Here is a 137,301-nt window from a genome sequence, read left to right on the forward strand (position 1 = left end):
CCATCAGGGCCAATTCAGTTCTGCGTGTGCTTGTTCATCTGGCCAATGCCCTTAGAAGCCCAGCAGTGAAGGGTGTGGTGTGCATGGCCCTGCCTTCCCTGACCCCACCTGGCTGGATTCCAGCTCACCATGGCTTCCCTGGCAGGCCCAGTTCACAGGCTTCCTGGGCACTGCCTGCTGTTCCAAAGCAGGCCAGTCCCACTGAGCTGGGAAGCTGCCTAGACCCGCACCTAGCCAGCAGGCCTGGGAGCCAATGGTGGGGGGCTTCCATCCACCAATGGTCGGGGGCTGGGGTGGGGGGGGCTGCAGAGCCGCTGCTGGCTGGGGTAGGCGGGGCTGCAGTGCTGCAATTGGCTGGGGTGGGCGGGCCTGCAGAGCTGCTGCTGGCTGGGGTGGTGCAGGTGGTGGGTGAGATCTGCCGGAAGTCCATTCCCTGTAGTGTTCAGTGCCGGGAGTTGGCTGGGGCTGGGGTGGGGATGCTGGGGCTGGGGTGGGGATGCTGGGGGAGACTCATGGCAGCTCCAGGCTCCCCTGGCGTTTCAGCCTCACCATCTTTCATCTGGCTCCAGGGACACGGGAGACCCCAGCCCCCAGGAACCAGAGCTCACCCCTCCTCAGGCCCCACTCCCCACTCAGACGCCCCCATTCACTCCTTTCTTCACTTGGTCATTTATGCCTGTGGGCCACACATCTAGGAGGCAGGAGCTGCTCATGGGTGCTGCCCAGAACCAGGGGTCCCCCGGGAGGCAGACACTCCCGTCAGAGGGGGAACGCCCGGGGCCCAGGCCCAGCACCAGGTAGATGGGGGCGGGGGGTCGGGGAACCAGCAGGACAAGGGGCTGGGCAGCGGTTAGGGATGGACCCGAGGCTCCCCTGGGTGGGCCGGAGCCCAGCCATTAAGGCACATCCCGGTGGGGCTTGGACAAGGCCCGGACCACGCAGCGCGAGGATGCGCGTGCTCCGCCTGGGCGCACCACGGCTTCCTGGGAGCTGCCCCCCACGGGGTCTCTCCTGGGTCCTTCGGGGGTCCCTGGGGGGAGCACAATGCCGGCCTCACTCACAACTGGCGGGGTGGGGGGCGGGAGAAAGGCCAGCCGGGCAGAGGACGCGCAGGAGAGATGGAAGCCTCCGGTGGACGTGAAATCTTTACTTAGAGAAAAGCGACAGAGTCAGAGACCCACGGGGGCGGGGCTGCAGCGAGGGCGCCTGGGGACACGAACACGGCGGAGAACATCGGGAGACGCGCTGGTCACAGGAGCTGGCGGAGGACGCTGCGGAGACAGAGCCCGAGGGTTGAGAGCGGCGACGCGGCCAGGGGCTCCCCGCGGACCCCGCGTCACCCGGCGGGCTCGGATTCGCAACCCCCAACCCCGAGGTTCTGGCGGGCCGGGTCGGAGGGAAGAGGAAGGGAAGGGTGGCGGGGGTCTTTGGCTCAGAAGCGGTGGCGGGAGGCCAGGAAGAGACCTGGGCAGAGCCGGCCGGAGCCCCGCGGCGCGCACCTACCCCGGGCCGGGCTGCGGGGCTGGAGACGTCACTGCGCGGGCGGGGGCGCCGCGCTCCCGGCCGCCTTCCGCGCCGCCTCCTTCTCCGCCTTGGCCGACGGCTTCCCGGGGGGTTCGGTGGCCGCCGCCGCCGCCCCAGCCTGGGTGGGCCCCTTGCGCTCCTCCTTGGCTGCGCGGTAGCCGTCCCCCCAGGCCGCCGGCGTCTCCGTGCCGTGCTTGCGGCTCAGCGGGTAGGCCCCGATGGCCGCCAGGATGCTGCGGTGGCGCTCGGGGTCCATCTCCGTGTAGTACATCTCCAGGGTCAGCGGCGTGCAGATCTTGTGCTGCGGGAGGGGCCGGGTCAGGGTCGGTGGGGCTGAGCCCTCCTGTGCGCCCCGGGCCCAGGCCCTCCCGCTTCTGCGGTTGGGGACACTGCGGACAGTTTGTAATGGAGCCATGGCTTCAGGACACCGAAGATCAGCCTCCAGTTCAGAACTCAGGGCCCTGGAGGGGCATGGAGCCAGGAGGTCGCGGGTTGTAAGGGGAGGGGCCACCCAGGGAGAGGGGCGCAGACACCAGTGGACCTGCCCAGCGCAGCAAGGACTCTGCGGAGCGCGCTCCAGAGCATAAACCATGGAGTTAAGGAGAAAAGGAGCAGATTTTACTTCTGATAAATAAAAGGCTTTCTAAAAACACACTAAAAGCTATAACCATTATTGACAAAGAGATTTAAAAAAAAAAAGGATGGAAGAAAATATTTGCCAAATAGGTGGGGAGCATTAATATCATGTTATATAAAAATAAAACCTCACACAAGTCACTCAGGAGGACAGATGACCCCTACAGAGGCGGCTGCAGGGTGACCTTTTCTGCCTCATCTTTTTACTTATTTTTTAAATTACAAGAAGAGAAACCCATCACTAACTCATCTTTTCTTTTAAATTTTCAAAAGATAGGATCTCATGTTCTAGAGAAGTAACAGGAACATGGCTTTGGAGACCACGTTCCCCCAGCAGCAGGAGACACCCCTGCCACCCCCTGCCTGGAGGCTATGGGAGGAGGAGCGGCTCTACACCCCCCACCAGAGCCCTGGCCCCCTTACCCGCAGCAGGAAGCCGTCGGGGCAGGTGAACTGGTCGTACCAGATGGCCTTGTACATGATCAGCACGCAGCCCAGTAGCGCCATGGCGAAGGCGATCATCCGCGCGGTGGGCAGCTGGCGGGAGGGCAGAGAGGGGCTCAGCCACGCCAGGCAGGGGCGGTCTTTGTGGGGAGCTCCTCAGTCTTGATGCCCCACCCCCGCCCTGGGCAGCCAGTGGCTTTTCCAACTTTTCCGAGGGTCAAGTGTGCAGGCGTCACCCCTGGGGGCCAGGCCTTGCTGGTGGCCCCTCCACTGGGGTTCTGGAAACATCTGCCACCAGGTAAAGTGATGTGGCCTTTGACCCAGGTGGGTCTTGCAGGAATTTGCAGTTTCCCTGCGGTGTGGGCTCCCAGGGGATGGGGCCGCAGCCTCAGGTGAGTCGGAGGCTGCACTCACCAGGCCTCCCAGGTGACTGCCCACGGTGGGTGCATGTGCGGTAACATGAGCTGCAGACTGGAACGTGAGGCCAGGGGCGGGGAGCCCTAGCAGATCTGACTACTGGAGAATGGAAGGCTTTGGAAACAGTCCACTAAAAATGACTAAAGCTATCATTAGTAACATTGACAGATTTAAACAAGACGATGAGAGAAGATATTTGCCAGATATACTGCAGAAAGGAAGTATTACATAGAAAGCCCGTAAGTCACTGAAGATGAGACAATGACCCACTGGGCAAACAAGCAAGCAGCACTCGCGGGTGCTTCTGAGAAAGAAAAACATCTCAGGAGCGCCACTGTTTGGTCAGTCTGCACCTGCAGCCTCGGGAGGGGGCCTGGTGGGTGCAGGGCAGCCGGTGGGGCCAGCTCTGGGCGGGATGACTCACTGCCACCCTCTCCTCCCTGAGAGCAAGGGGACCCCAGACTGGCCTGGACGGAGCCCAGGCACCCCCAGCTGCCTTCCACCTTCTCCTCCTGTCCTGAGTCCCCACAATGGGTGGGGTGGGTGTGGTTACCCTGCGCCCTTCCTCTGGGTGGCTGCAGTTCAGCCTCTGGCCCTCCAGGTCAGGGAACTTCTTCTGCTGGTCTGGGGAGGACAGCTGGTATTCTGTCTGTGTCTTGATGACCACCTGTGAAAAGAGATGGCCATGGCCTCAGTAGGCAGCTGGCAGGGACCCAAGAGAGCCCTGAACTGAGAGGGGAGGGAGCCAGGGTCAGCTTTGTGGCAGTGGTGTTGACGCTGACCCATCTCCCAGGACTGTCTGGTGGATGGCAGGGCTCCAGCAGCTACAAAGTGAGGCCAAGGGAAGGTGGACGCTGAAAGTCTGCTGGGCGCATGGCAGCTCTGGGCCTGGCTGGGCTGCTGACAGAGCCCCTCACTCTGCCTGCTGCCTTCAACTCAGGGTGCTGGAGAATTGCCCTTGGCCAGCAGGGGTGGTCCTCCTGCCCCGGGTCCCCAGCATAGATGCTGCCCCCACCTCCAGCAGGGACAACTCGGGGTGCCCTTCATGCTGCATGACTCCCTGGGGGGTCAAACTGGGCTGGGCTTGAACTGAGCTCTTTGTTTCTCCCCAGTTTCTGCTATAAGCAACCCCAGTGGTCACTTGCCCAAGGACCCCCAGATCTCAGGCTAAACCCAGGACAGGGCCATGCCCCAAGGGGAAGGGTGGGAAGCGTTGCCTGCTGAGTGCCCTATGGACGGCACGTGGGCGGGGTGCTGTCTAGGAGTCAGTGCGTGAATTCTCGGTTACCCATCGGCCAGTTTGTCCAGCTCTGGCATATGGGGGAGCTGACCAGGAGGTCACACAGAGTGCCCATGGCCAGCTGGGGCTTTGGCCCCCATGGCCCTTCGTCTGCTTGCTCTACTGCACCTGGGAAGAGGCCATATCTAGACAAACCTCACCCCACACCCCTTTGTTCCCAGGGGAGCCTGAGAAGGGCCCCCATGCTGGCCCAGGCCCTCACCTGGTCAGGGAGCGGCGGCTGGAGCTGGCTGACGTCCAAGGGGCTGATCAGAGGCACACTATCCATGGCAGCCCCATCCTGGTCCCCAGGGTCTTTACCTGGCTTCCCAGAGAAGCTGCAGCCCAGCTTCACCATGGTGGATGGCAGTCCTTGTCCTGTCCAAAGACAGACAGGGTCACTGCCCACAGGCTGCCCCCTGGATGCCCACGCCAGCTGGCTCTGAAGCCAGAGGATCCTGAGCTGGGCCTAATGCTTCTCACACCAGAGCCGGGGACAGGCTGTAAGTGGTCAGGCCAGCCTCCTTGGACAAACCGGTCAAATCCAGCGAGATGCTGGGTGCTGTACCTTCTTGACCCCCACAGCACTGCAGGGTACAGCGCCCCAACCAGTGACTGTCCATGAAGCCGGGGGAGACTTCCAACGGCAGCTGCTCTAGACAACCTCCTCTTTCTTCTTCTTCTTCCACTGGTGGCTGCTCTAGACAACCTCCTCTTTCTTCTTCTTCTTCTTCTTCTTCTTCTTCTTTTGAGACAGGATCTTGTTTTGTGGCCCAGGTGGGAGTGCAGTGGTGTGATCTTGGCTTACTGCAGCCTTTGCATCCTGAGCTTCAGCAGTCCTACCATCTCAGCCTCCCGAGTACCTGGGACCACAGGTGCGCCCCACCACGCCTGGCTAATTTTTAAAATTTGTGTAGAGACGGGGTTTCGTCAGGTTGCCCAGGCTGGTCTCAAACGATCTGCTTGCCTAGGCCTCCTACAGTGCTGGAATTACAGGAATGAACCACCGCGCCTGACTCTAGACAACCTCCTAAAGCCGACAATCCCGGACATCAGTATGGAGAGTTGGGTGCCAGACTCAGCAAATAAAAATTCTGGAGACCCAGCTAAATTTGAATTTCAAATAAGCAAAGAGCTCATTTTTAATATAAGAGCATCCCACGCAATACGCGGTATGGGACGTGCTTATCCTGAAGTCAGTCCTCATTCTGTCTGGCGCTCTCTGCCAGAGACGCACGAAGTGAGAAAGAGCGGCCACAAGAGGGCACCCGCGAGTCAGCCCAGCTGCGAGCCTGGCGCTAAAGGCCGCGGAGAGCGGGTCTCCTGCGGAGCTGAAAGCCACAGCAGGGCCCCGCGGGGCTGGGAGAGGGCGGGCCCCACTAACCCAGAGAAGCCGAGGGTGCCCGGCTTCGCCTTCAGGCGGACCTTGTAGAGAAAAGGAATGCAGCGGATGACCTCCGAGCTCATGGATGGAAAAAGCAGAAAAAGAAAATGTATTCAATCAATCAAAGGAGAAAAGAAAGGTCCTGTGTGCAGTAGACACGGAACCCGTGGCCCGGTGCTATGGCGGCGCCTGTGGTCCCAGCCACTCGGGAGGCTGAGGCGGGAGAATCGCTTGAACCCGGGAGCCGGAGGTTGCAATGAGCCGAGATCACGCCACTGCACTCCAGCCTAGGTGACAGAACGAAACTCCGCCAAAAAAAAAAAAAAAAAGGCAGGGCGTGGTGGCTCACGCCTGTAATCCCAGCACTTTGGGAGGCCGAGGCGGGCGGGTCACGAGGTCAGGAGATCGAGACCATCCTGGCTAACACGGTGAAACCCCGTCTCTACTGAAAAATACAAAAAATTAGCCGGGCGTGGTGGTGGGCGCCTGTAGTCCCAGCTACTTGGGAGGCTGAGGCAGGAGAATGGCGTGAACCCGGGAGGCGGAGCTTGCAGTGAGCCGAGATCGCGCCACCGCACTCCAGCCTGGGTGACAGAGAGAGACTCCGTCTCAAAAAAAAAAAAAAAAGGAATCTGTCATTACAACATTCTCTCACAAAGAACTCCAGGCGCAGACAGCATCACCACAGCATTCTACAAACCATTTACAGGGAAAGTAATGCACGTCCACAGAACTCTTCCAGAAAGACAAGGGAGCACTCACCAGCTCCTGAGGCCAACGTAGCCTCAGTCCCTAACCCAGCAAGGACAGCAGCGGAGATGAGCTCACAGGCCAGCCCCCGCCATACGTACACACCACTGCGAGGCCCCAAAGCTCAAGCAGCGTGAATCCAGCGAATACAACAAGGTAACATATCATGACAGTTTGGGTGTATTCTGGAAATGAAGTTTGGCTTAACATTTGACAAGCAATCATATTTTTCACCATATTAACAGAATAATGAAAAAGCGTTATCTGATCAATTGCTAGAGGAGCAGAAGTAACTCTGGGTAAGACTCAGGGCTCATTTACTATTCCTCGGACCCATTAGTGCATTAAGGCAGGAGGCGAGTGCTGTAACTCGGTAACAGTGAACCACTAAATCCCCACAGCAAACCTCACTGAATGTGAATCCTGAAAGTGCCTTGATCTGCGGTTCTACAAGTTATGGTGCTGGAGGTCTCAGCCAATGCTGTAGGGCAGGACAAAGAAAGAGCTCCAGTGCCAGACAAGAAAAAGTAAAACTCTGATTGATTCACCCATGAAACAGTGTCCGTGTTTAGAAACCCCAAAAGAATATATAGACAAATCATAAGGATCAAAAAGTGAGTTTGGCAAGGTTGTTGGATTTAAGGTATTCAGAAATCAGTTACATTCCTATATGTCAGTGGCAAAAATAAATAAATAAATAATTTATTGAAGTACTCAATTTAAATAATATCAAAACTATCAAATCCTCAGGAATAGGTGTAAAAAGAGCTGAGGAGCAGGGACAGGGCAGGGCCTTCACATGGAATCCAGGAAACACTGTCGACAGAGACCAAGAAAAGCTAAATTCCCCAAGTAAATGGGGAAGGCTGTGGCTATGGATTTTGGGAGTTTCTATGTTTAAACAAATTACCCACCCCCCAATCTGTAGATGCAGTAAATCTTAAGCAAAATCCCAACAGGGTTTTTAAAATGAACTTGACAAGCACTGTCATTTTATATGGAAGGCAGAGGGGCAGGAACACATCAAGTATCTTGGAAAAGAACATGGATTGCCAGGCACAGTGGCTCACGCCTGTGGTCCCAACACTTTGGGAGGCAGAAGTGGGTGGATCACAAGATCAGGAGTTTGAGACCAGCCTGGCCAACATGGTGAAACCCTGTCTCGACTAAAAATACAAAAACTAGCCGGGCATGGTGGTACACGCCTATAATCCCAGAAACTCGGGAGGCTGAGGCAGGAGAATCCCTTGAACCTGGGAGGCAGAGGTTGCAGCGAGCTGAGATTGCACTACCACACTCCAGCCTGGGCAACAAGAGCAAAACTCCATCTTGGAAAAAAAAAAAAAAGAACATGGAGGAGGTCTCATCTGCCAGGGTCTAGCTTGTTGCACAGCATTGGAAATGGAGAGGTGTGGGGCTACTGCGTGGTGGAAAAAGTCCCACGTGACACACTTTGCACACACAGACCCTGATTTGCAGCATGGCTGCCTCTCAGTAAACTGCTGTCCACATCAAGAGCAGTGAGCCTGATCCCTACCTCACATTACACAGAGAAGTCTACTCCAGGTGGATAAACCTAAACTGGAAAAGCAAAACAATAAAGCATCTCAAAGATAATACAGAAGAAGATTTTTCTGGTCTCAGGGAGGGAAAGGTTTCTTCATTAGGACAATAGGTACTAACCATAAAAGGAAATATTGATGAAATGACTTCATTAAAACTATGAACTTCTGCTTATCAAAACAGCTTCAAAAAATGGAAGCAGAAACCAAGACTGGGAGAAGACAGTTGCAACCCACAAATGATGAGGGTGCATTGTGGGTTGAATGATGTTCCCTCAAGAATACGTCCAAGTCTTAGGATCTGAGTGAGGGGTACCTTTGAATGGGATCTTATTTGAAAATAGGGTCTTTGCAGATGTAATCAAGCTAAAATAAACTCGTCCTGAATCAGCGTGGGCCTTGACCCAAAACTGGTATCGTTATTAAAACAGGGAAATTAGACATAGGAGAGTGTTATGTGTAGACGGAGCAGAGATTGGAACGATGCAGCTGAAACCCAAGGATTGCTTGGGCCACCAGAAGCTGGAGGAAGCAAGGAAAAAGCTCCCCTAGAGGCTTTGGAGGGAGCATGGCCCCGCGAACACCTTCATTTTGGACTTCTTGACTCCAGAACTGTGAAAGAATTTGTTATTTTAAGCCACCTGCTTGTAATTTGTGACAGCAGCGCGAGGATGTCCAATTAACTGCCAGAGCCAGCAGTGACCACTCTTTCTCGCCCTGCAGTGGCCAGGCTCCGCTGTGGGTTCCAGGTGTGGGTAGGCACCACGGGAACAGGAGCAAGGGACCCGCGGTCACAGAGCTTCTGCCCAGCTGCTGCCACTCAAGTACAGATAATGTGGAGGCATCTGTGTGGAGGAGAATCTAAGGGTGGAAGGAGCTGAGGGTGGAATGATTGCAAGGTGGAAGGATCCGAGGGAGAAGGATTGAGGGGGTGGGGCGGGGGAAGGATCCGAGGGGTGAGGGATCCAAGGACAGAGGGATCCAACGGGGAAGGATTGCGCGGGTGGGGGTGGGGTGGAGGGGAGGGATCCGAGCGGAGGGGTCCGAGGGTGGAACGATCTGAAGGGGAGGGACCCCAACGGGGTGCGGGGAGGGATCCGAAGGGGTAAGGATATGACGCGGGGGGAAGGATCCGACGCAGGGGGAGGGATCCGAGGGTGGAAGGATCTGGGGGGGGGGGGAAGAATCCGACTTGGGGAACGATCCAAGTGGGGTAGGATCCCAGGTGGGAAGGGTCGGAGAGCGGAGGTATCTGAGAGGGAGGGCTCTGAGGCGGGATAGGATCTGTGGGCAGAAGGATCTGAGAGTGAAAGGATCTGAAAGGGGAAGGATCTGAGGGGAAAGCGTCTGAGGAGGGAAGGACCTGAGGGGGAAAAATCTGAGGGCGGAATGATCTGAGAGTGGAAGGCTCTGAACGGGGAAGGATCTGAGGAGGATCAGAAGGGTAAGGATCTGATGGTGGAAGGATCTGAGGGGGGAAGGATCTGAGGGGGAAGAACCTGAGGGGGAATGATTGGAGAGGAAGGATCTGAGGGCAGAAAGATAAGAGGGTGGCAGCTTTTGCCTGGGGAAGAATCTGAAGGTAGAAGGATCTGATGGGGAAAGGACCTGAAGGCAGAATGATCTGAGTGGAAGGCTCTGAGGCGGGAAGGATGTGAAGGGGAAGGGTCTGAGGGGGAAGGACCTGAGGCGGAAAGAATCTGAGAGTGGGGGAAAGACCTGAGGGGGAAGGACCTGAGGGGGAAAGAATCTGAGAGTGGGGGAAAGACCTGAGGGGGAAGGACCTGAGGCGGAAAGAATCTGAGAGTGGGGGAAAGACCTGAGGGGGAAGGACCTGAGGCGGAAAGAATCTGAGAGTGGGGGAAAGACCTGAGGGGGAAGGATCTGAGGGCGGAATGATCTGAGAGGGGAAGGCTCTGAAGGGGAAAGCTCTGAGGGGGAAGGACATGAGGGAGAAGGATCTGAAAGGCGAAGGATCTGAGGGGGGAAGGATCTGAGGGGGGAAGGCTCTGAGGGGGGAAGGGTCTGAGGGGGGAAGGCTCTGAAGGGGAGGCTCTGAGGGGGGAAGGACATGAGGGAGAAGGATCTGGGGGGGAAGGCTCTGAGGGGGGAAGGCTCTGAAGGGGAGGCTCTGAGGGGGGAAGGCTCTGAGGGGGGAAGGCTCTGAGGGGGAAGGATCTGAGGGGGGAAGGCTCTGAGGGGGAAGGATCTGAGGGGCGAAGGCTCTGAGGGGGAAGGATCTGAGGGGGGAAGGCTCTGAGGGGGGAAGGCTCTGAAGGGGAGGCTCTGAGGGGGGAAGGCTCTGAAGGGGAGGCTCTGAGGGGGAAGGCTCTGAGGGGGGAAGGCTCTGAGGGGGGAAGGCTCTGAGGGGGGAAGGCTCTGAGGGGGAAGGATCTGAGGGGGGAAGGCTCTGAGGGGGGAAGGCTCTGAGGGGGGAAGGCTCTGAGGGGGAAGGATCTGAGGGGGGAAGGCTCTGAGGGGGAAGGCTCTGAGGGGGGAAGGCTCTGAGGGGGGAAGGCTCTGAGGGGGGAAGGCTCTGAGGGGGAAGGATCTGAGGGGGGAAGGCTCTGAAGGGGAGGCTCTGAGGGGGGAAGGACATGAGGGAGAAGGATCCGAGGGGCGAAGGCTCTGAGGGGGAAGGATCTGAGGGGGGAAGGCTCTGAGGGGGAAGGATCTGAGGGGGGAAGGCTCTGAGGGGGGAAGGCTCTGAGGGGGGAAGGCTCTGAGGGGGAAGGATCTGAGGGGGGAAGGCTCTGAGGGGGAAGGATCTGAGGGGGGAAGGCTCTGAGGGGGGAAGGCTCTGAGGGGGGAAGGCTCTGAGGGGGGAAGGCTCTGAGGGGGAAGGATCTGGGGGGGAAGGCTCTGAGGGGGGAAGGCTCTGAGGGGGGAAGGCTCTGAGGGGGGAAGGCTCTGAGGGGGGAAGGCTCTGAGGGGGGAAGGCTCTGAAGGGGAGGCTCTGAGGGGGGAAGGCTCTGAGGGGGGAAGGCTCTGAGGGGGGAAGGCTCTGAGGGGGAAGGATCTGAGGGGCGAAGGCTCTGAGGGGGGAAGGATCTGAGGGGGGAAGGCTCTGAGGGGGAAGGATCTGAGGGGGGAAGGCTCTGAGGGGGAAGGCTCTGAGGGGGAAGGATCTGAGGGGGGAAGGCTCTGAGGGGGAAGGATCTGAGGGGGGAAGGCTCTGAGGGGGGAAGGCTCTGAGGGGGGAAGGCTCTGAGGGGGAAGGATCTGAGGGGGGAAGGCTCTGAAGGGGAGGCTCTGAGGGGGGAAGGACATGAGGGAGAAGGATCCGAGGGGCGAAGGCTCTGAGGGGGGAAGGATCAGGGGAGGAAGGATTTGGAGGTGGCAGCTTCTGCGTGGGGAAAGAACTGAGGGGGAAGCATCTGCGTGGGCGAGAGTGAGGCTGGTGAAGGAGGGCTGGGTAGGGGATGGGGGAGGCCACCCTGAGCCGGAAGGAGCTAGGCGAGGGGAGACAGGGCCCCCAGTCCTGGACCTGGCCACACGCTTTGGGGCCCTAACCCGTGCCCCTCGTTGTTGTGTGTTCGTCGCAGGCGACCCTGTGCCTGCCGGGCCTTTCTGGAAGAGGCCGTGCAGTGTCCCCCAGACCACCCACCCCGGGCTGAAGACTCTTCCTGAGGTGGGTTCCCACGTGGCCCGGGCAGGGGCAATGGGCACTCGGCGGGCGAGGTTTCACGGTGCAGCCAGCGTCCGTGTGTGTGCAGGCGGAGACGGACGAGGCGCCACGGGGCTCAGATACCGGAGCGATCCGTGGAAGCAGAGTCGGAGCAGCGGAGGGCCGAGAGGCCGGGGAATGACGTGGTTGTGGGGCGAGGGCAGCCAGCGCTGGGGCTTGAGGTGGAGCTTGGCCCGCGGGGGTGGGGGTGCCACTGAGGAGGAGGGGTCGGGGGTCTCCCCGGAGCGGACGCCCAGAGCAAGCCCAGCCTCTCTACAGACGGGAGAGGGGGAGGCGGAGAAGGGGGCGCAGTCCCGCACCAGGGCCCGCAGCGCCATAGGGTAGGGCCACGCCCCGGAGGGCCCGCGCCAGGAGTCTCCGCCCGAACCCCCGCTCGGGCAGGACCCCCGCCAGGAGGAGCTGCGCTTGAGGGGTCCCCTTCGAGCCAAACTTCAAATCCAACTCCTCGGACGGCCAATTTACGTCATCGCGGGTTTCCATGGCAACGCAGACAGGCCCGAGACGCGTCTTCAGGAAGAAAAAGCCATTGGGGGCCCACTGGAGCCTCGCTTCTGGTTCCGGGCCCAGCGCCCCGGGCGGAATGCGGGGTTGGAAAGGGGGGACTAGCCTGTGTGTGGGGTCCAACCCCCCCACCCCACACACCAGACCTTCCCTTTGCATTGCTGCGTCATGGGGGCCTCCTCCCACGGAAGACACGCGGCTCGTGGAACTGGGGGGCCGCCTCTGCTTCTCCTCCCGGCCCCTCCCTGCACCTGCGCTGTCGCGGCATCTTCTGCGGGTCCCCTGCGCCCCACCCGCCGCGCTCTGGCAGGGAGGCAGTGCCCGGCTCCTGTCTCTGGGGCGGGGAAGGCGTGGGATGCTGATGGCAGATGGGTGGGGGCGCGGGTGAGTGAGGCCGTGCAGATGGACGGATGGATGGCGGGGGCGGGGGTGCAGGCTCTCAGTCGAAAGTCCACGGAAGCTCGGCTGGAGGTCACGTCACAGACTCGCTTCCGCATGCGCCCCCCCCAACCATGGAATGCTGCGTCACGCTGGGGGGTGCGCGCAGGTGGGCTTGTGCGGGCCGGGCACAAGCGCGTGTGACTGCGGATCTCTGAGGGTCCCGCCCAGCCCCCGCGGGCGCCACCGCAGCCTCCCGCCCCTGGCGCTGCAGGGGGCTGTGGCTGCCCCGCTTATTAAAAGGCAGCTGCGCTGCGGGGTCGGTGCAGCCCCGCGGAGGGGAGTGGGCGCGCAGCTGCTCCCGCTTCCAGCCCAGCCACCTGTGGCCCCTCACCCGAGCCTGCTGCAGGTGGTTCCGGAGCCGCGCCCCTCCCGGCCTCCTGGCCACCTCTTGCCTGTCACGCAGACGCCCCCATCAAGCCCACCCCCCACCCCCAACCCCCGTGCGGGCAGCGGCTCCTCGGTGCTCTGGTCCGACGCCCCTTCTGTCGCCCTCCCCACCCCGCCTCCGGCAGACAGAGCTGGGCGGGAGCTGGGACTAGTACCCCCTCCCCACCTCGGAGACACCCTTAACTCCAGGCTGCGATCCTCGTGCCGGGGCCCCGCCGTCACGGGAAGCCTGGAGACCACCGCCCTCGGGTCCGCGGGGTCGGACTGGCCTGGGGCAGCCAGAGGAGGCCCGAGGGAGGAGGGCGGCCGTGCAGCGCGCCCTGCACACTCGCACCCGCACACGCGCCTCGCACACACGCACTCACACCCTCATCCGCACGCGCGCCACGCACAAGCGCACTCGCGAGCACACGCACCTCGCACACACACCCGCACACGCGCCTCGCACCCCCGCACCCCTTCGGGCCCCCCGCCCCCATTCTGCAAGAAATGTGGAAATAGCTCACAGGCGGCTCCACTGGCAGCTGCTGCAGGACGCGGTCGGGGAGGACGACGATGCGGATGTGGATGCGGAGGATGCGGTTCCAGACGCTTCGCAGCCGGGCGGGGCGGGGGCTGCAGCTGCGAGACCGAGGCTGTGGTAGCCATGGAAACGCGGCTAGAGGCGGGGCCTCGACTCTGGTCCCGCACCCTCTACCCCCGCCCACCGCCCCGGCTAGGGAGCCGCGCATGCGCCCCTCAGACCCTGCTCGGGCCTCACTACACACCTCATACACACACCTGATGCACACACACCTGACACATCCCCAGAAACCACACCTCGAACACCAGACACATCCAAACACACTCACACACATCCCAGACACACACCTCACACAAACACCCCCCACACAACCTCACAAACACCCCAAACACCTGACACACACACCCCAGAATCACACATCTCGAACACCAGACACATCCAAACACACCCCAGACACACACACCCCAGACACACACCCAACACACACCCGACACACACACCACACACCTCACACACACCCCAGACACACACACACCTGACACACACACACCCCAGAATCACACATCTCGAACACCGGACACATCCAAACACACCCCAGACACACACACCCCAGACACACACCCAACACACACCCGACACACACACCACACACACACCTCACACACACCCCAGACACACACACACCTGACACACCCGACACACCCCCAGAATCACACACTTCAAACACCACATTCAAACACACACCTCACACACACCCGACACACACCTGACACACACGTGACACACACCTGACACAACCCCAGAAACATACACCTGACACACACCTCACACACACCCAACAACACATATACCTGATACACACCCCAGGCACACATTTGACACACATACCCCAGAAACACCTCAGACAACAGATACATCCAAACACACACCTCACACACACCTGACACACACACCCTAGTAATACACACATCAAATACCAGACATCCAAACACACATCTCACACACACCTCAGACACACACACAGCTGACACACCTGACAACCCCCAGAAACACACATTTCAAACACCAGACACATCCAGACACCCACCTCACACACACCCGACACACACACACCTGACACACCCCACACACCTAACCCACACCCCACACACCTGACCCACACCCCAGAAACACACATCTGACAAACACACCCCAGACACACACACACCTGACACCCTCCCCAGAAACACCTCAAACACCAAATACATCTAAACACACAATTCACACACACCCCAGACATACCTCACACACACACACCCCAGACATACCTCACACACACACCTGACACATACCTCACACACACACACCTGACACATACCCCAGAAACACACCTCACACACCAGACACACCCACACATCTCACATACACGACACGCACCTGACACCCACCCCAGAAACACACATCTCACACACCAGACACCCAAACACACCTCACACACACCCCTGACACACACCCCACACCTGACACACACACCTGACCCACACCCCAGAAACACACACCTTAAACAGCAGAAACACCCAAACACACCCCCACACACCTGACACACCTGATGCCCATCTGACACATACCCCAGAAACACACCAGACACACCCAAACACACTCACCTCAAACACATCCCTGACACACACACACCACACACCTGACATACACACACCTGACCCACACCCCACACACCTGACACACACCCCAGAAATACACACCTCACACACCAGACACACCCAAACACACCTCACACACGCCACACACCCCTCAGACACACGCCTCACACACCAGCCATACACACATCACATACACCTCTCTCACACACACCCCCAACACACACCTCACACACACCCCACACACGCTCTTGACCCATACAGTTCACATACCAGACACACCCACACACACCTCACACACCCAAGACACACCCACACACGCCCCAACACACACCTGACACCAGTCACCCAGGAAACACGCTTCACACACACCACACACCCAAACACACACCGTGAACACCAGACACACAACCACACATACACCCAAACACCCCAGACACACATACCTCACATCGGACACCACATACCCAACACACCTCACATATACCCTAGACACAGCGGAAACACACACCTACCAAACACACACACACCAGACACAGCCCCTGCAGACCTGACACACCCACACCTGACACACACCCCAGACACACCTCACACACCAAAACACCCTAGACACACATCCCAAACACTGGACACACACCTCACACACACACACTAGACACACCCCCATACACACCTCACAGACACACCAGACACATGCCACACACACCTCACACCACACACCTGACACATACATGATACACACCCGACACACATAGACACACCCTGGACTCATACCCCGGATGCGCACCACACCCCCCCGACACACCTCACAAATGCACCCCACATACTGCTTACACACCAGACACACCTGACATGCACACCCCAAACACCTCACACATCCCAGACACACACACCTCACACACATGCCTGACACACACACCAGATACACACCCCAGACACACACATCCCATGCACACCTCACACATGCATCAGACACACACACCCCAGATACACACCTCACAAACGCACCACACACCCCCAGATCTACACACCTGACACAACCCTCACACACCTAACACACACCCTCACACACCTAACACATACACCTCACACAAACACTCCACATACCTCAGGCACACACACCCCAGACACACACATGCTCGACACACGCACCTCCCATGCACATACACCCTCACACACCTCACGCACACACCAGCCACACATGCCTGACATATACTCGACACACACATCCCTTACACACTCCAGACACACACACCTGACATACAACTCACACACACTTCACAGATGCACACCTGACACACGTATCCCTGACCTGCACACACACCCTTCACACATACACCCTAGACACATCCTGGATCCACACACTCTTGACACACACCCTAGACACTGACAACCCCACACACAAACCCCTGACACACACCCCAGACACCTCCAAACACTCCCCTCATACATATATCCCAGATGCACACACACCCCTACACACCTCAGGCACACACACTCCTGACACATGCACCCCATGCACCCTCCCACACAGGTGGCACACATTCCTCACACACACCTGACACACACCTGACTCAGACACACCTGTCACCCCAGCAGACACCTGACACACTCAAAACACCTCTCACACCTGACACACATCACGCAAACATTTCACTTACCTCACACACCTGACACACAGCCCTCACACACACCTCACACACACCTCACACATATATACACACCACAAAACATTTCATACTTCACACGCACCTGACACCTCATAACACACACCTGACATGCACACCTCACAACTCACATATCTGACACACGCGTGACATGCACTCACAGACACATCACACACCCGCACACCTTACACACATCTCACACACCTGACATACACATGTGACACACACACATCTCACACATACACACCCTCACGCACACGCACACACGCTCGCCGCCTCACTGTGCAGGGGCAGGTGCCCTGGCCAGCTCAACCCTGGCTGCTCCTTGGTCTGGGGCCCCCCAGGGTCTCCAGGTGGACCTTGGGTGGATGCTCAGACTCCCCCGTCCCCTCCGCCTTTGTGCTGGGTCAGACCCAGCTGGGTTTGGCTCCCACTCACCCTGAGGATGGCCCTGGCGCCCGCATGGTGCCCAGCACACAGAAGGCGCTCCATAGGCATTTGCCTGAGTGCGGCTCCCAGCTGTGGGTGGTCAGCAGTGACAGGAGCATGCATTGGTGATGCCTTCGTTTTCATTGCTAAACCGTAACCCATTGTTCCCGCTGTTAACTCATGGACATGCCGCGTTTCATCCACGCTGAACGGTAACCCGTTGTTACTGCTGTCTTTTTGTTTTGTTTTGTTTTGTTTTTTTGAGACGGAGTCTCGGTCTGTCGCCCAGGCTGGAGGGCAGTGGCGCAATCTTGGCTCACGGCAAGCCCCGCCTCCCGGGTTCACGCCATTCTCCTGCCTCAGCCTCCCGAGTAGCTGGGACTACAGGCACCCGCCACCACGCCCGGCTAAATTATTTTTTGTATTTTTAGTAGAGACGGGGTTTCACCATGTTAGCCAGGATGGTCTCGATCGCCTGACCTCGTGATCCGCCTGCCTCGGCCTCCCAAAGTGCTGAGATTACAGGCGTGAGCCACTGCGCCCGACCTGTTTTGTTTTAGTTTAGTTTTGTTTTTTTAAGAGGAGTTTTGCTCTTGTTGCCCAGGCTGGAGTGCAATGGCACGTTCTCGGCTCACCACAACCTCTGCCTCCGGGGTTCAAGCGATTCTCCTGCCTGAGCCTCCTGAGTAGCTGAGATTATAGGCGTGTGCCACCATGCCTGGCTAATTTTTGTATTTTTAGTAGAGACAAGGTTTCACCATATTGGCCAGGCTGGTCTCAAACTCCTGACCTCAGGTGATCCGCCTGCCTTGGCCTCCCAAAGTGCTGTGATTACAGGCGTGAGCCACCACGCCCGGCCATTATTGCTGTTAACCCATGGATTCTCCAGGTTTCATCCATTCATCCATATGAACTGTTTCCAGTTTGTCAGCTGTTTATAATGTTGTGGTGAACATTCTTATTCCAACCTTGGTGGACGCGTGCTTTTATTTCTCTTGGGTAGTTACTGAAGAGTGGAATTGCCAAATTTGATGGAAATTGACATTTAACTTTTAAAGAAAATGCTAAAATGTGTTTTTCCAAAGTGGCCGTACCATGTGACATTCCCACCAGCAGTATAGGAGGGTTCCAGTTTCTCCACATCCTCACCAACTCTTGATTTTTTTTTTTTTTTTTGAGACAGTCTCCCTCTGGCCAGGCTGGAGTATAGTGGCACAATCTTGGCTCATTGCAACCTCCACCTCCCGGGTTCAAACGATTCTCCTGCCTCAGGCACCCAAGTAGCTGGGACTATAGGCTCATGCCACCACGCCTGGCTAATTTTTGTATTTTTAGTAAAGATGGGGTTTCACCATGTTGGCCAGGATGGTCTCAACCCGCCTTGGCCTCCTAAAGTGCTGGGATGACAGGCGTGAGCCACCGTGCCCAGCAACCAACTCTTGATCCTTGATTTTGTCTTTTTTATACTAGCCATCTGTCTTAGCTGAGGCTGCCATAACAAATTGCCAGAGACTGGGCAGCTTCAACAATGGAAATTCATGTTCTCACAGCGATGGAGGCTGACGTCTGAGACGGAGCTGTTGGCAGGGTTGGCTCCTCCTGAGGCTGCTCCCTGGGTTTGTGGGTGGCCACACCTCCCCGTGTCCTTACATGGTCTTCCCTTTGGCGTATCTGTGTGTTCTCATCTCTTCTTATAAGGACACCAGTCCTGTTGAATTAGGGTCCACCCTAATAACCTTGCTTTACCTTACTTACATCTTTAAAAACCCATCTCCAAATATCGTCATATTCTGAGGGGTTAGGACATCAATGTATGAATTTAGAGGGGACACAGCCCATAACACCGTCCTATAGGAGTGTAGCTGTGGCTTGAGTCCACGTCGCCCTAGTGACAAGTGGTGCTGAACATCTTCTCAGGGTGGAGTCACCATTTGTAAATCATCTATGGTGAAATGTCTGTGCAAATGTTTTGAATATTTTTCAGTTGGGTTGTTTGTCTTTTTATTGTTGAGTTGTAAGAGTTCTTTTTATATTCTGGGTATAAGTCCTTTTCTTTCTTTTTTTTAGTTTTATTATTATTTTTTTGAGATGGAGTCTCACTGTGTCAACCAGGCTGGAGTGCAGTGGTGCAGTCTCATCTCACTGCAACCTCCGCCTCCCGGGTTCAAGCGATTCTCCTGCCTCAGCCTCCCTAGTAGCTGGGACTATAGGCGCCTGCCACCACACCCAGCTAATTTTTGTATTCTTAGTAGAAACGGGGTTTCGCTATTTTGGCCAGGGTGGTCTCGAACTCCTGACCTCGAGTGATCCTCCCGCCTCGGCTTCCCAAAGCGCTGGAATTACAGGCGTGAGCCACTGCACCTGGCCCTTTATTTTTAATTTTTAAAAAGTTTTAATTATTATGGGTACATAATAGGTATATATATCCATGGGGTACACGGATGCCATATGTAATGATCAAACCAGGATAATTGGGGTATCCATAACCCCAAGAATGTATCATTTCTTTGTGCTAACATTCTAATTCCACTCTTTTTTGTTAATTTAAAATATACAACAGGCTAGTCACAGTGGCTCATGCCTGTGGTCCCAGCACTTTGGGAGGCCTGAGTGGGAGGATTGCTTGAGCCCAGGAGTTCGAGACGAGCCTGGGGACCTCGTCTCATTTTACTAAAGACTAGATGTTTTAGATAATATATTGCAAACATTTTGAGTTCTGATATTTTCTCCCAAGGGTTGTTGTTGCTGTTTTGTTGAAATCTGTGGACTTTGTTTCCCCTGTAGCACGTGGCCTGGTGTCTCCGCCCAGTTTTTTAAGCCTATCTTCCTTGAGTCACACTGGGCTGTGTGGTTGGAGGCTGTGCTCAGGCTGCGGGACCCACTCTGCTGGTGCCTCAAGGGTGGGCTGGGGGCCACGCTCTGTGTGGATGCAGTTTTTAAGGTGCCCGACCTTTACTTCCCACCGGGTGTCTCCCGTCTCCTGAGTGTGAATGCACAGACTTGTGTTGGGCCAGAGGGATGGGGAGGTCAGCTGGGACTGTGTGGGAACCTGGGGAGGCTCCCTGTGCCTTTCTCATTCCAGACCTGATCTCCCCATTCAAGTTCGGGCTGGCCTGCCAATCACTGCTCATAATCCCCTTGGGGACCCCAGTTCCCTGAGCCACTGGCCTTCTGCTGCCTCCCCCGTGGAGCCACTCGGCCACTGAGGGGTGGGTGGGAGTGTAACTGCCCAACAGGCTCATTCTGCTTGCTGCCCAGAGAGAGCCGATTTATCAGGGCAGAGAGAAACTGCAACACGGAAAGTTTAATTCACACGGAGCCGGCTGAACGGGAGGCTGGAGCTTTATCACTACTCAAAGTTTAAAGGATAATTTGGTGGGTAGGGGTTGGGAAGCAGGGAGTGCTGATTGGTTGGGTTGCAGATGAAATCACAGGGAGTCGAATCTGTCCTCTTGTGCTGAGTCACTTCCTGAGTGGGGGCCACAAGACCAGGTGAGCCAGTTCATGGATCTGGGTGGCACCAGCTGTTCCACCAAGTTCAGAGTCCGAAAAATGTCTCAAGCACCAATCTTAGGATTTACAATAGTGATGTTTTCCCTAAGAATAATTGGGGAGGCTTAGAATCTTGTGGCCTCCAGCTGCCTGACTCCTTTTTTTTTTTTTTTTTTTTTTTTAGACGGAGTCTCGCTCTGTCACCCAGGCTGGAGTGCAATGGCGTGATCTCTGCTCACTGCAAGCTCCGCCTCCCAGGTTCAGGCCATTCTCCTGCCTCAGCCTCCCGAATAGCTGGGACTACAGGCGCCTGCAACCACGTCCGGCTAATTTTTTGTATTTTTAGTAGAGACGGGGTTTCACCGTGTTAGCCAGGATGGTCTTGATCTCCTGACCTCGTGATCCGCCTGCCTCGGCCTCCCAAAGTGCTGGGATTACAGGCGTGAGCCACTGCGCCCGGTCCTGCCTGACTCCTAAACCATAATTTCTTTTTTATTTTTCATGAAAGCCGCTGACTTTCTTGATCTAAAAAACTTTACAAGGACAGTGACTGTTCTGCCAAAAAAGGAGCCAAATAGTATCAAATGGACTGAAAGTGAGGGTGGAGGTGAGGGACGGGGCCAGGAATCCATTCAGGAAAGCTGGTAACTGTCACCAGGGAAAGTGAAAAAGGAAGGGGGAGACATGCAAGAGTGAGAGTCCAAAAAAGTTGAAATGGTTAGGGGAGAAAACTCCCAAAAGACCCAGAGTGCACCAGACGTGAGTATGACAATAGCAATCTTCTCCTTTGTAGAGGACAGGGGAGGAGTCCCGACTCGGCTACAAACTCTGGGTGAGGGCTGGGGATTGAGAGCTTCCCGGAGAGCATCACAAGAAGGCATCGCATGCTCTCGAAGGCACCCGAAGTCCCGGGACTGCTTGGTGTTGGCACCACGAGTCCTTCGGCCATTCCCGGGACACGTCTTCATCTTTCCTCAGCACCAGAAACTGGCCAAGGACAACATAGGCCTTGTCAAAGCCCCTTTCCTCCAGCTTCTTGCCCAGGACTTCACCAATCCTGGCCAGGCTCCCCACTAGCTTTTCCCCCATGGGCTCTGCCCTGAAGTCTCGGTGCTTTTGGGAGGTTGGCATCTTGATCAGGCTTAATCGGCAACTTCAGTTCCCGTAACGGTTCCTCCTGCCACCCGGCCGCTCCGGCCGATACCTCAAGCCACTAGAAGTTTCCTAAACCATAATTTCTAATCTTGTGACTAATTTGTTAGTTTTACAAAGGCAGTCTGGTCCCCAGGCAAGAAGGGGGTTTGTTCAGGAAGGGGCTGTTTTCATCTTTGTTTCAACGTTAAACTATAAACTAAGATCCTCCCAAAGTTGGTGCGACCTACACCCAGGAATGAACAAGGACAGGTTGGAGGTTAGAAGCAAGGTGGAGTCGGTTAGGTCAGATTCACTATCAGGTTTTCGCAAAGGTGGTTTCAGGAGCAGCCCCAGGCAAGAAGGCCAGAGGAACATCTGTTCTCACCCAAGCCCAGCGGCTTCTTCGGGTCACTACTCCTCAATAGCTCAGACGCTGTGGGTCACGTTGGAAATTCCTGAGTTGGCCTTTCTTGAGGGCCCTCACTCCACCCCCTTGGAAGCACGGCCTCCACTTGTGTCTGAACATGCAGCTTCGGGAGAACCATACCCTGCAGGCCGGCGGGCTCAGAGCCCCCAACAGTAGCTGCCCGCTGGGGGTTGTCGAGGAAAAGAGTGAAACCCTGTAAAATACTTGGAGAGTGATTCTGAGCCAAATGTGAGTGACGGAAGGCCCATGATGCCGTCCCAGGAGATCCTGAGAACATGTGTGGCCCGAGAGGGTTGGGGTGCAGCTGGTTTGATACATGTTCGGGACACGAGACATCACTCAGTACGTGGGAGATGTACGTGGGTTTGGTCCAGAAAGGCGGCGGGTATCCAGGTCATTGGTGGATTCAGTAATTTTCCAATTGACAATTGGTCAAAAGAGTTAAGTTATTATCTAAAGACCTGGAATCAATAGAAGGGAAAGTCAGGGTTAAGATAAGGTGTTGTGGAGACCAAGTATATGCAGATAGAATCAATAAAAGGGACTATTTCTTGTCAGACTTAAAGAGTCTGTTGTATTAGTCTTAAGGTCTCTGTTTTAATGTTAATGCTGGTCAGTTTTGCCTGAATTCCAAAAGGAGGTGGGTACAATGAGGCCTGTCTGACCCCCACTTCCCATTATGGCCTGAACTAGTTTTCAGGTTAACCGTGGAATGCCCTGGGCCTAGGGAGGGTCCATCAGTCGGGTGGGGTCAGGCGGAGATTGGAATTGTGTTTTTGTTTTACAGGGTGTGCCAGGGACGGCTAAAGAAGGTGGTCAGGGCCGGGCGCAGTGGCTCACGCCTGTAATCCCAGCACTTTGGGAGCCCGAGGCAGGCGGATCACTTAGGTCAGGAGTTTGAGACCAGCCTGGGCAACATGGCGAAACCTCGTCTCTATTAAATATACAAAAATTAGCTGGGCGTGTTGGTGCACACCTGTAGTCCCAGCTACTCAGGAGGCTGAGGTGGGAGAATCACTTGAACCCGGGAGGCGGAGGTTGCAGTGAGCCGAGATCGCGCCACTGCACTCCAGCCTGGGTGAGAGAGTGAGACTGTCTCAAAAAAAATAAAATAAAAAAGGCAATGAGGGCACTGGGCCCCGTGGAGCGGACCCTGGCCACACAGCGTGCAAGACTCCTCAGGCTGGTGTGCCCAGTAAGGAAGGACTGGAGGGAGCGCCTGGAAGGGGTGGGGAAGGTGGTGGGGTTGGGGGTGAGGTTTCCATGGTGGTGGAGCTGAGCTGGTCCCGCCCTGCCGCAGGTGGTGGGCAGGGGCAGGTGTGACAGGCAGGTGGGCTGGGGCTGGATGGGGGATTTGTCACACCCACCTGGGGAAGGAAGTGCTTCAGCTGAGCTGGGGACAGCCGCCCACGACACCCTTCCAAGTTGCCTTGGTTGTGGGCACGGTTCAGCCTTCATTACAAGCAGGTTTTTTTTTTTTTTGGTGTTGTTTGTTTTGTTTTGTTTTTTGACTGAGTTTCGCTCTTTGTTGCCCAGGCTGGACTGCAGTGGCGCAATCTCGGCTCACTGCAACCTCCGCCTCCCAGGTTCAAGCGATTCTCCTGCCTCAGCCTCCTGAGTAGCTGGAATGACAGGAGCCCACCACCACGCCCACTTAATTTTTTTTATTTTTAGTAGAGACGGGGTTTCACTATGTTGGCCAGGCTGGTCTCAATCTCCTGACTTCAGGCAATCCACCTGCCTCAGCCTCCCAAAGTGCTGGGATTACAGGTGTGAGCCACCGCGCCCGGTCAACAAGCAAGTTTTTAAAGGCAAATTTCTTCCTCAGTCATGTGTGGCAGGCCCTGAGCAGGCAGCTGGGTGTCCCCGCTCAGATCCAGGCCCGAGTGGGCTGGGCGGCTGCAGAGCCAGTCACCTGAGCTACCCAGGGTGGGATCCCTGGCCCCGACCTCTGTCCTGACACGCCCCAAGCGGCAGCAACAAAGCCCCAATTGGCCTGGGCCTGGGCAGGAGGAGCTGGGCCGGGTGCCAGATACTGGGATCAGCCACTGCAGCTCCCTGAGCACTCTCTACACAGAGACGCGGACCCCAGACATGAGGAGGTAATGCCACCATCCCTGAGCCCCAATCCCCACCCCACCCAAACCTGGAGGCCTGGCCCTTAGCCAGAGGGGGCCCAGCTGTCCTGCGCTCCAGGGGGCCTGGTTCAGGGGAGTGTGCGGGTGGGAGGGAGAAGGAGGGGCCCTCTGAGGGTCTGGGGTCTGCCACCAGGCTCTACCTCCTCTGTGGCCCCGAGTGCACTTGCCTCTTGGTTCCCCAGGCCTGGTGGAGAATCACCCAGGGACCCCCACCCGGAACAAGGAAGGGGGAGGTGCCAGGCTGAAACCAGCAGGCCTGTGACTGCCCAAAAGGAAGGGGGCTGGGGGAGGGGAGGGGCTGGGGCGCAGGAGCCAGGGGCTGCCCTGAGGTGGTGTCACCCTGGGAGCTGTGATCTGGAGCTCAGGGAAGCACCCGGGCTCCTGCTGGACCCTGGAATCAGAGGCTGCCTTCCTTCTGTGGGGGTGTCTGTCTTCCCCCTCCTTGTGTGGGGGACCCCTCTCCCCCCTCCTGTGGAGGTGCCCTCCTCCTCTTCCCCCTCCTCTAAGCCAGGGCCCTCCCTGCCCCTCCTCTCCTGGTGTTTCTCCCTTGTAGAGAGGTGGCTTCTGGGTGGCTTGGGGACCCTTTGGTGCCCAGAGCCGTTTGCCTGGAGAGGGGACCCACAGGGATCCCACAGCCAGGCTGCTTGGCAGTCACCACCGACCACCTTTCTAGGGGCTACCGTGACCTGAATCCCAGGCCCCCAGGCTGTGTGTCATGGGGGGTGGGCACCAGGGGTGGCCCAGGCAGCACGGCAGTGGGAGTGGGGTCCAGTGCCCGGACAAGAGCCCCTGCCCAGCATCAGAACCAGCTGGGGGTCCTGAGGAGAAGCAGGGCCCCCGAACCAGACCAGACCAGGCCCTGGCCCCGGGCTGTCCGGGGCATCCCCCCTGCCCTTTGACCTCTCACCATGGCTGAGTCACCCAGAGAACGGGCAAAGGTCCCTGTGGAGCTGCAATCCAGGCTTGCAGGGTGTCCCAGACACTGATTCTTCTGCCTCAGCAGGAGTAGCTGCGATTACAGGTGTGTGCCGCCACCCCCAGCTAAGTTTTTTTTCGTTTTGTTTTTTTTTTTGAGACAGAGTGTCTCGCTTTGTCACCCAGGCTGGAGGGACTGCAGTGGCGCCATCTTGGCTCTTGCAACCTCCACCTCCCAGGTTCAAGCGATTCTCCTGCCTCAGCCTCCCAAGTAGCTGGGATTACAGGCACCTGCCACCACGCCTGGCTAATTTTTTTTTTTTTTTCGTATTTTTAGTAGAGACAAGGTTTCACCATATTGGCCAGGCTGGTTTCGAATGCCTAACCTCAAGTGATCTGTTCCCTCAGCCTCCCAAAGTGCTGGGATTACAGGCGTGAGTCACCGTGCCCAGGCAGTTTCATATTTTTAGTAGAGACGGAGTTTTGCCATGTTGGCCAGGCTGGTCTCAAACTCCTGACCTCAGGTGATCTGCCCACCTCAGCCTCCCAAAGTGCTGGGATTATGGGTGTGAACCACCGCGCCTGCCCCAGTCACCCTTGATTGCAGCCCTGCTGAGCCCTGTGCAGACCCAGAGCCCCGCCCCACCCCAAGACCACCCCACCCTGACAGACGCAAGCCTCCCCCGCAGGGCCCTGAAGAGACAAGTCTGCACCACACCACACACGCGTGCACACACACACACTCCCAAACCCTCACACTCTACACCACACCACACACGCGTGCACACACACACACTCCCAAACCCTCACACTCTACACCACACCACACACGCGTGCACACACACACACTCCCAAACCCTCACTCTACGCCACACCACACGCGCGTGCGCACACACACACTCCCAAACCCTCACACTCTACGCCACACCACACGCGCGTGCGCGCACACACACTCCCAAACCCTCACACTCTACGCCACACCACACGCGCGTGCGCGCACACACACTCCCAAACCCTCACACTCTACGCCACACCACACGCGCGTGCGCGCACACACACTCCCAAACCCTCACACTCTACGCCACACCACACGCGCGTGCGCGCACACACACTCCCAAACCCTCACACTCTACGCCACACCACACGCGCGTGCGCGCACACACACTCCCAAACCCTCACACTCTACGCCACACCACACGCGCGTGCGCGCACACACACTCCCAAACCCTCACACTCTACGCCACACCACACGCGCGTGCGCGCACACACACTCCCAAACCCTCACACTCTACGCCACACCACACGCGCGTGCGCGCACACACTCCCAAACCCTCACACTCTACGCCACACCACACGCGCGTGCGCGCACACACACTCCCAAACCCTCACACTCTACGCCACACCACACGCGCGTGCGCGCACACACACTCCCAAACCCTCACACTCTACGCCACACCACACGCGCGTGCGCGCACACACACTCCCAAACCCTCACACTCTACGCCACACCACACGCGCGTGCGCGCACACACACTCCCAAACCCTCACACTCTACGCCACACCACACGCGCGTGCGCGCACACACACTCCCAAACCCTCACACTCTACGCCACACCACACGCGCGTGCGCGCACACACACTCCCAAACCCTCACACTCTACGCCACACCACACGCGCGTGCGCGCACACACACTCCCAAACCCTCACACTCTACGCCACACCACACGCGCGTGCGCGCACACACACTCCCAAACCCTCACACTCTACGCCACACCACACGCGCGTGCGCGCACACACACTCCCAAACCCTCACACTCTACGCCACACCACACGCGCGTGCGCGCACACACACTCCCAAACCCTCACACTCTACGCCACACCACACGCGCGTGCGCGCACACACACTCCCAAACCCTCACACTCTACGCCACACCACACGCGCGTGCGCGCACACACACTCCCAAACCCTCACACTCTACGCCACACCACACGCGCGTGCGCGCACACACACTCCCAAACCCTCACACTCTACGCCACACCACACGCGCGTGCGCGCACACACACTCCCAAACCCTCACACTCTACGCCACACCACACGCGCGTGCGCGCACACACACTCCCAAACCCTCACACTCTACGCCACACCACACGCGCGTGCGCGCACACACACTCCCAAACCCTCACACTCTACGCCACACCACACGCGCGTGCACAGACACTCCCAAACCCTCACACTCTACACACCACCACACGCGCACGCACACACACTCCGAAACCTTCACTCTACACACCACACGTGCGCGCACACACTCCCAAACCCTCACACTCTACACACCACAAGCACGCACACTCACACTCCCAAACCCTCACACTCCACACCACATGCCCGCACACACACACACTCCCAAACCCTCACACTCTACACCACACCACATGCTCGCACGCACACACACTCCCAAACCCTCACACTCTACACCACACCACATGCGCCCGCACACACACTCCCAAACCCTCACACTCTACACACCACGCGCACACACTCACACACTCCCAAACCCTCACACTCTACACCACACCACACATGCATGCACACACACACTCCCAAACCCTCACACTCTACACCACACCACACACGCATGCACACACACTCCCAAACCCTCACTACACACCACACGCGCGCGCACACACACTCCCAAACCCTCACACTCTACACACCACACGCGTGCACACTCACTCCCAAACTCTCACACTCTACACACCACCACACGCGCACTCACACACTCCCAAACCCTCACACTCTACACCACACCACACGCGCACGCAGACACACTCCCAAACCCTCACACTCTACACCACACCACACGCGAGCGCGCACACACACCCAAACCCTCACACTCTACACACCACATGCGCGCACACTCACACACTCCCAAACCCTCACACTCTACACACCACACGCGCACACACTCACACACTCCCAAACCCTCACACTCCACACACCACCACACGCGCAGTCACACACTCCCAAACCCTCACACTCTACACACCACACGCACACGCACACTCCCAAACCCTCACACTCTACACCACACCACACGCGCGCGCACACACACCCAAACCCTCACACTCTACACACCACATGCGCGCACACTCACACACTCCCAAACCCTCACACTCTACACCACACCACACACGCGCGTGCACACACACTCCCAAACCCTTACACCACACCACATGCGCGTGTGCACACACACCCAAACCCTCACTCTACACCACACCACACGCGCACGCACACACACCCAAACCCTCACACTCTACACCACACCACACGCGCCCACACGCACACACACTCCCAAACCCTCACACTCTACACCACACACGTGCACACACTCACACACTCCCAAACCCTCACACTCTACACCACACCACACGCGCACGTGCACACACACTCCCAAACCCTTACACTACACCACACACATGCATGCACACACACACCCACCCCCAAACCCTTACACTCCACCCCACACACAACATACATACACATCCAACATATACACGCACACACAGCACACACACACACCCAAGCCCACACACTCCACACCACACACAACATACACACACATCCACCACACACACACACACATAACATACACACACAGCACACGCACCCCCAAACTCACACACTCCGCACCACACACAACATACACATGCACCACACACACTCAAGCACACAGTGCACACACACCTGAACACGACACCACCCACAGCATACATGCACACCCACCATGCACATGGTCCACACCCACAAAACACACGTGCACAGACAACATATGCACACCCCCCACCACATACACAAACACACACATCCCGTGTCCAAACTGACCTGACACCCTGCCTGCCTGCCTAATGGTGCTGCCATTCACCCCTGAGCCCCCCAGCCGTGGCCCCGCAGCTCTGGGACACAGCAGGTGCCCTGCCTGCAGCAGCGTGCAGCCTCGGGGCTCTGTGGGCGTGGGGCTGTGGGCCCCCGCTGCTCCATACCCACCCATACCCACACCCGTGTGCAAGTGTGTTCATGTGTTTCCCCACGTGGAGGGCGGCACAGAGGCATGGCAGAACCTCTGGAGTTTCCGAGCCAACCACCAGTGCCTGCCACAGTGGGGTCCGCCCAGACTGTGAGGAGCAGAGTCTGGGGCTGGGGCTGTGGGCTCTGGCCTGAGGGGGGCGGGAGGCAGGTGGGCCTGGGGCTTCTCCCTGTTCTGTGCCTGCGCGTCTTGGCCCATGTGAGCAGAGTCCAGTAAAACTACCTGCGCTCCCAAGGAGGAACCCAGCCCAGGCCTCCCAGCTGCCCATCGGGGTGCTGCCTGGAGTTCAGGGGGGGCCCCTTCCCCTACCTCACACTTCCCTCTCTGGCACCCCCTCAGGCTCCTCCTGGTCACCAGCCTGGTGGCTGTGCTGCTGTGGGAGGCAGGTGCGGCCCCAGCACCCAAGGTAGGTGTGAGCCCCTCCCATCTGGGCAGCAACTCCAGTTGTCACCTTCTGCCCCTACAGCAGGGGATGTGGACAAAGGGCCCCTCTTCTGGCTTCAAACCCCAAGCTGGCTTAGGGGAGAGAGGCGTGGGTATGCTCATGACTCTTGATGCCTGTGCAGGCATGAGGAGGGGGCAGGCTTCCCTTCCCTGGGGTCAGATGCACAGGCCTCAAGACACCCAGGTGGTCCTAGGTGGAGGAGGTGGGCCCGGATGACACCCACGTGGTCCCAAGTGGAACAGGTGATCCCAGATGAACCCACGTGACCCAGGTGGAGGAGGGCCCGGATGACACCCCTTGATACTCACCTGGGCCTTGAAGACCAGAGGTGACTCCATGTGCTAGTGGCTCAGCTGCACTGTCTGTGCTGACAGTGGTGTCCTCAGCCGGGACTATGCCTGGGGACTGGCCCTGTTCCCTGGCCCATGTCAAGGCCACACAGTCTTGCACACCTGGGATGGATCGGGAGGAAGGAGGCCCACGCCTTCCTTGACTGGAGACGCAGGAGCATGGGAGACGCAGCCCCCCACGGTGCTGGTCCTCCCCTGGAGCCACTGGTCCTCCCCTGGGGTCACCTGCTTTGCTCTCCTGTCTGTCCTTTGCCCCACTCAGGATGGCTGGGCTCAGAGCAGCTGACAACTAAGGTTAGCTGGGCTCAGAGCGGCTGACTGCCTTCTCTCGGCACCAGCCAGGAAGGTGTGGTGCAGACACAGCCCCAACCAGTCACTGCAGAAAACAGCCAGTGCATTGACGGCCGGGGTTGGGAGTGCTAGGTCAGGGATACGGTGCCAGGTTACATCCCAGTCCTGTGCTGCCCCAGACCCGGCCAGAATTCCAGGCCAGCTGGTCATCTGGGCACAGGCCGGCAACCTCACTCCCGGCTTGCAATCCCAACACCCGAGAGTGGCTCGCCCACTAGAGACGCTCGAGCTGTGCTGAGCTGGCCCTGCCCCCACCCCCTGCAGCCACCTCCATCCCCTGCAGCCACCTCCACCCCCTGCAGCCACCTCCACCCCCTGCAGCCACCTCCACCCCCTGCAGCCCCAGGTGGGCCTCGGAGCAACCTCTCCCCAGGAGTCCTCCACCCGCGTGGACTGTGGCCCAGCCCACACCTGTGACTCTCCCCCAGGTCCCTATCAAGATGCAAGTCAAACACCGGCCCTCAGAGCAGGACCCAGAGAAGTAAGTCCCCCCAACCCCACCTCCCCACCACCCATTCCCTGAAGCTACAGCCCATTCTGCTGGGCCCTTCCTGAACCTGGAGAGCACGGGGCAGATGCAGAGAGGAGCCCTGTCCAGCAGCTTTCAGATGGAGGGGGCACTCCAGCCTCATGGGGATCTGTCAACAGCGCCCCATGCAGGGAGAAGAGAGCACAGCCGGAGGGCTTGGGGCTCCACGGCGTCTCCCTACTCAGCTTCCCCACAGCCTCCAGGGCAGCTTGTGCTCCACGGCTGGTGGCTGTAGCTGTGGCGGCTCAGTCTTGGATCCTGAGGTTTCCCCACATCCTTGCCCTTGGGACGCTGCTCAACCAAGGCTCTGACCACTGCCCCCCACGCAGCCGCCCAGGGACATGGTGTGGAAGCCTGGCCGGGAGCACTGGGGGCCACTCATCTCTGTGGCTCTTGAGAGAGAGGCTTGTCCTGGGGCTGCTGGTGGTGGGGCTGGAGTGGCTGCCCTGGGATGGTGGGCACCCTCCTGCGGGGGGTTCTGTCCACCTCCCCCACCTGCATGTGGACCTGACCAAACTGTGCCAGCAGGGCCTGGGGCACCCGTGTGGTGGAGCCTCCGGAGAAGGACGACCAGCTGGTGGTGCTGTTCCCTGTCCAGAAGCCGAAAGTCTTGACCACCGAGGAGAAGCCACGAGGTCAGGGCAGGGGCCCCATCCTTCCAGGTGGGCACAAGGTCACAGCAGCAGAGTCCGCTCGTGGGGTTGACTTGGACAGACCGAGGGTCTCGGGAAAGAAACTGAGACTATACCTTCATGTGCTTGTCCCTAGGCACCAAGGCCTGGGTGGAGACCGAGGACACCCTGGGCCGTGTCCTGAGTCCCGAGCCCGACCATGACAGCCTGTACCACCCTCCGCCTGAGGAGGACCGGGGCGAGGAGAGGCCCCGGTTGTGGGTGATGCCAAATCACCAGGTGCTGCTGGGACCGGAGGAAGACCGAGACCACATCTACCACCCCCAGTAGGGCTCCAGGGGCCATCACTGCCCCCGCCCTGTCCCAAGGCCCAGGCTGTTGGGACTGGGACCCTCCCTACCCTGCCCCAGCTAGACAAATAAACCCCAGCAGGCCGGGCGCGGTGGCTCACGTCTGTAATCCCAGCACTTTTAGAGGCCGAGGCAGGCGGATCACCTGAAATCAGGAGTTCCAGACCAGCCTGGGCAACATGGTGAAACCCTGTCTCTACTAAAAATACAAAAAATTAGCCAGGTGTGGTGCCAGGTGCCTGTAATCCCAGCTACTTGAGAGGCTGAGGCAGGAGAATCGCTTGAATCTGGGAGGCGGAGGTTGCATTGAGCTGAGATCGCGCCATTGCACTCCAGGCTGGGCGACAGAGCAAGACTCCATCTCAATCGATCAATCAATCAATCAATCAACCCCTGCAAACAGGTGGGAGGCCACATGCCCCGGAAGACCAGTGACCGGGGCCCAGCCTGCCCTGCCTAGGAGAATCAAGGGCTGCACAAGGCCCAGGTGACCCTTGGCTCCCAGAAGGTTGCACTACCCACAGGCCCTCCTCCTTGTATACCAGGATGGTGAGGCGTGTGGCAGCAGTTAGGGGATGGGACCAGAGGGCACCCTGGGACCAGTCTCAGCTGAGAAACAGAACCCACCCTGGGCTCCCTACAGCAGGAGCCTGAGACAGGGTCGGGGAGGACGGTGGCCGAGTGCCTGGGGCTCAGGGCCCAGCTGAATGGACGTGCATGTGCTCAGGTAGAGAGTGCACAGGTCTCAGGGGAGGGGGGGCAGACCCAGGCCCAGGACATGGCCTTTCTGCCCTCCTGACGTTCTGTGCAGCTCCCACTCTGGGTGCCCATCCTGCCCTCCTGGCCCAGCAGGCCCAATGCTGCAGCGCAGGTCCAGGCTGCTGGAGTCACTCACACACTGCATGTGTCCTGGGCACATGCAAATGTGGGCGGGGTTCCTGCGTGGCAGTCTCGTCCCTACGGTGAGAGAGAAGCACCTGGTGCCAAGCCCAGGGCTGAGCCACACACATTTGCCAGCTCCAGCAGCTAAGACAGAACGGAGCAAGGGAGAGAGGCCACCCATCCCTCATCCTGCCATGTTCAGCCCTTGTGTGGCCACTCAGGGGGCTGAGGGTTTGCCCAGGTGTGGAAGAGCTCCTTGCACCGCCAGCAAATCCCCACTCTCCCAGGACACCAACGGCTGAGAGTAACTGCCCAAGGGTGCCCCACAGTGTCCCACAATGTAAGAGCTGTTACCCTGGCTTATGGATGAGCTGGAGAGGCCAGTGACCTTTGAGGTTCTGTCCTAAAAGGGCCAGAGATGGGCTGCCAGCTTCCCCCTTGGCAGCCTCCCCTGTCATCCTGATAAGAACATGGGGTAGGAGGGCATTGAGGGATCAACACGCTCAGGGCTGAGATTTGGGCAACTCCTTCCCCACTCCCTGAGCCCCAGGCAGGTAGAAGACCCTGGATCTCTGAGTTGCAGGAGGGTCTTGCCCTAGGCAGCCCAAGCTGGTGTTTGTGGCTTTTTTTTTTTTTAAAACTATCTTGATTTTATTTTGTTTTGCCCATTACTTTGTTTTTTCTCATGATTTTACTTAGTTTGCTCATATATGGCTTCATTTATATAACATGCTAGAGAGGGCACACTAACCCCAGAGGCTCATCTGTGGGGCTGAGCCTGGGGATGGGCGAGGGTGTGTGCAACCAGCTCGTACACCGCTGATGTCAGGCCACGACGCGGCCATCGGGTCTGGAGATGAGCAGTGATTGGCCAGGCAAGTGTGAGGCCCCTGGGGCCAAGGCTGACCACTAGTGAGCACAGAGAAAGCCTTGGCTGCCATCTGGGAGCAGCAGGCGGACAGGACCCCAAAGTCTGCAGCCAAGCCCAGACAGGGTCCCTTCCCCAGATTTGGAGCCACATCTCAGCCGGGGTGGGCTTGCCTGCACCCCCAAGGTTCTCCTGTGGTCCGGAGTGTGGGTCTGGAACCCTGGGACTTGCCCCCTGGAGCCCCGGGGACACCAGCCCCAGGCCCTGGGGGAAGACCCTGTCATCCCCAATCCTGCCCTTGGTCCCTCAAACTCCAGCCCTGCCCCATCTTCTTCCTGTACCTGTCACCGCAGCAAGTTCTGGGGAGCAGGACGAGGGTCCTGGGGAGAGGCCCAGGGTCTGGACAGTGGCTGGTGGTTATTCTTCCCCATCCTTGGGGACCGGCCCAAGCATCCCATGGGCAAGCCTCCCAGGCACCCCCTTTCAGGAACCCCCTGCATCCCACCTCTGCCTGGCACTGGGCTCCAAATGACCTCGTGTCCTTTACCTCCCCTGCCTGCCAGGGCAAGTGAGGCTTTCAGCGGGAGGCCACCTACTGCCACAGGCATAGGGCATGGCCCACACCGAGGCCTCTCCAGCCGACAGTTCCTCCCGAAGCGTCCAGGCCAGCCCCTGCCACCTGCCCTCCTGCGGGTGGAAGGAATGGACCCCGGTGAAGAACCCCCTTGGTGTCCACAGCCCAGGGGCTATGGCAGAAGTCCCCACCCCTCTCAAGGCCTCCAGGGCAGCCACTGCCCCCACTCCAGCCCTTGGTGTCCCCAGGGCGCCAGGCACCCCGCCCAGTCCCCAGGGCCCCAGGCCTGATTTCCCACTCAAGGTTCGTCAAGGGTATGTGGGGGCCGCTCTGGAGCCAGCAGCCTCCCTTGAGCTCAGCACCAAACAAGCCTGAGTGAGAACAGAGCTGGAATTGGAACCTTGAGACTGAACGTTGACCAGTGACTACGTTTTTCCATCGTTTTCACAAATCAGGGACACTCGTCCCAATAGGCAGGGCCCACCCCAAGACTGCCGGCCCCCTAGAGCCCTGGCCAGGGCCCAGGTCTGGGAGCTGCCACTGGGAGGCCTGTTGTGAGTGGTGGTACTGGAGCTCAGGGTGCCCCCAATTCCTCTTCCGGCCCAGGTGGTCTTCACCAGGCCTACAGCAGGGGGTTGAGTGCAAGCACCCCCTTCTTGAGGATGAGGTTTCCGTAGAGGGCCATCTCCCTGCAGAGGAGCCAAGCCCAGCACTGAGCTGGGCTGCAGGGCCAGGGTGCCGAGACCCTGCTTCAGCATCTGGGGGACAGAGCAGACCGTGTCCACCTTCACCCACTTGATGCTCAGGCAAATGGGGGCCCTGCCCCCCCGAAATTCCTCCCTGGTCTCTCCACTCTGTGGGACGTCTAGCCTCAGCAAGGCAGAAGCTGAGAAGAGGGTAGGGGCAGCTCCTGAGGCCCCCCGGTGGGGATGGGGGCAGCTCCTGAGGCCCCGGTGGGGATGGGGCAGGTCTGAGCCAGCTGGAACTCACCCCGTTGCCACAACAGCAAAAGCCTTCTTAGCCCGTTCATAAAACTCAAACCTCTCTATCTTTGCCAGGGCTCTCTGGAAGACAAAATGGCAGGGTTGGAGGGAACCCTGCCAAGAAACCCTCATGGGCCAGCCCTGGACTCCCCAGGGCCCAAAGCAGGGAGGGCACCAGGAAGTGGGGTTCCATTTCTTGGGCTCTCCCCCTGCAAGGGCCCCACGGTCACTCAGCCTCTGGCTCCCAAGGCCTAGGACAGGGGGTCCCAGGACATGGTGGACGAGGAACCTGCCATGCTTGGGTCTCTGCCTGGCCTGGGGCCACCCAGACAGCTCAGTAGACTGTCGAGTCCCTGCCAGCTCTCCTGGGGGGGGTCCCCTGCCCAGGACGAGAGCCCCTGGCCCCCCCTTATGGAGGCCCTGCTCAAGACCTGCCAGTGGGTTGCCCAGGAAAATGGGCCTGTCCCCTTGCAGGGCAAGGTGTGGAGAGGGCTGAGTGAGACACAGCACCCAGCTAAGCCTCTGACCAACCATAGCCAGGATGGGGCGAGAGACCTGGGACCAGGGGGCACCCCTCCAGGGGAGATTGAGGAGGTGGAGGCCAGGCATCCTGAGTCCCCCAGGCTCCACTCACAGGCTGTGGTGGGTGACAACCCACCTGGCAGGTCAGGATCCTGGGCGGGGCAGGGCAGGTGGAAAGCTCGGGGGCAGAGGAGGAGGGGCCACACTGCCCAGGTGCACCTCTTCCACCCGGCTGGTGAAGGAGTGCCAGTGGTCCGGGGTTCTCAGGGTGATGGGTGGGAGACCGCTTGAGGACAGAGCTTGGGACCCTCTGTCTTTGGCTCCTCCTGAGCTTCCAGGAGACAGAAGGTCCCTGGCTTTTTCCCCACAGCTGGGGCTGCAGGCTTACCGCACAGCCGGCCCTGCGTAGGATGGACTCGTACTCCGTCCACACTGGGGTCTGCAGGCCCCTCTCCTTGTCGCTGGGCACCAGCTCCATGACTGCAGCCTAGAGGGAGGGGTCAGCTCTGGGGCCCTGGGCACTGCCAGCCTTCCTGGTCAGGTGACCATTCGGGACTCCCCTGGTGAGGGTCAGGGCCCCTTTGGGGACACATGGCTTCCCCCCACTCCAAGGCAGGTGGGCCCTATGAAGACCGCAAAAGGGGAAACCGAGGCACGGAGCAGCAGGGTGCAGGGGCGACTCAGCCCTCACCGGACTCTCCACATAGGTGTCCAGGGGCAGCAGCTTCAGCACGGCCTCCAGGAGCTGCGGGATGCCCAGGCCTGGAGGGCAGAGGAGGCAGCACTCAGTCTCCAGCCCGCCTGCCCGCCTGCCTGTCTGCACCCTTCACACTGCAAGCATGGACTTGGGGCCACGGCAGGCCACAGAGGAGCTTCAGAGCCAGGAGCACTGCTCACCCGCCTGTCCTGCCCTGGGGGACCTGGGGCTCGCTCACCGTCTGCACGGATCTCCATGGGCCCACACTGGCAGATGGAGGAGGCCGGGAAGTTCAAGTCCGCAAGAACTAAACAGCCGGGAGGACAGCCCGTGGTCAGCACCTATCCCTGCCCTCGGGGTCGGCGCCGCCCGTCCTCCCACCCAGTCATGGCGGCAGGTCGTGGGTCACGAGAGGTCTCAGGTCAGCCAGTTGGGCGCCCCCACCGCCGACCGGCCGCAGTCAGATCTGCAGGGCTGGAAGCCACGCGGGGAGGTGGGGAGGGCAAGGTCCCTGCCTGGGAGGCAGAGAGGCGTCAACAGCTGCCCGCGAGGCTGTCGGGTGCTGACCAGGCCAGGGGGCCGACCCGGACCCGGCCGCCTCCCCAGGGGCCAGAGGACGCGCGGCTGCCCGCGATGCCCGGACCAGGCCCCCGGCCACCCAACCCCTGCCCCGGGACCCCAGGCCCCAGGAGAAGAAAAAGCGCCGAACCCTCGGGGGCAGCCCAGACGCGAGGGCTCTCGGGCCGTCTGGGGAGGGACTCCGGGAGATGCTCGGGCCGGCTCCGCCCAGAGCCCCACGAGGTCTCAGTTCCCTAAAGAATGCGGGGGAGGGGGCTTCCTGCCCGGAAGCCAGGGAGGCCCGAGCAACGCCCCCACCCCAGGACCCGGCCCCTCCCGGCCCGGGGGTCCCCGCGCAAGCCTCGCCCTCCTGCCTGTCCCGGGGTGCTCCCCGAGGCCCCGGCCCGCTGCGCTCACCGATCTCGTCCCCGTGCCCCATCCGCGCCAGCGCGTAGAGCAGCTCGGGGGACAGCAGTGCGGGGACACCCTTCAGCGCCACCATGGCCCGGCAGACGGGGCAGGCGGGGCTTGGGGGCCGGGGCGGGGCCTTACGGGGAGGGCGGGGCTTAGGGGCAGAGGCGGGGCCCTACGGGGAGGGCGGGGCTTTATGGGAGGGCGGGGCTTGGGGACGGGCCGGGCCTAGGGTTCGGCGGGCTGGGGTCCGCTTGCGGCTCAAGGAAGGGCGGGGAGCCCCAGGAACTGGGGACGCGCGGGCTGAGTCGTGGCGTGGGGACAACACCCAGCCAGCCCACGGGCTCCTCGCCATGTCCGAGACTCGGGTGCCCTTGCGTTGTGGCCCGGGGCTCCCCAGTGTCCCTACCCGAGCCTCCCACCCCGAGCTCCCTCAGGCCGAAGGGGTTCAACCGCCACGGCCTCCCCTCATGAGGGTCTCTGCCCTCTGACCACTTCGTGCTGCCCTTAGGCCTGGCAGAATGCCCGGAGCGCACCAGGTCCCTGGGGTCACCATGGTGGGTAGCTGGACCCAGGCCTTCAGCCCACGCTCCTGAGGGACCGGGAGCAAGGGACACGGGAGCCGGGACTTCGGACCCCCTTGGGGGGAGTCCAGGAGGGTAGCCAGGCCCAGCTTCCAGGCTCAGCTGCGAAGTGCCAGGACACCTAAGGGTCCTCCATCATCCCCCGGTGTCAGCAGCCTGCAACCCCCTGCCCAGGATGGCGGCATCCTGACCTTTGGCTGAGCTCAGGCTGGCCAGGCCCTCCCTCCGCGGAGCCACCTTCTTCCACATGATTCCCAGCTGGACACCAGCTGTGGGGCTAGCACTGTGGCCCTGGCCCTCAGCCCTGAGGTGACACAAATGCTCCGAGGCCTGGCGGCTGCTAAAAAGTTCTGAAAATCAATCTGTATGTGAAAAATGACAAAGCCGCGTCAGAAAACCCGGAGGAAACAGACGTCTCCATGTTGAACTGCTTGGCCCTGGGAGCCTGTCCCCATGGGAAGTGGCCTGGGCTGCGTCGGAAAAGCCTGGTGGGGCCACCCAGGCTGGCACCCAGCAGCACCTGAACAGCTGGCCCTGGGCCGGCCACTCGGGCAGAGAGAAGACCGGGGCTGCCCAGGGCCTGCCAATGAGGGGTGGCTTTGCACCGAGGCCACCGGGTTTCAGAGCTGTACCTGGGCAGTTTCTACTCCAACTTGTAAGTGGAGAGTCACCATTTACCCAAATATACAAGGGCAAGAGGATTTTATAGAGATGGGCAAGAAAGTTTTCAGCTTCAAAACCAAATCATGCCGGGCGCGGTGGCTCACACCTGTAATCCCAGCACTTTGGGAGGCCGAGGCGGGCGGATCACTTGAGGTCAGGGGTTGGAGACCAGCCTGGCCAACATGGTGAAACCCCGTCTCTTCAAAATATACAAAAATTAGCCAGGCATGGTGACTGGCGCCTGTAATCCCAGCTACTTGGGAGGCTGAGGCACGAGAATCGCTTGAACCCGGGAGGCAGAGGGTGCAGTGAGCCGAGATCACTCCACTGCTCTCCAGCCTGGGTGACAGAGAGTGACTCCGTCTCAAAAAAAACCAAAACCAACAAACAAAAAACACCTAATCAAACCCCAAACAATAATGGGGCCAGAGGTCAACTAGCTCAGGAGTGAGTGGAAGCCTCACTCTGAGTCTGGGGTTCCCCTGCCCCGGACAGTGGCACCCCTCCCTCCAGGCTCCCTGGGGCCAGCATGAAGACAAAGTCCATTCCCCAGCCTAAGGGTTGGGTGTCTGTCCCTGCCAAGCTCTGGAACCAGATAACTAGACGCAGCCCTCTGAGATGCGGCTTCCATGCTGGGCCCTTTCTTGGCTTCCAGCCAAGTGTGGCTGACACAGGTATGAACGTGAGGCTGCAGCCGGCCCTACGGATCTCTGGGGTTCCATTGCTTGAAATCAGATTATGGAGGCTGACCCCAGTGCACATGAAAAATTAAACGGAGTGGATTTTCTCAATGTTCAGGCTTCCTCCCTTGCATACTTGAACATTTGGTGCCTATCTATCTCTGCATATTTACTCCAGGCTCCAGGGCCAGTGGTTCATGACCCACACAGATTCCACGTGCTCCACTCCAGTAAGTGAGCAGGTTCCAGGTTCCCTACCCCAAGGGAAGAGCCTGTTATGCCCTGTTGGACCTGAATCAAACTCCCTTTGTACCTATTTCAGTATTTGTCAAACAGTCCCAGATCCCAAGGCTTATCTGAGGCTTATCTGAAAAGAACATCTCCCGCCTGTTTTAAGGCCAACTGCATGAGAACTCCCACCTGCCCTGGCAGAGGCGAGATAAACCTGCTCCACCCTGAAGCCGGCCCTGAACTAGTGGACTCCAATCACGGCACACAGGAGGACAGATGGGGTGGGTGGGAGTGCAGAGCCAATGCCTGCGAGGTGAGCGGTCACAGAGCATGCGTGTGCCCCCTTTGTGTATACATGTAACTGGACACGTGGGCATGGCACCTGCAGCGTTCAGGGAGCCAGAACTCAGCAAAGGTTACTGTTCTTCTTTCTTGATGCAGGTGAACCTGTCCTTGGTATTCAGCCCAAGTCCTCAGCGGTGGGGGCTCACACACTCTGCCCACCCAACCCAAGGCCATGACCACAATCTAGACCACCTACGCACACCGAGCTGCGGGGCCAAGTGGAGGAGACACCTGCAAACGCTCTCTGGCGTCTGCACTGAGCTGGGGGCAGGTGGGCTTCCCTGGGGGAAATAGCTAGAACCATGGGCATGATGACATGTCCATAGTATGAAACGTCAGGGCCACTAAAAAGAATTTTATAGGACCGTCATTTAGTGAGAAAATCAAATGGTGAAACATGCCACAACAGGCACAAACCTTCTGGACAGTATGTGCCTTAGCTTGGGCTGCTGTGATGCAGTGGCATGGTCTGGGAGGCTGATAAACACTGACTTTCCACAGTTCTGGAGGCCACGGCTCCAGGCAGGTTCGGCGTGTGATGAGGCCCACCCTAGTTTACAGACAGCACCTTCCCACAGAGTACTTACATTGTGGGGGGGGGCAAAAGAGTGCCCTCAGGGCTCTCCTAAGGGCATTAATCCCACTGGAGGAGCTCCACCCCCTCATAGGGCACTAATCCCACTGGAGGAGCTCCGCCCTCTCATAGGGCACTAATCCCACTCAAAGAGCTCCGCCCCCTCATAGGGCACTAATCCCACTCAAAGAGCTCCATCCTCTCATAGGGCACTAATCCCACTGGAGGAGCTCCGCCCTCTCATAGGGCACTAATCCCACTGGAGGAGCTCCGCCCTCTCATAGGGCACTAATCCCACTCAAAGAGCTCCGCCCCCTCATAGGGCACTAATCCCACTCAAAGAGCTCCATCCTCTCATAGGGCACTAATCCCACTGGAGGAGCTCTGCCCTCATAGGGCATTAATCCCACTGGAGGAGCTCCGCCTTCTCTTAGGGCATTAATCCCACTGGAGGAGCTCCGCCCCCTCATAGGGCACTAATCCCACTGGAGGAGCTCCACCCTCTCTCTCCTAGGACACGAATCCCACTTGAAGAGCTCTGCCCTTGTGACTAGTCATTGCCCAAAGTCCCCCCTCCTAATGCAGTCACGGTAGGGGTTAGGATTTCAACCCAGGGATTTGGGGTGGGGCTGAGTGAAATGAGCCTGACCCAAAGGGATAAATGGAGGTCCCTCCATAGAGACAGGAAGTAGAAGCGTGGGTGCCAGGAGCTGGAGGGAAGCAGAAAAGGGGTTGTTGTTTAACGGGGACAGTTTCCGTTTGGGAAAATGAAAGCTTTCTTGGATAGTCATGGCTGCATGAGAATGTACTTAATGCCGCTGAAATGTGCATTTGAAATGGTTCAGACCAGCCTGGGCAACACGGGGAGACCCCGTCTCTACGAAAGGTAAATTTAAACAGTCAGCTGGGTGTGGGAGTGCGCCCCTGTGGTCCCAGCTACTTGGGAGGGGGGAGGATCACTTGAGCCCAGGAGATTCAAGCTGCAGTGAGCTGTGACTGAGCCACACACTCCAGACCCGTCTCTAAAACACAGTGGTTAAGACGATCAAGTTGACGTCGTGTGTTCCCACAGTAGAGAAGAATGCAGTAAACTGAACAGAGAGCTCCTTATGACAGAAGTAGGAAGAAAATAGGGTGGGCTCTCGTGAGGAAAGGGCTTGACGTGAGTGGGCGTGGAAGAAAACCATAGACCATGCCTGTGCGCGTGTGCAGGGGTGTGTGCGTGCGTGCACAGAACTCTAGGAAGTCACAAGCCCAGCTGTTCACAGTGGCTACCCTGGAAATATGATGTGAGGGAACTGACTATACAAACTTGTTTTGTTTGAATGTTGTTCCTTACAGTGAAAAAACAAAAAAGTTTAAAAAAACAACTAACATGACAGAATGCTCATTGCAGACATGACTACAAGGCGTGGTGTAATCTGAATTGCTATCACTTTAATCAGCATCTGTATGAAGGCAGCAGACAGCGTTTCCCTCAGAGCAGCCCCATTCTTCAGCGGCAGGGACACAAGGACCCGCAGGCCCCGCTTTCCGTCCGAGCACAGCATGCCCAGAGGGACCAGCGGGGGCTCCTCAGCAGAATCTTAGATTTAGAAGAAGGTGCTCCAGTCAGGACCCTCACAGGCTGGGTGAAGAAGGCTGTTATGCTGTGAGAGGTCGGGCCATGACCACGCAGCAATTGGAGAGGAACTGCACACCACGGACACTGCTCTTGAAAAGCAGATGATTTACTTGCTTCTAAAACTGACAGGCTGCACTTATCCTCTCCAAGCAGAGGTGTGAGGCAGGGGCAGCTGGTTCTCACTGGTCTTTGAAGTTGGCCTTTCTCTTTTCCACAAACGCAGTCATCCCTTCTTTCCGGTCATCCTGGCAGGAAAAGGAACAGAAACGGAGCTGGACGCGCAGTGTCCTCACAGAGCCTGATGCCAATGTCCGCCCGTCTCTCCCTGGCTCTGCCTCACTCCTCATGCTCACAGGGGCCCAGGGGGCCGGGGAGGGGACTCAGCGGCAGGAACACCTGCTCAATCAGAGCTGGGCCTGGGCGCGGGGATTTTCACGGCCTCTCTCTACCAGTCTAGGTGATGGTCATTCAGGAGCCACTGTGTATGTCCAACAAGCTCACATCTGAAGAGCCTCAGATGCACCCATCTTGGTCACTCACCATGTCATCAACTGGATGATGGGTGGCCTGTATCAGGGGCTACTCTGTGTTGGAGTAGGACGTGAGAACTCAACTCTGCATCTGCTTTTCTTACACTGTGTGCATGTGTGTCCCCAGGTGTGCGTGCACACACACACACACACACACACGCATCTGTACCCCTTCCTCAGGTGCCCAAACCACTTTTAATTTTTATTTTATAGAACAATTAAAACACCGAAGTATGACTTTCTCCCAGTGAAAGACATGAATTAAAATGGTAATCTGGCCGGGTGCAGTGGCTTACGCCTGTAATCCCAGCACTGTGGGAGGCCAAGGCAGGCAGATCACTTGAGGTCAGGAGTTCAAGACCAGCCTGGCCAACATGGTGAAACTCTGTCTCTACTAAAAATACAAAAATTAGCCAGGTGTGGTGGTGGGCACCTGTAATCCCAGCTACTCGGGAGGCTGAAGCAGGAGAATCACTTGAACCCAGGAGGCGGAGGTTGCAGTGAGCTGAGATCTCACCACTGCATTCCAGCCTGGACAACAGAGCAAGACTCTGCCTCAAAGGGAAAAAAATAAAAATTATGATGGTAATTAGAGGAATTACTTTAAGTTACTGGCAGAAATCTTATAAAATATTGCTCTAAAGCTTCAGCTTATCTTATTAGAATACATTTGAGCCTATTCCAAATAATTGGAATGATCTAAAAAAATCATGGGTAAAATGAGTTACATTTTTTTTTTTCAGACAGAGTCTCACTCTGTCTCCCAGGCTGGAGTGCAGTGGCGTGATCTCGGCTCACTGTAACCTCCGCCTCTGGGTTCAAGCGATTCTCCTGCCTCAACTTCCAGAGTAGCTGGGATTACAGGCACCTGCCACCACGCCCGGCTAATTTTTTGGATTTTTAGTAGAGACGGGTTTCGCCATGTTGCCCAGGCTGGTTTCAAACTCCTGAGCTCAGGCAATCCACCCGCCTCAGCCTCCCAAAGTGCTGGGATTACAGGGTGAGCCACCGCGCCCGGCCTCATTTTTTAAAAAAGTCTTTTTTTTGAGACGGGGTCTTGCTTTGCTGCCCAGTTGGACTCAAACGACCCGCCTCAGCCTCCCAGGAAGCTGGGGCTACGGATGCTCGACACTCGCCCGGCTGAAACTGCATTTTCCATAAAGGAGCTGCTTGAGGGTGCAATTCACAGACTTCACATAACAGGAAAAACAAGAAAAGCCCCTGTAAGGTTTCTGTACTTTTGAACTTGTACATGCTCTACTTTTTTCCTAACATCAAGACCCACTGATGGAACCAATCTGATCCCGTTAAAGGTGAGGCTGGCAGTTCTGACCAGAAAGAAACGATACTTAATGATAAAATTTAAAAGGAAATTCCCAGCAACTTGTGTGACTGGAATTTGCTTGATTCTCCGGTTGAACACTGTTTACTCACGGTGGCAAAGGTTGAATAAAAGAGTTTCTTCTCCAACTTACTTCCTTCTGTTAATGTCATTTCAAAAGCTGAAAAACAAAGTCCCAGAGTTATGAACGGAGATATTACATGCAGAACTTTTCCTGCACGGTGACAGGAAGCCCTCCTCACTGACCCACGCACAACTGTGCTTTCGACGCGGCCCAGCCCTGCACAGGCTTCCATGGTGCCGCCCTTCTCAAAGGCACTGCCCCAGCGGAGACCTGGCAGAACCAACAGCTCTGCTATGGCCCCCAAACGTCACACTCTGGTGGCCCAGGGCCCCAAGAAGGGAGAGGAACTGGATGAAAGGTGAGATGGCAAACTGTGCCCTTGAGGAGAGGCTGTGAGGCGGCAACGGGGCTGCAAACAGAGAAAAATAACCAAGGATGAAAACCAGGAAGGACAGCACGAGAGCCAGAGCTGGGCGCGGCCGGCACCAAGAACGCCTTCGGCTCTGCTCATTCCAGGCCCGTTCTTTGCACGAGGCCAAGCAGAGCAGATCCAGGTGCGCAGATGGAGGGAGGCGCTGTGGTTCCAGGGCTGGTGCCAGCATCCTCTCCGAGGGGAGCACGACCTTGCCCAACGCCTTGGGCGACAGCAGCCTCCGTTCTTTCAAAATGCTCTCCTCACTGCATCCTGCCTCAAGCCAACGGCAAGCCCGGGGGACGGCCACACCCTCGAGATAAACGCACTCAGAGAGGTTAGGGGACCTGCCTGGGGCCACCCACACCTGTCCGGACTCAACCAGCTAATAACCATCTCATTCCACATGCTGAGAATAAATTGTGACATTAAAACTTGAGCATTTCTGAGGAGGGGGAGGTTCGGATCCACTTCCCTGGCAGAGGGAGAACTAAAAGGGATCCAGGCCAAGAATGAACAGCGTGGCGCTGGGCTGCAAGCCTGCGTAGCCACCTGCCAGGCACACACGCAGCCGCCAACCCCAGGTCTCGGGAGGTGAACCGAGCCTCCCCATGGCAGAGACCATTTTACATTTGGGACCTCTGCTCCCTTCTCAGCCTTTCCCTGCCACGGCCAGCTCTGTACTGCCCTCACCTCCCAGGCCTGGCTCAGTTCTTGGGCCCTGGTACAAAGGGGAGCTGGGAACATCTCAGAGGAGTTCCTGAGTGCGTGACCAGAAACCACAACTCTACAGACAGCAGAACTGAGACACTGAGAACCATTTCTGCCCAGGAGGGCTTAAGGCATATTCATTTGGAGCCAGAAAGCCTGCTGGTCAGGAATACTCCTGACAGCCACGGAGACCTCTCCAGTGTCTTCCTGGCAGATCCCCTACCTGCATTCACTGATTCTTTGGCCATCGTTACTATAATTTTAGAATTGCTGGCAATTTTTTCTGCACACTGGATGGCTTCTTCCACCAGTGTCTCAACAGGACAAATCTTGCTTACAAGACCTGAAACACAAGAAAGTCAGTGAGTGACGTGCAGAAACAGCACTTGTCTATTCCTTCTCGAGCGAGTGGCCGCTGGGGAGCAGCGTGGCTGGAGCACCCCAGCCTCTGGATGCTAAGCAAGGGCGGCTTCCACACGGGAAGTACCACACGTGCCCCTTCCTGAGTGCTGAGTGCTCTTGGCACTGCGGTCACTGTGCTCTCAGACATGTGGGCCAGGCTGGCCACAGCTCCGACGGCAGAGGCGGCCAGACACGGGGACTGTGATCACCAGCAGGGCAGTGGGAGGACCGGCCACTGAGGCCTGGAGATGCCCGTTGCTTACACTGGATTTTGGGGACGCAATTGCTGGGCTGTTATTCTGTACCAGATACTTACGTGTGGTTCACTTCCGTACATACAGTACTTCAAAATGTAGAAACAAAAGGCAGTCAGTCTTCTCCCAGGTCCTCAGGACCCAAAAGCTCATGCAACCACCGTGGGGGCACCTGGATGCCGCCCGGGGTTTCTGTGGGGCTCCCCCGAGGGGGACACCTGGATGCAGCTCTGGGTTTCTATGGGGCTCCCCCATGGGGGACACCTGGATGCAGCTCTGGGTTTCTGTGGGGCTCCCCCGAGGGGGACACCTGGATGCCGCCCTGGGTTTCTGTGGGGCTCCCGCGAGGGGGACACCTGGATGCAGCTCTGGGTTTCTGTGGGGCTCCCCATGGGGGACACCTGGATGCAGCCCTGGGTTTCTGTGGGGCTCCCCCGAGGGGGACACCTGGATGCCGCCCTGGGTTTCTGTGGGGCTCCCCATGGGGGACACCTGGATGCAGCCCTGGGTTTCTGTGGGGCTCCCACGAGGGGGACACCTGGATGCCGCCCTGGGTTTCTGTGGGGCTCCCCCGAGGGGGACACCTGGATGCCGCCCTGGGTTTCTGTGGGGCTCCCGCGAGGGGGACACCTGGATGCCGCCCCGGGTTTCTGTGGGGCTCCCGCGAGGGGGACACCTGGATGCCGCCCTGGGTTTCTGTGAGGCTCCCCATGGGGGACACCTGGATGCCGCCCCGGGTTTCTGTGGGGCTCCCGCGAGGGGGACACCTGGATGCCGCCCTGGGTTTCTGTGGGGCTCCCCCATGGGGGACACCTGGATGCAGCTCTGGGTTTCTGTGGGGCTCCCCCGTGGGGGACACCTGGATGCAGCTCTGGGTTTCTGTGGGGCTCCCGCGAGGGGGACAACCGGATGCAGCTCAGGGTTTCTGTGGGGCTCCCACGAGGGGGACACCTGGATGCAGCTCAGGGTTTCTGTGGGGCTCCCATGAGGGGGACACCTGGATGCAGCTCTGGGTTTCTGTGGGGCTCCCCCGAGGGGGACACCTGGATGCCGCCCCGGGTTTCTGTGGGGCTCCCGCGAGGGGGACACCTGGATGCCGCCCCGGGTTTCTGTGGGGCTCCCGCGAGGGGGACACCTGGATGCCGCCCTGGGTTTCTGTGAGGCTCCCCCGTGGGGGACACCTGGATGCCGCCCCGGGTTTCTGTGGGGCTCCCGCGAGGGGGACACCTGGATGCCGCCCTGGGTTTCTGTGGGGCTCCCCCATGGGGGACACCTGGATGCAGCTCTGGGTTTCTGTGGGGCTCCCCCGTGGGGGACACCTGGATGCCGCCCCAGGTTTCTGTGGGGCTCCCACGAGGGGGACACCTAGATGCCGCCCCGGGTTTCTGTGGGGCTCCCCCGAGGGGGACACCTGGATGCAGCTCTGGGTTTCTGTGGGGCTCCCCCATGGGGGACACCTGGATGCCGCCCTGGGTTTCTGTGGGGCTCCCCCATGGGGGACACCTGGATGCAGCTCTGGGTTTCTGTGGGGCTCCCCCGTGGGGGACACCTGGATGCAGCTCTGGGTTTCTGTGGGGCTCCCGCGAGGGGGACAACCGGATGCAGCTCAGGGTTTCTGTGGGGCTCCCACGAGGGGGACACCTGGATGCAGCTCAGGGTTTCTGTGGGGCTCCCATGAGGGGGACACCTGGATGCAGCTCTGGGTTTCTGTGGGGCTCCCCCCAGGGGGACACCTGGATGCCACCCTGGGTTTCTGTGAGGCTCCCCCGAGGGGGACACCTGGATGCCGCCCTGGGTTTCTGTGAGGCTCCCCCGAGGGGGACACCTGGATGCCGCCCTGGGTTTCTGTGGGGCTCCCGCGAGGGGGACACCTGGATGCCGCCCTGGGTTTCTGTGGGGCTCCCCCGAGGGGGACACCTAGATGCCGCCCCGGGTTTCTGTGGGGCTCCCCCGAGGGGGACACCTGGATGCAGCTCTGGGTTTCTGTGGGGCTCCCACGAGGGGGACACCTGGATGCCGCCCTGGGTTTCTGTGGGGCTCCCCCGAGGGGGACACCTGGATGCAGCTCTGGGTTTCTGTGGGGCTCCCCCATGGGGGACACCTGGATGCCGCCCTGGGTTTCTGTGGGGCTCCCCCGTGGGGGACACCTGGATGCAGCTCTGGGTTTCTGTGGGGCTCCCGCGAGGGGGACAACCGGATGCAGCTCAGGGTTTCTGTGGGGCTCCCACGAGGGGGACACCTGGATGCAGCTCAGGGTTTCTGTGGGGCTCCCACGAGGGGGACACCTGGATGCAGCTCTGGGTTTCTGTGGGGCTCCCCCAAGGGGGACACCTGGATGCCACCCTGGGTTTCTGTGAGGCTCCCCCGAGGGGGACACCTGGATGCCGCCCTGGGTTTCTGTGAGGCTCCCCCGAGGGGGACACCTGGATGCCGCCCTGGGTTTCTGTGGGGCTCCCGCGAGGGGGACACCTGGATGCCGCCCTGGGTTTCTGTGGGGCTCCCCCGAGGGGGACACCTAGATGCCGCCCCGGGTTTCTGTGGGGCTCCCCCGAGGGGGACACCTGGATGCAGCTCTGGGTTTCTGTGGGGCTCCCACGAGGGGGACACCTGGATGCCGCCCTGGGTTTCTGTGGGGCTCTCCCGAGGGGGACACCTGGATGCCGCCCCGGGTTTCTGTGGGGCTCCCGCCCCGGGTTTCCAGGTGGCTCTTGCGGGCAGCCCCAACCCATACCTGCTTGCTTGGCGTCCTGGGCTGAGATCCGGTCACCGGTGAGGACCATCTCCATCGCCAGCGACTTCCCAACAGCACGGGTGAGTCTCTGGGTGCCGCCCGCACCTGCAGGGAGGGGCTGGTCATGGCTGGCACTGTGATGAGTGAACCCAAGAAGACATCACAGCTGCGCAGCCAGCAAATTCCAAGGGGCTTAAGATAGGCCCTGAGACAAGGTCCAGGGGTCAGAGGCCAGGCAGCACAAGAGCCCGGGAACATCAGGGGCAGCAGCCCCTTTTCAAGCTCAGGCCCCACATCTGGTGCTCTCCTGTGGGCAAACGATTACCTAGGTGCCGAGGCAAGAGACTGAAGGCACAAACTGTTTCGGTATAATAAAGAAAATAGTTAGAATAACAATAGTCATAATACAAATTAGATATAGAGATGATCATGGACAATTATCAATCATTAGTATAAACATTATTAATAATTAGCTTTTATATTACTCTTTGTTCCATTACTATATAACCTGGGAATAACCAGTGGGTATAGGGTCAGGTGCTGAAGGGACATTGTGAGAAGAGGCCTAGAAGGCAAGAGGTGAGCCTTCTGTCACACCTGCATAAGGGCCGCTTGAGGGCTCCTTGGTCAAGCGGTAACGCCAGTGTCTGGGAAGGCAACCATTACTTAGCAAACCTCGAAAGGGAGTCTGCCTTTCCTTGGAGGAGTCAGGGAACACTGCTCCACCAGCTTCTTGTGAGAGGCTGGATATTCTCCAGGCCTGCCCGCAGTCATCCGGAGGCCTAACCCCCTCCCTGTGGTGCTTCAACGATCACACTCCTTGTCCACTTTCATGCTCCTCCCGTACTCCTGGCTCCTCTTTGAAGTTTGTAGCAGATAGCGGAAGAAGAAATAGTGAAAGTCTTGAAGTCTTTGATCTTTCGTATAAGTGCAGAGAAGAAAACACTGATGTTTGCTGCCTTCCCTCTCTGCTTCGGCTACCTAAGAGGGAAGGGCCCCCTGTCCCATGATCACGTGACTTGCTTCACCTTGTCAATCACTTAGAGGATTCACCCTCCTCACCCTGCCCCCTTATCCTGTATGCAATAAATATCAGTGCGCCCAGCCATTCGGGGCCACTACCGGTCTCCGCCTCTTGATGGTATTGGTCCCCCGGGCCCAGCTGTTTTCTCTTTATCTCTTTGTCTTGTGTTTTTATTTCTTGCAGTCTCTCGTCTCCGCACATGGGGAGAACACCCGCTAAGCCCCGTAGGGCTGGACACTGCACTCCCCCAACACCCTGACATTAGATCAAGGTGGTGGCTCTGTGGGGCCCTCCCCAGCCTCTGTGGTCAACATATTAGAAGCTTATAGGCCTCCCTGACCCCAGGCACTGGTCCCTTATAGTAGCAGCTGTTCTAGGGATCAGACCCGAAACAAATGCACCGAGCTCACAGCTCCAGGCCTCAGAATCGGCCTCGTCAAACTCAGAGGGCAGCGAAGGGCACCCTGAGTGCAGCTGCTCCCCTCAGGGTCTCAGCTCCCTCCTGGCTGCTCGGCCTGGGCCCACCCTTCCTACCAGGAGGACCCTGGGGTTAGAGGGTGTTGCTTTTTGCCAAGAGCCCAGGCCCTTCTCACGGGCCTGGGTGGGGGGGTCTGACTCCCCACCCTGAACCCAGGCCATGTGACCTCCATGGCCAGTGAGATGGCAGTGCGCAGAGCTCCCAGTGCCACCCAGGGTCACCACGTTCCCTCTCTGCCATGGACACGAATCACAAGCAAGAACTGTCATGGTTAGAAGCCAGCGTTACCCAGGACCAGCCTCTCCCAACACCATCAGATGTGGGCACAGTCACAGTCCCAGGACTCTAAGGCCCCCCCCAAGCTCTGTCACAACCACTCTAGCCTCTGTGGCTGTCCACAGAGGGACCACTGACCAGCCATGGGGCTGTCCATCCAGGGCCTCTGGTCAGATATGAGCTGTGGGCCCTGAGACACAGGCAGATTTTGAGTAATTACCTAAGGCATCTATGCCAGAGACAGTGTCACTCTTTACCTGGGATGGTTCCTATTAAGATCTCCGGCTGTGCAAACTGGGCCTTCTCACCGGCATAGATGATATCACACATCATGGCAAGCTCACAGCCCCCGCCAAACTGTAAAACATTCGGCATCAGGAGAGTCTTACCAGGGGAACCCAGTCAGAAATCACTCTGCTTGCTTATTCAAATTTCCCATTTAAAAGAAACAGTGTTGGGGGTATGACAAAGACTAACATAGTGGCACCAAACTAGATAATTGTTATGATAAGTTAACTACAGATGGTTGCTGCTGTTTACCAGGGGCTGGCAAACATCCTGTAAAGGGCCATGAGGGTCTTACAGGCTCTGCTGCCACGACTCAACTCTGCTGCTGTGGCCGAAATGCAGCCACAGAGACTAGGTGCACAGGTGGGTGTGGCTGTGCCGGGAAAACTCCATCCGCAGACCCCTGGCTTACACGGCAGGGAGCGTCATGAAATGATCACAATCCGCAGACCCCTGGCTTACACGGAAGGGAGTGTCATGAAATGATCACATTGCTTCCCTATAGGCCAAGATCAGTCTCAGCACTTCAAACAGTCCCAGGACACAGAGCTTTCAAGGGGAGCAAAAGAAGCTAGTTTATAGATGTAGCCAAAGCCAACACCTCTCTTCCCCCACCCTGGAAGAGAGGCTTGCTGGGGAGAAGCTGTCAGGTGAACAGCCACGAAAAAAGCAGATGCCAGGAGGTGTCCTCTCCACACAGTTCCTGGCTCTTTAGCACCATGAGGCAGGAAAGGAGGCTGCTGGCCTGGGAACTAAAGGCCTCTTCAAAATAAAAATCTGTTATGCTGTGTATGCACAGCACAGTTCCTTCAACCACGAGAGGAGGAGACTCTTGGCAGCAACACTCACAGCATAGCCATTGACAGCAGCGATGACTGGCTTCTTCATCTGGGTGAGGTGGTCCCAGTGCTTCAAGAACTTGCTGGAGTAACAGTCCTGGAAACTCAGGTTCTGCATTTCCTTGATATCAGCTCCAGCTAGCAGGAGTGGAAAGGAGGTTCCGGTTACCAGAGAGCAGAGAGCCCACCCGTCCTATATCTCCCAGACCAACAAGGAGCTTCAGAGCACACCAGACACAGGCAGTGGGGTTGCTGGGCACGGCTGACACCAGGCCATGTGGACAGCTGTAGGGACGCTGTAATGCCAGCTATAACAGAAATCACGCGGAGGGGCCCTGAGGCAGGCAGCAGGTGCGAGGGAGGTGCCCACAGAGGCTGGGCATATTCGTCAGGGCATAAGCCCTCGACACACACAAAGCCTGACTGCCAAGGACCTAAACCCCTTTGAAGAAGCTGTTTTGCTGGTGGAGCACATGCGGCTCTCTGGCATACACAAAGCTGCTCATGCAAGCCGTTCCCATGACCGTCTTCACTCGATATTTGAGGAAGTCCCCAGTCGCATGCCTCTGCCATCACAGAGGTGCAAATCTGTCTCGAGGCTTCTCCCAAGGCCATACGTGCCTCCCACATCTGCCCAGGCACAAAGCCCTCTGCTGCCGCGCGTACCTGCAAAGGCCTTATCCCCGCCGGTGAGGACAATGGCCCCCACGGCTGGGTCCTCCTCGAAGGTCTTCAGGGCCTGGTTGAGCTCGTCAATCAGGCCATCGCAAAGTGCATTGAGGGCCTTGGGGCGGTTCAGTTGGATCAACCCCACGGTGTTATTCTTCCCTCTTTTTTCTGCGATGATGTACTCAAAGTTAGCACCTAGAGCAAGAAGGCAAAAAGGGGTATCTATTCACACAGGTATCAAACTGGGGAGAGTGGGGGAAGGGATGTGGCCCCATCGGTGGATACAGTGTGACCCCAAGAGGCCCTCTGAGGGCTCCCTGCCGAGTCCTCAGTGGCTCCAGGTGTAGCTCTCAGCCACAAGGATAGATGGTAGCCTTGGTACCATTCTCTCTGCTTTCACATGTGCTTGAACATGTCCTAAAGAAAATCCCCGGGCCGGGCGCAGTGGCTCACGCCTGTAATCCCAGCAATTCGGGAGGCCGAAGCGGGCGAATCACAAGGTCATGAGATCGAGACCATCCTGGCTAACACGGTGAAACGCCGTCTCTACCTAAAATACAAAAAATTAGTCGGGTGTTGTGGCGGGCGCCTGTAGTCCCAGCTACTGGGGAGGCTGAGGCAGGAGAGTGGCGTGAACCCAGGAGGTGGAGCTTGCAGTGAGCTGAGATCATGCCACTGCACTCCAGCCTGGGTGACAGAGTGAGACTCCGTCTCAAAAAAAAAGAAAAAAAAAAAAAAAGAAAAGAAAAAAAGAAAAATCCCCAGCACAGAACACAGCCCACAGCCGCTTTCCTTCTCCTAATATGCCTTGGTCAGTTCTTCCCAGGACACCACTCTGGAGACAGCCCTGGACTCTGCTGAGACAAGGCACCAGGAAACACCTTCTCTCAACAAATGCCAACAGGTGAGGGGGTGTAAGGCAGCTCCTTGCACTTGGTACCGCCCCAGTGCCAAGACCTCTGGCCAACTGGACGCAGGGTGGGGGATGTGAAAATCCTGGGTGTTCCTGCAGCATTAAGATCAGGCACAGGCCGGGTGCAGCAGGCCAGCCCGAAAATGGGAGACGCAGGCGCTTCTCGGGTTGGCCTGCTGCACAGGACCTGCGCCTGCTGGGTGGACAGCAAGGTGGGAAGGAGACAAAGGACAATGGCGTTCCAGGGGTGAGAAGGTGAACCTGAAAAGACAAAGGTAGCCTGTGTGTTGGATGCTTGCCTCCGTTAGTGGCAAAGCAGGGATCATAGTCCCTGTGCTATGGGTTTCTTTTTTTTGTTTTTTTTTTTGAGACTGAGTCTCACTCTATTGCCCAGGCTGGAGTGCAGTGGCGCAATCTCGGCTCACTGCGACCTCTGCCTACAGGGTTCAGGTGATTCTCCTGCCTCAGCCTCCCGAATAGCTGGGACTACGGTCACACACCACCACACCTGGCTAATTTTTGTATTTTTAGTGGACATGGGGTTTCACCATGTTGGCCAAGGTGGTCTTGATGACCTCAGGTGATCCACCTGCCTCAGCCTCCCAAAGTGCTGGGATTATAGGCATTAGCCACTGTGCCCCGCCGTATCCTGTGGGTTTCTAGGGGTAACTGGAGGATCACAGGTGAAGTGTCTGGCAGCAGTGCCTGCCATGCAAGATCCAGGAAAGGGCTGCTGTCAGGGTGGAGAAGCCGAAGGCCAAGGAGAGCATGGAGATGAAACCAACACAACTCAGTGGTCCACTGCTACACAGGGTGAGGGAGGAAGAGGAAGCAAGAGTTCTTCCCCAGCCCAAGGCATGGCCCAAGATTCCTCAGATACTAGAGCCGGTGATGGCCGCTCATGAGTGGGGCCCCGGGTGAGCCACGAGGGAGGAAGAGGGCAGCCCCCTGTGGCTGGGGAGGAGGTGTCAGCTTTTCCCTTAGGACCCTCTGAGGGGTGGCCCTGGTCAGGAGGCACCCAGGACAAAATGTACCTGCATCTCCTGTTCTCGGGCTGGCCGGCTGCACAGGAGCTACGCCTGCTCTTAGAGCCGAGGGAACACCCCGGATTTTTACAACCCACACCCTGCGCCCAGTTGGCCAGAGGTCTTGGCATTGGGGCAGTTCCAGCCAGCCGCCCGGCCTCCCGCAGGACGTGGCCTGGTGAGAGTGGCCTCCTGCAGAGCCAGGCGGGGGGTGGGGGTGCGGGCCAGAGTCAGGTGGGTGGTGTCGGTGCGGGGTGGCGGGCGGTGGGGGGGTGTTAAGCCTGGGTCAGGCTGTGGGTGCGGGTCAGGTGGGGGGTGCAGCACTAGGCGAGGGGGGTGTTGCAGGCCTGAGCTAGGCAGGGGCTGCGGGTCGGGGTCAGGTGGTAGGTGCGGGGTCAGGCAGGAGAGTGCGGAGTCAGGCCCTGGGGATGCGGGATCGGACGGAAGAGGGGTGCGGGGTCAGGCCGGGGGGTGCGGGATCAGGTGGGGGGGGTGCGGGGTCAGGCGGAGTGGGGTGCGGGTAGGGGTCAGGTGAGGGTGCGGGGTCAGGCGGAAGAGGGGTGTGGGTTGGGGTCAGGAGGGGGATGCGGGGTCAGGTGGGAGGGGGGTGCGGTCTGGGATCTGGTCTGGGCGTGCAGGTCGGAGTCAGGAGGAAATTCGGGCCGCCAGCTCTCACCGCGCACTCACCCGAGGCGAAGGGACGCCAGGCGGGACAGCGAACCGGGGGCCTCAGCGGGCCGCGGACGCAGGACAGCAGGACACGCAGGGCGGCCATGGTTCTCTGGACTCCTCGCCCGGCCCCGCGGAGCCGCCCCCTCGCCTAGCCTTTCAGGGCTCGCTCCGCCCACAGGCCAGTGCCGCGAGACCAGGCGGCCCTCGCGAGATCAGCCCGGGCGGAGTGAGGGGGTCGCTCTCCTCCAGGCCCCGCCCCCAGGCCCCGCCCCCAGGCCCCGCCCCCAGGCCCCGCCCCCAGGCCCCGCCCCCAGGCCCGAGCTGCCGCTCGCAGATCTAAGTCCGAGGGGCGTCTCCGGGACCCCACCCTGGGCTGGGACCAGCGCCCTCCAGGCCCCACCGCAGTCGCCCGCGCCCCCGCCCCAGCCCTCGAGGTCCCAGCTGGCCCCGGGTAGACCGCGCGGAGGCGGAGGCAACGGCGGCGCCTGCCGGGCTCTGCGCCGCCTCCCCCCGCCCGCCTGCCCGCCTGCCCGCCTGCCCGCCGGCGTCTGTAGCAGCGGACACAGCGCGCCCAGGCGCAGGGCCAGGCACGGTGGCAGCGGCGTGGGCACTGAACGCCACATTAGGAGGAGTTTTATTTTCATGCACACAAGACTTCAACAGATTTAAATAATAAAAATTTTTTTCATTTAAGTTATTTTATTTATACCTTTTAAATATCTAGACAAGTATTGTGGAGCATCCATTTGTGTACTTGCCCGGATTCTGCAAACGCCAGGGTGGAGATAAAACCACCCTGGATAAAATGGAATGGAAAGCGAAACTGCTACTGTGACCGGTGGAGGGTGTCCAGGTTCTTGACGTCTTGAACAAAGAACTGGACAAAACGCACAAACAAAGCAAGGAAAGAAGGAAGCAACAAAAGCGAGATTTATGGAAAACAAAAGTGTGGCCGGGCGCGGTGGCTCAGGCCTGTAATTCCAGCACTTTGGGAGGCCAAGGCGGGCAGACCACCTGACGTCAGGAGTTTGAGACCAGCCTGGCCAACATGGTGAAACCTCCCTCTCTACTAAAAACACAAAAATTAGCCGGGCGTGGTGGTGCACGCCTGTGGTCTTAGCTACTCGGGAGGCTGACGCAGGAGAATTGCTTGAATCCGGGAGGCGGAGGTTGCAGTGAGCCGAGATCGCACCACTGCCCTCCAGCCTGGGCGATAGAGCCAGACTTCGTCTCGAAAAAGAAACAAGAAAAGACAACGAAAATAACTCCACAGTGTGGGAGCGGCTGAGCAGAGGGGCTCAAGAGCCCCGTTACAGATTTTTTGGGGGGTTTAAATACCCTCTAGAGGTTTCCATTGGTTACTTGGTGTACGCCCTGTGTAAATGGAGAGGACACTTCCTGTCATAGCGGAAGTGTTTCCATTGGATTTAGTTCTAGGGAGTCAGCATGAATTGGCCTCCAGACCCCGTTCTCCTGCCTCACTATGTTCAAGAAAATAATTCAATTCAAACCAAAAATGAACATGCACCAAAATTTTATTTCAAGACTGAGGGTAAAAACGAAGACATCTCGTGTAAGTAGAAACAAATCAACAACAAACCTTTACTAAACGATGCTCTATATTAGTGTAGTTAAAGCTCTGGGACAGACAGGCCCAAAATGAAATGGCTCAGACAGAAAAGAGGTTTATTTCCTTCCTTCCTTCTTCTTCACCTTCTCTTCTTTCCTTTCTTTCTTGTCTTGCTGTCACCCAGGCTGGAGTGCAGTGGTGTCATCCCGGCTCATTGTAGCTTGCGCCTCCCGGGTTCAAGCGATTCTCCTGCCTCAGCCTCCTGAGTAGCTGGAACTACGGGTGCTTACCACCATGCCCGGCTAATATTTGTAGTTTTTTAGTAGAGTCGGGAGTTTTGCCATGTTGGCCAGGCTGTTCTCGAACTCCTGACCTCAAGTGATCCACCGGTCTCGGCCTCCCAAAGTGCTGGGATTACAGGAGTGGGCCACCGTGCCCGCCAAGAGGTTTCCTTTCTAACGACCCAGGAGGCCGGGCAGCTCCCGTCCTCCATCAAGTAATTTAGCCACAAAAGCACAAGCAACAAAGGGGGAACATATGTAAATTGGATTTCACCAAAATTTAAAACTTTTATGTCTGAAAGGACACTACCAAGATAGTGAGAGGACTGAACAGACATTCCTCCAATGAAGATAATCAGTGTCAGATAAGCTCAGCATCACGAATCATTAGGGAAATGCAAACTGACACCTCAGTGATACGACGTCACACCTACTGTGCTGGCTGCAATAAAAAGCCCAACAGTCACAGCGGGTTGTGGGGGACGTGAGCGGGGAACGCTGGTACACTGCCAGCGGGAATGGAAAATGGTGCAGTCACTTTGGAAAACAGTCTGTTGTTTCCTCAAAAGGTCAAACAGCAACTCCACTCTTAGGTGTACACCCCAGAGAAATGAAGACAAATGTCCACAAAAACTTAGACATGAATGTTCATAGCAACATTATTCATAATAGCCAAAAAGAGGGAAAAAGCCAATTGTCCATCAACTCATGAATGGATAAACAAAATGTCATATATCCAAACAATGGATACATTGGAATGTATTAGACTATACAATGGACTCTATTCAGGAGTAAAAAAGAAAGAAGGGCTGATACACATTACAAAATGGACAAGCCTTGAAAATGTTATGCTCAGTAATAAAAGCCAGACACAAAGGCCGTGCATTGAATGATTCCATTTCTATGAAATGTACAGAACAGGCAAATCCACAGAGACAGAAACTAGATTAGTGGTCACCAGAGGTGGAGGGAGGGGGTAACGGGGGTGACTGCTGAGGGGCATCCCCATTTGCTTTTTAGGGTGATGAAAATGTTCTAAACTTGGGGCCAGGCGCAGTGGTTCACGCCTGTAATCCCAGCACTTTGGGAGGCCAAGGCAGGTGGATCACCTGAGGTCAGGTGTTCGAGACCAGCCTGGTCCAACATGGTGAAACTCCGTCTCTACTAAAAATACAAAAATTAGCCGGGCGTAGTGGCACATGCCTGTAATCCCAGCTACTTGGGAGGCTGAGGCAGGAGAATTGCTTGAACTTGGAAGGCAGAGGTTGCAGTGTGCCAAGGTAGTGTTACTGCACTCCAGCCTGGGCAACAGAGCAAGACTCCATCTCAAAAAAACAAAACAAAACAAAACAAAAAAGTTCTAAACTGGATGATGGTGACAGTGGCACAACTCTGTAACTAAACTGAACACCATTGAATTGAACACTTTAAACGGGAGAAGTCTTGCAGCATGATGTCTATATCAATAAAGCTATTTTAAAAAATGAACAAGCCTGATTCAGTCAAAGCCACATGGGTAGTTGCCACCTTGGTCACCATAGGTGGCATCACCCAAGGCTCTCTGGAGCTAGGAGAAGCACATACCTTGTACCAGTCAGACGGAAAAGAGGTTGTGTCCGTGTGTTCCAGCTGGTGGCTCTGGCATGGCAGGATTGTCCAGGACTGGCCGTGGTCACGTGCGCTCTCCATTTCAGAGCAAGGGGGACGGGTGACTAACCTAGCCCCAGGTCAGCGCGTCAGCGGCAGGTGCTATTGGATTCAGGCTGTGGCACCACATCGAGGGGACAAAGAGCGCATCGGTTGTCCCCACCCTGCAGCTCTTGGGGTCCATGTCTTCTCTCTCTGCGCCATGAAGCCAGAGTTCCCATTTCAGTCACTGCAATCACCCCTCCTTGCACCAGGCCTTCCGGGTGTGGGGCATGGGCATGTTTACCTCTGGCCTGTGTGGACCGCTGTGGGGAGGCTTGGCCAGCAAGTTGCTGAGCCAAGTAGCTTTTATGGGATCCTGCTCCTCCACAGGAGGATCCGGGAGGCTGAACTAGAGTTAAGTTAGAATCTTTCGGTTCCCCTTCGGGCTGGGCTCCCCGCAGGAACCAGGAACGGGCTGGCCAGGAGGACATGATGGACCGGGAGGAGGTGACAGAGGCAAAGCCAGACCCTTCCTGTTCCATCTTGCAGAGGCTGTCCCAACGCGAGGTGAGGCCAGGTGCCTGGGGGACATCGATGCCTGACCAGAGCCCAGCCTGGACGGCCTTCGAGCAAAGGCTGGGCCCTGGCCGACCGTAACGGCCCAGGAGAATGAGGACACAGGGGAGTCTCGGGGCTGGAGGAGCTGGCTGACTGGATGGTGCCTGACATGGTGCTGAAAACAGGGCAGCAGTCCCCAGAGGCTGAGGGGCCAAAGTAGCCTGTCCACCCAGAGTGGCAAGGCCCACGCCTGTGCAGGAGGCCTGAGGCATGGGGTGGCCTCCCTCACAGCCGTGCCCACCCAGCCCGTGCACAGGGCGATGTGCTCCTGTGTCTGGGCAGTGAGCTGGGCCCTGTGGTGAGAGCAGCAGCAGCTCGATTTCACACGGAGCCACTAGGGAGTGGGCCGTCCCCTTGGCCATACCCGTGGGGGACCCAGTTCGTCTGTGGAATTCAGGACCCCAGAGTATTTAATCTGCCATCTCAGGACCTCCGCTGGGGAGCCGGGGCAGGTGGGTGGGTGGTCCCGCTGGGCTTCCGTGGTGCACGCCAGGGACCTCAGAATGGAGCGCCCCACTGAGCCAGCGGCTCTGCTTCAGGCCCAAGAGCAGGGAGTAAGAGAGAGGCCTGCTCAGGCAGAACAGGTGACACTCGTGGCGGGGGCTGCACCCCAAACACTTGCCATCCGACTAAGGGGGTGGGGCAGCCCTTTCCTTAGTCCTGGCATGTCGGGTGGGTCAGCTTGGTGGACAGCTGGCCCTGCTGACCCGGGATCCGCCCTGGGTTCCCCATGGCCTGGAGGCAGGAGGAGATGGCCACTGCATCCAGCGTCGCCTCCTGGCGCTGCGGGCCCCTGACGGACAGAGGACGCTCGACCCCTGCCCGCCACCGCCCAGGGAGTCAGCCCGCCTCCCAGGCACCCGCCCCTCTCCCTGCCTGGAGCTCAGCTCGCGGGGTTGGCTAGGGAGTGATGGGGAGTGGAATCCAGCGACACCAGGTCACCCTTCCGGGAGCCTTTTCTCCAGCTGGGACGAGAGGGAATCAAAGGAAAGTAAGACACGGCTCAGGAGGCCCACGCTGAGAGCGAAGAGTAAAGCTCACACTGGCAAACTGGAGCGCGCGGCCCCTCCGCAGAGGACGGGGGCTCAGGAGGCGGGGACGCGCCTGAAAACAGGGCGGGAGCCTTTCCAACCCCCGCGGTCTGCGATGCAGTAGAAAACTCGGCCGCCTGCACCGGGGATTCTCCAGAAACACAGGCGTGCCTGGGTGTGCGCTCAACTTCCCGGGCGAGGGACGTTTCTGCACTTGCCCTCGGCTTCTGAACTTTGTACTTTGCGAGTGTACTTTGTACTTTGGTCCTGTGTCCCTGCAGACCTGTGACTACACACGCACACGCAGGCGCGCGCACACGCGAACTGACGGCTCGCTGGCGATGCTGGAGGCTTTCACAGCCCCCCTCCGGACGCGTTAAGCTCTCCCAGGTCCCACCCCTGACACCGTGGCACCCCCAGACCCACTGCGCCCTCGCACTCGACGCGGGTCCCTGGGGGAAGCGCTCGCTGCGCCCTCGTCTCCCTTGGAGGAGACACTGGCCCGCCCGGCCGGCCGGCTTCTCCCTCCATGGGGACGCTCGCGCGCACCGCCCGGCAGCGCGGGACTCTCCCTGACGCCTGTCCTCGCGGGCTCGCGGGCCCTCCCACGCGGGGCGCTTCCCTCTGAGACCCGAGCCCAGTCCGGAGGCTCGCGGAGGCCGAGGCGCACTGTGGGGCTCGGCCCGGCCCCTTCCCCGCCCCTCCCGCCCCCCCCGCCCCACCCCGCCCCCTCGCTCCGCCTCCGGCCTCCTCCGAGAGCTCCAGACCTCCCGGCTACTCAGAAGCCCTCGGACTGCCGGGACCGCGCGATGGAGTCGACCGGCAGCGTCGGGGAGGCCCCGGGCGGACCCCGGGTGCTGGTGGTGGGCGGCGGCATCGCGGGGCTGGGCGCGGCGCAGAGGCTCTGCGGCCACTCCGCCTTCCCGCACCTGCGGGTCCTGGAGGCCACGGCCCGCGCCGGGGGCCGCATCCGCTCGGAGCGCCGCTTCGGTAACCGCCCCTCCCGGAGCCCCTCCCGGAACCCAACCGGCTGCGCCCGAACTCGCCGGCCCCAACCTGCCCTGCGCGCAGCTGACCTGCCCGGCCGCCTCACCGGGCTCCCCGAGGGAATCCCCGCTCGCTTAATCCGCCAGAGTTCACCGCCCCGAAACTCAGGGCTCAGAGTTAGTCAGGAGGGCGCCGGCCAGGGAAGGCGACCTACGGCTCCACAAGGCCGCCCTGATTCTGCCCCACGGGGGCCCCCCCAGCCCCGGGGTACGCCCACCCTGCGCCCCTCCCTCTGGTCCACACCGCCCGAAAAGTGCCCTCCTGCGCAGGTGCTCCCCTTAAACTGGGTCTGACAGGGCCCTGCCCTGGGGGACCACAGGGCCCTTGGGGACAGTGTGGTACATCCTCCTTGGGAAGGCCAGCGTGGGCGTGGCCCAGGAGAAGGGCTCGGGGTGACCGTTCTGGGAAAGGGACCTCCAGGTGGCATCTGCTGTCCCCTCGCAGGTGGCGTGGTGGAGGTGGGCGCGCACTGGATCCATGGGCCCTCCCGGGGTAACCCCGTCTTCCAGCTGGCTGCTGAGTACGGGCTGTTGGGGGAGAAGGAGCTGTCCGAGGAGAACCAGCTGGTGGAGACCGGGGGTCACGTGGGCCTGCCCTCCGTGAGCTACGCCAGCTCCGGGGCCAGCGTGAGCCTCCAGCTGGTGGCGGAGATGGCGACTCTGTTCTACGGCCTGATAGACCAGACCCGGGAGTTCCTGCACGCTGCAGAGACCCCGGTGCCCAGCGTCGGGGAGTACCTCAAGAAGGAGATTGGCCAGCACGTGGCCGGCTGGACAGAGGATGAGGAGACCAGGAAGCTGAAGCTGGCCGTCCTGAACTCCTTCTTCAACCTGGAATGCTGTGTGAGCGGCACCCACAGCATGGACCTGGTGGCCCTGGCACCCTTTGGGGAGTATACCGTGCTGCCGGGGCTGGACTGCACCTTTTCTAAGTGCGTGCCTGAGCCCCTGCCCCGCGAGTGCTCCCACCAGTCTCCCGAGGGCCCCGGGGCTGGCTGGGCTCCGCTCTTGCTTGGGTATGGGAGGGACAGGAGACCATTTGTCCTCCCCATTCAGACAGACTGGTTGCTTCTTTCCCTAGTTTTGCTCATTTAAGCCAAAAAAGTTATTTCTGAGAGAGTGTGTTTAAAAGAAGGAAAGGTAAGGCCGGGCGCGGTGGCTCACGCCTGTAATCCCAGCACTTTGGGAGGCTGAGGCAGGTGGATCATGAGGTCAGGAGTTCAAGAACAGCCTGGCCAACATGGTGAAATCCCATCTCTACTAAAAATACAAAAATTAGCCGGGCGTGGTGGTGCGTGCCTGTAATCCCAGCTACTCGGGAGGCTGAGGCAAGAGAATTGCTTGAACCTGGGAGGCGGAGGTTGCAGTGAGCCAAGACTGCGCCATTGCACTCCAACCTGGGCGACAGAGTGAGACTCCATCTCAAAAGAAAAAAAAAGAAGAACAGTAAAGACTTCTCTTGCTCCTGTATTTATGAGGGGCTTCAACTGCAGAGGGGGCCAGACAGGCCCTCTCCCTGTGGCAGGGTGGCTGCCAGGTACCAGGTGCAGGTGAGACCCTCCTCGGGCTGTCCCGTCACCCCTGGTGTTGGCCCCAAGGCTCCTGGCCAGGCAATGGGCATTTGTGAGTCAGGAACTCTGTGTTGGTAAGGAGGAAGCCCTGGTTCCGGCAGATTGCCTTGAGAGCTCTGTGCCCACTGAACCCTCCCTTACAGCCTGGAGGGCAGGTGTGAGCATCCTTGAGGTGGAAAACCACAGAGTGGAGCTGCCCTCCATGCTGGCCCTGAGTGATGGAGAGCTCCCCGCAGCTACCTTTGATGCGGGTGGGAACTCAGAGCACGTATTTCCACCAGTCCTGCCCTTCCAGGGACTGGGCCTCTACGAAACCAGCACTTCCGTCTTCCTAGGGGCTACCAAGGACTCACAAACTGCATGATGGCCGCCCTGCCGGAGGACACTGTAGTTTTTGAGAAGCCTGTGAAGACCATCCACTGGAACGGGTCCTTCCAGGAGGCAGCCTTTCCCGGTGAGACCTTTCCAGTGTCGGTAGAGTGTGAGGATGGAGACCGGTTCCCGGCGCACCACGTCATCGTCACCGTGCCCTTAGGTAGGTCAGGTTTTAAGCCCAAACCCCCATCCCAAGTGCCCCCGCCTCTGCCCTTATCCTGCCTCAGTTGGCTCTGGGGCGTTTGCTTGTGTACGGAGCTCACATTTTCGTTCTAGTAAGTTCCAGATAGGTGGAAGGAATGATTCTGTTATGCTTTGTAGCAATTGCATGCTTTGGAATTAAGGGTTTCACCGTAAGAAAAAACGCGAATAAGTATGCGTCCTGCTCGCTTGGAGGTAACCGTTTAGGGTTGGGACGGCCTTGGAGATTAACCACGCCGCACTTTGCTGCAGACAGGAAAAGGCATGAAAAGCCTGGTCTGAAGGTCAGGCCTGGGGTGACCTGTTGAAGGAGCCATGTGTATAATTCTGTTTAATTCTAGATCTGGTGCTTTAGATCTGTCCTTGAGTAGAGGTGGTTTGAAGCTGTTTTATAAAAGGTGGAGATGGTTGAAAACAGAGTTACTAGGATAATTGCTGTCAACTGGACATTTGCTTCCCACGGGTTTCACGCTGCTGTGGGTCTCTGCCTGAGTTATCTCATTGACTCAGGCAGCCTTGGGAGGTGTCTGTCACTGTCCCGCATATGACAGATTTGAACATCTAGGCAAGTAGAGAGAAGTCACTTAATTGCCCAAGTTCACAAAGCTAGCGATTGCCAGCACTCACTTGGAAATCTAGGTGTGATTGACGGGTGTGTGATGAAAAGCAAGAGCCTCTGCAGCCCTAACTCCTGTCTCCAAGGGATGGCTTTGCCCTCCCCGGGGCAGGGATGAGCACTGAGACCCCATTGCTGTTTCCCAGAGATGCAGTCATCGTCCACACATGAACATCTGCTGCTGGCTGGGCGTGGTGGCTCACGCTTGTAATCCCAGCCCTTTGGGAAGCCGAGGCAGGCGGATCACCTGAGGTCAGGAGTTCGAGACCAGCCTGGTCAACATGATGAAACCCTGTCTCTACTAAAAATCCAAAAATTAGCTGGGCATGGTGGCAGGCACCTGTAATTCCAGCTACTTGGGAGGCTGAGGCAGGAGAATCGCTTGAACGGGGGAGGCAGAGGTCGTAGTGAGCCGAGATGGTGTCATTGCACTCCAGCCTGGGTGACAGAGTGAGACTCTGTCTCAGAAAAAAAAAAAACCAAAAATCTGCTGCTCAGTTTGCCTGTTTTTGTTTTTTGTTTTTTTCTTAATAGAACTTGTCAGTGTTTCCAAATCAGCACACATAGATCTACAGTGGTCTTTTTTGTTTCCCTCCAGTGGCTTTGTTCATTCACGTTTGGAGTAAGTGCTTGCAGGGCCTGCTAAGTGCTGATCACCGGGGACATTGTCAGTAGATACATTGCTACAACTGTGAGCATTTTGTTTATAAGGAGCCAGTTCACAAAAATTAGCCATCGGGTGCCTGTAGTCCCAGCTACTCAGGAGGCTGAGGCTGGAAAATTGCTTGAACCCAGGAGGCAGAGGTTGCAGTGAGCCGAGATTGTGCCATTGCACTCCAGCCTGGGAGACCAGAGCGAAACTCTGTCTCAAAAAAAAAGGAGCGGGTTAATTTGCCACGCAGTGTTTTCTTGTCATTATTTCATAAGCATAGATGGAAATTTAGGTGGTCTTCACTTTTTCTATTTCATGTAGTTTTACATGTGCACTTAAAAACACTTGTGTTGGCCAGGCACGGTGGCTCACGCCTGTAATCCCAGCACTTCGGGAGGCTGAGGCAGGTGGATCACCTGAGGTCAGGAGTTCAAGACCAGCCTAACCAACATGGCGAGACCCCATCTCTACTAAAAATAGAAAAATCAGCTGGGCCTGGTCGTGGGTGCCTGTAATCCCAGCTACTTGGGAAGCTGAGGCAGGAGAATCGCTAGAACCTGGGAGGTGGAGGTTGCAGTGAGCCAAGATGGCATCGTTGCATTCCAGCTTGGGTGACAGAGTGAGAATCCATCTCAAAAAAAAAAAAAAAAAAAAGAAAACCCAAAAAACAAAAAAACAAAAAACACTTGGGTGAAAGGTGGGGAACAGAGGCTCACGCCTGTAATCCCAGCAGTTTGGGAGGCCAAAGTGGGAGGACTGAGCCAGGGAGGTCAAGGCTGCAGTGAGCCCTGATCATGGTGCTGCATGCACTCTAGCCTGGGCAACAGAGCAAGACCCTATCTCAAAAACAAGGACAAAAAAGTAAAACTGCTTGTGTGAATGTGTCTGTAGGATAAACACCAGCAGGGCAAATTGCTGGATCCAAGGTCTGGACAGACAGGACTTCCATGGAGGGCTTTATGTGATGTAAGAAGAGTCCAATTCTGAATTCCAGGTTTTCTTAAGGAACATCTGGACACCTTCTTTGACCCTCCCCTGCCGGCTGAGAAGGCAGAAGCAATCAGGAAGATAGGCTTTGGGACCAACAACAAAATCTTCCTGGAGTTTGAGGAGCCCTTCTGGGAGCCAGACTGCCAGCTGATCCAGCTGGTGTGGGAGGACACGTCGCCCCTGGAGGATGCTGCCCCTGAGCTACAGGACGCCTGGTTCCGGAAGCTCATTGGCTTTGTGGTCCTACCTGCCTTTGCGTACGTTTGCTCCCTGAGAAGTTCTGCGAGTGGCTGGCTCATAGGCCTTCATCTGATGGAGGATGCAGCAGTGTGTCCGTTCAGTGCAGGGTATTTCTAGGGGGTTTAATGGGTAGGGATCCCATGAGCGCCCCCCCACCAGGTGCTGGCTGCAGCTGGGCCTGACCCCTGCGGGGACAGATGGCGCCCTGCTGTATGTGGGTTGTCAGTGTCCCTCAGGGCCCAGAATGTGTTTGTAGACTTGCAGGCAGGCTCAGTCTTCAGTCAGTGGGAACGTGTTTACTGGAATGTTGCAGGGAGCTGGGGCTTGTAGATACAGAAGAACTTTGAAACACCATCTGCCCATACCTGGGGAGACAATAGTTAAATGGGATGAAATAATGGAAGGAAACATTCCGAGAAGTAATGGAATGGGAGACCCACAGAGGAAGGGCTCACTTGTATGGGCTGGCCCTCTTAGAAACAGCATATCTAGACCATGTGGCGATTCAGGAGATAATCCCATGAGTGATGTGGGGATGGAGGGACTGACTTTTCCAGCAAGATTAAAACACAAAGACAGCCTGATGTAGTCAGATGGCAGAAATAATTCCACGTTTCCACTGAGAGATGCCGCAGGAGGGGGCACCAAGTTCTTGTTCTGAAAGACCCGGGATGGGGTGGGATGTAGGGCATGCCGGTCAGATGGTTCATAGTTGCCATCCCCTGGGAGCAGGAGGCTGCAGGCTGCAGACCAGCCCTGCACCTGTGACGGGGGAAGCCTGTGTGTCTCCTTCACACTGAAGAGAAAACTGGCATTTCGGCCAGGTGCGGTGGCTCACATCTGTAATCCCTGCACTTTGGGAGGCTGAGGCGGGTGGATCACCTGAGGTCAGGAGTTCGAGACCAGCCTGGCCAACATGATGAAACCCCGTCTCTACTAAAAATACAAAAAATTAGCCGGTGTGGTGGCACACACCTGTAATCACAGCTACTCAGGAGGCTGAGGCAGGACAATCGCTTGAACCTGGGAGGCAGAGGTTGCAGTGAGCTGAGATTGTGCCACTGCACTCCAGCCTTGGCAACAAGAGCAAAACTCTGTCTAAAAAAAAAAGAAAGAAAACTGGCATTCCAGGTGTTGAGATAGGCCTGGGTTGCTGGTGGGCAGCCGGGTGGGTGACTGTGTGTAGAGCCACCTGCTCCAGGCCCAGCCCCACCTCCTGTGCTCTCTTGCTTAGGACATCAGTGGGACCCTGAGTGCTTTGGTGGGACCCTGTCTGTGGCATGGGGTGGTAGCTGTCCCATCCTTTTATATACCTGCAAAGGGTTGGGGATCTCAAAGAGCTTTTGTTTATGTGAGTCACATCTGTAAATTTACCCCATGATAAATAAAATATTTTTTTGTTTTTGAGACGGAGTCTCGCTCTGTCCCCCAGACTGGAGTGCAGTGGTGCAATCTTGGCTCACTGCAAGCCCCGCCTCCTGGGTTCACGCCATCCTCCTGCCTCAGCCTCCTGAGTAGCTGGAACTACAGGCACCCACCACCACGCCCGGCTAATTTTTTGTATTTTTAGTAGAGACGGGGTTTCACCGTGTTAGCCAGGACGGTCTCGATCTCCTGACCTCGTGATCCGCCCGCCTCGGCCTCCCAAAGTGCTGGGATTACAGGCACGAGCCACCGCACCCAGTCACCACGTGATAAATTAAAATATTATTTGAGATGATAGTAACAAACCTATTCTATGTTAGCATAAATAACATTTTTAAATGAATATTTTCTTAAAATTTAATGAAGGGTGGCAGCAGTTTTGTCTTTTCTGCAAAACTTTTTTTTTTTTTTTGAGACGAGGTCTCCCTGTCACCCAGGCTGGAATGCATGGAATGCAGTGACGTGATCTCAGCTCACTGCAACCTCTGCCTCTTGGGTTCAAGCGATTCTCCTGCCTCAGCCTCCCGAGTAGCTGGGATTATAGGTGTGTGCCACCATGCCCAGCTAATTTTTGTAGTTTTAGTAGAGACAGGGTTTTGCCATGTTGGCCAGGCTGGTCTCGAACTCCTGGCCTCAAGTGATCCGCCCACCTCGGCCTCCCAAAGTGCTGGGATTACAGGTGTGAGCCACCACGCCCGGCCTTTTCTGCAAAACTCTTCAGTGTTACACTTAATAGAAGACATCTGGGTTCTCAGGCCTCCTCTGCATTCATTCTGTGGTGATGTTTTATTTTGGTTGAAACATAGGAAGAAAATGTGGATCTACATGGATATGTGGTTGGAAGAAGGAGTGATATTTATTTATTTATGAGATGGAGTTTTGCTTTTGTCGCCCAGGCTGGAGTGTAATAGCTCGATCTTGGCTCACTGCAACCTCCGCCTCCCGGGTTCAAGCAATTCTCCTGCCTCAGCCTCCCGAGTAGCTGGGATTACAGGCGCCCACCACCACACCCGGCTAATTTAGTATTTTTAGCAGAGATGGGGTTTCTCCATGTTGGTCAGGCTGGTCTCGAACTCCTGACCTCAAGTGATCTGCCCACCTTGGCCTCCCAAAATACTGGGATTACAGGCGTGAGCTACTGCGCCCGGCCAAAGGAGTGATATTTAAATAGCTTTTGAAATGATTGTGGGTATTCTTTGATACTACATCAAAAGTCAAGATGTAGTAGCAGTTCCTTAAAGGTTGGCCAAATATGAAATCGGAGAGCACACCAGTGAATTTTTTGTCTTCTGTGACACTGAAATCTATTTGCCTGTCTTGCACTTTAAATGGATCTTTTACCTATCCATGACTTTAGTCATTGGAAAATACTAGGCTGGGCTTGGTGGCTCATGCCGGTAATTCCAGCACTTTGGGAGGCCAAGGTGTGCAGATGGCTTGAACTCAGGAGTTCGAGACCAGCCTGGGCAACATAGCAAGACCCAGTCTCTACCAAAAATACAAAAAGCTAGCCAGATGTGGTGGTGCGTGCCTGTGGTCCCAGCTACTGGGAGGCTGAGGTGGGAGTATTGCTTGAGCCCAGGAGGCGGAGGTTGCAGTGAGCTGTGATCAAGCCACTGAACTCCAGCCTGGGCAACAGAGCGAGGCCATGTCTTAAAAAAATAAAAAATATATATATTGGCTCATGTAGTCTTCCAAATGTTGATACATTTCATTATACGATATAAAAAATCAAATTTATTAACATACCACTGATCTCAGAAAAGTCTTTCAGGATTGGGAAGCTGTTATGCTGTTGGTGGCAGAAACAAGCTTTTCTAAAATTGCAGTTTTTGCTTGAGAGCTTAAACTTTGTCATTGTCTATAAATACTATTTGTTAGTTGTTTTCCTGTGATAGAGACACTTTGCTTATTTTCAAGAAAATGTCGCCAAATACCAGACCATGATTTGTCTGACTGGTGCTCTCCTGAGTTCTGAGCCTGTCTGTGAAAGACGCACCAGCCCCGCCTGGAATAGCGTGTGCCGGGCGAGTCCTCCACGGCCACCGTGCACCACACGCAGCAGGAGTGTTCTATGCGGATCCCGCTTCTCCACGCAGATTATTATTATTTTTTGAGATGGAGTCTTACTCTGTCGCCCAGGCTGGAGTGCAGTGGCGCGATCTTGGCTCACCGCAACCTCCACCTCCCAGGTTCACGCCATTCTCCTGCCTCAGCCTGCCGAGTAGCTGGGACTACAGGTGCCCGCCACCACGCCTGGCTAATTTTTGTATTTTTATTAGACAGGGCTTTACCATATTGGCCAGGCTGGTCTCGAACTCCTGACCTTGTGATCCGCCCGCCTTGGCCTCCCAAAGTGCTGGGATTACAGGCCTGAGCCCCTGTGCCTGGCCCTCCACGCAGATTATTAAAAAGACATGAACTCGAGGATCAAGATTTAATAAAATTAGTAACTTTTACTGCCTTTGATCAAGGACATTCTCAAGTGAAAGCAGCATTTTTATTCATTTTTTAATATATATATTTTAATTTTTATATTCAGAGGCAGGGGTATACGTGCAGGTTTGTTATATAGCTAACCGTGTATCATGGGGGCTTGTTGTACAGATTAGTTCTATCACCCAGGAATTAAACCTAGTACCCATTAGTTACTTTTCCTGCCCTTCTCCCTCCTCCCATCCTCCACTCTCCCATAGGCCCCAGTGTGTGTTCTCATCACTTAGCTCCCACTTGAAAGGGAAAACGTGCTATCTGCTTTTCTGTTCCTGTGTTAGTTTGCTAAGGATAATGGCCTCCAGCTCCATCCATGTCCCTGCAAAGGACATGATCTCGTTCTTTGACGGCTGCAAAAAGCAGCATTTTGTAACCCGCATGTGCAGTGGTGGGAACGCCTGTAGGCGCATGTAGATCCTGTTGCTGCCTGATTCTGCTAAGGGACGGTTTACCTGCCCTGGCTCTTGCTCAGGTGCAAATGTCGGCCTGGTGGAAACAGCAAATGCCGTCTTAGCGTCTGAAGATGGCTGTGACCTTGAGGGTCCCTGGCAGGGCCTTCGAACCCCCAGGACTTTGCCGCCCACACTCTGCGAACTGCTGCCTGAGGGACGCTCTGTGGGGTGGCTCTTTGTGCCTCTGGGGCCCCTGCTCCATCAGTGGTTCCTTGCTGAGAGACGCGGGCGGAGAACTGGGCTGGACGCCATCATCCCAGGGCTCTCTTTCTCCATGCAGGTCTGTCCACGTTCTCTGTGGGTTCATTGCCGGGCTTGAGTCTGAGTTCATGGAGACTCTGTCAGATGAAGAAGTACTTCTGTGTCTCACCCAAGTGCTCCGGAGAGTGACAGGTACTCACCACACACGCCGGTTCCTGCCTCTGCTCATTACTGGTTGATCTCTAAACAGAAACTAGACTTTGCAGAACAGAGAAAAACTAAATTTGGCTGACTCTGTACATCTCCAGGGACCATCCTTCCTCACGTTAGTGGGGTCAGTAACAGTTCTTACCTCCGAGGAACTGAAATGACTTTGCAAACACTTCCTACTTCTGCCACCAAAATAAATGCCGTTGTCCTTGATCAGATTTTTACAGAGGAGGAACCCAAGGCTCAGAAACAGTAGCTGCTGCTGTCACAGCTCCCGGGTCCCGGCCCGCTGCTCTCGGGTCAGAGGCGGCAGGAAGAGCCTCTCCTGACGCACTCTGCTGCTCAGTTTTCTTCCTGCATAGCATCTTTCACGTTAAACTGCTCAGTCTTTAAAAATGACAAAAACAGTTGCAGACCTGTGGGTGAGAGTTCTCGGTTAACATGCAGTGTCTCTGTGGCTCAGGAAACCCACGGCTCCCCGCGCCCAAGAGCGTCCTGCGGTCTCGCTGGCACAGCGCCCCGTACACTAGGGGGTCCTACAGCTACGTGGCCGTGGGCAGTACTGGGGGCGACCTGGACCTGCTGGCTCAGCCCCTCCCTGCAGACGGCACCGGCGCCCAGGTATGTGGCGTGCCCCAGTCGGGGGGCGTGGGTCCCGCTGCAGAGGCCCCGCCGAGTCTCTGTGCTGCAGGAGCACCAGCCAGTGACGGGTGGGCTGGGATCCCAGGCTCGGAAGCCATTTTCTTTTTGAAACTAAGAATAATTTTTAAATGTACTGTTTTTGTGAGAATTATACACACACATAGCTTAAAAAGTCAGAGAATTCTGCAGTGCTAACAAAAGAAAATAAAACCAAAATGGCAGGTGGAGCCCCTTTTGCCCTTCTCAGACGGTGCTCCCAGCTGATTCTCATCGCTAAGTTTACTGCATCTCTAAAAACATGTTTCTGCTACCAGGTTTTGAGAAACGTTTCCTGTGCAAAATGTCAAACGTACAAAAGTAGGGAGAACCTTTCAGTGCCCACCAGGCTTCCCCTAAGCCAAGCTTGCTCCCCGCCCACCCCCGCCCTTTCTTATTAAGCATGTGTCACACAGGACATTGTTTCATCTCAGGATATTTTGGTGCCTGTTTCTAAAAGATAAAGACATCCTTGTAAAATACTTAACTATGATGCTGAGGGCAGTGGCTCACACCTGTAATCCTAGTGCTTTGGGAGGCCTAGGCAGGAGGTTTGCTGAGGCCAAGAGTTCGAGACCAGCCTGGGCAACATAGTGAGAGTCGGTCTCCACACACACACACACAAGTAGCCAGGCATGGTAGCATGCACCTGTAGTCCCAGCTGCTCAGGCTTGGGCCCAGGAAGTTGAGGCTGGAGTAAGCTATGACTGCACCACTGAACTCCAGCCTGGGTGTCAGAGCAAGACTCTGTCTCAGAAAACATAAAAATAAAACCATATAACTATGATACCATTTACCCACTTAAAAATTAATAATCATTCCTCAATATGATCCAATATTTAGTCACTGTTCAGTTTTCCAATCAGCTCATGGTCTCTCTTCAGTGAACCTGCTTGGAAATGTTTCTTGAGTTTTCAGTTCCAGGTGTTACTAATTGACTTCTCATTATATCAGATAAGGCTGTAGCTTTCTTCCTCTGCCCACCCGACTCCCAGATCCCTCCCCCACCCTCCCCATATGTGATCCAGGGGTTGAGGCCAGATCACTATTCAGTGTTTACACCCCTTGTTTTCTCTAAAAGCTGTTCACACCTGAGCTGCGGGGTGCAGTCGCTTCCTTTCCCGCCCATTGGTGGATGCGTGTGAGCCGTTTTGCCGCCCGTTGGTGGATGCGTGTGAGCCGTTTTCCCGCCCATTGGTGGATGCGTGTGAGCCGTTTTCCCGCCCGTTGGTGGATGCGTGTGAGCCGTTTTCCCGCCCGTTGGTGGATGCGTGTGAGCCGTTTTCCTGGCTGTTGATGGATACATGTGAGCTGTTTTCCTGCCCATTGGTGGATGTGTGTGAGCTGTTTTCCTGGCTATTGGTGGGTACGCGTGAGCCCTTTTCTCGTCCGTTGGTGGAGGTGTGTGAGCTGTTTTCCTGCTTCTTGGTGGATGCTTGTGAGCCATTTTCTGTGTTTCTTTGCCCAGACCCTGCTGTCTGAATTGCATCCCCATTCTAACCCTGGCTCTTCTTTGCAGCTCCAGATCCTGTTTGCGGGGGAAGCCACACATCGCACGTTTTACTCCACGACGCACGGGGCTCTGCTGTCGGGATGGAGGGAGGCCGACCGCCTCCTCAGTCTGTGGGCCCCGCAGGTGCAGCAGCCCAGGCCGAGGCTCTAGCTGGGCCCAGCCTACTCTGTTCCACCCGTGTCGGGGGAGGCTGGGACCCTCATTTCCTCTGACAGATTTCAGTCTGGCTTGAGATTTGGGGATGTTAATGAGGGTCCTCTGGTTTTTGGTAACCGGGGCCACCTTCTCAGTTCTTGTGTCTGTTATTGGAGTCTGGCCAGGGTTGACTTGAGCTGAGACACCAGATGCTCACGGAGATGCTGGACACATAAAGCAAGTTACAGCCACAGCGTCCAGAGCCATCTTTCCTGCCTTGAGGCTGTCCTGTCCTTCCTGCCTTGGGGCTCCAGCATCTGCTGCTGTTGTCTTTGTCTTGCTCCGGGCCCAGGTTGCACAGGGCCCTGTGTCTCCAATCCCCACAACCACACATGGCCCCACACTCTGGGTTCCCTGAACTCTGGGTCCTGTAGTTGCTTCTCATGCCCCTGCATTCTCGTGGCTGCTGCCTGGGATGACAGCATAGCTGACAACCCTCCTCTTGCTCATCAACTGATGCTGCATCAGGCGCCCACTTCACAGGTTCGCAGGGCACTGGGGAGATGAGGGGTGCCCTGCCCTGCCCTGCGGCTGGGGGTTTTCTGGAGGAAGTGAATACATAATAAGGCCTGAAAAGAGAAACGGTGCCCAGCCCATGGGAGCCAGGGTGTGTGTGGGGCGTGGGCAGTGCTGGGGTGAGTGTGCTGGGTGCTGGGGGGTGTTGGGGTGGGGGCAGTGCTGGGGTGCTGGGGGGTGTTGGGGTGTGGGTAGTGTTGGGTGCTGGGGGGTGTTGGGGTGAGTGTGCTGGGTGCTGGGGGGTGTTGGGGTGGGGGCAGTGCTGGGGTGCTGGGGGGTGTTGGGGTGTGGGTAGTGTTGGGTGCTGGGGGGTGTTGGGGTGAGTGTGCTGGGTGCTGGGGGGTGTTGGGGTGTGGGCAGTGCTGGGGTACCAGGTGGTATTGGGGTGAGTGTGCTGGGGTGCTGGGTGGTATTGGGGTGAGTGTGCTGGGAGTCCAGCTTCTCTCCGGCCCCTCCACCCCAGCCTGGATCTGCAGGGCTCCTCTCTTCTCACCCTCTGGTCTCTGTTCAAATCGCCCCTCCTAGGGTGTTCCCTGACCCCCACCCTCCCGAGCCCCAGCCTCCCTCTGTAGCCAGCAGCCCCACCTGCATTTGCTGTGTCACCAGACTGGTCTCTCTGGGGACACCTGCCCATCAGACGCCTGTGAGAGAAATTCAGATTCCACAGGGTTTTATTGTGGTTTTGTGCTCCTAGGACCATGAGGGAATGCAGCTTCCTTAAAGTACAAAAATCTTTATCGTTAACATTTAGGGTTTCATCAATTCTGTATCCCAGGGAGAAAGGCAGCAAGACCCAGGCTGCCCCCTCTGGGTGTGAGGGACCGGCTTGGTGAGGAGGGGGCTTGGGGGCATTGACCTAGCAGGAGGCCCTGACTGCCCCACTCAGCCCAGAAACCACCTGGGAGGCTTCTGTCTTCCTCGGAGGGGCCACTCTCTCATGCCCAAAAATGTTTACAGCTAGGCGTTAGGGTATTAGGTGGTTTAAGAACATCAGAACCATGGCAATATTTTTGTACTTAGAATTTGAGCATGTTTGGTATTTTCAGTAGCTTGTTTAAAAAATTCCAGTAGAGGCTGGGTGCCATGGCTCATGCCTGTAATTCCAGCACTTTGGGAGGCTGAGGTGGGCAGATCACCTGAGGTCAGAGTTCGAGACTAGCCTGGCCAACATGGCGAAACCCCATCTCTACTAAAAATACAAAAAAATTAGCCGGGCGTGGTGGTGCGCACCTGTAGTCCCAGCTACTCAGGAGGCTAAGGCGGGAGAATTGCTTGAACCCGGGAGGCGGAGGTTGCAGTGAGCCAAGATCACGCCACTGTCTCAAAAATAAAAATTTTGGTAGGGTAATACTCCTTGTAACGCAGCGTGCAATTGAGCAGTTGCTGACTGCTGATTTAGAGTTGAAATCCGACTATATTTATGTCTAGTCTTGGACAGTGGAGAATATTTCAGCCTCATTGTATTAATCGCTTTAATTTAGCAGAACTGCAGTCAGTATTTGCAAACAGTTTGTTATATTAAACCCTGAAGTACTTGAGGCTGCGCGCGGTGGCTCATGCCTGTAATCCCAGCATTTTGGGAGGCCGAGACAGGTAGATCACTTGAGGTCAGGAGTTGGAGACCAGCCTGGCCAACATGGTGGAACTCCATCTCTACTAAAAATACAAAATCAGCCGGCGTGGTGGCAGGCGCCAGTAATCCCAGCTACTCCGGAGGCTGAGGTGGGAGAATCCCTTGAACTCGGGAGTTGGAGGTTGCAATGAGCGAGATCGTGCCACTGCACTCTTGGGCAACAGAGCGGAGACTCCGTCTCAAACAAAACAAAACAAACAAAAACCCTGAAGTACTTAAAAAGAAAATGAAGAGATTACATTTATAAGGTAAATTTAAAGTATTTGAGAGATTTTAACCAAATTGTAAAAAGAGATTGCTAAATTTTTACACTTATACTCAGGATATGCTTAAGGGAGAACGATGATTTTTAATATTTAATGAATGTTAATAAATCTGCGAATTACTTAAACCCACAAAACCCAGGAACCTCCCCGTACCCCCGGTTCTCCTCGCAGTCCCGCCCCGACGCTCGACCCACCATTTGTCCCTCCCTCTGGGCCCGGGCCCCGCCCACTCCGGGCTTCGCCGGGGGCGGAGGCAACGTCGTGCGCACGCGCAGGCCGTGCTGCGGCCCCTTGGAGCGCCGGAAGCCCGCAGTGCCGGAGGCCCGCAGCGCCGGAACCTCAGAGGCGGGTCGCAGCGGCGCAGAGGAGGTCAGCTGCGGGAGCGTTTCCGGGGACGGCGCCGCCATGAGACTGACCCCGCGCGCGCTGTGCAGCGCCGCCCAGGCCGCCTGGCGGGAGAACTTCCCCCTGTGCGGTCGCGACGTGGCGCGCTGGTTCCCGGGCCACATGGCCAAGGGTGAGGCACGGCGGGGAGGGGCAAGGTCATGCCTACGGCCGCGGCGCCTCTGCTTCCCTCCCACCCCCGTTTCGGCCGTCGCCTGCCTCTCCCGGTCGTCCTGGGCTGGCGCCGCCCCTCCTCCCTTGTTTCCCCTCCTTCCCCGCTCTCACCCGCTCCCGGAGCCGCCGGGACCCCTTCCCCTGCGCATCTGCGAGAGATGCCTGTTCCCGCGAGTGCCCCCGCAGCGCAGCCTCGGACCCAGGGCCTGCTTGACCTACCTCTGGCCCGCCGCCCCTGTCCTCTGTTCCCAGCAAGTGCCTTCTGCCCCTTTAATCCCCCGAAGCCTCCGTTTCCACATGTTCTTGACAAGATAGACTTTTCTGAGTCTTTTGGGGACTAAATGAAACAGTGGGTATGAAGGCACCTGTTCAGTTTTAACTGGTATCTTGAGTCGTTCTCCTGCTTAAACGTCTTTGGTAATTCTTACTGTTTGTCACAATTTGGCCCCAAGAAGACCTCTGGGGCCAGCCCAGCCCGTCTAGGTGTTGTGATGGCCACTCCTGTGTCGGCTCCGCGTGTACTGGGGGCCGAGGGGGAAGAAGGGCCCGTGTGGGTGACTGAGGCTGTGTCCTCGGTCTTCGGACAACACTGGAGGGGAAGAAAGCTGGAAGCTTTGTTATCTTGGTTGTGTGTGGTATTCCTGGTTAGGGGACTATCGTCATCATCCCCGCGAGGTAGCAGGGGCCTAATGAGCCAGTGTTACGCTGTTTTATAGCCCAGATTAAGACCCGTGGAAGGGCCGGCCCGGTGGCTCACGCTTGTAATCCCAGTACTTTGGGAGGCCGAGGTGGGCAGATCACGAGGTCAGGACATGGAGACTATCCTGGCCAGCATGGTGAAACCGCGTCTCTTCTAAAAATACAAAAAATTAGCCCGGCATGGTGGCGCGTCCCTGTAGTCCCAGCTACTCGGGAGGCTGAGGAAGGAGAATTGCTTGAACCTGGCAGGCGGAGGTTGCAGTGAGCCGAGATCGTGCCACTGCACTCCAGCCTGGGTGACAGAGCAAGACTCTGTCTCAAAAAACAAAAAAACGACCCATGCACGTTAAATATTCCACCCAGAGTCAGCCATGAGTCAGGTGGTGAAGACTGCATCTGGCTTTTGACACATGGCCCACCCTGTGGCAGGGTGCCTCCCAGTCTCCCACTCCGAGGGTGCGGACCTTGGAGGAGGCGCTCAGCGGATGTTATCTGTTACCATTACTTAGTACGCTTCCCTCAGATGTAGTCTTTTTAGGTTATTTATGGTGGCGTGTCATTCTGGACGGTTCAGCTTGAACCGTCACTCTAGAAAGGTTGTGAGCCCCTTCGCTGAGGCGTCCTTCTGTTTTCCAGGGCTGAAGAAGATGCAGAGCAGCCTGAAGCTGGTGGACTGTATCATCGAGGTCCACGATGCCCGGATATCCTTTCACAGAGCAGGGGAGGCCCCTCTGCCTGAAGTCATATTACACATTAGAATTACCTGGGGAGGCTTTTAAAAATATGTATTGCGAGGCCCCTTTCTAGACCAGTTAATCAGAATCTGTGATGTGGGGTCCAGACTGCGTGTCTTTGAATACATATATCTGTGTCACTCAAGCCTGACGGTACGGTGCAGCAGTGGAATCCTCTAGATAGGCTATGAAACCGTTTAAATGTTCCTGCCAACTGGGGCTTTCCTCCTGTACTTCAGGAATGAATTGGCAGGATGTGATGATTCGTTCACTGATGGCAAGAAAAAAAGTTGGTTGGCTGGTAAAGCTTTGGAGGAATTTTTACCTTAATTTTGCCACATCCCACTTTCAGGCCGCAACCCTCTGTTTCAGGAAACCCTTGGGCTTAAGCCTCACTTGCTGGTCCTCAACAAGATGGACTTGGCGGATCTTACAGAGCAGCAGGTAAAGGCCTTTCTCTCAGACGCCTTCAGCAGTGTGGCTGTGTTTTCCCGAGGTCGCTTGTTCTAACGGAAGAGTTGCTGGACGCACACTTGTCAGTTTGCCCAGGCAGGCTCTGCTTTAGAAACAGCCCTTTGCTTTGCAGAAGTGTGCCAGCATCGTTTCTCATATGGCGTGCCCCCGTCTAATGTGTGGTTCGTGACCTGGACACCCAGGGAGTGCACGTCTCCTGTGGGAAGTGGCCAGGTTGTGCTGCCAGAGCCCGAGTGGTCAGTGAGTGTGCATTGTGGGCAGCAAGCCACCCAGGTGCCGAGGCAAGAGACCGAGGACACGAGCTTTTCCAGTGTAATAAAATATATGAAATAAGAATAGTTATACTAGATATAGGTCATAGATATGATTGTATATGAATATCACTAATCATTAGTTTGTAGCAATTACTCTTTATTCCAATATTATAATAATCCTCGCTCTATAATCATAACCTAGGAAAAACCAGGCCATACAGAGATAGGAGCTGAGGGGACATAGTGAGACGTGACCAGAAGACAAGTGTGTGAGCCTTCTATTATGCCCAGACAGGGCCACCAGAGGGCTCCTTGGTCTAGCGGTAATGCCAGCGTCTGGGAAGACACCTGTTGCCAAGCCGACGGTGGTCTAGCGGTAGCGTCAGTGTCAAGGAAAAGCACCCGCTACTTAGCAGACCGGGAAAGGGAGTCTCCCTTTCCCCAGGGGAGTTTAGAGAAGAGTCTACTCCTCCACCTCTTGTGGAGGACCTGACATCAGTCAGGCCCGCCCGCAGTTATCCGGAGGCTTAACTGTCTCCCTGTGATGCTGTGCTTCAGTGGTCACGCTCCTAGTCCGCCTTGATGTTCCATCTTGTACACCTGGCTCTGCCTTTTAGATAGCAGTAGTAAATTAGTGAAAGTACCGAAAGTCTCTGATAAGCAGAAATAATGGCGTAAGCTGTCTCTCTCTCTCCCTCTCTCTCTGCCTTGGCTGCCAGGCAGGGAAGGGCCCCCTGTCCAGTGGACACATGACCCACGTGACCTTACCTATCATTGGAGATGGCTCACATTCTTTACCCTGCCCCTTTTGCTTTGTATCCAATAAATATTAGTGCAGCCAGACATTTGGGGCCACTACCGGTCTCTGCATCTTGGTGGTAGTGGTCCCCCAGGCACAGCTGTCTTTTCTTTTATCTCTTTGTCTTGTGTCTTATTTTCTTTTTTTTGTTTTTGAGGCAGAGTCTTGCTCTGTCGCCCAGGCTGGAGTGCAGTGGCACAATCTTGACTCACTGCAAGCTCTGCCTCCCGGGTTCACGCCATTCTCCTGCCTCAGCCTCCTGAGTAGCCAGGACTACAGGCGCCCGCCACCACGCCCAGCTAATTTTTTGTATTTTTAGTAGAGACGGGGTTTCACCGTGTTAGCCAGGATGGTCTCAGTCTCCTGACCTCATGATCCGCCCGCCTCGGCCTCCCAAAGTGCTGGTATTACAGGCGTGAGTCACTGCATCCAGCCTGGTTTTTTTTTTTTTTTTAATCATCGCAAGTGTTTTCACTAGTTGGTACTTTTACGTCATATCAGTGGCAACTGCTGCCTTTGAAAATGTGACTTTTTGTAGACTGGTGGGTGGCCGTCTAGTATAGGGCACAGCAGTGTCTGACCTGGTCAGAGAAAGGCCAGTGCTTCTGAAGAATCAGGGGAGAGAGGTAGACTTGCCCCTGGGTGGCCCTGCCTTCTGCCTCCCTGAGCAGGGACACCCAAGTACATTTACTACCCAGAGTGTGTGGTTTCAGGTGTGTGTCTTATTCTTGATCTCTCTATCCGTGTCATCTTCGTGGACAACTAAATAAAACCAGCTGAATCAGTGAAGGACTTGTTGATTTAAGCCTCAGGCATACTTTAGGTCAGATGATTAACAACACTGATGTTTAGAAATATGATACTGCTTTGCACTGGTTTCACTGCATGTTAAGGCCACTGAATTCAAAAATTATCTGGGCGTGGTGGCGCATGCCTGTAATCCCTGCTACTCGGGAGGCTGAGGCATGAGAATCGCTTGAACCAGGGAGGCGGAGGTTGCAGGGAGCCGAGATTGTGCTACTGCACTCCAGCCTGGGTGACAGAGCCGAGACTCCAGTAAAAAAAGTAAAATAGAAATGTTTTGTGTCTTTCAGAAAATTATGCAACACTTAGAAGGAGAAGGCCTAAAAAATGTCATTTTTACCAACTGTGTAAAGGATGAAAATGTCAAGCAGGTAGGCTTTTCGTCTGTGCTCTCTCTGACGCTTCTGCTTCAGTAGGTTCGAGGAGCATTATAAACTGTTTTATGCTTTAGTAAGAAGCAGAGCTTTGGAAAAGATCCTAGGTGTTGGTTTCCAGCTGCCACACATGGATACGATCTCCTGGGGCAAGTGCGTCTCCCTGTACTGAGGGTACAAGGTCAGGCTGTAGACGCATTCCAGGGTTGTAGGTGGTCAGAGTCTTTTGGAGACTCAGGTAGCTCATGTTTCCAGTTATATGTGGTAGAATTTTCTGGCTTGATGTGTTTCTTCATTAAAAGGTAGTTACAGCTGTCACTGAAGCCCCGGGTCTGCCCTGCTTGTTTTTGATGGGAGGGGGCGGGCATAGGTGGTCCCCGGCCCCAGAGCTCAGTCTGACATCTGTGACCTGGACAGAACTCCAGTTTCCCAACACCGGATACTTGGTGTGCTACCTCCAGATGAAGGGTGACGCCCAGTTTGCCTGTGAAATGTTGGGTAGAATTCCAGATATGAGGTCTCTGTTTTCCTAACGGATATGTGAAAGTGGAGACACTGGAATCCCTAATCCTGTTCTGAGGTGGCAGAAGGAGCGGGTCAGTGCACAGGCGTCCGACCTGGGGTGGCTCCATGAGTGGGTGTTTGTCGCAGATCCTCCCGATGGTCACTGAACTGATTGGGAGAAGCCACCGCTACCACCGAAGAGAGGTTCGTTGGTGGGGCCCAGAGCTGGGAGTGGGAGGCGGGTGTGGGATGGGCCAGCCCCTCCTGCCTGGCCTCTCCAAGGAGAAGGCGCAGCGCCCCAGGCAGGGAGGCCCCTCCTTTGTCCTCTCATTCTCTTCAGTGGAAAGGGCCGAGGCCGTCCCCTGGGTGGGCAGAGCCTCGGCGTTAACCTCCCTTCTTCCCTGAGCTGGCCTGGCCTGGGGTCCCCTTGCCTGGGTGTGGTTGCAGAGTCTCAGGCTCTAGCGGCCAGGGTGGGCCCTGTGACCCCTCTCTCTGCCTGCGCAGAACCTGGAGTACTGTATCATGGTCATTGGGGTCCCCAACGTGGGCAAGTCCTCCCTCATCAACTCCCTCCGGAGGCAGCACCTCAGGAAAGGTACTGGCGCGTGCGGCGGATCACCTCAGGAAAGGTACTGGCGCGTGCGGCTGATGTGCTGATGCCTCCATCTTTCTCGGAGGGGACGTGCCCGAGGAGCACCGCCAGTCTTCTGCTGACCCCGCAGCTCCACAGCACATCTTGTCTCGTTCAGTCCAGTTCACAGGAGGGCTGAACAGTGGGACCAGGTCGTTCTGTGAATTTCACACTTAATTTTTCTCTCTTTTAAAATCTTTAACATGAGGATGGCTTTTCTAAACTTTGATATTTGTTCATTTATTTAAATCCCTTTGGCCGGGCGCATGGCTCACGCCTGTAATCCCAGCACTTTGAGAGGCCGAGGCGGGCGGATCATGAGGTCAGGAGATTGAGACCATTCTTGCTGAAACGGTGAAACCCCGTCTCTACTAAAAATACAAAAAATTAGGTGGGTGTGGTGGCGGGCACCTGTAGTCCCAGCCACTTAGGAGGCTGAGGCAGGAGAATGGCGTGAACCCGGGAGGCAGAGATTGCAGTGAGTTGAGATTGTGCCACTGCATTCCAGCCTGGGCGACAGAGCGAGACTCCGTCTCAAAAAAAAAGAAAAAAAAATCCCTTTGATCCAGAGAATTCAAAGCGTGTGAAGTAGACAGGGCTGGATTATCAGGCAAGGAGGCTGCAAGGCCATTCCTCCATGGCGTCCGCCTTGCCTTTGCTGGAGGGTTCCTGGACTCCGGAGTCGCAGGCGCTCCTCTCCTCCCTCCGTGCCTGTTCTCAGACTCTGATTCAAAGCAGGAGCCCTGAGCACCCTTCACTGCCCCGTGGGCTCTTTTCCTTAAGTGTTTTCAAGTTTAATTCAAGTCCTTGTTGGCTTCATTTTTCATATTAATAAGGTATTTATTAACAAACCCATTCATGATGTGCAAATCTGAAGGCTTTAAACTACGGTGAACTGTTATTTTACAGAGAGGGTGTTTTTGGTGCTAATTGGAGCGTTGTTACAGTCATTTATTCTTTTAAGTTTATTTTTAAGCGTATTATTTTTTATCAGTGGTATTAAGTGCATTTATAGGGTTATGCAGCCAGCATCACTATTTTCAGATATTTTGGTGAAAATGAAACTCTGTAAATACAAAGAGTCACTCCCCCAGCCTCCTACACCTCTCGTTCCACTTTCTGTCTGTGAATTTGATGACTGTAACTGCCTCCTCCAAGTGGACTCACAGTACTTGGCCTTTTGTGACTGACTGATGTCACCGATCATGATGTCCTCAAGGTTCGTCTGTGTTGTCCTGAGTGTCAGAATTTTATTCCTTTTTAAGGCTGATCACCCCGTTGTGTGTACAGACCACATCCTGTCTTGTCCATTCATCTGGATGGACACTTGTGTTTTTTATTCTTGGGTTGTTTGTCCACAGTGGAGTGGCCTCTCCTTGGGACACACCCTGAGCTGGGTCCTAGAGCAGCCAGTCGCCTGTGGACAGTGCTGTGGGAGGCAGGCTGACCTTGGGGTGCAGGGGTGGGTCCAGGAGGGAGGTGGGGGACTGTGTGGAAGGAGCAGCTCAGGTCTGACCTCCGCAGTCTGACAGTGCCTTTCCAGTCCTGGGGAGTTAAGTTCTGGTGCATTTGTTGAAGAATCTCAGTCTCTGTGTGGCTTGGAAAGTGCCCTTGCTGTGAGCTGGTTTGGGACTGAAAGTGAAACAAATTATAGCCTTGGGAAGCTCATCTGGCTTTTAGTTGTTTCCATTTTGGCCAGATGTGTTTGTTACATAGTCTCCCTGCTTGGCTGGTCAGATGTGTTTGTTACATACGTCTCCCTGCTTGTTCTGCAGCTTCTGTGTTTAGTATACATTTGAGCCTCCTTTTCTCCTTTTCCTACAGGGAAAGCCACCAGGGTGGGTGGCGAGCCTGGGATCACCAGAGCTGTGATGTCCAAAATTCAGGTGGAGTCCTCAGGGGCCAGGCCCAGCACTCTGTCAAGAGCTCTGCAGGCGTCTGGCACCTGCCGACCTCTGCGTGGCTTCCGGCTGCTGACCACGCTTCCCTCCCCTCCACTCAGTGTCCCCGCTGAGCACCCCTGGGGCAGGCACTGCCCCTGCCCTTACTCCACAGTCCTCATAGTCTTTGCGCCAAACCTTTGGGGAAGGCACGCTGTTTTCCCCATTTCCAGATGAGGCCACTGTCCAGGGCCATGCAGTGGTCAGGACAGACCTGAGTGTGGCGCCCCCCGCCCCACCCTCCACTCCCTTCCTTGTGTTCTCCTTGGGAGCAGAAGACAAGCCGTTGGGACCTGACGCTTTTATTTATTCTCCAAATTAAGTGGGAATTAGATCCTCTGGGGAACCCTAGAGCTTGGTGAGAGTGACGCTGCCATGGGGTTGGGTCCCTGAGGCCTTCCTCGGAGCATTGGGTGCCAGGGGCTGCCCAGGCTTCCTGAGTGGCCCACCTGGGTGGGAGGCTGCCACCGCGGCCTGATCATGCCCTCTGTGCCCACACAGGTCTCTGAGCGGCCCCTGATGTTCCTGTTGGACACTCCTGGCGTGCTGGCTCCTCGGATTGAAAGTGTGGAGACAGGCCTGAAGCTGGCCCTGTGTGGTGAGCCGGGGCTGGGGCTGGGACCGGGACCGGGGCCCCTGCCACCCCACCTTTAGGGCTGGCTTTGGCACAGGGCCCCTAGACGGGAGTTGTTACTGCCTTTGACCTGGTTGCTGCCAGACCTTCCTCGAAGCTTAGTGTGAGAGCTGTAATAGTGCACAGCTGACAGGCACTGGTCACCATTCCACCCTGCCGCATGAGTGGCCTTCGCTTTCCCCATTTGACGGACCAGGGCAGAGAGGTTGGTGGCAGGTGTCAGGCAGGAGTGGGGACCGGGAGCACAGCCGAGTTGACGGACCAGAGCAGAGAGGTTGGTCGCAGGTGCCAGGCAGGAGTGGGGGCCGGGACCACAGCCGAGTTGACGGACCAGAGCAGAGAGGTTGGTCGCAGGTGCCAGGCAGGAGTGGGGGCCGGGACCACAGCCGAGTGCCATCCTCTTGGTTAGTGTCTTTGTCAGTGGGTGGCCTCTTCCTCACGGCATGGTGTCTTTGGGCTAGGACTGGAAGGGATGTGTTTGAACTTGGCAGGAACATAGATGTGGCTGTTTCCAGTGCTCACCTCGGCTGCTGCTTCCACAGGAACAGTGCTGGACCACCTGGTCGGGGAGGAGACCATGGCTGACTACCTGCTGTACACCCTCAACAAACACCAGCGCTTTGGGTGAGTGCAGTGAATGCAGGGCAGCTGGGGCCCCTCCTCCTAGTCACCTCATTTAAAAAAAAAAACAAACAAAAAAACCCCCAGCATTAGAAAGGTATTATAAACACGGTAACCTGCACATCGTTTAAAGCGTCCAGTTGGACAAGTTTGGGAGTATGGCTATACGTCTGTGAAAGCAACACGCAATCAAGGAAACGAGCGTTCCCATCACCCCCAGTCCCTGCTCCTCCTTCGTGAAATCAAGGAAACGAGCGTTCCCGTCACCCCCCGTCCCTGCTCCTCCTTCGTGAAATCAAGGAAACGAGCGTTCCCATCACCCCCAGTCCCTGCTCCTCCTTCGTGAAATCAAGGAAACGAGCGTTCCCGTCACCCCCCCGTCCCTGCTCCTCCTTCGTGAAATCAAGGAAACGAGCGTTCCCGTCACCCCCAGTCCCTGCTCCTCCTTCGTGAAATCAAGGAAACGAGCGTTCCCGTCACCCCCCGTCCCTGCTCCTCCTTCGTGAAATCAAGGAAACGAGCGTTCCCGTCACCCCCAGTCCCTGCTCCTCCTTCGTAAAATCAAGGAAATGAGCGTTCCCGTCACCCCCAGTCCCTGCTCCTCCTTCATGAAATCAAGGAAACGAGCGTTCCCGTCGCCCCCAGTCCCTGTGCTCCTTCGTGATCACACCTTCCTGCGCCTCCCCGAGCCCAGGCAGCCGTCTTCTGTCCCTGTAGATTGCTTTGGGTTTTCTAGAATTCCACGTAGATGGAATCACACAGGATGTGCACTCTTGTTGATCTGTCAGTCGGCACGATTGTTGTGTGATCCCCGTGTGTCGTAGCGTGTTGTCCGTCATTCATCCTTTTTGTTGCCAGGCGGTTTCAGTGTCCAGGTGCGCTGCAGTCTATCCCTTCACCTGTTGATGGATGATATGTGGGTTGTTTGCAGGTTTTGGCTATTGCAGATAAAGCTGCTGTGAACATTCATGTACCGACAGGTCTTTGCGTAGACCCGGGCTTTCGTTTCCCTTGGGTTAATACCTACGAGTAGAGTGGCCGGATCATAGGGGAGGCATATGTTTGAGTTTTTAAGAAACCGCCACATTGTTTTCCAAGGTAGTTACACTGTTTTATATGTTGGCAAGCAGGGAATGAGTCCTTCAGTTTCTCTAAGATCAGTCTTTTAACTTTGGCCTGTCTGACGGGCGGGCGTGTAGGGGTGTCGCATAGCATTTCAATTTGCATTTCCCTGATGACAGTGACGTTGAGCATCTTCATGTGCTTATTTGTCATCCCTCTCTGGGGAAATGTCTGTTCAAATCCTTTTCCCTTTTTTTTTTTTTAACTGAGTTGTTTCTTTCCTTATTGCTAAGTTTTAATCTTTTTTTTTTTTTTTTTTTTTTTTGAGACAGGGTCTCAGTTACCCAGGCTGAAGTGCAGTGGTACAGTCTCAGCTCACTGCAGCCTGACCTCCTGGGCTCAAGCAATCTTCCCACTTCAGCCTCCCAAGTAGCTGAGACTACAGGCGTGTGCCACCACACATAGCTGATTTTTGTATTTTTTGTAGAGACAGGGTTTCCCCATGTTGCCCAGGCTGGTCTTGAACTCCTGGGCTCAAGGGATCTGCCTGCCTCAGCCTCCCAAAGCATTAGGATTATAGGCATGAGGCACCATGCCCAGCCTGTAATCTTTTTCTAATATATTCTGGATGCAAGTCCTTAATGAGAGATACGGTTTGTAAATACTTTCTTTAAGTCTGTGCCTTGTCTTTTCAGCCCTCTTAGCAGTGTCTTCCGAGGAGTAGAATTGTTAATTTTCATGCAGTCCAGTTTATCAGCTAGATCTTTTCCAGAGTGCTCTTGTTGTCATATCTAAGAAATCTTTGCTTAAACCAGGGTCACAAGGGTTTCCTCATTGAAGATAGATGGTTTTAGGTTTTACATTTAGGGCTATGATCCTTTCTGATTTTTTGGTATATGGTACAAGCTGCAGATTGAAGTTCTTTTTTTTTTGCACATGGAGAACCAGTTGTTCCGGAAACATGTGTTGCAAAGACTGTCTTTTCTCCGCTGAATTGTCTTTGCATCTTTGTCGCAAGTCAGTTGTCCATATACGTGGGTCTGTTTGTGGACTCTAACTGTGTCACTTTTCTGTGTGACCGACCGTCTTGGTAACTGCTTCTAATTTAATATGAGATTTGAAATCAGGCAGTGCTGGTACCCCCCACTCTTCTTTGTCAAAATTGCTTTGTCTTTTCCTGGTTCTTTGCATTCTCATGCATTTTTCAGTCACTTTGTCAGTTTCTACAAAAATCCCTATGTTTCTTGAGGCCGGGTGGCAGATTCCCCTGAATTTATAGGTCAGTCTGGGGAAGAATTGACAGTATTGTAACACTGAGTCTCTGACCCGTGAATACAGTGTATCTCTTCATTTATTTAGGTCTTTAGTTTTTCTTTGCAGTGTTTTGTAGTTTACAGTACTAGGTTTTTTATACCTTTTGTAAGATTTATATTGAACTCTTTTTTAAACTTTTAATGCTAAGATTTATCTTTTGATACAAAGTAGATGTTTTCAGGGTACCTATGATATTTTGATGCATTCATACAATGTGTAATGATCAGATCAGGGTAATTGGGATATCCATCATCCCAAACATTTATCTTCATGCTGGAAACATTTGAATTGCTCTCTTCTGGTGTTTGAAATATACTGTAGATTCCTGTTAACTGTAGTCACCCTACCGAACTATTCATTAATCAACCTCTGTTCATCCCCTCTTCCCCCTCACCTCTGGTAATCACCAGTCTGCTCTCTGTCTTAATGAAGTCCACATTTTTAGCTCCCACATTTGAGTTAGAACATGCATCATTTGTCTTTCTGTGCCTGTTTATTTCGCTTAACAGAATGACCTCCAGTTCTGTTTGTATTACTGCAAATGACAAGATTTCGTCCTTTGTTATGGCTAATATTTCATTGTGTTTTATGTACCACATTTTCTGTATCCATCATCCTTTGATGGACACTTAGGTAGATTGCATATCTTGGCTATTGTGAGTAGTGCTGCCGTGAGCATGGGAGTGCAGTATTTCTTCAGTATATTGATTTCCATTCTTTTGGGTCTATACCCAGTAGTGGGATTGCTGGATCCTATGGCAGTTCTATTTGTAGTGTTTTGAAGAACCTCTGTACTGTTTTCCATAGTAGCTGTACTAACTTACATTCCCACCAACAGTGTACGACGGCTCCCCTTTCTCCACATCCTCAACAGCATCTGCTATTCCCTGTGTTTTTTAATAAAAGCCATTTTAACTAGGGTGAGATGAAATCTCATTGTGGTTTTGATTTGCATTTCTCTGGTGATTAGTCATGTTGAGCATTTTTTCATACACTTGTTGGCCATTTGTATGTCTTCTTTTGAGAAATAATTATTCAGATCTTCTGTCCATTTTTAAATAGTTATGTGGTTTTTTTTGCTGTTGAGTTGAATTGCTTATATAATCTGGTTATTAATTCCTTGTTGGGTAGTTTGCAGATATTTTCTCCTATTCTGTAGATTATCTTGTCAGTGCTTTGATAGTTTCGTTTCTTGCTTCGGGTCTTGCCGTGCCGTCCAGGCTGAGTGCAGTGGTGCGATCACAGCTCACTGCAGCCTCGAACTCTTGGGCTCAAGAGATCCTCCTGCCTCAGCCTCCCAAGTAGCTGGGATTATAGGCACGTACCACCATGCCTGGCTTGCTGATTGTTTCCTTTGCTGTGCAGAAGCTTTTCAGCTTGATGTAAATTTTTTTACATTTGCCTATTATTATTATTATTATTTTTGCTTTTGTTGCCTGTGCTTTTGAGGTCTTATACAAAAAAAATCTGGCCCAGACCAATTTCCAGAAGCGTTTCCCTTACGTTTTCTTCTAGCAGTTTTGAAGTTTCAGGTCTTAGATTTAAGTCTTTTTTTTTTTTTTTTTGAGAAGGAGTCTCACTCTGTCACCCAGGCTGGAGTGCAGTGGCACGATCTCGGCTCGCTGCAACCCCTGCTTCCTGGGTTCAAGCAGTTCTCTGCCTCAGCCTCCCAAGTAGCTGGGACTACAGGTGCCCGCCACCATACCTGGCTAAGTTTTGTATTTTTAGTAGAGACGGGTTTTCACCATCTTGGCCAGGCTGGTCTTGAACTCCTGACCTCGTGATCCACCTGCCTTGGCCTGTAATAGCCACCGCACCCGGCCAGATTTAAGTCTTTAATCCCTTTTGATTTGGTTTTGTATATTGTGAGAGATGGGGTCTAGTTTCATTCTGCCTGTGGTTATCCAGTTTAACCAGCACCCTTTATGGGAGAGACTGTCCTTTCCCCAGTGTATGTTCTTGGCACCTTTGTCGAAAATGAGTTGGCTGTAAATGTGTGGATGTATTTCTGGGTTCTCTGGTCTGTTCCACTGTTCTGTGTATGTGTTTTATGCCAGTAGCATGCTGTTTTTGGTTACTACGAATATTTTGAAGTCAGGTAGCGTGATGCCTCCAGGTTTGTTCTTTTTGCTTCAGGTTTGCTTTGGCTGTTTGGGGCCTTTAGTGGTGCCATACAAATTTTAGGATTGTTTTTCTATTTCTTTGCAGAGTGTCATTGCTATTTTGATAACGATTGCATTAAATCTGTAAATTGCTTTGGGTGGTGACATTTTAACAGTATTCTTCTGACTGATAAGCATGGAATATCTTTCCATTTTTTATGTGTCCTCTTCAATTTCTTTTATCAGTGTTTTATAGTTTTCCTTGTAGAGATTTTCCACTTCTTTGGTCAGATTTATTCCTAGGTATTTTATATTTTTGTAACTATTATAAATGGGATTTTCTTGATTTCTTTTTTTTTTGAGATGGAGTTTCGGTCTTGTTGCCCAGTCTGGAGTGCAATGGCGTGATCTTGGCTCACCGCAACCTCCGCTTCCTGGGTTCAAGCAATTCTCCTGCCTCAGCCTCCCGAGTAGCTGGGATTACAGGCGTGTGCCACCACGCCCGGCTCATTTTTTGTAATTTTAGTAGAGATGGGGTTTCTCCACGTTGGTCAGGCTGGTCTCGAACTCTTGACCTCAGGTAATCCGCCTGCCTTGACCTCCCAAAGTGCTGGGATTACAGGCGTGAGCCACCGTGCCTGGCCTGATTTCTTTTTCCGATTACCTGCTGCTGATTTTTTTATGTTGGTTTTGAATTCTGCAACTTTACTGAAACCTTTTTATCAGTTCTAATAGTTTTTTGGTGGAGTCTTTCAGTTTTTCCCAATATAAGATTGTCATCTGTAAATAAGGATAATTTTGACTTCTTCCTCTCCAATTTGGGTGACTGTTATTTCTTTCTCTTGCCTAATTGTTCTGGGTAGGACTTCCAGTATTCTGTTGAATAAAAGTGGTAGAAATGGGCATCTGTGTGTTGTTCCAGATCTTGGAGAAAAGCTGTTTTTCCTTGTTCAATATACTGTTGGCTGTGGGCTTGTCATGCGTGGCCTTTATTGTTTTGAGGTGTGTTCCTTCTATACTCAGTTTGCTGAGAGCTTTTATCATGAAGCGATGCTGAATTTTATTGAATGCTTTTTCAGCATTTGTTGAAATGATTGTTTTTTTTCCTTGGTTCTGTTTAATGTTATATGTTTATTGATATGCATGTGTTAAACCATCCTTGCAACCTTGAGACACATCCCACTTGATCGTGGTGAATGATCTTTGTAACATGTTGTTGAATTTGGGTTGCTGGTCATTTGTTGAGGATTTCTGCATCTGTGTTCATCAGGGATATTGGCCTGTCGTTTTCTTTTTCTGCCGTATCCTCGTCTGGTTTTTGTAGGAGGATAATGCCATATACAGTGACTTTGGAAGTGTTCCCCCCTTCAGTTTTTTTGAGTAGTTTGAGTACAGTTGATACTAGGTCTTCCTTAACTGTTGATAGTTCAGCAGTGAAGCCATCGGGACCTGGGATTTTCTTTTCTGAAAGACGTTTTATTACTGCTTTGATCTTGTTACTTATTATCGATCTGTTCAGGTTTTTCCGTTTCTTCACGGCTCCGTCTTGCAGGTGTTTGTGTCCAGGAGTTCATCCCCTTCGTCTAGGTTTTCCAGTTCGTTGCTGTGTAGTTGTTCGCAGTAGTCCCTAATGATCCCTTGTATTTCTGTGGTATTGGTTGTAATGTCTCCTTTTTTGTTTACTGATTTTATTTATTTTGATCTTTTTAAAATTCTAGCTAAATGTTTGTGGATTTTGTTTATGTTTTTGAAATAATTTTTTGTTTCATTGATCTTTGGTATTTTTTTTTTCAACTCAATTTCATTTATTTCTGCTCTGGTCTCCTGATCTCTGTTATTTCTTTTCTTCTACTAATTTTGGATTTGGTTTGCTCTCACTTTTCTGGTACCTTGAGGTTCATGGTTAGGTTATTTGAAGTCTTCTGCTTTTTTTAGCGTAGGTGTTTGTTGCTATAAACTTCCGTCTTAGCAACACTTTTGCTGAATCCCATAGACTTTGATATATTGTGTTTCCATTTCCGTTTGTTTGAAGAAATTTAAAATTTTTCTTATTAATTTCTTTATTAACCCATTGATCATTCAGGGGCGTGTTGTTTAATTTCCATGTGTTGTGTGGTTTTTGAGGTTCCTCTTGTTACTGCTTTTTCTCGTTTTATTTCATCGAGTCAGAAAAGATACTCAATAAGATTTTGATTTGTTGAAACTTGTTCTGTGGCCTAACATATGGTATATTCTGTAGAATGTTCCATGTGCCGATGAGAAGAATGTGTGTTCTGCAGCAGTTGGGTGAAATGTTCCGTAAATGTCAGTTAGACCTGATTGATCTAGCATGTAGTTTCACTCCAGTGTTTCTGTTGATTTCTGGCTGGAAACTCCCTACGGAGAGGGGGTGTTGAAGCCCCCTACTATTACTGTATTGCACTCTGCCTCTCACTTTCAATCTATCAATGTTTGCTTTATATATCTGGGTGCTCTGGTGTTGGGTGCATAGATATTTATAATTGTTATATCTGCTTGCTGAATTGACCCCTTTATCAATCGTATAGTGACTTTCTCTGTGTCTTTTTACAGTCTGACCTGTAGTCCATTTTGTGTAAGTATAGCTGCTCCTGCTCTTTATACAGTCTTTGACTTTTAGTCTGTTCTGTCATCTGTAAGTATAGCTATTCCTGCTCTTTTTTTTTTTTTTTGGTTTCTGTTTACATGGAATATGTTTTTCCACCCTTTGACTTTCAGTGTGTGTATGTCTTTGTAGGTAAAGTCGGTTTCTTATAGGTAGCATATAGTTTGATCTTGTTTTTTATCCATTTATCCACTCTGTGTTTTTTGCTTGTTTTTGAGACAGGGTCTCACTCTGTTGCCCAGGCTGGTGTGCAGTGGTGTGATCATAGCTCACTGTAGCCTTGAACTCCTGGGCTCAAGCAGTCTTCCCACCACAGCCTCCTGATAGTTAGGACTACAGGCGTGTGCCACCACACCTGGCTGTTTTATTTATTTATTTATTTATTTTTTGTAGAGGCGAGGTCTTGCTATGTTGCCGAGGCTGGTCTTGAACTCTTGGCCTCAGATGATCTTTCCACATTGGCCTCCCAAAGCGCTGGGATTACAAACGTGAGCCACTGTGCCTGGCCTACTCTATGTCTTTTAGTTGGAGAATATAGTACATTTGCTTTCAATATTATTATGGATAAAGACTTAATATTGCCATTTTGTTGCTTGTTTTCTGATTGTAACTCCTCTTCCTTTTTTACTGTCTTCCTTCGCATGTGGTTAAGAGATTTTCTCTGTTGGTATGTTTTAATTTGTTGCTTTGTATTTTTAGTCTATATATTATATGTAGTGTACCATCAGGCTTACAAAAAGCATTTTATATTTATAACAAGTTATTTAGTTATTTTAGCTGGGCGTGGTGCTCTGTGACTGTACCCTAGGTACTCAGGAGGCTGAGATAGGAGGATTGCTGGAGCCCAGGAGTTTGAGGCTGCAGTGAGCTGTGATCGTGCCATCACACTTCAGCCTGGGTGACAGAGTGAGACCCCTCTCTTAAAAAACAATCATTTTAAACACATGACACCTTATCTGTGATCACAGAGGAAAGAATAGAAACAAAGGAGAAACTAAAGAATTCTGTACTTTAACTCCACCTTTCCCCCAAATTTTCACGTTTTGTCATTTCAATTTATTTCTTTTTATATTGGCTCTCTCTTTCCAGGTTGCTGTAGTTATTATTTTTCATACATTTTTCTTTTAGTCTTCACACTAGAGATGTGAATGAATGCACACCACATTCACAGTATTATTCTGAGTCTGTGTGTTTACTTTTCCCAGTGGGTTTTATACTTCACATGTTTTCTTTTTGTACATTAGTGTCTTTTTCTTTCAGATTGAAGAACTTTTTTTTAGCATTTCTTGTAAGTTGGGTCTGATGAATTCCCTCAGCTTTACTCTTTCATGTTTGAAGGTGTGTCCTCAGTTGACAGTTGCATTTTTTTTTTCCTTCAGCACTTTGAGTATATCATCCCACTGCCTCCTGGCCTATATGGATTTCCTGGAGAAGTCTGTTGCCGGTTACACTAGAGCTCTTTTATAAATATATTTGCTGCTTTTCTCTTACTACTTGTACTACTTACTGCTTGTAGGATTCTTTCTTTGTCCTTGACTTTTGAGAGTTTGATTATTATATTCTGTAGGGTAGTTTTATTTGGGTTAAATCTGTTTGGTGATCTCTGACCTCCCTGTACCTGGACATTTATGTCTTTCTGAAGGTTTGAAAATTTTTCTGTAATTATTTCTCTGAATAAACTTTCTGTGCCTTCCTCTTGCTCGGTTCCTTCTTGAACCCCAGTAATTCCTAGGTTTGCTCTTCTGAGGCAGTTTTCTGTATCTTGCATGTGTTCTTCATTCCTTTTCATTCTTCTTTTTCCTCTTTCCTCTTCTATATGTTTTCAAATAGCCAGTCTTCAGGCTCACTGATTTTTTCCTCTGCTTGGTCCATTCTGCTGTTGAGAGCCTCTAATATATTTTTCAGCAAATGTATTTTTTACTTCCAGGATTTCTGTTTGATTTTTTTTTTTAATTTCAATCTCTGTTAAATTTGTCTGACAAATTTGTGAGTTGTTTTTCTGTGTTTTATTGGAGTTTGCTGAGTTTTTTTAAACAGTTATCTTGAATTCTTGGTTTGAGCGCTTACACGTTGCCATCTCATTAGGGTTGGCCACTGGCTCTTTGCTTTGTCTGTTTGAGAAGGTCGCGGTTTTCCGTTAGCTGTTGTTTCTTGTGCACATATGTCTGTGGTTTTGCATTGAAGGATTTGTTATCCAGGCTTTCCTGTCTGGCTTTTTTTTTCTTGGATGTTTGCTTAGAGGTTTTTTGCAGCTTACTTTCTGCCTGGAGTTTTTTTCACTTCTCTGGTCTCATCCTCAGATTTGAGTTCTGGAATATTGCTGGTGATATTCTTGGCGCTGGATGTTTGGTTTTGGTTTTCTTTGAGAGGGCGAGGGAAGCCAGATTGCTTCTACTTCTCTATTTGGTGATGTCATTCCCTCTATTAACTCTTTACTATTTTTGATGCTATTGTAAATGGTATTGTTTTTATGTTCACTTTTGATTTTTCATTGCTAGTATACAGAAGTAGAATTGATTTTTGTATATTGATCTTGTCTCTTGTAACCCTGCTACACTCATTTATTCATTCTATTAGCTCTTTGTAGATTCCAGTTAGATTTTTTACCTAGACAATTATGTCATTTGCAAATAAAGATCATCTTACTTTTTCTTTTCCAGTCCAGATGCCATATTTTGTTTTCTTGCTTTATTGCACTGGCTACAGTCTTCAATACAATTGACAGGTTTTTTTAGTACTTGAGATGTGGTGAGAACAGACATCTTTTTTTGTTCCTGATCAAAGGTAGGAAGCTTTTAGTCTCTTACCATTGAGTGCAGTATTAGGTATGGGTGTTTCTTAGATGCCCTTCATCAGGTTGAAGAGAATAGTCTGGCTAGAGGCTTATTAATTTTATTGATTTTTCCCAAAGAATCAGCTTCTGGTTTCATTGACTTTCTGTTGTCTTTGTTTTTTATGTCATTGATTTCCATTCGATGTTTATTTTTTTATTTCTACTTTGGTAACTTTCTATTTGTACTACCAATTATTGTGAGAGGGGCACTGAAATTTCCCACTGTAACTGAATTTCTGTTTCTTCTTGCTGTTCAGTCAGTTTTGGCTTCGTGTATTTCGAAGCTCTGCTGTTAGGTACAGAAACGCTCAGGAGATTGTTATGTCCTCTTGATGATTTGATGCCTTTATCATTATGAAATGATCTTTTTTTATCCTTCAGAATATTCTCTGCTCTGAAATCTGTCTTGTCTGATATTAATATAGCCACCACTTTTGTTTTTTTGAGACAGAGTTTCACTCTGTCTCTCAGGCTGGAGTGCAGAGGTACAATGTTGTCTCACTGCAACCTCCGCCTCCTGGGTTCAAATGATTTTCATGCCTCAGTCTCCTGAGTAGCTGGGATTACAGGCACCTGCCACTATGCCCAGCTAATTGTTTTTGTATTTTTAGTAGAGATGGGGTTTCACCATGTTGGCCAGGCTGGTCTTGAACTCCTAATCTCAGGTGATCCACCCATCTTGGCCTCCCAAAGGGCTGGGATTACAGGTGTGAGCCACTGCGCCTGGCTAATTTTTTTGTGTGTTTTTAGTAGAGATGTGAGTTTCGCCATGTTGGCCAGGCTGGTCTTGAACTCCTGACCTCAAATGATCCACATGCCTCCCAAAGTGCTGGGATTTCAGGTGTGAGCCACCGTGCCCGGCCCATTTGTCTCAATTTTTGTTTTCTTTTTTCCTCTCTCTTGCCTCTTTAGGATTGAATATTTTTAAATGATTCTACTGTATCTTCTTTGTTAGCTTATTGTCTACAACTTTTGGGAGAGGTTGCTTTAGGGTGTATAGTATGTCTTTAAAGTGATGACCTTACAATAATGCATTTCTGTTTTTCTTATCCTGATCCTTGTGCCATCATCATCATGATATATTTTACCTTTACATATTTTATAACCTCCAGATATACTTTCTTTCCTTCATACAGTTATCTTTTAAAGAAATATAAAATACCAGAAAAAAAGTTGTATATATTTTCCCATCAGTTTACCATCCACACCTTCTCCTTTCTTTGTGTTTTCTTTTCTTTCTTTTTTTTTTTTAATTGATCATTCTTGGGTGTTTCTCGCAGAGGGGGATTTGGCAGGGTCATAGGACAATAGTGGAGGGAAGGTCAGCAGATAAACAAGTGAACAAAGGTCTCTGGTTTTCCTAGGCAGAGGACCCTGCAGCCTTCCGCAGTGTTTGTGTCCCTGGGTACTTGAGATTAGGGAGTGGTGGTGACTCTTAACGAGCATGCTGCCTTCAAGCATCTGTTTAACAAAGCACATCTTGCACCACCCTTAATCCATTTAACCCTGAGTGGACACAGCACATGTTTCAGAGAGCACCGGGTTGGGGGTAAGGTCATAGATCAACAGCATCCCAAGGCAGAAGAATTTTTCTTAGTACAGAACAAAATGGAGTCTCCTATGTCTACTACTTTCTACACAGACACAGCAACAATCTGATTTCTCTATCTTTTCCCCACATTTCCCCCTTTTCTATTCGACAAAACCGCCATCGTCATCATGGCCAGTTCTAAATGAGCTGTTGGGTACACCTCCCAGACGGGGTGGTGGCCGGGCAGAGGGGCTCCTCACTTCCCAGAAGGGGCAGCCGGGCAGAGGCGCCCCCCACCTCCCTCCCAGACGGGGCGGCTGGCCGGGCGGGGGCTGACCCCCCACTTCCCTCCTGGACGGGGCGGCTGGCCGGGCCGGGGCTGACCCCCACCTCCCTCCCGGACGGGGTGGCTGGCCGGGTGGAGACGCTCCTCACTTCCCAGACGGGGTGGCTGCCGGGCGGAGGGGCTCCTCACATCCCAGACGGGGTCGCGGCCGGGCAGAGGCGCTCCCCACATCTCAGACAATGGGCGGCCGGGCAGAGACGCTCCTCACTTCCTAGATGGGCTGGTGGCCGGGAAGAGGCGCTCCTCACTTCCCAGACTGGGCAGCCAGGCAGAGGGGCTCCTCACATCCCAGATGATGGGCGGCCAGGCAGAGACGCTCCTCACTTCCCAGACGGGGTGGCGGCCGGGCAGAGGCTGCAATCTCGGCACTTTGGGAGGCCAAGGCAGGCGGCTGGGAGGTGGAGGTTGTAGCGAGCCGAGATCACGCCACTGCACTCCAGCCTGGGCACCATTGAGCACTGAGTGAACGAGACTCCATCTGCAATCCCGGCACCTAGGGAGGCCGAGGCTGGCGGATCACTCGTGGTTAGGAGCTGGAGACCAGCCCGGCCAACACAGCGAAACCCTGTCTCCACCAAAAAAATACGAAAACCAGTCAGGCGCGGTGGCGCACGCCTGCAATCGGAGGCACTCGGCAGGCTGAGGCAGGAGAATCAGGCAGGGAGGTTGCAGTGAGCAGAGATGGTGGCAGTACAGTCCAGCCTCGGCTCGGCATCAGAGGGAGACCGTGGAAAGAGAGGGAGAGGGAGACCGTGGAGAGGGAGAGAGAGGTAGCAGAGCGGGAGCGGGAGCCCCTGTTTTTTCATAGACGGGTCCTGCACTCATTTCTTTGTGTAGGTCCAGGTTTCCTTCTGGTGTGATTTTACTTCTGTCTGAAGGATTTCCTTTAACATGTATTGTAAGGCAGGTTTGCTAGTGATGAATTCTTTCAGCTTTTGGTTGTCTGAAGATGTCTTTATTTCACCTTTGTTTTGAAAGATATTTTCTCTACGTGTAGAATTCCAGATTGATGGGGTTTTTTAGTGCTTGAGAGGGGTTGGTCTCCCTTTCTCACCTGCGTGGTGTCTGATGAGCTATCTGTGGTCGTGTTTGTTTGTTCCTCTGCTGCTTCCAGGATTTTCTCTCTCAGTGCTTTTGAGCAACTTGATTACAATGGACCTTGGTATGGTTTTCTATGTGTTCCTTGTGCTTGTAGTTCATTGAGATTTTTGGATCTGGGTCTTTGTAGTTTTCATGAAATTTGCATCTTTTTGAAACTTCATATCTGCAGGTGTTTTTTCTGTCCCTCTACTCCTCAGGACCTCAGGCACGCAGGTATCAGGCACGCGGGTATCAGGCAGGTGGGTATCAGGCATGCAGTTATCAGGCATGCTGGTATCAGGCACATGGGCCTCAGGCACACAGGTATCACGTGGGTATCAGGCACACAGTTATCAGGCACGCGGGTGTCGGCACGCGGGTGTCGGGCAGGCGGGTGTCGGGCATGCGGGTGTCGGGCAGGCGGGTGTCGGGCAGGCGGGCGTCAGGGTGCTTGGCTTTGCCCCACTGCAGCTCAGTAAAGCTTTGTGCCTGTTTTGCGGTTTCTGTTGCTGTGTCTTCGGGTTCACTCATCTTTTCTTCTGCAATGTATAATCTGCTGTTCATCCGACTCAGTAGTTTTCATAGTTTTCACTTCCGCAAGTTGAGTTTGGATCGTTTTAAAAAATATCTTTCATGTTTCAGCTTAGATTTAATGTCTTGTCTGCTAATTCTAACATTGGGTCAGTTTGAGTTGACTGATTTTTCTTCTCATTAGGGGGTCTGTTTTTTTGCTTTGTAGGCCTGGCAATTTTTGGATGATATATATATATATATTTTTTTTTTTTCTTTTTCTTTTATTTTATTATTATCATACTTTAAGTTTTAGGGTACATGTGCACAATGTGTAGGTTAGTTACATATGTACACATGTGCCATGCTGGTGTACTGCACCCATTAACTCGTCATTTAGCATTAGGTATATCTCCTAAATCTATCCCTCCCCCCTCCCCGCACCCCACAACAGTCCCAGGTGTGTGATGTTCCCCTTCCTGTGTCCATGTGTTCTCATTGTTCAATTCCCACCTATGAGTGAGAATATGCGGTGTTTGGTTTTTTGTTCTTGCGATAGTTTACTGAGAATGATGATTTCCAATTTCATCCATGTCCCTACAAAGGACATGAACTCATCATTTTTTATGGCTGCATAGTATTCCATGGTGTATATGTGCCACATTTTCTTAATCCAGTCTATCATTGTTGGACATTTGGGTTGGTTCCAAGTCTTTGCTATTGTGAATAATGCCACAATAAACATATGTGTGCATGTGTCTTTATAGCAGCATGATTTATAGTCCTTTGGGTATATACCCAGTAATGGGATGGCTGGGTCAAATAGTATTTCTAGTTCTAGATCCTTGAGGAATTGCCACACTGCCTTCCACAATGGTTGAACTAGTTTACAGTCCCACCAACAGTGTAAAAGTGTTCCTATTTCTCCACATCCTCTCCAGCACCTGTTGTTTCCTGACTTTTTAATGATCACCATTCTAACTGGTGTGAGATGGTATCTCATTGTGGTTTTGATTTGCATTTCTCTGATGGCCAGCAGCACATCAAAAAGCTTATCCACCATGATCAAGTGGGCTTCATCCCTGGGATGCAAGGCTGGTTCAATATACGCAAATCAATAAATGTAATCCAGCATATAAACAGAACCAAAGACAAAAACCACATGATTATCTCAATAGATGCAGAAAAGGCCTTTGACAAAATTCAACAACCTTCATGCTAAAAACTCTCAATAAATTAGTTATTGATGGGACGTATCTCAAAATAATAAGAGCTATTTATGACAAACCCACAGCCAATATCATACTGAATGGGCAAAAACTGGAAGCATTCCCTTTGAAAACTGGCACAAGACAGGGATGCCCTCTCTCACCGCTCCTATTCAACATAGTGTTGGAAGTTCTGGCCAGGGCAGTTAGGCAGGAGAAGGAAATAAAGGGTATTCAGTTAGGAAAAGAGGAAGTCAAATTGTCCCTGTTTGCAGATGACATGATTGTATATCTAGAAAACCCCATCATCTCAGCCCAAAATCTCCTTAAGCTGATAAGCAACTTCAGCAAAGTCTCAGGATACAAAATCAATGTACAAAAATCACCAGCATTCTTATACACCAATAACAGACAGACAGAGAGCCAAATCATGAGTGAACTCCCATTCACAATTGCTTCAAAGAGAATAAAATACCTAGGAATCCAACTTACAAGGGATGTGAAGGACCTCTTCAAGGAGAACTACAAACCACTGCTCAATGAAATAAAAGAGGATACAAAGAAATGGAAGAACATTCCATGCTCATGGGTAGGAAGAATCAATATCGTGAAAATGGCCATACTACCCAAGGTAATTTATAGATTCAATGCCATCCCCATCAAGCTACCAATGATTTTCTTTTTTTGAGATGGCATCTCACTCTGTCGCCCAGCCAGGCTACAGTGCAGTGGCACAATCTCAGCCCACTGCAGCCTCCGCCTCCCGGATTCAAGCGATTCTCCCGCCTTAGCCTCCCAAGTAGCTGGGATTACAAGCATGTGCCACCACACCTGGCTAATTTTTGTATTTTTAGTAGAGACAGGGTTTCACCGTATTGGTGAACAGGCTGGTGTCGAACTCCTGACCTCAAGTGATCCGTCCACCTTGGCCTCCCAAAGTTCTGGGATTACAGGCATGAGCCACCGTGCCTGGCTGGATGCCATGTATTTTGAGTTTCACCTTGTTAGGTGATGGATATCTACATTCCTGTAAAAATTCTTGAGCTTTGTTGTGGGACAGTTAGATTATTGGAAACAGTCCGGTCCTTTCAGGAGTTCTTCCCATTGGCAGGTCTCGGGGGTGGTCCGGGGCGCCTCCTCCAGGCTTGCTCCTCTCTCCTGGGACAGCTTTTTTGGAGCACCAGGGGGCCCTTGAGGCTGCTGATTCAGAGCTCATGCTTGGTGCCTCCGAGAAGTTAGATTTAGAACCTGTGTTACTCAGGGTTCTGATGCTCCCATGGGCTCTGAGCTCATGTCTTGCTTTGCTGGGCCTTGGGGTGAGTCCTCTGTTACCGGCTCATGCTGTGACCAGGTCCGAGGGCACCAGCCTCCTCAAGGTTGAGCCTGCCCTCGTGGGAGCCACGAGACAGGTTCCCCTCACTCCTGGCTGTCAGGAAGGTTGGGAGAGTGTTGGGTCTGGGTTAGTCGGGCTCCCAAGGCTTAGGGTGGTGTTTGTCCCTGTGAGTGGCTGCTCTGTGCTGGCCTTTCCCTCCAGGCCTCTCTGCCCAGAGCCTGCACTGTGAGGAGTCAAGAGTGCCCGTTACAATCACTGGGTGACGCTTAGCAGCGGTGGGTGCCTAGTCAGCCCATGCTGGTCCCTGTGCTAGGAAAACACCGCTCAAACACCCAGCCGGGTGGAGAGGATGCAGGTGTACTGGCTGCCTGGAAGTTACCGAGTGCCATCCTTAGCAGCAAAGAGAGTATGTTTGCAGATGGTCTGCTGTGCTCCTCTTTTAGTTTCCAGGACCTGGGCCTGCACAGAGGCCTGCCTGTCCTACCCCGGATAGAGTGGATGAAGCCTGTGTGTGTGAACAGCTGTTACTCCTCCCGCTGCAGCAAGGGCTCTGGTGGTGGGAGCCGCCCCCCATGCTGCTGGCCGTGGCCACACAGGACAAAGCTCAGGGATGATTCTTAGATAGTGGCTCTCCCCCAGGGCCCAGCACCAGTCACCTGCAGTCTCATCTTGGTCATCCACAGCGCCGCAGTCACTGTCACCCACAGGAGGTGCCTGGCCGTGGCCTTTGTGGCATTCAGGAGGAAGGGCCCGGCCTGGCTGGCCACGCGGTGTCAGTGCTGGGCCCCCTGGCGCTGACCTGCGGCCTATGTGCAGGTACGTGCAGCACTACGGCCTGGGCAGTGCCTGTGACAACATAGAGCGCGTGCTGAAGAGTGTGGCTGTGAAGCTGGGGAAGACGCAGAAGGTGAAGGTGCTCACGGGCACGGGTGAGTGAGGTCGCTGACGTGGGCACCGGAGCCTCACCCCATCACCCCGGGGGACCCCGGCCATCCCTGGAGGAGGCAGGGAGGAGAGGAACGTGTCAAGGAGCATGCGGCGGGCCTTCTGGGAATGGGTTTCAGGGCAGGGGAGCTACAGAAAGTTCTGGAGAGGAAGGGCTTGTAGTCCAGGCTTCCGAGGGTGAGACCAGCCCTGCCGCGTATTGGGCAGTGCTAGGTGGACACCTGCAGGCCTCACATGCCTGGCCTTGGAGGCTCCGGGCAGCGCAGCTCAAGCTGTTTTCTTTCTGAGTGTGATCCCGTTCCCTGGGCTTCCCTGATGCCATCATGGAGCCTCTTAGGGCTGGTCCCTCAGGTGGGTAAGGGCTGGGCCCGTCCTGCTGTGAAGGCTCCTTCCTCACTGAACCCTCCCGTCCCCCAGGTAACGTGAACGTTATTCAGCCTAACTATCCTGCGGCAGCCCGTGACTTCCTGCAGACTTTCCGCCGTGGGCTGCTGGGTTCCGTGATGCTGGACCTCGACGTCCTGCGGGGCCACCCCCCGGCTGAGACTTTGCCCTGAATTTATCCGGGTAGGGAGGGCCGGAGGCATGTGGCCTCCTAGACCTCCTGACCTGGGTGGTTGAGGCTCAAGACAGCTCACCCGGTCCAGAAGCTCCATGCTGGTCACTAGGGTGCTGTGCTCTCTGGCGCCCCACAGCCTGGCCAGCTCCAGGGACCCCAGTTGCAGGGGCCCAGCAGGTGGGAGTGGACACCAGGCTTCCCAGTGGATGTCCCTGAGAAGCTCCGCATGCTTGGTTCTCCCGGAGCTTCCTGCTCAGGCCTCTTGAGAAATGGATGCTCTCTCAGAAGGAGTTAAAGCTATAACCTGTAACCTTTAAAATCTCCAGTTAAAGGGCCTGTTTCTTACTGGCCTGTGAGGTGCACCGTAGTGCCTTGGGCCTGTGTGTTAAAGCTGCTCTCACTGGTGGAACCTAAGAAATGAGCAGGTTGGCAGCTAGGGTTTGTGTTGGAGGCTTTCGGTCCAGTGTCCTGCAGTTCTACAACAAGTGAGAGGCTTGCGGCCATCAGAGAGGTTTATTTCACGCTTACAGGCACACACAGACACAGACAAGAGACTCCCAGCAGCAGAGCCCAAGCACTGGTTTCGCCCCTCAGTGCCCTGGGGCATGTTCAGGGCAGGGTTGAGGGGGACGCCCTGCACATGGCTTTGCTGTGCAATGACTGGAAGGCCGCCCGGCATGGGCAGTAGAGACCCCTGGCCTCTGAGCACCTTCTAGCTCACGGGTAGTGGGATTCTGCATTAGTGGGGCTGAGAGATGTGGGGGCCCCTCCAGCCCCATTATAGTGCACCCGAAGGGGTCCACAGCCTGTGTCCTAGAAGAGGGAAGAGGGAGGAAGGAAGGTGGGTGGGGCTGGGAGTATGGACTAAGGTGCTGCGGGACGTGGGGCCAGGGACATCGTGTGCAGAAGCTCCGGCCGCCTCTTTGCGGTGGTGGCCTGACCGTCCCACAGCAGCCTCCACCAGGGCCCTGGTGCTCAGTGGCCCCTCTTTGCTGGCTGGCTGCCTCTGCTGCCCCATACCCCACACACTCATCAGCCTGAAGTTAGCCCCTGAGTGCCACCTGCATCGTGCCATAACCCTGACTGCCTGGGGCAGGAAGTATTCAGGTTGGCTGTGTCAGATGCTAATGTGCTGAATCAACAGTCATTGCAGATCACGAAGTGTCCATCATATCTGGAACATTCCATCAGCTTGCAGTGCTGTGGTGTGTGAGGGTCTGGTGCAGCTCAGCCCATTTTCCAGGTGGGCATCTGCAAAGTTGAGGGGGCTCCGGTGGGTCTCCCTGCTTTGAGGAGACTCAGACCACCCCCTGCCTCCTGGGGGAAATGTCGGAAGGGCTTCTCTGCCTTTGAGGATCTGGGGCAGGGCTTGGCCTTGGCCTGCTGGTCTTGGAGGCGTTGAGCTTGGTCTGGAAGGGGTGGAGGAGCGTCTGGGCTCACTGGGCCAGGGGCATTGCTGGCAGTGTGGACGGGAGGCTGCAGGGCGCTGCCTCCTGTGGCTTAGTGCCCCGGAGCTAGAGAGCAGTGCTTGGTTGAGTCCTGCCAACAGCTTCCAGATCCTCATCCAGGCCAGAACCCAGGCCAGCTGGGGAAGGCAGAGGCTGGCAGGGCCCGTGGTGGGTGCTGGTCTTGACTTTGGTGTCCACTGAGTCCAGAGGCTCAGGCCCAGGAGGGATGCAGTCCGGCTGAGGGCGAGGCTGTCACCAGGACATGGAGAGGGTGAGATCCCAAGGCCACAGGGCGGGGGGGGAGGGGGGCGGGGGGGCCAGGGAGAACCCCTCCTACCCTGGATGAGTGGGTGACTGGAGAGCTAGAGAACGTGGCAGACCCAAGACCTCTCAGTGCTGAGCCCATGGAGGATGCCCCAGGCTGGCGGGACTGGGAAGCAGAGGGCTGGTCTTAACACAGGTGTGTCCAGTGCTGGAGGCAAGTCCTTGTCGTGACTGTCCTGCGCCACTCCATGTCTCTCCTGTCCTTGGATGTTGGGGGCTCAGCCTCTTGCATGGGTGTCCTGCTGGGCGCTGGGCCCCGCCACTGGCCCCCTGCTTGCTTTGGGGTCTGAGTTAGCTCCTGGCTCCACTGAGCAGGCCGTCAGCTGCCAGCCCACCACGCGGATACCCAGGCCCTGTTCCGAGGCCTGGAACAGCTGCTTCCGAAGAAGGGGCTGCCTTCAGGGAAATGGGTGCACCGTGCAGCCTGTGCTGTGCCCAGGGAGGCCTCTTCAGCGGGATTGGCAGTTGCCGTGCCCTGAGAACAGGCAGAACTGTGTGATCCCTGAATGTGAACCTGAAGTTCAAAGGATTTGGAAAGCTCTGGAATGTGTTGGTTTTTTCCCCCCAAAATGGGTCCTAAGGAGGGTAAAGTGACTTGTTTCAAGTTGTTGGAGCAAAGTGGGTCTCACGGATCTCGGCCTGGAGGGTGTGGGGGACAAGGCCTGGACAGCCCCTCAGGGCAGGGTGTGTTTTCCCACCAGCCGCAGAGAGCCAGGATGGACGTTCCTCGGACGGACGGTTTTCCTGCTTGGGAATGTTCCTGGGCTGTGAGATCCACTCTTCTGGGCAGGTGGTTAGCACCTAACGTTTTTCCCTCACTTCCCCCCAAATTCTTAAGTCCTTTGGTCCATTTCACTGCTTCTTTTGGGGAGGGTCAGATTCCTCAGGGGCTCAGTGGCAGAACCAGCCTGATGTCGCCTCCCTGCCCGTGAGTCACCATGGCCCCTGGGCAGGCGAGGGGAGCCGGGGTGGCTTGGGTTCCTGGCATTGGCACCTCCCTTTGGGCGGCGATGGAGCGTGGCTGGGCGGTTGGTACAGGAGCCACAGGCAGCTGCCTTTTTGGCTGAGGGGACCCTAACATCCTGGAGTGGGTGGGGCAGGGCCCATGGTCTCCTCTAGGTGGGAGGTGGGAGGCTGAGGCGGCGTGGGCAGGACGGTGGATGGCGGGTCCACAGGGACAGCCAGCAGCTCCTGCACCCAGTGGGGCTCCAAGACCGTGGGCAAGGGAGGAAGGGGGAGCCCAGGCCGGAGGATCCTGGGGGATGGCGCGGGCCGGGGGCCAGATGTGGTCCCCGAGCCCAGCCAGGCCTAGGGCCGCAGCAGCCTCAGGGCTCCGAGGGCGCCGCCCAGCACGAGACAGAGACGCGGGCCGCGCGTGGGTCCAGCGCCCGAAGTCCACGCCCGGTAGCTGTAGATGCCGGGGCCTGTCCCGTTGCCTCCGGGCACCCCGTCCTCCTCGTCCTCCAGGCCGCGTTCCCCGGGTCCCGCGGCCCTTCTCCAGCCCGAGCCCGCCGCCAGGCCCGCGGCTGCTCCCGCCGCCGCCCCGGCCGCCGCCCCGGCGGCAGCCACGCGCAGGGAGGAGCCCGGGGCACCGTAGCGCTGCGCCGGCCTCACGCGCACCCTCGAGGCCCCGCGCGCGCCCCCGCGGACCCCTCCCCGGGCACTGCCCCGCGCACCTCCGCGGCCGCCCTTGGCTGTGCCGCTGTCGCAGAGGAAGGCGGCCGCCAGTAGCAGAGCCCAGCACGTTGCGGGTGCCCAGTTCATCGTGGGGCCAAACCTGCGGGAAGAGAGGGAAAGGGCCCTCAGTTTCCATGGAGATCAGGTGCCCAGGGGCGGAGGGCTCAGGGCTGGAGAGCAGAGGGACCCTCGTCTTTTGTGGGATCAGGGTGCCCCCAGCATCTTGGAGCCCACTGAGTCGTGGGGGCGGGGGGGCGCGGTTTAATCTCTAGCATCAGGGACTTAGGCCTGGGGGAGGCGCTGGGAAGTGGCGGGTGGGGCAGGAGGGTTCTGCACCTGAAGGTTGTGCACCTGGATTGGGGGCGTAGAAGCGGGGCAGGAGCGCCGCGGTGGGAGCGTCCAGGCCTCTGGGGGCGTCCAGGCCCGGGCGGGGGGTGCAGGCCTGGGGGAGGGAGCTCTGCACGCGTTGCTGGGATGTGGGGGGCGGGGGGAATGGCATGGGGGGAGGGGCGTTGTGTTTGGAGGACGCGGTAGCAGGGACCAGGAGGGGGCTCAGATCAGGGCCTGGAGCGGGGACGGGCCGTGCCTGGGCCTGGTGCCCACCTTTGGGGCCAAAGCCTGGGTGGGGGCCTTGCGGATGCTGCCGAGGACAAGCGGCTGCTGACACCGTGCGGATCCCGCCCCAGCAGACCCGTGCCCCAGGGACAGTCCCTCCCGCGCGCGCCTCGTGCTCCATGCCATCCCCGGCCGCCTAGTTCAGCAGCTGGCGGCGGACGGGCCGGGGTCGAGTCGCGGGGCGGCGTCCGGACGCGGCTGTGCGGGCGACGGCTGCATCCCCTCCCCGCGCCGCCCCTCGCTCCCGGCCCCGTACCCGCCCCAGCCTCCCGGCCTTACCCGCCACGGGCCTCGGTTGGAACCACACGCTGGAGTATCCGCCCAAGGGGCCGCGGTCGGCGGGAAGGAGCGGGCGGGCGGCGGCGCGGACACTCAGCCGGAGCGCGGAGCCGCGGCGCCTGGGTTTTGCGCGAGGCCTCCGCCCTGGGATTGGGGCGGGCAGTCGCGGAGGCGCATCCCCGGTGAGCCGGTGGGAGGGGAAAAGGACGTCGCGTCCCCCATCCTTGCGGCCTCCCGTCCTCCGTCACCAGCCCCCTCCGTCTCCTGCATCACAAGGCCCCGTCCCCGCCGTCCCCCGCGACCCCCGCACCCGGCCCCGCTCCACCCGCCGTGCTTCCTGCCCCTCCACACCCTCGTCCCCACCCGGGCCCGTCCCCCTGTGAGCCCTGGTGCCCTGGGATGAGGGCCGAGGTCCTGAGCAGAGAGGGTGCTTGTACCAGCCCCATGGTGGCTCGAGCCCACCCCGTGGCCCGTCCCGTGGCAGGTGCGGTTTCTCCACCGGTTGTCAGCTGCGGGGCCGGGCGGAGACCTCCTCAACCTCCGGTCTTGTTTCAGGGAGGATGGGGTCGACCCTTGCGATCCCCAGAGGCCCCCCATGGCTCCTCCTGGGCTGGCTGTCTTCCTCCTGTGGGTTCTGATGCCACCTGGGCCGACGGCGTCTTCTCAGCCCAGGGCGGCCGCGCCTCCGGTGAGTTTCAGCTGAGGGCGCGCGGCCAGCTCCGAGCCTGGCTCCAGGTGCAGCACCGGCCTGGGACCTCTGCTGTCCCGCGTAGGGGTGCCCTGCAAATATGTGATGAATAAGTGAAGAAATACGTTCTATCTTCTAACTTGCCGGATGTTAGAAGGAAACCAAGCTTATGCTTCTCATTTATAGCTACCGTTAAGGACTGGACAGAAGCTTAGCTTTTTGGGTGAGACGGACAACAGTGTTTTTAGAACCTTTGGCAAGGAAGAGCTGGAAAGAACATGTATTTGAAAGTGACTGACAGGTCTTCTGGCCCTAGGGGGCCACCTGAGCAGGTCCACCCAGCTTCCCTCCAAGACAGAAAATAAATTAACAAGGAGAGCAGGAAGGGCCCCGGCAGACTCCAGACGGGAGGGGGTGCTGCCCATCAGGCAGAAGGAGCTTGGAAGGGAGGGGCCGTGGCCATGGGACGTGGAGGTGGAAGTGGGGGTCATCATAGGTCTGCACACTCTGGTTGAGTCCCCCTTCCCGGTCACACACAGAACAGCCAGCAGTGAGCTGCTTACCCCAAGGAGTCAAGGGGGTTCTTGGGCAACCCCTGGTGCTGGAGCCGGCAGTGGACAGCACCACAGCCAGACCTTGCTTATTTTTGGCTCATGAGGAACATCTGTGACCGTTCCCTCCCCTGGCCCTGGGAGGGGATGTGTGACCTCCACTCAAGACAGCCATGCAGCTTCTCCGGCTGCGGGCGGGGAGGGCATGTTTCCCAGCACAGGCCCAGGACTGCCAGCTGAGAGGCTGGGAGGGGCCCCTCACCCCTAGACTCTGCGTGTGAAGCCAAGCGTGGAGCCTCACAGGGAATCTGAGATGGGAGCCAGTGAGATGGGGGCAGGACCCAGAGGGGAGAAGAGGCCCTGGGGATGCTGTGGATCTGGATCCAGTGTGCGGGAGCTGAGGTTCCGGAGTGAAACACTGCCTTTCATGGAAGCACGTCTTCCTGTCACCCATCGGCGTCATTGTAAAGGATGAAAATGTATCAGACATTCAAGGAGAGCTGCATCACATAAAAGAAAGACCAGGCAAAGAAACAGAAAATAAATGGATTGAGAAATGTGAATGACTCAGAGGAAAATTAAAAAAAAAACAAAACAAAACTCCAATCCATAGACTCAGATTAGGGAGATATATTTATATAATAAGAACAGGAAACTGTGAACATGAAATAAGATACTTTTGAGATTAAAAAGTTACTGCAAAAAAAAAAAAAACAACAGAAGGATGGAATTGTATATTTAAGGAAATGTTTCTGGCAAAAAGGCAGCAAATATGAAAGAAAAGAGGATAGACCCAGGGGATCCATTTTGGGCTCTAACATCTAACAGTTGTTCCAAGGCCGAGAACACAGAATGGGAAAAGCAAGGGGGAGGCGGTGCTCCAGCTGATTTTATGATTCCAGGAGCCTTCTATCTTAAGATGTATAGGATGCATCTTAGGGTGTAGAAGAGAAGCACAAGAGAAACATTTAGGCTGTTTTATGTTTGAGTAGAGACATGAAAGTTTTAAATAAAGCAGGAGCAAAATGAGTCCAGCGGTGCATCAGAAAGCAAATCACCATGATCAGGTCAGGTTCAGGGTGGTTTTATGTCATAACATATGTCAGTGTGCTTTACCTATTAGTGGACCAAAGGCAAAAAATACGGTTTTCTACAGAGAAAGACAAAGCATTTGATTTCAATCAACATTCGTTTGTGGTGAAACATGTTGAGAAAACTCATCATAGAAGTGAAATGTTTTCTTTGATAAAGGCTAATCTCAGAAGACATACGTAGTGGAGAGCTTTTAAATGTATTTTTAAAAATACAAACCAATGAAAAGATTGCCTACTTTCACCACTTCTGTTTAACACAGCATTGGCAGAGCTGCCACCAAGAAGAACACAGCACGTTGAAGGCACGGTGGCTCCTGAAGCTGCAGCCCTGAGACCTGATTGTACCATGGAAGGTGGGGTGGCTCCTGCAGCTGTAGCCCTGAGACCTGATTCCACCACAAGTGCTGCAGCTGGCAGAGGCCACAGGACATAGGCATAGCTGGTGAAACCTGCAACTGAGGGTGTCGGGGGCTCCTGGGAGAGCCTCTGTCCCCCCTAAGGAGAGGGGCTGCGCAGAACCTGTGTGCTATTGTCCTTCCCCCTTTTTCCTGCTGGGAGTGGGACTTGGTGCCGAGGGTGGCTCCTGCCGTCGGAAGACCCCAGGATGCTGGGTCAGCGGCTAGGCGGGTGGAGGGTGGGGTTGTCCCCGGCACACGGCGGTGCTGCTCTGCCACTCTGCACTGCTGGGTGTCTCACATCTCATCCCTGTATTAAGCAGGTACTCCCTAGACTTGCAGCCAGATGTATACCTTAGATTTAAAAGATGGTAGAATTTCTCTACCAGAACAAAAAATAGCTTTAAAAAATATAAGATAAAAAGCCATTCATAGCCTGGCATGATGACTCATGCCTGTAATCCTAGCACTTTGGGAGGCCAAGTCGGGCAGATCACCTGAGGCCAGGAGTTTGAGACCAGACTGGTCAAAATGGTGAAACCCCATCTCTACTAAAATTACAAAAATTAGCTAGTCGTGGTGGTACATGCCTGTAATCCCAGCTACACGGGAGGCTGAGGCATGAGAATCACTTGAACCCAGGAGGTGGAGGTTGCAGTGAGCTGAGATTGCACCACTGCACTCCAGCCTAGGCAACAGAGCAAGACTCCTTCTCCAAAAAAAAAAAAAAGCCATTCACCACAGTCCACAATGTAAAAGACCTCTATGAAGAACATCAAAAAGTTATTAAAGAATATAAAAGAAAATCTGCATAAATGGAGGATGCACAGGATATTGTGAAGGTGATAGTTCACCACAAATTGATCCATAAGTTTAATGAAATTACAATAAAAATCTTTATATAATTTTTAAAAGACTGTTATGAGCTGAACCGTGTCTCCCTCAAATTCATGCATTGAAGTCCCAACCCCTGGTACCTGCATGGGTGGGTGCATTTGGAAATAGGACCTTAAAGAGGTGACTAAGGTTAAATGAGGTGAGGTGAGCTTGATGTCGTTAACAAGAGGAACTTAGGACCCAGATACCAACTGTGGGATGGCCCTGTGAAGACATAGGGAGAAGATGGTGTCTACAAGCCAAGAAGAGAGGCTGCAGAAGAAACCAACCCTGCCAAACTGTGAGAAAACAAATTTCTGTTGTTTAAGCCACCCTGTCTGTGGCACTTTGTTATGGTAGTAACAAAATAGCACAGAACCCAAAAGTTTCTAAAGTCTATATGGAAAAATAAAGGCCTAAAATAACTATTAATAAAATAATTTTGAAAAAGAAGATCAAAGAAGAGTAACTCACCACGTCATATTAAGACATAAAAAGCCATAGTAATAAAACAACCCAGTCTTGGCAAGGATTAGACAGAGACCAACACAAGAGAACAAGGATACCATTAAGAAACTCATGTAGGAGCCTGTCCACGTCTACAGGAATAAAACAAGATTGAGAATTTTGGTAGAGAATGGGAAACTAAAAGGACAAAATGGAAAGTCTAGAATCAAAAAATACATTTTAAAACACAGAAGATTAGACATGGCTAGAGAGAGAATTAGTAACCTGGAAGATCAGAAAATATCCAGAAAAAAAAAAAAGCATGCAGAATAGGATGTTAGGAGGCAGAGGGTACACTATAGAAAGGCCTGACATGCCATGTAATATTAGAACCAATGGAAGAAGAGAATGAGGTAGATGTAACATTTAAGGAAATAATCACCAATAAGTTCCAAAAACTGATGAAAGAAATTAAATCATGAATTCTAGAGGCATTACAAACTCCAAGTGCAATAAATACAAAAAAAAAAAAAAAAAAAAGGCATACCTAGGTAAGACAGCTGTAAACCAAACAACTTCCAGAAGCAGGGGAAACTCAAATTACCTGCAAAAGAGTAAAAGTAAGACTGGCAGCTGACTTCTCAACAGAAAGAGGCAGTGGGTGACAAAGCAGAAATGCAGTTTGTCAAGTCCCTGTTGCAGTGTCACAGAGCTGACTGTGAAGGGTGGTTAGAAGCTAAGAGGCAGCAGATTAATAATTGGCATGGATAAAAAATAGATACCATGCAAATACTAACTAAAAGGAAGCCAGTGTAGCTATATTAATGCCAGACAAAGTAGACTTTATACTTAAAGGTTGAGGTAAAAGCACTACTAGGGACAAAGAGTAATGCCTCTTAGTGATGAAAGGTTAAATTTACCAAGATGATAAAACATTTCTAAATCTGTATGCACTTCATGACATAACCTCACAATATACAAAACAAAAATAGTAAGAAAGGAGATTTAGAGTGAAAACTCATTGACATAAATTTAAAACTCACACAAATACCACGCATCTGTTGAGTACCTCTCTCTCCAAGGACACATGCTGAATGCATCACACTGGGTGGCTGTGATGAGGGAGGTGGGATTGGGGCATGGAAAAACCGTGAAATCAAGCGAGAGATACCTCCCCACAACCAGGTGCCACAGCCCAATAGGAAGAGACGTGCTCGGTCAACTTAGTTTCTGCCCTCAAGCACCAGAGAGAAAAGGTAGAGAAACCAAGTAAGGGCACGTTGTCTATTCATTAGACCCATCGAGTTTTCAATAAAAGGACACAAAATGACATTCCTGTTTCTGAGTAAAGGGGGCACCTGTGTGTTTGGTGGTGCTGCCTGGATGTGCCAGAGCCCTTTGCTCACCTGGCCTCAGGCTCTGCTCTGAGGAGCTGGGACCTCATGGCAAGGAGACCATCCCTCTGGGCCTGGAGGACTGGGCAGAGTGGCTGGCCTCCATAGCAGCTGTTCATCCGAGAGGGTCAGGGGAGAGGCCGTGAGAGGGGGCTTCTTGTGAGCTCCAGGCCCAGCTTCTCCTGGGCTGGAGGCTCCCAGCTGCCGTGGCGAGGAGCTGTCCTGGCAGTGCTGAGGCCCAGGTCTGGCATCTCTGCCCCTCCCCTGCTCATGGAGATGCTTGCCTGTGGCCACTCTGTGCTCTTGGCAACTCTGGGTGATATGGGCGAGGGCAGGACTTGCTGACTGCCCTGGTGGGAGAGGGCTGTGGCTGCCTTGGGTGGTCACCAGTGTCTGTGAGCACAGGGAAGGAGGAAGAGGGATTGGGCAGCTCTCCCTCCTGCAGCTCTAAAGGGGAAGGGCCTGGAGGAGTTTGGCCAGGGCCTCCCTGATGTTGCAGTTCCCCAGGCGGTAGATGATGGGTTTGAGCAGAGGGATCCCAACCAAGTAGACCCCTGACACCAGCTTGATGAGGTTAGAGGAGCCGCCACCCCAGGTGGGAGGCACAGGTGGGGAAGGCCTTTAGCTGCTGGGCCTTTCTGGAATCCTCAGCAATCTGGCCAGGATGTGGGTGTAGGAGACCGTGGTTGCCTGCAGGGAAGCCGCAAGGATCACCTGGGCTGCCTGAGTCCGCATTTCTATGGTAGTGGTGCTGGAGCAAGAGAGCCATAGCGGGGGTGGGATATCACAGAAGTGGTTGAGGACATCGGGGCTGCGGAGCCTCAGGCTGGAGTTGAGAGCCATGGACACAAAGGAGGCTGGGAAGCTGCTGAGCTGGGCGCTGATGGCCAGGTGCAGGCAGAGCCAGGTGCATGGAGTCCATGATGGGCTGGGTAGTGCAGCAGGTGGCAGATGACCGGGTGCCAGTCACAGTCCATGTTGGCCGGGAGGACGCACTCAGAGGAGCTGAGTGAGAGGAAGAGGAGCAGCCAGGTGAGGTGCCCCGAGAAGGAGATAGATGGTCCTCGCTCGTGCTAGGAGTCTGGCCAACAGCTTCGGGATGGTGACCGAGGTGTACAGGGTCTCCAGCACCGAGAGTTTGGCCAGGAAGAGGTGTGTGGATATGTTCAGGTGGTGGCTGGCTCTGATGGTCCCCATGACAGCCAGGTCCTCTAGGATGGTCACCACATACATGATGAGGAGTGACCAAATAGCAGCCCTTGAAGATGGCGCAGCTCTGGGAAGCCCAGAAAGACAAACTCTGTCACCACAGTATTGCTGGAATTGTACGTGGCCCTCCTGGTCAGGCAAGTCACTTCTGAGCACTCCAGAACAGTGGGGAGACTAGGCTGTGGTGTGTGATCAGGTCAACAGCCCTGCTCCACTGGTGAGAGCTAGGTAAGAGCACTGTAAGCCCTCCTGGGATATTAGGGCAGGGGCTCAGGCTCACAGACTGTCCCACCATGCACCTTTGGGACCTGCTGCAATACTTATCTGTCATCCCCACCTCTCAGCCCAACATGCCCACTTACCCAGAGCTAACGCCTGGCCAAGGGGCCTTGGGACCTGTACACACTCATATGATCAGGTATACCCCCTCTTACACCTATACGCCCTGAGGTGCATAATCTTCCCTGCCCCAACACACAGGTACATGGCCAGGTGCACACATATACACTCAGTGCACGTCCCTCCCCAGGTGCACACACACCCTGGTGCACACACAAGCACCCAAGTGCACACCCCCAGATGTACATACACAGCGCAAGGGGAGACCCATTCTGCCTGGCGTACCTTCTCGGGGCTGTGTGCCTTGGGGCCCTTCCTGGACCTCAACCCTGCTGGCCCCCAGGGGCCAGGGGCACCCTGTAGGGGTGAACAAAGCTTCCAGGGCTTTTGCAGAGGGGAGGGAGGCTCCTCCCCACCTTTTAGGTCCTGACATCTTTATCTTGTACTTTCTGAGCCAGCAAATGGGCGGACGAGGGAAGGGCGGGAGCTGTCCACTCAGAGCCTCCAATGGGTCTGTGTGGCGTGGGGTTTTGGTTCCTGGACTTACCTGCAGTTGGGTGTCTGAGGGCAGGATGGGGGTTGGAGGGTGAGCTGGGACAGTGGTGGGAGAAGGAGCTCTGCAGGCCTGTGCAGCAGCTCCTCTGGGAGGTCCCCGCCCCTCTCAGGGGATGTAAGCCCCAGACCCCTACCTCGCACTCTGCCTCTGGGTCTGTCTGCGCCTGGGCAGCGGCCGGGTCCCCGTGGACAAGTGGAATTCCCGGGTGACCCTTGACCCAGCCTTCTACCACCCCTTCCTCACCGGCGCTCGGGGGTCGGAGCTGGCGGCTGCTCCAGGCCCACCTGGTGAGGCGACTTCAGAGACCCCCACCCATGGCGGGGGCGAGGACGGAGCGCTGGGGGGGCGCCACTGGGCAGCCTCAGGAGACGAATGGGCCCTGCCCTGGGTGCAGCGTGGGCGGCTGCGGGGAGGGGCTGGGCCGACGAAGGCTCAGCACTGAGGACCCTCTGCAGCGCCCCCGTCCACCCCCCCCAGCCCCCCAGCGCCCCGAGCGACGTGGACCAGCCAGCGAGGCACCTTGGGGCTCAGGGCTGGGGCCCTGGGTGCATCCGCGCAGCCTCCCCGAGGTCTTTGCGTGGAGACCAAGGTCACGGCGGGCCCCGCCTCCCTCGCAGGTGCGTCTCCCCCGGCCCCGCCTCTACCTGCCTCCGCTGGTGTTTCTTATTCGGTTCCTTTGTGACCTTGCCCTCCCCACCCCCTGTCTGCTCCCCATCCTGGAAGTCTCTCATTGCAAATTTTCACTCCGATGGGACTGCCAGAGCGATTTGTAAGGTGCTCTGCAGGCCCATGGAGGGACCCGCTGAGCTGGGAGGCCTCCCCACGCTCTGCTCAGCCGCAAATAGAGCTTTCCATGCAAACTTCCCTCCCGGTGCCCTCACCCCGGGGATGCCAACCTGGGACGGGTCGCAGACTCGAGGCCCTTCCCTTGAGGGTGGGGGCTGCTGAATGCTACCCAGTAGGCTGCCTTTGGAACACCCATTTCATTTATTTTTCGATGCATGGCATTTATTCATCTATTTATAAAATAATACAAAGAGCACATGAACCTCCCCTCAGCACAGGACATAGACAGTTACTAACCCCTGAGCGTGTCTCCTCCCCTCTCCCACCCTCAGAGACCATTCGTTGGGATTCTGTGGTTGCTTTCTTGAAAGCACGTTGATGACCCGAAACACAGGTGGGGCTTTGTTGGATTCAAGCTTCATAACCCAGAGCCCCGGGCTGTGCGCTGTCCTCTAGGTCTTGCTCTTTCATGTCAAGACTCTCCCTCTTCTCAGCAGCTGCCCTCCACTCAGTTGGACACCTGTGTAATATTCCGTGGTGTGACTACACCGCAAGTCATAACACATTCTTTGTTCACGGACACTTGGAACGATCCCCAGTCCTCTGTTATTGCGAATGGCACTGGGTGACATTCCTGTGCCTGGTTCTTGGTCGTCATTTGTGTGAATATTTGTCTTGTAATCCACCCGTAAGAATGGGAATGCTGAGGTCAAACTTTACTCAAAACCTCCTAAGAAAATACCAGATTCTTTTCCCAATGTGGCTGTACTGCTCCACAGCTCCTATGGCTCTCCCACCCTCTCCAGCAGGTGGTCTCGTGGAATTCTCAGTCTTGGCCACTTTAATGGGTGAGAAGCAGCGTCTCATTGTGTTGGTGACTCGTATTTTCCTGCTTGTCCCACAGGTTTGGTATCAATGTGTGTTTCTGCTTCTGTGTGTCTTTTGTACATTTCTCCCAACGGGGTCATCTTTTAGTTATTGATTTGTAGGAATTCTTTAGCCCTTTCTAAATTTCTCTGTGGAGGCACAGTTTACACAGTAATGTGCTTAGTGTTGAGGTGATGGGTTTTGATAAATGTGTGTGTGCCTGGAACCCAGACGCATCAGGATGCCAACTTCCGTCACCCCACAGACATCCTGCATACCCTTTCCCAGTTTATCCCTGACTGTCAACCTTGAGGCAACCACTGCTGAGATTCTTTCCTTCATAGGTTTTGTTCATTCTAGAATGTAATATAAGTGGAACACACAACGTCCTCTCTTTCGTCTCCAGTTTCTGCTCAGTACAATGTTTTTGAGGCATATCCAGAGTTTGTTTATTCCATTATTAGATAGTTTCCAGATGATCTGGAAATGTGTTATTTAGTTTCCAAATGTTCAGAGATTTTCTGGAGACATTTCACTGTTGTTCAGTTCTATTTTAATTCCCTTGAGATTAGAGAACATACTTTGTTTTAAATTTGAGATTTATTTTATGGCCTGGAATATGGGTCTATATTGGTAATTGATCTGTGTTCTCCCAAAAGAATGTGCATTTTGTGTTACTGGATGGCACATCTTAGAGATGTCAATCAGGTAAGCTGGTTAATAGTGATATTCAATCTTTATTGAAATCTGTGGTTCTAATTGTGGATTTGTCTATTTTTCCTTGATGTTATATTGTTTTTGCTTCATGTATTTTTAGGTTGTTATTAGGTGCATACCTATTTAGGATGATTTTGTCCCTCTAAAGAATTAACCCCTTAATAGTTATGAAATGATTTGCTTTATGCCTGGTAATATTTGTCGTTTTAAAATCTACTTTGTCTGATATTAACTCCAGCTTTCTTTAAATAGTGCATGATATACCTTTTACCATTATTTTACTTTAAACCTACTTGTGTCTTTCTTTTTAAATTGTGCTTCTTGTAGGCAGCCTATAGTTGGGTCTTGCATTTTTATTCAGTCTGATAATCTCTGTCTTTTGTTTGTGGTATTTAACCATTTACATTTAATGTGATTACTAATATGATTACACGTATTATCTACATTACTATTTGTTTACTATTTATCCCGTCTGATTTTTGTTCCCATTGTCATCTTTTTCTTCCCTTTTTATGATTACATTTTATCTCCTTTGCTGACTATGACCTGTAACTCCTTCTTTTGTTACTTTAGTGGTTGTTTTAGGGTTAGTGTATTCCTTTAACTTGTCATCCTCTACCTTCAAGTGATAAGTTATTTCTTCACGTATATTATACAAGCTGTACAATAGTGTACTTCCGTTTCTCTCCTACTGGCCTTTGTGCTACTGTGGTCATGCATTTTATGTTCATGTATTATAAATTCCACAATAAATTATTATTATTTTTGTTTATACAGATACTTATCTTTTAAATAATAAGGAAAAGTGATGTATATTTATTCATATTGGCATTCATTGTGCTCTTTATTTCTTTTTATAGATCCTTATTTCCACTTGGCATCATTTGCCTTTTACCTGGAGGGTTTCTCTAAATATTTTTTGTAATGCTCATGATATATTCCTTCATCTTTTGGTCTGCTCATGATATATTCCTTCATCTTTTGTATGTATGAACAATTCTTTATTGAACTTTTGTTTTTGAAAGATATTTTTGGCTGGGCATGGTAGCTCATGCCAGTAATCCCAGCACTTTGGGAGGATGACGTGGGTGGATCATCTGAGGTCAGGAATTCTAGACCAGCCTGGCCAACATGGGGAAACCCCGTCTCTACTGAAAATACAAAAAATTAGCCGGCATCGTGGTGTGTGCCTGTAATTCCAGCTACTGGGGAGGCTGAGGCAGGAGAATATCTTGAACCCGGGAAGCAGAGGTTGCAGTGAGCCGAGATCTTGCCACTGCACTCCAGCGTTGGTGACAGGGCGAGTCTCCATCTCAAAAAAGAAAAAAAAAGATATTTTTCCTGTGTACAGAATTCTAGATTGACAGTTTTTTTTTTCTTACAGTCTTTAAAACTTTTGGCTCCACTGTTCTCTTGCTTGCATTACTTCTCTTGAGACAATGGCTGCTTTTAAGATTTTCCCTTGATCACTGGTACTGAGCAATTTAATTATGATGTGCCTCGGTGTAGTTTTCTTTATGTTTCTTATCTTGAGATTCAATGAGCAACTTGGACTTAGGAGTTTGTAGTTTCCTTCAAAGTTAGAAAAATTTTGGCCATTAGTTTTTCAAATATCTTTGCTCTCTCTTCTTTGTTGATTCGGTTACATGTATATTAATCTGCTTGGAGTTGTCCAACAGTTGTCACTGATACTCTGTTTCACTTAAAACATTATTCTCTTCTCTCTTTTTCATTTTTTGGTAGTTTCTGCTGCTGTGCCTTGAATTTATCTTTGCTTCTGCAATTTCTAATCAGATGGTTTGTTGTTGTTGTTGTTGTTTTGTGATGGAGTCTTGCCCTGTCTTCCAGGCTGGAGTGCAGTGGTGCAATCTCGGCTCAGTGACAGCTCACCTCCCGGGTTCAAGCAATTCTCCTGGCTCAGCCTCCCAAGTAGCTGGGATTACAGGTGCCTGCCACCACACCCAGCTCATTTTTGTATTTTTAGTAGACACAGGGTTTCACCATGTTGGCCAGGCTGGTCTCGAACTCCTAATCTTAGGTGATCTGCCCACCTCGGCCTCCCAACCTGCTGGGGTTACAGGCGTGAGCCACCACACCTGGCCCCAATTTCACTGATATTTTCAAAGAACTAGCTTTTGGTTTCGTTGATTTTCTCTATTGCCATTTTTGTTTTCTATTTTATTGGTTTCTGCTCTGATCTTTATTATTTATTTTGATCACTTTCTGCTTAATTTGTTATTATATTTCTAGTTTCTTAGGGTGGAAACTGAGGTAACTGATTTAAGACCTTTCTTTTCTTATAGATGTTTGGTGCTATACATTTTCCTCTAAGTACTGCATTAGTAAAATCCAGTAATTTTTGATATGTTGTGTTTATTTTCATTTCAAAACATTTACTAACTTCTGTTTTGATTTCTTCTTTGACTATGGGTTATTTAGAACTGTATTTTTCCCAAATATCAAAATATTTCCCATAAATCATTTTCTTCTGTTGATTTCTTTTTTTAATTACTGTGGGCGAGAAGCCACCCAGGTGCTGAGGCAAGAGACTAAGGGCACGAGCTATTCCAGTGTAATGAAGAAAATATATAGAATAAGAATAGTTATACTAGAAATAGATTATCGGTATGATGATATATGAATATTATTAATCATTAGTTTGTAGCAATTACTCTTTATTCCAATATTATAATAATCTTCGCTCTACTATTATAACCTAGGAAAAACCAGGCCATACAGAGATAGGAGCTGAGGGGACATGGTGAGAAGCGACCAGAAGACAAGAGTGTGAGCCTCTGTTACGCCCGGACAGGGCCACTAGAGGGCTCCTTGGTCTAGCGGTAACGCCAGCGTCTGGGAAGACGACTGTTACTTGGCTGACCTTGGTCTAGTGGTAGCGTCAGTGCCTAGGGAAGGCACCCGTTACTTAGCAGACCGGGAAAGGGAGTCTCCTTTTTCACAGAGGAGTTGGAGAAGACTCTACTCCACCACCTCTTGTGGAGGGCCTGACATCAGTCAAACCCGCCTGCAGCCATCCGGAGGCCTGACCGTCTCCCTGTGATGCTGTGCTTCAGCGGTCACGCTCCTGGTCTGCTTTCATGTTCCACCCTGTACACCTGGCTCTGCCTTCTAGATAGCAGTAGCAGAATTAGTGAAAATACTAAAAGTCTTTGAAATGCATAGAAGAAAGAATGGCATAAGCTGTCCTCTCTCTCTCTCCGCCTCGGCCACCTGTCCAGTGGACATGTGACTCATGTGACCTTATCAATCACTGGAGGTGACTCACACTCCTTACCCTGCCCCTTTGTCTTGTATCCAATAAATAACAGCACAGCCAGGCATTCGGGGCCACTACCGGTCTCCACGTCTTGGTGGTAGTGGTTCCCCGGGCCCAGCTGTTTTTTCGTCTATCTCTTTGTCTTGTGTCTTTATCTCTATGCTCTCTCGTCTCTGCACATGAGGAGAAAAACCCACAGACCCTGTAGGACTGGTCCCTGCAAATTACCGTGTATTACTTTCAATTCTTTTAAGTTTGAGACACATTTCTCGGCCTAGAATATGGGTCTGTCGGGGTAAATGTTCCATGTGCACTTGAAAAGAATGCGTACCCTGCTGTTTTGGATGGAGTGTTCTGTAAACATCAGTTAGGCCAAGGTGGCGGTGCCGTTCCTGCCTTCCATACCCTTCTGACTTGTTGCTTGTTCTGCCTCCTTGGATCTTGTAAGTGCAGCGGTTTCGAGTCTGTCTGTTGGTGTCTGATGCCTGCTCTTCCCACCGTCTCTAGGCCTGGTTATCTTCCGCTGTGTGCTGAGCACTGTGCTTAGAGACTTACTTGAGGGACTGATGAGAGCTTGCTTTGATGCAACCTTGAGTATTTTTGCTTGTTTTTACTTTTTCTGGACACATGGTGGCGGTAGTTGTCTAGAACCACGTGACTCAATTCAGTCTACACTTGATGTTCCAACTGAAGCTTCAGGGTTGTCCTGGACCCAGGGGCTGGGGCTTGTCGGGTTTATCCTCATTCCTCGGGGGCATAGATGTGGGTTTCCAGGGCCACTGTGTTGGGAGGACTTGGAGGAACTGGCATGGGGCCCGAGTGCTGGGCTTGCCTCCCTGGTGCCCATTGGCTCCTGCCCCCAGCCCAGCAGCTCCTCACTCACATCTACGCCCGGCTGCATTTAAGAAGATTAGATGCATCCTGTTGTCCCCCAGGAAAGGGAGGCTCTGAATTAGTAAGTTGTTTTCTCTGGACGTGTGGAACTCTCTCCTGCTTAGATATTGGATCTACTGGGCTAATTGTAAAACATACTTAGTCTCCATTTTCCATATCACATTTCGGTTTAACTTTCTGAGTGATTTCTTCCAGTCCTTCTTGAGTTTATTTCTGGCATCCTATTTCCAGTTTGTGGGTTATCTGTCTTTCTTTCTCTGACTCTGTCTTTCCTTTCTTTTCTCGTAGTGTTCTATTGTTTCAAGGGTGCAAACTGCATGTTCTGATGTCCGTGAGGATATTCACGGATTTCACCGCCCTCTGTCTCCGTGTCTTCCAGCCTCTTCTCATTCTCTCAGCCTCTGTCTATCTCCCCTGTTAGGGGCTCTCTTCTGATGTCTGGTGACTGTTGGCTGTCAGCCCACACTGGAGAGATCCAAAATGCTGACCAGGCCGTGGCAGAGTCATCTGGCTGGCGGAAGCCCCGCCTCGCCTGCCAGCATCACACAGATTCCTGAGAGGAACATCTTCCGGGGTCCTGCCTGGAGGTGTCAGTGGCTGCCATCCACCATCTAGGGATCTGGTGGGGCTGGGGTCTGTCTGTTCAGTACGGGGGCCTTCGGGCAATTCCCTGATGTCTGTCCCTCTGCTCTCAGAGGTCTGGGTGTGTCCAAGTCCGGCCCCCCTGCCTTTCCCTGGCTCACTGTCTTCAGAGTTCTACTGGGGTCAGGGCTGGCTTTGCCACCTTCTGAAAATCCCTACCTTCAGCTCCACCGGCATCTTGCTTTCAGAGCACCTGGCTATTTCCTCCCTCTGTTCCTGCCCTGTCTCCGCTGCAGACAAAGGCATCCCAGAGAGACCCCCAGGCCATGCACCACCCCGGGGCAGCCGGGTCACCCTGGGCTTGGACGGCCCTGGCATCTGTCCTTGTGACTGTGTGTCTGTGCCTATGAGCTCTGCGTGCAGGGGCCCCACGGCCTGCAGGCTTTCGGTCAGCACGAGGCCCACGCCACACGGCCGGGCCAATACCTGAGTGTGGAAAGAGGCCTCATGCCTCAGCCTCTGTGTGTTCCTACTTTGGTCCCGAGAGTGAAGCTCAGGACTCCCAAGCATCCACTGCACAGGGTGAACATCCTAGATTTTTACAACCTTGCCAGCAGGACTGACAGTCATTACTGAAACAGTTGTTGCAGATACATGTGATTCTGACCTACACGCAGGCTGTGTCAGCAGCTCCCAGCTGTGGGTCCCCGTGACACTTGAAGGTCACCATAGAAGACACATGGAGCCACACAGCTCCGCCAGCCTGGAGCCACTGCGTTCGAAGGGGAACCGGAGGCTCCTGCACCTGGTCTACTGCCCTCCCTCTCCTCACAGCCTCTTAGGAGGAGCAGAGGACAGATTCCTCTGGGAGGCCAAGGCTGTAGCCCCCGTCGGCCCTGCACGCTGGGCTGTGTTCAGCATGGGCAGCCTCGTCCGGTCTCCGAACCTGGCCTTCTGCAGATGCCCGCCCTGCAGTGGGATTGAAGGATATTTGCCTGGAAGAGTGGCTCAGCCTCTCCAGGGTCTCCTTGTGTTATGGTCTGGGGGAAGGTTAGGGAGGGATGCAGGGAGGGGCCTAAGGATGGGGCACCGGGTGTGAATCCCTGTGGGGAAGCCCAGTGCCTGGGACAGGGTCCATCGGTGTCTGGGTCAGCGTCTGTCGGGGTCTGGCTCAGCGTCTGTCGGGGTCTGGCTCAGCGTCTGTCGGGGTCTGGCTCAGCGTCTGTCGGGGTCTGGGTCAGCGTCTGTCGGGGTCTGGGTCGGGGTCCATCGGTGTCTGGGTCAGCGTCTGTCGGGGTCTGGCTCAGCGTCTGTCAGGGTCTGGGTCAGCGTCTGTCGGGGTCTGGGTCGGGGTCCATCGGTGTCTGGGTCAGCGTCTGTCGGGGTCTGGCTCAGCGTCTGTCGGGGTCTGGGTCAGCGTCTGTCGGGGTCTGGGTCGGGGTCCATCGGTGTCTGGCTCAGCGTCTGTCGGGGTCTGGCTCAGCGTCTGTCAGGGTCTAGGTCGGGGTCCATCGGTGTCTGGCTCAGTGTCTGTCGGGGTCTAGGTCGGGGTCCGTCGGTGTCTGGGTCAGCGTCTGTCGGGGTCTGGGTCAGCGTCTGTCGGGGTCTGGGTCAGCGTCTGTCGGGGTCTGGGTTGGGGTCCATCAGTGTCTGGGTCAGCGTCCATCAGGGTCCAGGTCAGGGTACATCAGGGTCTAGGTTGGGGTCCATTGGGGTCTAGGTCGGGGTCCATCGGGGTCTGGGTCGGGGTCCATTGGTGTCTGGGTCAGCGTCTGTCAGGGTCTGGGTCAGGGTCCATCGGTGTCTGGGTCAGCGTCTGTTGGGGTCTGGCTCAGCGTCTGTCGGGGTCTGGCTCAGCGTCTGTCGGGGTCTGGCTCAGCGTCTGTCGGGGTCTGGGTCGGGGTCCATCGGTGTCTGGGTCAGCGTCTGTCGGGGTCTGGCTCAGCGTCTGTCGGGGTCTGGCTCAGCGTCTGTCGGGGTCTGGCTCAGCGTCTGTCGGGGTCTGGGTCAGCGTCTGTCGGGGTCTGGGTCGGGGTCCATCGGTGTCTGGGTCAGCGTCTGTCGGGGTCTGGGTCAGGGTCCATCGGTGTCTGGGTCAGCGTCTGTCGGGGTCTGGGTCGGGGTCCATCGGGGCTGTGAGCTCAGGTTCCAGCCGCCCTTACCCACTGGTTCCCAACAGAGCCGGGGGCCAGTCGTCCATGGAGACTGGGTCATGGTGGGCAGCGGGTGACCCAGCAGCTTGGTTTTTGTTTGGTAACATTCTTGGCCACCTGAGTCCTTTGTCCTATTTTCCTATTTCTCCTCCTCCCCGCCCTGTTTTAAAGTAAATCTACTCGTGTGCACTGTGGTTGGGCTTTTCCTGCTTATCTGCACCCTAAGTGCCTCTGGTGAGCCCTCCATGCATCCTCCACTTAACCTCAAGGTGAAGCTCAGCCAGTTTGGTAAACAAGCTGGGTAATTTTGTGAACGCATTTGGGCCGGGAACGGCTGACAACGAACCACCGCAGAGCTGAGCTTGGGGCGTGGCAGGCGGTGTGTTGGGGGGTCCCTCCAGCCCTGGGCCATGCGGGCCTTGGAGGCTGGCCAGCTAGTAGATGCTATGAGGGGCGGCTGCTCTGCCCACCCTGCCACTCCCCAAGGATGCCCCTGGACCAAGAACCCTGCAGGATGGACTTGGGAGGGCAGCCCCCACCCTCAGCCTGCACTGCTCGTCCACCGCCTCCCCTGCCTCTGTGCCTGGGCTGCCCAGACCCTCTGTGCCTTTCCCTCCCCAGCCGGCTCAGTGCCTATGTGAGGCCAGCAGAAATGTGCAGTTTTGTTCTGAAAAGACTATGGGGGCAGCAGAGCTCCTCAGAGTGTGGGCTCTGGGACAGGGGCTGGAAGTCAAATCCCAGACCCACCCTTGGTTTGTGACCTCGGACCTGTGGATTGGGAGGGGTCAGGAGTCTCTGCGGTGCCGGCCGCTGTGCTGGTCCCCCATGGATGAGCTCGCTCTGGGGCTTTGGGCGTCCGTCGGGGGTGGCGTGAAGCTCTGCACCAGGAGGTTTCGGGCCAGATCTTAGCGAAGCCAGACCCAGTGTGGCCAAAGCCCTCACCTTTGCACATCCCCCATCTCTGATGCTGCCATCTCCCAGGTGAGCTGGGCCCCTCACTGCCCACGGCTCCTGTGACTCATGACCACTGACTTCCTCTCAGAGCTGCCACTCAGCAGCTGTGGGGCTTGAGGTGCCCCTCTGCCTCTTCCGGTCCCAGGTTCCCTCTCTGGAAGATGCAGCCAGCGTTGCCTTATCTGATAGAATTTGAGGCAGGATCTGCAGCGGAGACCTCGAGTCCTTGTCACATAGGTATGTGGAGCACCCTGTGCTCTGCTGCCGTGGGGCTGTGGGGTGTGGGGGACCCCAGCTGCTGCCAAGTATGGAGCAGGAGAGCTTCATGCCCTTTACACAGAGGTGCCCACGGACAGCCTGGCATGCAGGCCCTACAGAGATGCTCTCACACAGCCCATGTGCTCCCCCACACCTACCGTAAGTGCAGAATCACATGCCCTGACCCCACACTTGGCTTCACTCACAGGGCACCCAGGTACCTGCATCAGAACTACACCCATCCACACCCAGACACATGTGCCCCCAGCACAGGCCCCCACGCAGACAGCAGGCTCTCAGCAGACAGACAAAAACACGCACCCAGCAGATCCAGACCCGGCACACAGACATGCAGACATGCTGCCCCTGCCCAGGAGACAGGCAGGCACCACTCACCCCGGCCTCTGGGGCCCGGTGCTTCCCACAGAAACAAGTGGACAGACAAGGCCATGACGGGGACAAATGTGAAACCACAGACATGCTGCCCCTCCACATGGCCGCCTGCTTCAGGGAAGCTTGTTGACCAGCACACCCCAGACAGCTCGCTGCCCAATGTAGTTATAGGCACAGGCATGTGCAGATGTGCCGTGGCATACACAGTTACACACAGGTGCTCACACAGGCACTCCCAGACACACATAGGTGCTCATTCAGACAGGGACACACAAGCACACATAGGTGCGCATGCAGACACACGGCAGCACACAGGCACACACAGGTATCCACAGGTGCACACAGGTATACACAGAAACACACAGGTACACATGCAGCTGCACAGACACTCAGATATGCCCAGGTGCACATGCAGGTGAGCACAGACACAGGTGCACACAGGCACACACAGGCATGCACAGGCACATACACAGGTGGCTGCACAGATATACACAGGTGCACCGAGACACAGGTATACACAGGTGCATACACAGGTGGGTGCACAGATATACACAGGTGCACCAAGACACAGGCATACACAGGCACATACACAGGTGGGTGCACAGATATACATAGGTGCACCGAGACACACAGGTATACACAGGCACATACACAGGTGGGTGCACAGATATACACAGGTGCACCGAGACACAGGCATACACAGGCACATACACAGGTGGGTGCACAGATATACACAGGTGCACCGAGACACAGGCATACACAGGCACATACACAGGTGGGTGCACAGATATACACAGGTGCACCCAGGCACACTCATGAACACAAGCACTCACATGTCACCTGTGCAGAGGATGACGTGGTTTCTACGTGGTGGATCTGGGTCTGAGTCCCAGCATGTCACCTGTGCAGAGGATGACGTGGTTTTTAGGTGGTGGATCTGGGTCTGAGTCCCAGCCCTGCCCCACACACTCTGCTCTGACCTGGCGGCCCATCTCCTCACCTGTGAGGTGCTGAGGTGGGGAGTTTGGAGTTTGCTCTTGGACGAAGCAGGGGCTCCTGTGACCACTCAGGCCAACAGGATCAGGGCTTGTAAGAGGCAAAACCAGAGAAGCCTGGCTGCAAAGATGAGCCCCCCTGGGGATCCCTGTGTGCCCCCCAGCCCCTACATCCCAGAGCAGAGGGTGCCGGTCCCCCAGGGCCTCCCACAGGTGGGCTCCCCCTGCCTGCTCAGAGCAGTCGGGTCTGAGACTGGAGTTTGACTCATTGTCCCCCACCTCCTGATCTCTGGCCAGGCCACTGTGAGGGTCACAGGGTTGATTGAGGAAACCTTTTCATGGGCTGTGAAAGGGGCAAAGGCACCTGAACCCTCTGCCCTCCTCACCTAGACCCGTGAGGACCACGGCCCTGGGACAGAGCCCTCTCCCTGGACACCAAGGTCCTCTGACTGCTCCCCACCTGGTTGGCTGAGCCTGGCTGATGCTCCACAGAGGGGTGGTCCAGGCTGGACAGGTCAAGGTGGCAGAGGGCAGTGGGAGGTCAGGAGAAGGTGCTCAGGACCCACCAAGGGGTCTTTGGCCCCTGCCTTCTGTGTGTGCTTGGAGAAGGGACTTCACTGGTCCCAGAGACAGCTGATCAGTCCATCCAGCCTGGCCTGGTGTCCTGGTCCACACAGGGTACAGACCTCCAAGGCTGCCGGGGGCAGGTGTATGGCTCTGTGTTCCCGCGTCCCAAAGCCACATTCATAAATGTCACATCTATTCACATTCAGCCATGTCTGAGGGTCCTTACTGGGCCTCAGCACTGGCTTCCGACCCAGCAGTGGACGCATGAGTTTTTGCCTGGGGGATCAGGTGTTGGAGGGAGACAGACAACAGCTAATGGTGGGTAACTCTGCAGCACGCGGGGGCGGAGTGTGGCATGGAGAGGCAGGCACACAAAGGAGTGGGATCAGGGCCACTGCTTGGACAGAACACCCAAGGCCAGGGTCCACCCTGGAGGTGTCAGGGAAGAGAGTGCCAGGGAAGGGGAAAGCGGCTGCGGAGGTGAAGGTGGGCCTGGGCCCTGCGTGGTGGGGGACGAGCAGTGGGCAGGGAGGGCTGAGCTCAGCGGTGGGTGTCGGCACACAGGCCTGTGGTGTGTCCTCGGCTGTCACCGACTGAGTGGCTGCGGGGTGGTGAGCAGAGAGGGGACTGACGTGACTTTGCTTTCAAGGAGCCCCCTCGACCTCTGGACGCTGGTGGAGCATGGGCGGGGCAGGGCCCAGTTGGGGGTGGCCCTCGTAGCTGAAATCGGGCAGACCCTGCTGGGGTGCAGCCCGATGGATTCGCTGATGGATTGGATGTGGGTGTAGAACAGAGATAAGCCGAAGGCTCTGAGGTCAGCGTGGTTTTGGGGGCTGGGGGAAGTCGGAAGTAAGGTTTTGGGGTGCAAGTGCAGAGATGGAGGAGCGGCTGGGCAAAGGCATGGACACAGGCCTGGGCTGGAGGTGGGCATTGGGGTGCGTCGGGACCGACCCCGGGGCTCCAAAGGCCGGGGCTGTGGGTGGGGGGAGAGCAGAGGCTGGGTGTCCGTCGCTGAAGGCGCCATTCTCATCTCCTCCAGTTTTGTGCCTGGGGCAGCCCGGGAGCTTTTCTGGGCCTGTGTCGGTGGCCGCAGCCCAGCTCCACCCTGCGGTGCCCACCAGGAGGCTTTGCCGGGGCGGCCAGGACCCCCGAGGGCACAAACACCGCGGACTCGCGGCTCTGCTGTGCCCCGTCCGGGCCAGCCCTGCCCTGGCGCGGCCCCCTCTCCTGGGGCAGCTTCCGGGCGCGACCACCCACCCACAGGCAGAGCCCCCACCTGGAGTCCCCGGGCTGAGGCCTCTGCACGCGCGGGAGGCTTTTCCTGGACCCAGCAAGCACCGTGGCGGCGCCGCCCACCCAGCCCCACGCCCCACCGCGCCCCCCGCCTTGGGCAGGTGCAGACTCCAGGTCCTGCCCGTTTCTCACGGTCTCTCCCACGGCCCCGGGTCCGCCTCACTGAGAGCCCAAGACCGGGGCCGCCACCCCTCAGCGACCCGCCCCGGGGACCCCGCCCCACACAGCGCCCGCAGCCACACGTCCTGGGCCCGGGGGCCCCGGGCAGCCTCCCGGCTGTGTGTGTGCGCGTTTGGGGTCCCATCCACGCGGGTCCCCTCCCCCCACGCTGGGCTGGCAGGGAGGAACCCACTCCCAACACGGCCCCCGGACGCCCCCACTCCTCAGCACCGCCCAGGGAGAACCCGCGGCCGCCTGGTTGTGAAACCCCACAGCCTTCTCCGCCCTGCGCTGTGGGCTGGATTTCCATGTGAATCTTAAGTCAGTTCTCAAGTCCCGTCTCCCTCCTAGAGTTTACTTTGGGGGAAATTTCACATCTTTGCAACAGGAAAGCTTCCAACCCAGAAACGTGGTGCGTTTCCGCATTTACTCAGATCTTCCTTCAACGCCTCTCAACTTTCTGCATTAACGTCTTCCACGTCTTTCACCAGATTAATTCCTAGAAAGTTGGTATTTTTGTTGCCTTTGTAAGTGGTAGGTATTTTTAAAAAGTCATTTTCTGTTCATTGCTTATATGTAGAAAAACAAGTGACTTTTGTCTATGTTCAGTAAACTCACTAAACGTTCCCATGTCGCTAACTGATCCCTGGTTCCTGTGGGTCTCGGCATTCCCAGCAGCGTGTCTGTGAGTCACGCTGGTCTTGACTGTCATTCTCCAAACATCGTGCCTTTTCTTTTTTATCTTTCTGCACTGGGTTTGGCCGCCAGGGCAAAGTGGGCTGCAGGTGGTGAGAGCAGGAACGGGGACGCTTCTGTGAGCTGCGTTTGTATGTTCTTGTTTTCAGATTAAGGAAGTTCCCTTCTAGTTCTAGTTTGCAAACACTTTATTATCAGAAATGGATACTGAATTCTATATTAAAAATTTTACATCTTTGAAAATGACAATATGATTGTTCTCCCTTAGCCTTTCAGTGTGGCAAATTACAGTGATTGATTTTCTAGTGTTAGCTTTTTTCCTAAATGCAACTTTGCAGGCCTGGAGGAAACCAGCTTTGGCGTCAGTGATGTGCTTTGCACACATTGCTGATTCTGTGGGTCCTGTGTCTGGATTCAAGACAGGCAAACATTGAGGGAATTAATCATCACTAGATCAGCCCTACAGGAAATGCTTAAGGGAGTCCTACATCTAGAAGTGATAGGATGTTAACCACCGTGATAAAAACTCACAAAAGAATAAAAATCACTAGGAAATCAGATGAGAACGAGAAAGAAATAAAATCTTATCATTACAAAAACCACCAAACTGCAAAGATAGACAATAAGAGAGGAAGAAAGGAAAAAAGGATATACAAAATGACAACAAAATAAAAATCATATCAAGTATCTTCTCAGACCACAGTGAAACTAGAAATCAATACCAAGAATAACTTTGGAAACTATACAAACTCCTGGACACATATAACTTACCAAGACTGAACCAAGAAGAAATACAAAACATGAACAGACCATTAATGAGTAACGAGATTGAATGAGTAATAAAACGTCCCCCAACAAAGAAAAGACCAGGACTGCATGGCTTCACAGCTGAATTCTACCAATCTTTAAAAAGAAAAAATACTAACTCTTCTCAAACTATTCCAGAAACTTGAAGGCGGGGGGTGTGGGGGTGGAATTTGTCCAAACTCATTCTATGAGGCCAGAATTACCCTGACACCAAAACCAGACAAGGACACAACTAAAAGAGAAAACTATAGGCCAATATCCCTGGTGAAAATAGATGTAAAAATTCTCAACAAAATACTAACAAACCAAATCCAACAGCATATTAAAAAGATTATACACCATGATCAAGTGGGATTTATTTCAGGAATGCAAGGATGGTTCAATACATGAAAATCAATAAATGTGGTACATCACAACAGCAGAATGGACAAAAACCATATGATCATCTTAGGAGATGCAGAAAAAGCATTTAATCAAATCAACATCCCTTCATGATAAAAATTCTTAACAAATTAGGTATATAAGGAATGTACCTCAATACAAAAAAAAGGCCATATATGACAAACCCACAGCCAAAATCATACTGATTGGGGGAAAAGTAGAAAGCTTTTTCTTTAAGAACTGGAACAAGACAAGGATGTCTACTTTTAACACTCTTATTCAACATAGTACTGAAGGTTCTAGCCAGAACAGTTAGACAAAAGAAATAAAAGGCATCCAAATTGGAAATGAGGAAGTCGAGTTGTCCCTGTTTGCAGATGACATAATTTTATATATAGAAAAACCTTAAGACTCCACCCAAAACTTTTAGTACTGATAAATATATTCAGTAAAGTTGCAGAATACAAAATCAACAAACACAAATCCATAGCATTTCTATGCAACAATAACAAACTACCTAAAAAAGAAATTAAGAAAGCATTCCCATTCACAATAGCTACAAACCCCCACCCCCAGGAATAAATTTAACCAAGGAGGTAAAGGATCTCTACAATGAAAACTACAAAACACTGATGTAAGAAATTGAACATGACACAAAAGAAAGAAAAGACATCCTATGTTCATGAATTGGAAGAACTAATATTGTCCAAATAACCATATTATCCACACAATCTGTAGATTCAATGCAATTCCTATCAAAATATAAATTACATTCTTCACTGAAATAGAAAAAAGATTCCTAAAATTCCTATGAAACCACAAAGACTCTGAATAGCTAAAGCAATCCTGACCAAAAAGAGCAAAGTTGGAGGAATCACACTACCTGGGTTCAAAACATACTACACAGCTATAGTAACCAAAACAGCATGGTACTGGTATGAAAACAGACACACAGGGCAGTTGAACAAAATGCAGAACCCATAAACAAATCCACATTAGCCCTAACTGACTTTTGACAAAAGTGCCAAGAACACACTTGGGGAAAGTACACCCTCTTCAATAAATGGTGCTGGGAAAACTGGATATTCATATGCAGAAAATAAAACTAGGCCTCTATCTTTCACCATATAAAAATCAACTCAAAATGGATTAAAGACTTAAATGTAAGATCCAAACTATAATACTACCAGAAGAAAATATAGGGGAAATGAGTCAGGACATTGGTTTGGGCAAAGATTTTATGAACAAAACTTCAGAAGCACTGGTAATGAAAGCAAAAATGGACAAATGGGCATATATCAATCTAAAATTGCTCTGCACAGCACAGGAAACAAATGACAAGGTAACAACCAACAGAATGGGAGAAAATATTCACAAATTATCCATCTGACCAGGAGTGAATAATCAGAATATATAAGGAATTCAAACAATTGAATAGCAAAAAAAAAAAAAAATTAAGTCGATAAAAAAATGGGTGAAAGTTTCTGAATAGGCATTTATCAATAGAAAACATATAAAGAACCAAAATATATGGAAAAAAGCTCAACATCAGTAATTACCAGAGAAATGCATATTGAAACCACAATAAGATATCATCTCACCCAAGTTTGAAGGGCTTTTATCTAAAAGACAAACAGTAACAAATGCTGGTGAGAATGCAGAGAAATGGTAAAACTTACACACTGTTGGTGGGAATGTAAATTAGTACAGCCATTATGGAAAACAGTATGGGGTTTCCTCAAAAAAAAATAAACATAGAACGACCATATGATCCAGCAATCCCACTACTGGGTATTTATCCAAAGGAAGGGAAATCAGTGAATTGAAGAGATATCTGCACCCCTATGTTCACTGCAGCACTATTCACAATAGACAAGACATGGAATCAACCTAAGTGTTCATGAATAGATAACTATATAAAGGAAATGTAATATATATACACAATGGAATACTATTAAGCCATAAAAAAGAGTGAAATAGGCTGGGCATGGTGACTAACACCTGTAATCCCAGCACTTTGGGAGGCCAAGACTGGTGGATTGCTTGAGTCCTGGGGTTTGAGACCAGCCTGGGCAACATGGTGAAACCCCATCTCTACAAAAAAAAAACCAACAAATTAGCTGGGTGTGGTGGCATGCACCTGTGGTCCCAGCTACAAGGGAGGCTGAGGTAGGGGGATTACTTGAGTCCAGGAAGCAGAGGTTGCAGTGAGCCAAGATCATGCCACTGCACTCCAACCTGGGCCACAGAATGAGACCCTGGGGGTGTCTCAAGAAAAAAAATAAGTAAATTAAAGAAACCTGTAATCTCAGCACTTTGGGAGGCCAAGGCAGGTGGATCACCTGAGGTCAGGATTTCAAGACCAGCCTGGCCAACATGGCGAAACCCTGTCTCTACTAAAAATACAAAAATTAGCTGGGCGTGGTGCCATGTGCCTGTAATCTCAGCTACTTGGGAGGCTGAGGCAGAAGAATCGCTTGAACCTGGGAGGCGGAAGTTGCAGTGAGCCAAGACTGCACCATTGCACTCCAGCCTGGGCAACACGAGTGAAACTCCATCTCAAAAAAAAAAAAAAATCTTGCCATTTGTGGCAGTGTGTGCATGTAGGACATTCTATTAAGTGCAATAAATCAGGTACAAAAATATCAATACTGCAATACTGCTAGTTGTCACTCACATGTCGGGACTAAGAAATTGACCTCATATTAGTAGAGTAGAATTAGAGTTACTAGAGACTGGTAAGGGTTAGGGGAGAAGCAGATAGGGAGAGGTTGTTTAATAAATACAAAGTTACAGAGGAATAAGTTCCAGTGTTCTGTAGCTCTGTAGGGTGACTATAATTCAAAATAACTTGTTGTGTATTTTCAAATAGCTAGAAGAGAGGGTTTTGAATGTTCCCAACAGATAAATGATAAATGTTTGACGGGTTTGGTAGTTACCCTGATTCAATCATTATGCATTGCACACATGTATCAAAGTATCACTCTGTATCCCATAAATATGTACAATTCTTACATGTCAATTAAAAATAAGGCACTTCCTGCTTGCTTCTATTTCAGACGAGAAATTAGCTGTAATTCACATTTTACCATTTTTTATAGTCAGTGCAATCCTTTTTGTCTGGCTGTTTTTAGGATTTTTTTTCCTTTGGTTTCCAAACGTTTAATTATGATGTGTCTTGGTGTGAATGTCTTTGAATTCATCTTATTTTGGATTTCTCAGCTTCTTGAATCTGTAGTTTTGTGCCTTTCACCATATTTGGAGAATTTTTAGTAGTTGTTACTTTAAATACATTTTCAGCCCCACACGCTCTCTTATCTTTCCTGAATTTCCCAGATACAAAGATTAAGTCTTGTTATTATTGTCCCACAGATCCCCGAGGCTCTATGAATTTTTCTATTTTCTCTCTGTTGTTTGCACTGTGTAAATTCTATTGATGTATCATCAGGTTCATTGGTTCCTCTGTCATTTCCATTCTACTAGTCCGTTCATTGAGTTTTTAACATTTCAGTTATTATATTTTCAGTTCTGTAATCATTTATTTTAAAAACAATTTAATTGAGGTTCATGTATCATAAATGCACTCTTTTAAAGTGTGTGGTGCAGAGGATTTTAGTATATTCAGGATTATGCAACCAGCACCACTAATTTCAGAACATTTTCATCACCTGAAAAAGAAATCCTGTAGCTGGCTGTGGTGGCTCACACCTGTAATATCAGCACTTTGGGAGGCCAAGGTGGGAGGGTCCGATGAGGCCAGGAGTTTGAGACCAGCCTGGGTACATGGCAAGGCTTTCCATCTCTACAAAAAAATTTTAAAAATTAGCCAGACATGGTGGCATGCACCTATAGTCCCAGTTACTCAGGAGGCTAAGGTAGGAAGATCACTTGAGGCCAGGAAGTTGAGGCTGCAGTGAGCTATGATCATGCCACTGCACTCCAGCCTGGATGAGAAAGTGAGACTCTGTCTCCCAATAAATAAATGAATATATAAATACATAAATAAATAAAAATAAAAAAGAAAAACACTATACTATTTTCAGTCATTTTCTCTTTCCTCCTTCTCCGCCCCTGGAAACCATGAATCTAATTTCCTTGTCTATTGATTTGCCTATTCTGGAAATCTCATATGAATGGAATCGTACCCAGTATGTGGTCTTTTACATCTGGCTTCTCTCACTGAGCATGTTTTCAAGGTTGACGCACATCCAGCCTGTGTGAGTGCCTTGTTCCCTTTCTATGGCTGAGTGACATTCCATAATGTGGACATACCGCATTTTGTTTCTCCATTTATCAGTGGATGCACACGTGAGCTGTTTTCATCTTTATTATGAATAATGCTGCATGGACATTCATGTAGAGATTTTTGTGTGGACATAAGTTTACATTCCTCTTAGATATGTACCCAAGAGTGGAGTTGCCCCTTCTGGGCTCAAGTGGTATCTTCCAGGAGTATCTCTGTTTAACATTTTGACAAACTGCCAAACTTTCTCAAAGCAGTTGCACCATTTTTGAATCTACCAGCAAAATCTGAGAGGTCCCATTTCTCCACATCCTTACCACTGTTTCATTTTGTTTTTAAGACAAAGTCTTGCTCTGTCACCCAGGCTGGAGTGCAGTGGTGCAATCTCAGCTCACTGCAACCTCTGCCTCTTGGGCTCACGCCATTCTCCTGCCTCAGCCTCCCAAGTAGCTGGGACTACAGGTGCATGTCACCCTGCCCGGCTAATTTTTGTATTTTTAGTAGAGACAGGGTTTCACCATGTTGGCCAGGGTGGTCTCGAACTCCTGACCTCAGGTGATCTGCCCACCTCAGCCTCCCAAATTGCTAGGATTACAGGCGTGAGCCACTGCGCCTAGCCTGTTCCATTTTTATAACTTCTATTTCTTTGCTGAGATTTCAATTTTTCCACTTATTTCAAGAGCATTTGCAATTTGTTGTGGAAACATTTTTATGATGCCTGTTTTAAAATCCTTGTCAGATAATTCTGACACCTGACTCTTCCTGGTGCCGCCCTTAGTTGGTTATCTCTTACTGAAATGGTCGTGTCCCTGGGTCTTCACATGATGAGTGATTCTTAACTGTATCTTCTCTCAAGGGTTTTGGTTCCAACGACAGTTCAGTTCTCAGAGTTCTTGCAAAGCTCTTCCGTGTCATTCTTCTGGTGCTGCTGGGACTCCCACTCAAACCCTAATCCTACCCCTACCCCTAACTCTGCTAGTGCCATCTGCCGGCACAGAGGACGCCTCCTTGGCTGTCTGGGGCCACTGCCTTCTGTGGTGGTGGCATGGCTGAAGCCGACGGGCCCGGGTGGAGGGCAGAGACGCAGGGCTTCACTGATGCTGTGCTGTGGGCAGGTTGGACCACCTGCCTGATGGTTGGGTCTAGTCCCATCAGCAGCTTGATCAGTGTGGGAGGAAACCCACAGCCTGCACCCTCCCCATGTCTGGTGATGCTCAGGCCAGCAAGGCATTGGCTGCTCTGCTCACGGATGAGAGGCAGAGCTGCTGATTCGCTCTGGAAAGGCTGTGGCTGTCCCCATTGGACCCTGGAGGTCCTTGGCAGCTCCCACTTCTGTATATGTGATTCTGGGCTGTGACCTCCGCCATTGCCCCAGCTAAGCAGCGAGAGCTTGCTGAAGCCCAGAGGGTTGTGGGACCATGAGGGCAGCTCTCTGGACCCTGGGACTCGGGCCCCTTCTTTTCAATCTCTGGGCAGTCCCCATTGGTAAGTTTCTGCTTCCTTCATCCATGGAACTTTCTGGAGGCAGCAGCTCTGTTGATGCCCAGGCCCCGGGGCATGAGGGTCCCTGCAGTGACCTGCCGTCTGCCTGGGTCTCACTCAGCCCAGAGTGGGTGGGACATGCTGGGGCAGGAGGGAGGTGACTCCACATGGCCGGATCCCTGTGACCTCAGGGCCCCCAGACCCTAGCCCCGCTGCTTGGAACCCAGGGTTCAGGGCTGGGTCAGGCCCTGGACAAAATGAGGGACACGGCCCAGTGTCTGGTCCCAATGACCCTGATCAACAGAGTCCTGAGGGGTCCTGCGGGGGCTGCTGCATCCACGTGCCCTGGAGCAGGGCTGAGGTCCTGGGAAGGAGGTGGGAGGGTTGGCTGCATCTGGCAGTGAGGTTGAGCATGGGGTCCCATGGAGATGCTGCACCCAGGTGGGGACACTGGGGTGTGAAGCCATGTGGAAGGGCTGCTGGGTCAGGGGCAGGGAGGTGTAGAGAGGGGGGTCTAGCTAGAAGGAACAGCAGGAGAGGCTGGAGGTGAGAGGGAGCCCCGGGGACCTGCGTACGTGGGCATGGAGCCATGATGTGAGTGTGGGGCTGGGCGGGAGGCAGGGGAGGGTGCCCTTGAGGCTGAGGAACACTTCACTGTCAGGGCTGGTCCAGGTGCCCAGCAGGGCGGTGACCTGGTGCTGGACGGAGCCGCACCCCCAGCGGTGGGGTGGGAGTCTGTGGGCAGCTGCAGAAAGGGCAGAGGAGGTTAGGATTTGAAGGAAAGGCAGCAATGTGGCCACAGATGGATGGAAGCCTGGGGTTGAAGGGATTTGCTTTTGTGTCAACGATCGCAAGCACAAGGGCCGGAATTCTCTATTACAACAAGAAATAGCTTTAGAAAATATAAAATGAAAAGCTATTCATAGCGGGCGTGGTGGCTTATGGCTGTAATCCCAGCACTTTGGGAGGCTGAGGCGGGCAGTTTACCTGAGGTCATGAGTTCGAGATCAGCCTGGCCAACATGGTGAAACCCCATCTCTACTAAAAATACAAAAATTAGCCAGTCGTGGTGGTGGGCGCCTATAATTCCCGCTACATGGGAGGCTGAGGCACGAGAATCAGTTCAACCCTGGAGGTGGACATTGCAGTGAGCTGAGATCATGCCATTGCACTCCAGCCTGAGTGACAGAGCGAGACTTTTGTCTAAAAAAGAAAAAATTGCAGACACCGGCACGCATCCATGTCCTGAGAAGAACCAGGTGGGGAGGGTGATGAGGAGGCTGGGGGGTGTGGAGGGATGGATGAAGACTGAGAGGGAGGAGATTCAAGGCTCCCCGGGAGGGTGATGAGGAGGCTGGGGGGTGTGGAGGGATGGATGAAGACTGAGAGGGAGGAGATTCAAGGCTCCCCGGGAGGGTGATGAGGAGGCTGGGGGGTGTGGAGGGTTGGATGAAGACTGAGAGGGAGGAGATTCAAGGCTCCCCAGGAGGCGGGAGGGAAAGGTCTTCATCTTGGACCAGGCGGGGTCCCCCCTCTGCTCCTGACTGCCATCGGGGAGGCTCTTTTCTGGGTGTGGAGAGTCCTCCAGGGGCCCTGGAGGCTGCTCTGGGACCACACAGCACCACCCACATGGACTTCCTCCTACTGGTTGCTTCATTTTCCTCGGGGTGGCCGTGTTGATGTGGGGTTGCAGAGGCCTGGAGAGGGTGGTTAGGGGTGCCTCCATGGGGGGTGGGAGAGAAGGTGCTGGAGTAGCTGAGATGCTCAGAGACCATGGAGGGTGAGATCCTGCCTGGAAGCCGGTATGGGTGGGGTAGTGGGGCTGGGTTTGGCATAGTGGGAGGGCAGGCAGGGGTGGTTTTCCTGGATACTCAGGGTTGCAGAGGACAGGACCGAAGGGTGAGCGGGGCACTCCAAGGGGTGTGGACAGTCACGTGGGTGGGGCAGGTGTGACAGTGGTGGGCTGGAGACCACAGGGCCTCCAGTGGAAGTGGGGGAATGATGCTTGGGAGGCAGAGAGTGGGTGGGAGGACCCACCCAGCTGCAGACCCAGGAGGACAGGGGACTTCCTTGCCTGGGGGATGGGGTCCT

At 54.1% G+C, this 137,301-nt stretch overlaps 9 protein-coding genes and 1 pseudogene across 26 annotated transcripts in view; 4 read left to right on the forward strand and 6 right to left on the reverse strand.

The window, feature by feature from the left end:
- Positions 1–1,132: 1,132 nt before the first annotated feature.
- Positions 1,133–13,609, reverse strand: CALY (calcyon neuron specific vesicular protein). Its single transcript, XM_016919675.3, has 6 exons — positions 13,520–13,609; positions 4,524–4,678; positions 3,575–3,688; positions 2,584–2,697; positions 1,504–1,825; positions 1,133–1,271 (listed from the first exon to the last, which is right to left on the reverse strand). Exons 2-5 carry the CDS (start codon positions 4,656–4,658, stop codon positions 1,532–1,534), a joined length of 657 nt encoding a protein of 218 aa, XP_016775164.1. The 5' UTR covers positions 4,659–4,678; positions 13,520–13,609; the 3' UTR covers positions 1,133–1,271; positions 1,504–1,531.
- On the reverse strand, positions 8,765–10,026 carry LOC134807223 (uncharacterized). The gene is made up of 2 exons (XM_063782379.1): positions 9,663–10,026; positions 8,765–9,631 (listed from the first exon to the last, which is right to left on the reverse strand). Exons 1-2 carry the CDS (start codon positions 9,942–9,944, stop codon positions 8,858–8,860), a joined length of 1,056 nt encoding a protein of 351 aa, XP_063638449.1. The 5' UTR covers positions 9,945–10,026; the 3' UTR covers positions 8,765–8,857.
- Positions 9,358–32,202, forward strand: PRAP1 (proline rich acidic protein 1). Of its 4 annotated transcripts, none has more exons than XM_024346717.3 (7): positions 9,358–9,440; positions 11,542–11,627; positions 24,148–24,421; positions 29,797–29,863; positions 31,032–31,084; positions 31,658–31,794; positions 31,901–32,202. In XM_024346717.3, the coding sequence occupies exons 3-7, from the start codon at positions 24,414–24,416 to the stop codon at positions 32,092–32,094; spliced, it is 459 nt and encodes a 152-aa protein (XP_024202485.1). In that variant the 5' UTR covers positions 9,358–9,440; positions 11,542–11,627; positions 24,148–24,413; the 3' UTR covers positions 32,095–32,202. The 4 variants fall into 4 exon arrangements, with proteins under 4 accessions (XP_024202485.1, XP_054516024.1, XP_024202487.1 ...); XM_054660049.2 differs by having other exon boundaries at positions 31,661–31,794; XM_024346719.3 differs by lacking the exons at positions 9,358–9,440; positions 11,542–11,627 and having other exon boundaries at positions 24,339–24,421; positions 31,658–31,767.
- On the reverse strand, positions 21,243–21,989 carry LOC134807224 (barrier-to-autointegration factor-like; annotated as a pseudogene).
- Positions 32,203–34,122: 1,920 nt separating the features above from the next.
- Positions 34,123–37,730, reverse strand: FUOM (fucose mutarotase). 8 transcript variants are annotated; one of them, XM_063782381.1, is made up of 6 exons: positions 37,616–37,730; positions 36,879–36,947; positions 36,635–36,705; positions 36,332–36,430; positions 35,429–35,535; positions 34,123–34,551 (listed from the first exon to the last, which is right to left on the reverse strand). In XM_063782381.1, the coding sequence occupies exons 1-6, from the start codon at positions 37,698–37,700 to the stop codon at positions 34,209–34,211; spliced, it is 774 nt and encodes a 257-aa protein (XP_063638451.1). In that variant the 5' UTR covers positions 37,701–37,730; the 3' UTR covers positions 34,123–34,208. The 8 variants fall into 8 exon arrangements, with proteins under 8 accessions (XP_063638451.1, XP_063638452.1, XP_003312881.1 ...); XM_063782382.1 differs by having other exon boundaries at positions 34,131–34,551; positions 35,429–35,502; XM_003312833.5 differs by lacking the exon at positions 34,123–34,551 and adding an exon at positions 34,847–35,127 and having other exon boundaries at positions 35,429–35,502.
- Positions 37,731–42,103: 4,373 nt separating this feature from the next.
- On the reverse strand, positions 42,104–55,158 carry ECHS1 (enoyl-CoA hydratase, short chain 1). 2 transcript variants are annotated; one of them, XR_010147080.1, is made up of 9 exons: positions 54,956–55,119; positions 52,328–52,525; positions 51,672–51,799; positions 50,792–50,891; positions 48,679–48,861; positions 47,021–48,540; positions 45,593–46,563; positions 44,275–44,342; positions 42,104–42,555 (listed from the first exon to the last, which is right to left on the reverse strand). XR_010147080.1 is itself a non-coding variant. In XM_016919678.4 (8 exons), exons 1-8 carry the CDS (start codon positions 55,041–55,043, stop codon positions 42,490–42,492), a joined length of 873 nt encoding a protein of 290 aa, XP_016775167.3. In that variant the 5' UTR covers positions 55,044–55,158; the 3' UTR covers positions 42,104–42,489. The 2 variants fall into 2 exon arrangements, 1 of the variants encoding a protein (XP_016775167.3); XM_016919678.4 differs by lacking the exon at positions 47,021–48,540 and having other exon boundaries at positions 45,593–45,712; positions 48,757–48,861; positions 54,956–55,158.
- Positions 55,159–60,707: 5,549 nt separating this feature from the next.
- Positions 60,708–73,120, forward strand: PAOX (polyamine oxidase). 4 transcript variants are annotated; one of them, XM_016919679.4, is made up of 7 exons: positions 60,708–61,059; positions 61,561–62,047; positions 63,022–63,221; positions 65,525–65,777; positions 70,411–70,523; positions 71,005–71,162; positions 72,739–73,120. In XM_016919679.4, exons 1-7 carry the CDS (start codon positions 60,879–60,881, stop codon positions 72,880–72,882), a joined length of 1,536 nt encoding a protein of 511 aa, XP_016775168.4. In that variant the 5' UTR covers positions 60,708–60,878; the 3' UTR covers positions 72,883–73,120. The 4 variants fall into 4 exon arrangements, 2 of the variants coding, with proteins under 2 accessions (XP_016775168.4, XP_016775169.4); XM_016919680.4 differs by having other exon boundaries at positions 60,802–61,323; XR_010146722.1 differs by lacking the exon at positions 65,525–65,777 and having other exon boundaries at positions 60,803–61,323.
- A 2,472-nt stretch (positions 73,121–75,592) lies between these two features.
- Positions 75,593–102,133, forward strand: MTG1 (mitochondrial ribosome associated GTPase 1). Of its 4 annotated transcripts, none has more exons than XM_054660054.2 (11): positions 75,593–75,859; positions 77,236–77,300; positions 77,673–77,777; positions 79,955–80,035; positions 80,690–80,746; positions 81,047–81,137; positions 82,998–83,059; positions 83,615–83,711; positions 84,290–84,371; positions 101,127–101,239; positions 101,673–102,133. In XM_054660054.2, the coding sequence occupies exons 1-11, from the start codon at positions 75,748–75,750 to the stop codon at positions 101,810–101,812; spliced, it is 1,005 nt and encodes a 334-aa protein (XP_054516029.1). In that variant the 5' UTR covers positions 75,593–75,747; the 3' UTR covers positions 101,813–102,133. The 4 variants fall into 4 exon arrangements, with proteins under 4 accessions (XP_054516029.1, XP_063637280.1, XP_054516028.2 ...); XM_063781210.1 differs by having other exon boundaries at positions 75,601–75,711; XM_054660053.2 differs by lacking the exons at positions 101,127–101,239; positions 101,673–102,133 and adding an exon at positions 97,450–98,523 and having other exon boundaries at positions 75,613–75,859.
- Positions 102,134–102,312: 179 nt separating this feature from the next.
- Positions 102,313–106,286, reverse strand: SPRN (shadow of prion protein). Its single transcript, XM_054660058.2, has 2 exons — positions 106,158–106,286; positions 102,313–105,363 (listed from the first exon to the last, which is right to left on the reverse strand). Exon 2 carries the CDS (start codon positions 105,348–105,350, stop codon positions 104,895–104,897), a length of 456 nt encoding a protein of 151 aa, XP_054516033.1. The 5' UTR covers positions 105,351–105,363; positions 106,158–106,286; the 3' UTR covers positions 102,313–104,894.
- A 27,192-nt stretch (positions 106,287–133,478) lies between these two features.
- The window catches only part of SCART1 (scavenger receptor family member expressed on T cells 1), a 19,069-nt gene continuing 15,246 nt past the window's right edge, over positions 133,479–137,301 (forward strand). The window contains 1 exon segment of the mRNA XM_063781236.1: positions 133,479–135,213. Within this exon segment, the coding sequence (XP_063637306.1) occupies positions 135,147–135,213 (67 nt within the window). The 5' untranslated portion in view covers positions 133,479–135,146.

Source organism: Pan troglodytes, chromosome 8 (genome assembly GCF_028858775.2).
Source record: "Pan troglodytes isolate AG18354 chromosome 8, NHGRI_mPanTro3-v2.0_pri, whole genome shotgun sequence".
Classification (NCBI taxonomy): domain Eukaryota; kingdom Metazoa; phylum Chordata; class Mammalia; order Primates; family Hominidae; genus Pan; species Pan troglodytes.

Bases quoted from the DNA above. Each gene is read 5' to 3' on its own strand.
- SPRN (XM_054660058.2), bottom strand. From the start codon at position 105,350: ATGAACTGGGCACCCGCAACGTGCTGGGCTCTGCTACTGGCGGCCGCC.
- PAOX (XM_016919680.4), top strand. From the start codon at position 60,879: ATGGAGTCGACCGGCAGCGTCGGGGAGGCCCCGGGCGGACCCCGGGTG. The intron at 63,222-65,524 runs GTAGGTCAGGTT...TCTGAATTCCAG, and splicing joins CATCGTCACCGTGCCCTTAG to GTTTTCTTAAGGAACATCTG. The intron at 65,778-70,410 runs GTACGTTTGCTC...TTCTCCATGCAG, and splicing joins GTGGTCCTACCTGCCTTTGC to GTCTGTCCACGTTCTCTGTG.
- MTG1 (XM_054660052.2), top strand. From the start codon at position 75,748: ATGAGACTGACCCCGCGCGCGCTGTGCAGCGCCGCCCAGGCCGCCTGG. The intron at 77,301-77,672 runs ATATCCTTTCAC...TAATTTTGCCAC, and splicing joins TCGAGGTCCACGATGCCCGG to ATCCCACTTTCAGGCCGCAA. The intron at 84,372-97,477 runs GTGAGTGCAGTG...TCTACTCCTCAG, and splicing joins AACAAACACCAGCGCTTTGG to GACCTCAGGCACGCAGGTAT.
- PRAP1 (XM_024346717.3), top strand. The intron at 29,864-31,031 runs GTAGGTGTGAGC...ACTCTCCCCCAG, and splicing joins GTGCGGCCCCAGCACCCAAG to GTCCCTATCAAGATGCAAGT. The intron at 31,085-31,657 runs GTAAGTCCCCCC...AAACTGTGCCAG, and splicing joins TCAGAGCAGGACCCAGAGAA to CAGGGCCTGGGGCACCCGTG.
- LOC134807223 (XM_063782379.1), bottom strand. From the start codon at position 9,944: ATGTCCTTCCCCCTCAGAGCTTTCCCCTTCAGAGCCTTCCCCTCTCAG. The intron at 9,632-9,662 runs CTTCCCCTTCAC...CCGCCTCAGAGC, and splicing joins AGGTCCTTCCCCCTCAGACC to CTTCCACTCAGATCATTCTG.
- FUOM (XM_063782381.1), bottom strand. From the start codon at position 37,700: ATGGTGGCGCTGAAGGGTGTCCCCGCACTGCTGTCCCCCGAGCTGCTC. The intron at 36,948-37,615 runs GTGAGCGCAGCG...CCGGCTGTTTAG, and splicing joins GGGGCACGGGGACGAGATCG to TTCTTGCGGACTTGAACTTC. The intron at 36,706-36,878 runs GTGAGCGAGCCC...TCTGCCCTCCAG, and splicing joins CATGGAGATCCGTGCAGACG to GCCTGGGCATCCCGCAGCTC.
- CALY (XM_016919675.3), bottom strand. From the start codon at position 4,658: ATGGTGAAGCTGGGCTGCAGCTTCTCTGGGAAGCCAGGTAAAGACCCT. The intron at 3,689-4,523 runs GTGAGGGCCTGG...CTCTTTTCACAG, and splicing joins AGCCGCCGCTCCCTGACCAG to GTGGTCATCAAGACACAGAC. The intron at 1,826-2,583 runs GTAAGGGGGCCA...CCCCTCCCGCAG, and splicing joins CCGACGGCTTCCTGCTGCGG to CACAAGATCTGCACGCCGCT.
- ECHS1 (XM_016919678.4), bottom strand. From the start codon at position 55,043: ATGGCCGCCCTGCGTGTCCTGCTGTCCTGCGTCCGCGGCCCGCTGAGG. The intron at 51,800-52,327 runs GTACGCGCGGCA...CACTCCTGCTAG, and splicing joins CGGGGATAAGGCCTTTGCAG to CTGGAGCTGATATCAAGGAA. The intron at 42,556-44,274 runs GTGAGTAAACAG...TTTTCCTGCCAG, and splicing joins TTTATTCAACCTTTGCCACC to GATGACCGGAAAGAAGGGAT.